Source organism: Triturus cristatus, chromosome 7, assembly GCF_964204655.1.
Source record: "Triturus cristatus chromosome 7, aTriCri1.1, whole genome shotgun sequence".
Lineage (NCBI taxonomy): Eukaryota > Metazoa > Chordata > Amphibia > Caudata > Salamandridae > Triturus > Triturus cristatus.
In genome coordinates this window covers 897,946,127-898,090,305 of record NC_140590.1, presented here as the reverse complement: position 1 = coordinate 898,090,305, position 144,179 = coordinate 897,946,127, and positions in this window count along the sequence as shown.

Sequence of the window (144,179 nt, the reverse complement as noted above, 5' to 3'; positions counted from 1 at the left end):
TGATTCCATTCCACATATGTGAAAAGGTTAGAACGGGCCTGCACCCGTATTTGTCAAAATTGCACCGCATTCAAGGCATGCAGGGAAAGCCTCGTGACGAGATGGCCAATTTACTGCAATGCAACTTCGCAATGGGGTATCACGCAAGAACCACACTCCACGCTGTTACTTGAAGCGTAAAAGGCCATTTTATTAGGACATCGTTGCAATCATTTAGACTTTATTCGACAGTACATAAATGCAATAAATATACTTTCCCCATCCCATACCGACTCATTCTCCTTTCATCCATTCTCAAAACCATCTCACCTGTTAGACTTTTCCCCCATTCACTCTGTGACCTCCTTCCTCTCCCCATTCTCACCTTCACTTGCCCTCCAAGTATCCTCTGTGTAATTTCCTTAATTGGCCATTGCTTCCCACGCCCGCTATCAGTCACCTGTGTACCGTTCTCCCCCCCGAGGGGTGGATCCGCCCATATGTGACTACCCACCCCTCCAAAGTACCGTGACGCCTCTACTCTGCAACCTGCCATAAACTGGCACGCTCAGCCCAAAATCTATCCCAACCCTTCGCTTAACGTCTGTAGGGTGGGTGGGCGGACAAACTTTTTCCTCCCTCCCGGTGGTGCTCAGGTGTCAGGAAGAGGCCGGATACTCCTCTCCTGACACCTATATACCCTCCCAACTCCCGGCCCCCCTCCTTCCTAGGATCCCACCCCCACCATGTCCTTCCGGTCGTTGCGCGAATACCCCGGGGGAAGACTGGTCTGCGACCTGTACTTCCCCCGGGGCCCGCAAATCCAATACTGCACCCCGAGACACTACTGCAGGTAAAAGTTACAGCCCATTTTGATGCCTAGAGATCGATTATGAGGGTGACCTGCGGTACTGGAGTTTGTGCACTCGATTACCAGACGGTTTCACTCTTTCCCAAAGTTTTTTCCTGTGCATGTTTTTCCAGATGTAATTTGGTGACATCTGCACGGAGAAAATCATTTTGAGCACAAAAATCTGAATACCAGGATCGGCCGCAAAAACTGCTTTCACACAATGGCAGGATTTGTTTTAGATTTCACGTAATACGTGACTATCTCGTTAATTCTGTGATGTAAAGCGTCAACTGAGGCTGAAAGAGTGCAGATTAGAACGGAGGTGTGTTGGCCACTGCCCCATTTTTGATCTTTCCATTTACAGTTCATACATTAGCTTGCCGATTTCCCGGTCGGCATAAGCTCTGTCCACAGCGTGAGTTCTACAGAAAACGAGGTATACCCTCTCTGCTCGTACATGCAAGCACAGAACATGCTCATGATATGTCCACAGGGCCATAAATACACAAACAATAGTATCTTAAAAAAAAAACCATGCAACATTGATTTTAAAAACACCATACACATGTTTTTCCTGAACCATGGATGTTGCACTTCTGCTGTATTTGAAACGGACCGAAGAACTTACTGAACCCAGGAACTTGCCATGGAAAACCACTGATTCCGAAGTTTTTTATTCTTTATAAGCTCTTAAAATGCAGGCATTTTGATTCACATTACTCCAATTATCGCCGAACATCAATTGTAATAAATGTAAGCCTGGGAAAATAATGAAGACATTTGGGAAAAAACACAAAGGGGCAGATTTACAAGCCCCATGCTCCAAATGTACGCTGCAGCTGCGTCACTTCTGTGATGCAGCGGCGTCGTAAACAATGCACCAGGATGCAACATTTTTACAACGTGACACATTTAGGGAGATGCGTCACGTTGTAAAGCCCTGTGCTACATTATACCTGCATCAGTTATATTGCAGGGTGGGCGTTCCGTTGCAAGGAAGCCTCGTAAAAGTGTCTCAGTGAAATCTACAAGATTTCATTGAGTGACTTTTATGACACCACTGCGTCAGAACCTTGCGCCTTCTTGAAGCAGGTGTAAGGAGTGACGCAGAATGGTCAGATTAGGCATTCCTGACCATTGCTGGAGTTGCGTCGTGCTTACGACACGACCCCAGCAATGCGTTGCCTTTCTGACAAAAGATGCATCACACATCTGTCTGTCCTTGCGCCGCAGTGCAGCCATGGTGACGCAAGGCTATTTTACGGTCACGCAAATGAACTGGCGTATCCCTGCACATATGCAGAGATGCGCCAGTGCTTGTAAATCTGGCCCATAGTGATTGCATATTTTCAATAAACTACCCATTACTACTGGAACTCTTCCTATGAAAATGCTCTTTAAAGGCCAGAGGTGGCGCAAGCATAAACCAGGACCCAGCAAATGGTGCTGGTTATTATGCTCATTTGCATGTTGAGTCGTCACTGACCTTTGTAATCAATAAATTCATGTGAATCATAAACTTTTTACATACCACAGCTTCAATTAGGCAGCACAAGCATTAGGGGGAATAAACTTAAAAATGATAACACCAAACTAACGTCGGATTATCAGTTGAACCCAAATGAGAGTGACATTTCAATGAGTATTAATAGAAATAAATACAAATGAGGAGAAAACTGAGATGTGCATGTATTTTTTCTTAATGTATGCTTTTCGATGTACGCTTTTATGATTTTAAATTTGAAAATCGAATAAAGCTTTCTTGATTGATTGATTGATTGAGATGTAAATGTCTGGGCCACCAGCCATGGTACTATAGCACGCAATGTTGTTGTTGGATATGCTCATGCGATGAGGCAAAATTCAATCACTCTCACTGCTATACAGCTAATGGATAAAGAGGGAAGAAACACTTGCACTGATAAATGCCACTATAGGCGGAAACAAATATGTGATTGAGAATTGACCAATGGATGAAAAGGTATGATTCAAACCATTTACTTATTTATTTATGATATATATATATATATATATATATATATATATATATATATATATATATATATATATATATATATATATATATATTTCATGAGGCCACGGAGTCAACTAAAGCTACTTCTAGGGCAGACTTAAAAATATGACTGGAGAACGTGTGTTAATTTTAACTGATTCTATTCTATCAAATCAGAAGAATCAAAGCATGCTCCAATAATATAAAATAACATGTGGCTCCGTGACCTGAAGTTATGATTATTCATTAAACTCGCAAATGTACATATATAGTGGAAGTAGGGGTACGGTGCACTCCAGCACCATCAAAATATCAGTGTTGGAGGTAAGAAGGTAAATGAGCAATAAATATGCCTTTGATTTTGGTTTGATCTTGTCACATTAGTTGTGTTAAAGGGCAGAGGTCAAATGTCAGGCAACCTTCTGACAAATTCATGCTCATTCATTTAACATGGAGATTGGTGTTTACTTGTCTTTGACTGCAAAGAGAGAGGATTTTGTTATGCCAACGGATACAGTCTTTCAGTGGAACAGGGAGTGTGAATGGAAAGGCTGTAGGATGTCCTTTTTTCTAACACACAAAATGTAAATATATGTACTATGTAAATATTTCAAAATACATCAGCAGTTAGGGCACAAACAAAGCATATTTAATTCTTTAATATGATGATGGAAACAATGTTTTTAATAGCATCAAAAGAAATCAAGACATTTTAGTTGGAGACGCTCAAACTATAACTTTTCACTGCCACCAGTTTTTTACACATCATTGTTTGTGCGCCATATAGTTGTACCTGTAAAACTGCATGTATGTGGACATTTTGGTGCCGATTCGGATCTTGGAGAAACCGGGTACGAACCGTCGGTCGGAGTGTTTTCTCCGTCCGACTCGTACCTGGGGAAATAACATTACAAACATGCAAGTACGATTCGCACGGAAACACCATTTCCGTACAAACCGTAAAAAATACCGACCGACGAAAATTTCCATACAAATGTGATCCGGGAAAGCGCCGACGTGACGTCGGGACGCATTCAGGCTGCGTTTCACGAACCAGGAAGTACGATTCGAACCGACAGCAGTCCGGACGGCAATATTTTTACGGCACCCAAAAAGTGCCGGAAAAGCTAAGTACGCCGCAATGCCAGCGGAATAGGGGGCCCGGTACATGCCGTGCCCCCCCAGCCCCCGCATGTACGCCCCGAACACCCCCCCAGCCCCCGCATGTACGCGCCGTACCCCCCCAGCCCCCGCATGTATGCCCCGAACACCCCCCCAGCCCCCGCATGTACGTGCCGTACCCCCCCAGCCCCCGCATGTACGTGCCATACCCCCCCCAGCCCCCGCATGTACGCGCCATACCCCCCCAGCCCCTGCATGTACGCCCCGAACACCCCCCCAGCCCCCGCATGTATACGCCGTACCCCCCCAGCCCCCCATGTACGCCCCGAACCCCCACCCGTGTACGTACGGACCATACCCCCACCCGTGTATGTACACCAGTGTACGTACAGACCGTACCCCCACCCATGTATGTACACCAGTGTAGGTACGAACCGTACCCCCACCCGTGTATGTACACCAGTGTACGTACGGACCGTACCCCCACCTGTGTATGTACACCAGTGTAGGTACGGACCGTACCCCCACCTGTGTATGTACAGCGCTGGGGGTTCGCGCTGTACATACACGGGTGGGGGTACGGTGCGTACGTACACGGGTGGGGGTACGGTCCGTACGTACACTGGTGTACATACACGGGTGGGGGTATGGTGCGTACGTACACGGGTGGGGGTATGGTCTGTACGTACACTGGTGTACATACACGGGTGGGGGTACGGTCCGTACGTACACGGGTGGGGGTACAGTCCGTACGTACACGGGTGGGGGTACGGTCCGTACGTACACGGGTGGGGGTTCGGGCAGTACGTACACGGGTGGGGGTATGGTCCGTATGTACACTGGTGTACATACACGGGTGGGGGTATGGTCTGTACGTACAGGGGTGGGGGTACGGTCCGTACGTACACGGGTGGGGGTACGGTCCGTACGTACACGGGTGGGGGTTCGGGGCATACATGCGGGGGCTGGGGGGGTACGGCGCGTACATGCGGGGCTGAAGGGGTGTTCGGGGCGTACATGCGGGGGCTGGGGGGGTGTTTGGGGCGTACATACGGGGGCTGGGGGGGTGTTCGGGGCGTACATGCGGGGGCTGGGGGGGTGTTCGGGGCGTACATACGGGGGCTGGGGGGGGTTCGGTGCTTATGCGGGCACATGTCTTCATGGTTGCTATGGGAGTTCGGTCCGGACGGTGTTTCTTCCATACGGTTGTAACATCGGACGCACGGGAGAGAACGTACTTGCGTGCTCGGACTTCACTTTTCACATTTGTACGTAAAATCGTCCGGGGATGTGTTGGACACTTTTTCCGACCCGAGGACGTGTGGGGGAATTTTCCCAATGCGATTCGTATGGACTTTTTCCCATACGAATCGTACTTGCCAGTTTGTACGGTACTTGTACGATCCGTACGGAAAAAAATCCGGATACGATTCGTACGGGGAACATTTTTCCAGGATCGGAATCGGCACCACAGTTGGGATTTCAATGGAAAATGGTCTTACTGTAATTAACAGTGCATATCCACACCATGCTTTAGTAGTAAATCTGCGACAGTGTGCCCTAAAATTTACCACCAGCTACATACTACACTCTTTTCACAGTCTTGCTGAATGGGTGTGGCTCAATTGCCACACTTGTTCTTTGTATAAGACTTGGATTTTCACAATCTCCTTGATTTCAGTGATGTAACATTAATGGAGGCACCAACACTCTGAAAATGGACTCAGCACCCCTGGGAATGCACCTAGTTATTGATGTTTACAATGTGTACTTGACAAGCAGCATGTTTTCAGAGCAACGAATCCACCTCACACAACTTGGATAAGCTTCCTGTCAATTGCATCTTAAATGGAGTGTAACATTCGGCTTCAAATAGTGAGTTGGTTTCAGAAACATTAAGAACACCATTTGCCTACCTGACATTACATTTAGTTGGGGAGTTTAAATATCTATATGTTACATTTACATTTATATTTTTTTATCCTAAAATACAATGCTTTTGCATCAAATATTAGGTAATTATAAGATATAAATCAATGTATACATTCCAGTAATCCATTTGACAAATACTGTATTTGTATAACATAAAGCTGGACTCAACCTGCCACATCCCCATCTCTCCAGATCTTCACCCTTCACTTAAAACATTTAGGGAAAAGTAACATAATAATATTGAGCTCCAGAAGTCTTCAATTAATAACTGCTGCAACACAACTGTTAGTAATTCAAGTCTTTAATAATCATTCACTAACGCCCTGTTGAATTTAGTCTATCATGTCATTCCATTGATTCACTGCCCAGATTCTGATGTCGGCAATTTTTTTTTTCACAGTTACTTGTGAATATTCTGACTCGGCACTTTAGTATAATTTATGGTCCCTGACCAGTTCTCCATTTTAGAATTTATAAACAGCAATGAAATGTCACTATGCTCTGCTCCAGAAGCTTTAAATTAATAACAGATGCACTACAATCACTGTTAGTAGACCAGTCTATCCTGAGATTTCTTATCCTTTTGCCACAGTTATTGGAATTTGCTATGTGTATATTTAGTAGGGCCTAGTTTGATTTTGGCATTTGATGTATATCAAAGATATTTTTATTGAATTTCCAGCAATTAATCTGAAACAATATCAACACAACTTCCCTCGCAGGGGAGCAGCATATTCCGGCAGAAAAACAAATGCTTTGACAAGATACGTTGCCCAGCCTAATTCTAACTCCTTTCTCAGAGAGTGGCTTAAGTGGTGGGTACAGCTTCTGATAATAACGGAGCACGAGGCTCAGTTTTCCAAGCATAAAGTCCGAACAACAATTCTGTACGTGTTTCATCTTCTTTCTGCCAGGTTAAATTTCCTAAGCCTTCCAAGTGGAAGGCGCCACATGTAGTGAACGTATAATCCTAGCCTAATATTCCCACCTCGAAAGTGAACATAATTAGAAACGAAAAAGTAAAAACCCTCCCCGGTTCCTACCCCCCTCCCCTGCTGTGGTGGCGGCAGCATTCATGCATTTGAATTAACCTACAATACTAGAGCTCTCCTCAAAATTGAAATAGATGAAGGGCCTAATGATGGAGGGGCATACAGCCGATGGTAGTCCTCGTGAAAGAAAGGTGACTAGGGGACCCCACTTGAACTCAAAATTCTTATAGTTATCTCTGAAAATGTCTGATTTGCGTTCCAGGCTAAGCGAGAATGCCAAAGAGATATAGCTGGCACTTCTTTCATTTTCCAGGCGGCTGCTAAGGTGATCTTAGCTGCTCCTATACAAAGCCACATTATCATTTTATCCGCTCTAGTCTGATGTTCTAGGGTGGAGTCACGAAGTCCCAAAAGGACACCTGCATAGTTGTGGGGATGGGGTATCCCAACATGTCCTTTATATATATGTGCCAAAATTTCTTCCCAGAAGGGGTGGATAGCTGGGCAGTCCCTCCATATATGCTGAAAAACCCAAGTAATCCGCACCCCCACCAGCATCTATCTGAGGTGTTGGGAAAGATTCGCCTAAGCTTGGACGGGTGCAAATACCAGTCCATCATGGTCTTCAAGTGAGCTTCACGGAGTTCTGTGGAGTGATTGAATCTTATGATGTCGGACCACAGATGAGTCCATTCTTCGTCAGTGATAGTTCGCTGAAGTACCTCTTCCCACATGTACATATACCATGGGCGTGGGGAGAGTGTGGTGGTGAGTAGGAAGTTGTATATGAACGAAATCACTCCATTCATAGAGGAAGTTGGTGAGAAAAGCCTTGAATTTTGTGAGGGGGCGAGTGGCTGCCTCGCGTACCTGAGGTGCAAGTGCCCAGTGTAGTAGTTAGGTATAATGGTACCTTTCTGTGTTCCCTAGTCCATAGTCACACTTGCAATTATCAGAATTATGGAATAGGTGTGTCAAGGCGAGGCATCCTCCCTCCCTCCAAGCGTCAAAGGTTCCCTCATGTAGGGCCGGCAGAAATGCTGGTTTGATATGGAGTGGTGTAAATGGAGAGGGGAACGTAGTCCACCTGTCGTCTCCTGAAACTGAGTCCCATACTTTTAAGGTGGTGCGCGTGGGAGTGCTTTTGTACGTGTTCCTAAGCCTATCACTTTTGAGTCGCCAAACTAGGTCCCATATGGTCCTTCCAGTCACACTGCGATCCACATGTAACCAGTGCTTTTCAGATTCCTGCTGTGACCATTCAACCAAGACTCTTAGCTGTGCAGCTTTATAATATAAGTGGATGTCTGGGAGACCTACTCCCCCTCCCTGCGTGAGCGGCGTAATAGGGAGAAGGAGAAGCAAGCGCGTCCCCCCTGCCAGACAAAACGTAGAATCATGGCATTCACTCGCTGAAAGAAATCCCCCTCCAATCTAATGGGTAGAGCCTGAAATAAATGTAAGAGCTTAGGAAGGAGAGTCATTTTCACAGCGTGTATCTGGCCTAGCCAGGATAGGAAACGAGGTTTCTATCTCATGAGATCTGAATGGATTCGGGTTAGGATGGGGGGGAAATTGACAGCATAAAGCTTCTCTACTGTTGGTGTCAGCTGGACTCATAAATATTGAAGTGAGGAAGCCGCCTACAGTAAAGGTGTAAGAGACTGGAGCCGGCGAACCTCCGTTTGCGGGAGGGTGAGGTTGAGAATATATGATTTGTCTAAATTTATTTTAAAGCCTCCTACAGCTTCAAAATGTTGAAGCTCCGACTGCAAGTGTGGGAGGGACGTGGCCGGGTCGGAGAGGGACAGAAGGACATTGTCCGCAAATAAGGAAATTTTGTGCGACTCCCCCGTAAATGGCAATCCCTGGATTCCAGGGTTAGCCCTCACCGCTAGTGCTAGTGGTTCAATACTAAGAGCGAAGAGCAAGGGTGATAGGGGACACCCCTGCCTAGTACCTCTAGAGTGAACAAAGGAGGAGGATTGTACCCTATTGACTGCTACCTTAGAGCATGGCTGGAGATAGTTAGCTCGGATCATATTTAGACATTTAGGCGTGAAGCCGAATGCTGTATGTTTGTGAAATAGAAATACCCAGTCAACCCTGTTGAACGCCTTCTCGGCATCCAACCCTACCAAAATCGCCAGGATCTTGCATCTGTTGGCCTTCTCTATCAAATGTATAATTCAACTGGTGTTATCGTGTGTTTGGCGACCCTTAATAAATCCAGACTGGTCAGGGTGTATGAGGGCAGGCATGAGGTCATTTAGTCGTTTGGCAATGATGGAGGAGTACAGTTTCGCATCAAGGTTTAGCAGGGCAATAGGCCTATAAGAGGTGCAGCGATGAGGGTCCTTTCCTGGTTTAGGTATTACTGAGATCATGGCCTCGGACATGGTGCTGGAAGAACTCGCCATCCTCAGGCATCCTGTTAAATAGCTGCACAAGGTGGGGGCCAATGTCAGGGGAGAATGTCTTATAAAAGATGGCGGTGTAATCGTCCGTTCTCGGAGCTTTGTGGGGCTTCAGGGCTTTAATAGCATTGGTAACCTCCTCTATGATAATAGGAGTGGTGAGTAATTCATTCCATTCAGTGGACACCTGGGGCAAGGGCAACGTCCGGAGGTACTCTCGCTGTTTGTCCGAATCTAGAGCTTCCCCAGATTAAAGATTTATGTAAAGGGAACCAAAGATCTTTGCCTTGTCCTCATCTTTGTGCGTGATATCCCCGGATGGTCCCCGAATGCCCCCTATGTACTCTCTCTCACGGTTATCCTTTAGTTGTCTGGCAAGATGTTTACCAATTTTGTTGCCCTGAGTAAATGAGAGCTGCCGCAATTTAAGAAGTGTAAACTCTGCCCTATTGTTGTAAATAGCCCAAGTTTACCTCGTGTCGCCATCAGGTTGCTCAAGGTTTGCCAAGTGGGATTTAGTTTATGAGCGTTTTCAAAAGAAGACAGCTCCAACTCTAGTTGCTCCCTCTCTCTAGTGCGCTGCACATTTAGTGCCACATTGAGAGCCATACACTTCCCTCTAAAGACAGCCTTAAATGTGTCCCAGTTGGTATACTCCGATGTGTCCTCCGGCTTATTGATAGTAAAAAATTCAGTAATGGTTTGTCTTAGTTTGGTACAAGATTCCTTGTCCCGAACCAGCGACGCAGGAAAGTACCATCTGGGAGCAGTCAGGGTGTTCCCAGACCAAGTGAGACAGATAGAGAATAAGCTATGGTCCGATACTGACAGGGGAAATATCTTGGCTTCCTGCAGGGCACCCTGTAAGGATTGGCTTAAAAAAAATGTAATCTAATTGGGAATATGTGCGATGAACGTGTGAGTAAAATGTGTAGTCTCGGGTCTGTGGGTAAAGAGTGCGCCAAGTATCCAGGAGGCCCAAATCCTGTATACGCTGTTGTGTGTCCAGAGTAAAGGAGCCCCTATCTGAGCGTTGCGAGTGTGTACTGTCCAACTCTTTCTGCCATATAAAGTTGAAGTCACCCATAAGAAACATTGGGCCTTCCGCAAAGTCCGTCAACTTCCCCAAGAGTGTTTGTATGAAAACTGTCTGACCGGTATTGGTGGCATATACCGCTACAAAGGTACACAATTTCCCTCTCAAGCGCCCCTTAACCATGACCCAGCAGCCCTCCTTATCACTTTGGACTCCCAATGGTTGGAATTGTATAGAAGAACGAAACATGAGCGCCACCCCCCTGTGTTTCGTGTGAGCCGAGGATTTGTAAATTAGCGAAAATTGTTTGTGTCTAAGGCGTGTGTCCTCAGCCCTCGTTAAGTGGGTCTCTTGCACGGCAACTATATCAAGGTAATGGTGGATTATGTATTTCCATATTTTTGGGTGCTTTTGGGGGGAATTAAGACCCTTAACGTTCCAGGTTCCAATAGTGATCGGCATTGTGCTATAGGAAGAAACTACCCCTCTCTAAGGGCTCCGGTAAACCCATCATGACCTTGATCTTTGCCTGTTCCCAAAGGGCCGTGCTGAGCCAGTGCGTGCTAGTTTGGCATAGACAAGCATCAAAGCACCCCTCGCATGTAGTTGTTAAAAAGCCGCCACCACGTCCCTCCCGCTCCCCCCCAAAACCCCCAAAAGGATAAAAACCGACAGGAACAAATAAACATTACTAGAACCATTGCTAGGTCATCTTGTGGGGCTAAAACGCCCCCACATGGTCCATGGCCATCCCGGCAAGTCTCTCAATTCTGAATCACCTTTGTACTACTGAACGTCGGGCCAACCTATAGGACCATATCTAGCGGAGCATATATAGCAAGTCCCTTGCATTAAAGAGTAAGACCATTAGCTGTGAATTGGATAACAGGACAGAACTAAAGGCAAACATAATATTGGCCATCCAACCTGCCATTTTAGAAAAAAGAAGACAGCATTGTTCTTACTTATGGAGCCCTCTTAGTCTATGACGAGGCCACATCTCCTGTAGAGGGCCAGGACCCCAAAAACAGGGGCAGAGGAAGAGTGCAAGGGTGGAGATTCGTGATCACGGGAAAGTTGTGGCTCTACTACTGTAGCCACTGGAGTTAACAACTCCATTGGCGAATGTTCGTAGGGCTGTGCAACACACTGCTGGTGTAGTCGAAAGGTCTCACATCTGCCGTGGTGTAGTCTGACATCTATCATCAACGTCCTTGATTTGTACTCGTCGCTCAGGGGGAGGTTCATTGTGAGCCCTGGGGGGGATCACCAGTTTTGCCTTGAACTAGGCCATCCTCCTCAGAGGGGAGGCCCAGGAGCTCTAACTCCTCCTTTAGCTCAGTAATGTGGCGTTGCTTGTTCTGGAAGTCAAAACTGAGCCCAAACGGTAGGTCCATCGATCTCTGATTTTGTCAGCTTGCAGTTTGGTGGTGACAGGCCTGAGCAATTGTCTTCGTGCTAATGTAGATGGTGCGACATCCTGATATATGGTACAGGAATGATCCTGAAAGGAGATGGAGTTTTTCGATCTGGCTGCCTGTAGAACCGCCTCCTTGACGTTATAGGAGTGGAACTACGCCAGAATGTCGCGGGGTCTCCTCTTGTCGCCATTCTGTGCTGGGCCCACCCGATGAACCCTGTCGAGCTTTATCTTGAGAGTCTGGGGGCTCAGAATCTCTGCGAAGAGTCCCTCTATAAAGGCCTCTAAGTCCGACCCTTCCGCACCCTCCTCCAGGTCCCTAACCCGTATGCTCTCCCTCCATGCTCTGTTCTCCAGATCTTCAGCTTTTACTTGTGTATGGTGTAACTGCTCCTTAAGAACACGGACATCCTCGCGTATCTCGGTAGTGTGCTGCTCTTGTTCCTGGTGTTGCGCCTCCAGGTCTAACACTCTAGTGCCCACAGAATCCACATCATGTTGGAGAGAGATGTCAGACGGTCCGTCAGGTCAGACCGCAATTGGTCTATGGAGGGCTTGATGTCCTGACAGAGTTCTGTAAGTAATTCAGATTTAAAGGCCTTAAACATGGTCAGTAGATCTGCCTTCGTGATAGCCATGGTTGCCCCTTCCGTGTCACCCCGCAGAGTTGGGCGCGTGTCGATAGTTGAAAAGAAGTCTGATAGTTTGCTGGGCATATTGCTTGTCCCCTTCTTTGGCGGCAAAAGGATGAGGCCTCACAAATCTTCGCAGCTCTGTCAGGTTATTATAGGGATTCCAGGTCTAGCCCCCACCGTGTCACAGAGGGAGGCATGCCATAAGTCCACACTGCTGCTAGGCCTCCACTCAGTACAGTGGCAATACTGCCCTGGGCCCACCGCAGGTACTGGTGGTCAGTGTCGAGGTGTCGCTAGGAACGCCCTGTCAAGAGGAAGGAGCCATGCTAGAGAGAGGTGCTTGAGGTATGGAGGAGGCCGTGTGAGGCGTCTAGTTCAGACCGGGGAAGCAAGGAAGGCGAGGCCTCCAGAAGCTGACAGTACACCCCATTACCGAGTGTGTAGCCGCTAATCAAGGAGGCAGCTGAAGGGGAGACTGTCGCACGAGAACATTGAATAGGTGGATCCCTGGTCGTGAAGACTGAGAGTTCACTCGGGGGGGAAGCGCACATGGGGGTGGGGTCCATCCACTCACCCCCAAGTATTGCCGCCAATAGGCTTGCGGCAATCAAAGAGGAGAAACCCCCACTCACCCCATCAGGCGCACCCCCGACGAATCAAGCACTCCTCCGCAGTGATAAAGAGTCATTTATCAGCGTTCGCTGCGATTTGGGGGCAATGCGGCCGCCATCTTAAAGTCAGGCATGCAAAGTAGGAAGCATAGCAGTCTCCGCTGCTGTCTTTCAGCCTCTGGTGCGTCTGCTTGGAGCCAGTTGCCGCAACGCTCCTCAGGTGAACCAGGCCGCACCCCGTTACAGCCAAGCTCCGGACACCATTTTAGCTCACTCAGAGTTTCCCTCCTGGAGAGATCGCAGCAGAAAGGAGCAGTTGCCGGCACTCTGGGGACAGTGGACCTCACTTCACCGGTGCCGCATATCTTCTACCGCAGATAGGCTCTGTTTCTGACGATTTAGCCTCGGGGAGCCGCCAGAACTTGCCCCGAGATGCCGCGTGGAATGGGAGCCGATACGGTCTATGTCTGATCGGCCATCTTGCCCGTCCGTGCCCCCGACCAATGTTTTTTAACAGCAGCACACTATATGGCACAGATGTCTTAGCCTTTCTTGAACTGATTGTGATGTATGTATTGGCTCTCTCATATTATCGTTTTATGCCGCTGCCACTTTAATTGACTTGGTTGTCTAAATAAAGTATTAAAAACTTGAAAGTTGAGCAGTTGCCTAGCAGACATGACAGAGCTACTGATAAACATTTTGTTGGGGAGTTTAAACATTTGTATATCACAGTTGCATTTATAGTTTGAATCCTTGCGCATCAACTATTAGGTATCCATGTGACAAATATTGTATTTGCATATGATGAAGCTGAAAGCAACCTAACACATAAACCTCTCTCTAGATCTTCAACCTTCACTTAAAACATTTAGAGAAAAAGCAACAGAAATCATAAATGGAAAGCAAAATGGAAGAACTTCTCAATGTATATGTAAACCACAGCAAGAAACTTCAGCTAAGATTTGCGTGGCATGCTTATTCAGTGAGCTAGAATGCGCAATCATAATAACAGCATATTTTGAGGTCAGTTGGTGAACAAGAAAATCAATTGTGGTTTACAAAAGCAGATATTACCAGCAGAAATGGACATCTAGGAGAAACAATTGTTTTGTAATATCTACATGACAGGGACCTCAGTGGAGCAGAAAAGAGGGTAAAGGCTGTCCTGCTCTCTCCCCTCTCTATGTATTGAATAAGCAAGATCATAATTTTAAGATTGAGATCAGTTTTCTAGATCCTGACAACTTTTGTCATCATCAACTAGTCAAAACAAGTCCAACAAAGGGTGAAGTAAGCATATGTTTGAAAAAATTAAACATAGGGATATAATAATGACAGGTGTCATACTATACTTTGAACCATCCTCTCCTTGTGGGGAAAGAGTATTTAGTTGCTTGCATTATTCCAAATAAACTCGGTCTTGGACTATTGTCTCATTTTATATGGCCTAATATTCATTAGCCTGCTCTTGCAGGGTTCCTACTTGGACTAACTCCAGCCTGAGCATTGTGTTGTTCCAAGGAAATTCCTAGTATTATTCTTTATGTCGTAGGTTTGTACCTGGAATTTAACACTCCTTTAGTAAAGTTTTTATCATGTGGTAAAATCATCTGTAGCTTGCTTCTCATTAGCCTGCAATAAGAAGATATAGGTTCTGCATTAACTCCTTTGCTGAAAAGTTAGAGTGGAAAGGTGAAAATTGTTAACTGATAACCTAAGTCAAAAAGCCTGAGACTCTAGGCATTTTGAGGTTATTTTGGCAGGTAGTGAATTATTTATTTTGGCAAGTGTTACATTTGGAAGCTCATTTAATATTGACACCTCTGTGCAGTCAACACTGAGGGGAGCACAAATTGTAGACTGCATGTACCATGATGCAAAGGAGCAAACTTTTCTGAGATTTGATGTAGTGTCTGGCCACATACTTTTCACTGCCCAAACTGATTTTCATGACATCCTCTACCATTTATCTCACGTTTCTGATGTTCCTTTATGTAAAAATTGCATTCTGGCCGATTGATTACACTTCATCCAGCCCGAGAGGGAGATTTCGACCCATGCCGAAGAGTATGGCTTGAGCCGGAGAGTACGGCCCGACTGGGGATGTAAAGATACGACTCTTAAATTACCTCTGTGAATACCAAAAGTCGTAAAGTTAGACTTTTGTCTCAGATTGCCTTTGTGAATCGGGGCTATGCGCCTTTCCTCAGACCTGGCAATGTCTACTTTAGGGGTGACTTACTATTATTTTAATAAATGTTGAGACATGTCAAAGGTGTGATTTTAGCACGTCAAATGGCAGTTTGAAAACTGCTCACTTATTATGCTGTGGCAGGACTAGAGTCATGCTTCATATGGTCACTTTAGTGGGGGCACAGTCAGTGCTTCAGGCCACTAGTGCCATTTAACTTACAGGCCCTGCGGAAACACAGTACCATATATGAGGAACTTCTAGGTAAGTTAAATAGGTCAATCAGGGATTTTGACCAATTCAACAAATGTTTAGTGATCAAGACACATGCATTAGTCCAAAACAAAATGAGACGATCATGCAAAACGAGACATTTTCTTACACTCCCGAACTGTCTTTTGCTCTAGGTCGAAGTCTGAAGTTGAAAAGTCTGCCACCACCAGCAGAAAGTAAGCAGTGATGGAAAACATAGGTAAACATAGAATTAAAATATTTGATAAAATAGTTTGCGCATTGGAGGCTCGATAATATATTGCTTCTGGTTTTGAGAATATATAACAAATGGGGATCAGTTTTAATGAAAACTTGGAATCCAACCATATTTCTAGAGGTCCTTTTGTATTCAATCAAGCTGTACATAAAAGATCTTGCTTGAGTTTATGGCGTCATAAAAAGTGATTTGAGATCAATGGTCATTGTAAAGAACGACTTTCAAGCTAGTTATACTAGGACACTCCCTGTTAGAATAAGCTTCTTTAAAACTCTGCTACACCCTCTTCTTTTCTCTTAGGGGTTGCAGGGCGAACGTTGTACTATATTGTGTTAATAAATTGTAGTACCGCAGGTAGCCTATTCGGATTATCAATTGCAGTGAGCGGCAAAAAAGATAATAAGAAATGTGTTTTAAAAATACAGGTATTCCTGTCATAACAGGCAAGACATAAAAAGCTTGCCACAAAAAACAGAAACATCAGCAATTCGCGAATAGGTGATAAATTCCCGAATGAAGCATTGGTACCTATTGTCTTGTTACTGTTGCGGTAGTTTAAAAGGAGGCTGGAGTGCTGTTAAAGCGAGAGCTTTAAAGATTTGTCCTGTTTTAAAATGGCAACCTGTCTTCATTCTATCTTAATTCACTGTAGAATTGAAAGGTTTCTTTAAGGTGCTAAGAGATGTTAACTCTTAAATTAATAACAACGTAGGTTGCACAAAAGTCCCCCTTTTTTAATGTTGCATACCTCTAAATATGCTTATGAAATCCAAGCTCTCGTGCACCCCGTTTAAATTCAAAACGTGGGATATTTTATCACACAGCCCCGAGGGTAAAGGAAGCCAATTAAAAATGCCAACTTCTAAATCACTCGCTCCTCGTGTGACCTTTGCACACGAAAAGACACAGCTACCTTCCTTTTGTCTAAAACCTAAAAGAACGCGCCTCCTTCTAAGTCCTACTATTGTCCAAGAATGGAATACAGGAACATCATTTTTGTCTACATTCTCAGAGGGATGCTCATTAGAACAACTTCTGTGGTAGTTAGCTCTCTTAGCATGCCCTCACAGAACAAAGATGATACATGCACAAAGAGCCATAGTCCTAAACCAGTAGGCCACAGTAGATACGTCAAGTGGTGAATTATGAATTAAATGCAATTCAACCAGCTTTGCCAAAAATTTAAATGTTAAGAACCATTGAATAAGTTCACATAAAAGCTGCCTGTAAAAGGCCAGGCATATTTCTATTTGCACAGGTTGACATAGTTAATTTCCTGTTCGTTTGCATTTCAGAGGACATATAAGAAAATGACTTTTACCTTTTTTCTGAAACATTATTATCGATTCCTGGTGCTCCATGTCCCACCACGCATGTTTTCACTACATGTTCGTGTTCCTTCACATATTTTGTGCCATTTGGTCAATTATGTGCATATGTAATAGTACATTCAAGGTCTGGTATCACAGAAGGACCTGCTGACATATACACTTGGGATTTACTACGAAGTAAAATTTGTAAGAAGAGTGTTCTGCTGCCTTACGTTTGGGGTTTAGGTGGGAAATGCGGGAAATCTTGTGAGTTGGTCACCTTGTGGGTATTCACGACAATTTGTCATGTTCATGCCTACCCTGAAATCAATGTGAAGTGAATAATGTGTGAGACTGGCAGTGCCCTCTGTGTGGCAGTACATGGAGAGCCAGATGCATAGAGGAGTCAGCAATGCCAATTATGTGGTGTTGCTTGCTCGGTAAATAGCATAACAGTTGTGATTGGTAACCTTTCCAGATGCACACTCAAATACACAGGGTACTCATGATGGCTTCTGTGGCATGGTGTCTTCTGCAGTGTAATGCAGGTAACATCAACAGTGGAGAAGTTGAAGACATCTAATGCTGCAATTAGTGTTGCTTTGTCAGTGCTTGAGAGAGAGGAGGCCACAGGAGGAGTAACATGGCTGTATTCAGGTCAAGCTGTCCAACATACTAGAAGCCAAGATGAAAGGAATACACAGCTTTGTTCCTGTTGTGACAATGTTATAGTTTTGTGTTTCAAGTGCCATAGTCATCTTGTTTTGTACTCTTAGCAATTAACACCAGTGAAGAATTGCCTGGAGAGGCCATCATAGAGAATTATTTATGGAAACCTGTGGATAAACAGCTAATAAGTTTACCACCATAAACTGGCCACATGTGCATTCATATTGTGTTATCAATAGTGCTTTCCATAGATGTAGTTATTTGTCACATTATTTATCTGTGCCCTAACTGCTATAGTTTTAATGTTTGGTGCCTTAGGGATGATTTAAAGGGGTCCTTACATTCAACATTACCATCTTGCTTTTCAATTCACAGACCCTTCGTAGTTACGGTGTTATGCAACCTACTTGAGAGGGCACAGGGCAGTTCTTACCATCACTCTCCGGTTGGGAGACCTTTGTAGTTGCCTGAGAGGTCTAACACAGTTAACATAAATTCAATTTTTTATTTCCAGTGTACTCTTTTCAACTACACAATGTGGGTCCAAACCGATGAGTAAGATTAAAGGTTTTATTACAAACTCAAAGCCAGGCTGATAAAAATAAGTCGCAGAAACATAATGCTGAAATACAGAATCACTAATGGATATCCAAATAACTGAATGAAGTTAAGCCTCAATAATAAGAAGTATACACGAGATTCAGTATCAGTATCAGTAACAAAAGGTTGAGGAAGAGAATCTGATGATTAAATTGCAGGTTTCAATTCTCCTGTCTATACATGAGGACATCTAACCTCATCTAATAAATCCTATCCTCAGCTGGGGAACGGGGAAACCATAATTAAATCAAGGAAGCAAGAATGGTATCAGCGTAGTGGAGACTTCAGTAAAATTTCTCCAAATCAAAGAAATGTGTAGCATAAAACATTAACAGCCATATGTAGGTAGCTAAATACCAGTCGGTAACGGACGAAATTCGGTAAATTTCCCGTTACCGACCGGTATTTAGGCAATTGAGATGTAGGAAGCCAAAAATAAGGATTCGGTAAACGGTAAAAACGAGAAAAGAGATGTAGGTAAATTCGGTAATACCGAATTTCATGAAATTCAGTATTTAAGATTCGGTAATTAACACTGACTGAAAGCAGGTGGTAATCAGCTACAGTGTATATAAGCAATACCAAAATACAACAGTGTTGTTACTATGGCGGCTTTCTATGTGATTGCAAGGCGGCTACTTCAAAGGCATCAGGAGTGAGGATCTGGAGACGGGAGGAGTGTATTTACAGACAGCGCATCACACTCTTACAATAGACTGAGGCTGAGATCCATGAAAGGTACAGGCTAAACCTCACACCATCCTGGACTTGATAAGGGACCTGCACCCACTCCTGGAGCAACTAACACCAAGGGCGCACGCCATACCTCCACATGTGCAGGTGCTCTTTAGCCTAAATCTACTCACATCTGGCAGTTACCAGGGGGCAATAGCTGCGGTAGGCGGGGTGTCTCAGAGTTGCCTGTCCCGTTTCTTCGGAAAGTTCCTGGATGCCATGATGCAGAGAATGCATAACCACATTAGCTTCCCAAACACACAGGTGGAACTGCTGAAAACCAAGACAGACTTTTACCAGATGGCAGAGTTCCCGCATGTCATAGGCTGTATTGATGGCACACTCATTCCAATCTGCCCACCAGCAGCCACTGAGTATATCTACAGGAACAGAAAGTCCACTCACTCCATAAATGTGCAGGTAATCTGCGATGCTGCCAACATAATCACTGACATCATGGCCAAATGTCCTGGGAGCACCCACGACTCATACATCTTCCAGAACAGTGGGATCTACACATGCCTGGCTGCGTGAGAATTTGGAGAAGGATACCTGCTGGGTAAATCACTGTGACACTCCCTTATACTTACTGCAGATGAATGTGTATTGGTGTAGGCGATAGTGCATATGCCGTGTGGTCATTTATCCTCACTCCCTACCTAAACCCATCAACCCTGAGTGAGAGATGATACAATGTGGCACACAAATCAACACGCAACGTTGTGGAGCGCACGTTTGGACTATTGAAAAGCAGGTTCCGCTGCCTTCACAAAAGCGGAGGTGCACGTCAGTACACATCCATCATCTGCTGCAAAATCATTGCAACTTGTGCAATGCTGCACAACCTTGCCACAAAGAAAGGTACAGAAGTGGAATTAACTGATTTTGAGGACAATGATGATGAATTTGCATCATTGTTCGCGTTTCCCCGAGATGCACTAACCGGCATTTGAGAATTCGGATGAGTAGAGCTATATAGCCTACCTGAATTTAAATTGAAAAAGTATAAAACTTTGGAGCACACCAATAATAAGAAGAAGATGACTACAGGTTGCCTCTTCTGGCCTTTATAATTTAGAGACAGGGCCTTTTAAATTATTGAGCGTGATCGAAAACAGATCTATTAAATCAAATTAAAATATGAATGCAAAATGAGCCTACCTTGAATTTATTAAGATATACATATTTTTTATAGTATCTCTTGCTGCTGGAAGCTCAGCAGTACATTGCCAGCTACTATTTAACGACTTGAGCTGAGGAATGCTCATTGACATATACTGAAGGAAGGATTATTATTACCAGTCCTGAAGAAGGTGGTCTTATCTTTTTTTCCACCGAAACGCGTCGACGCAAAGTGTTTGGTTGCATTTGTCTTGGGACTAGAATTACTAAAACCAGGGTGAATTGCTCCCGGCTCGTTCTGGTCCATAGGGATTACAAATCAACATTGTCAAGGCACAATCTTGGTGCACTTTTTTATATTTTCTCCTTCCATGTGATGTGTACTCACTGTTTTTTATGAAATTTTGAATCAAGTAAATTGTTTTAATTTTGTATTTTTCTGTATAAACATATACATGCTTTTTAATAAAGATATATACTTGGTCATTATATGTCCTTTTTTGATTACTTATTGCTGTGAATTGGATCATTAATGTGATATTATATATATTTTTATTTAATGTTAGGTTTCTCACATCTCATATTAAATTGTTCCCAGTATTTGATGTATTTGATTGATTGATATATCTGAGTGTATGGTGTCTAAGTAGCGATTTAAACAAAGTGTGTTTTCAGTACAAAGGGAATTTTTCTAACTATATAGATGAATTTGCACAGCCAAAGCCCAACGCAGCAGGAGTGCCACCAGCAACAGATGGGAGACAGAGACGGGCAGAGATCACATGCAAATATTTTTAAGTAAGTAAGGAGACACAGCCAGTTGTTGAATGTAATAACATAGTTTTAATTTCTGGGCACTACGCCACAACACAAATAGCCAAACTTGGCAGTCCAATTTGTGACATACATAGTAGGAAGTCATGGGTTACTTCACCCAATTCTGTCCTGAAAGTCTGAGCTGCATCAGCGTCTGCAGCCACGCACAACAGTGCTGGATGCCATTAACTGACTGTCCTCACTGGCTGTGGAACCAGTGGCAGCCCCATGCCGTCTGCTGCTCCCCTGGGTGTCTGTTACAGGGGGGGTAATGCTGCACCGACTGGTCGTGTCCTCGCTGTCCCCAACTTCCACAGCACCAGTAGTGGCAGACTGACTCGTAAGCAGCACTTCAAGAGCAGTGGTCACCTTTACCAGCCCCCTAGAGACATCAGTGCTGCAGTGCGCCAGCCCCTCCTGCATGGCCATGGAGCGCCTGCAGAGTAGAGAAGTGGCAGTTGCTAGGTGATTCACTGCCCTCGTATGGTGCTCCATTTTCTGCCTCTCCCTGCGCCGTGTTACTCTGTCCTCATCCATTTTGCTGCACAGCAGCATCACAGACTGGGACATGTCCCGCATGCCCGCAGCCATCTCCTTAATGCCCTCAGCCATTGAGCTAATGCCCTTGTCAATGTTGGTCATGTTGTCATTGAGGCGCCTCATTTGTCACTGGACTGACTGAATTTCCTTGCCTTGTAGGCGCTGCACATTCACCATGGTTGCCTCCAGCCCTCCGAAGACACCATGGCTCTCACCCTGTGGAGGTGGACTGCTCACACGAGCCCTGCGGCGGTGTCTGGCACCTGTGAGTGCTCCCTCAGAAGTGGACAGCAAACCAGCATTGCTGTCATCCAGTGGCACAGTAGATGTTTCCCTCCCCTCGAGTCTTCTGAGGAGGACTCAAACTCCTGCTTTCTGGCAACAGCACACCTCGTAGGTCTAACCACTGCAGGTGGTGTTGATGCTGATGAGGCTAGCAGTAGTGGCGAGGCTGGCTGTGGTGGTGAGGCTGGCTGTGGTGGTGAGGCTGGCTGTGGTGGTGAGGCTGGCTGTGGTGGTGAGGCTGGCTGTGGTGGTGTTGTGTGCCCTGCACTCGTACTGGCCTTCTCTGTGATGTCCTTCCGGGGTGCCCTCTCTCCCTTGTCCTGAGCAGTCCTGCGCGATGTCTCGCCTGTGGACAGAAATTGTACATTAGCTTAGTGTACCTGCAGCCCTGCATTGCAAAAATTAAAATACATTACATTTTCTGCCACGCTATCTCATTGTCCTCTGCCTGCTTATCGCTGATGTGTGTCACATGCCTTGTTGTTCAGTGCGATTCCTGTCATGATAGGGGTTTCACTGACTACATCTCCCATAATGCATTGCTGGTCTGAACATAAACCTGTACTGGAGTAGGATTCACATAGGCCAATTGGGGATTTGGGATAGGGGAAGGGGGGGCACAATGCTGTGCATGCTTCTTACCTTGTTTGGAAGCAGCTCTGGCAGAGCTGTCTGGATCCCCGATTCCACAGACACTTTCTGGCTTTATCGTGGACTCCACGACCCGCTCAAGTTCAGTCAGGGCAGGTGCCCTGTTCCTTCCTCCTCCTGTCTGGCTGGCTTGTTTTTTAAGATCAGCCATCTTCCTCTTGGTGATGATCCTGATATCATACCACCGCTTCTTGAGCACATCAATGTCCCGGGGGGTCACTCCAATGGTATTCACCTGAGACTGGATTCCAAGCCCGATTTTTCTTTTTTCTGAATCTGCAACTTGCAGGGACTGCTTTCCAAACAGCTTTGTGTGCTGCTTCACTACCTCCTCCACAAGGACCGGCAGTTCCTTCTGACTGAATTTCAGTTTCCTCTTCCTTTCCCTCCTTCTCTTTCTGTGTCCTGGCTGGCCATTGTGCAAGATTTGCAGAAAAAGTTCAGGCAGTGGCTCTGTTGCTCTCCTCTGCACTCCCAGCTTCTCCAGAAGGTTCTGATTGTGTGCACCTGCCTGGGTGTGGCCACTTCCTGGTTGGGAGGGTTGGTGGTTGAACAGCATTGGCTGATTCCTCAATTGCAGTTTTTTTGAATTTCCGATTCGGTATTTACGGATTCGGTATATTTACCGAATCGCAAAAACCGATCGGTATTGTGGATTCGGTAAATATTTACCGATTTGTACCGATTCGGTAATATTTACCGAATTATTACGTACATCGGAAATACCGATTTCTAAATACAGATTCGGTAAAATTCGGTAATTAGGAATCGGTATTTCCAAATTACCTACCTATGGCCCTTAGTGTCAAATATAGCAGGAGGTCTGTAGCTCACAGAGTTAGAGTTAAAGTCAGCTTGTAACCAGGACAGGGGAGGCAGGAAACTTCACGGACTTCAAAGGGAATTCTCTAGCGCCATCTCCTACTTCAAAGCTGGCACCAGGTATACATATTGGACCCTCAGACCCAGTTTGTCAGTACAGTCCTGGACCTGTGGGTATTATGGAAGACAGACTGCTGTGCTGCTGTGTTGCCAGAAGAACTGCCACTCTGCTGCCCTGCTTCTCTGCTGCTCTGCTGCCCTGCTTGCTGAGAAGGAAGACTAGACCTGCCCACTTCATCCCAGACCAAAGTTACTCCAAGGATAAGCTGACTGACCTCCTATTTAGAGCTACAGTAACATAAGAAACTCCAAGGGCTCCCTGCATGTGCCCATTGACCTGCTTCCTGGACTTGCAACTGGACCTGCCTGAGCCCTGCTGGCCTCTGCTGGAGTGAATTCCCGACCTTCAAACAGTGCCTCTCAGCTCCTAGACCCTGGTTTGGCATCGGTTGGGCTTTTCTCCAAAGAAAATGAGAAGTCCTGAAGATTTAGACTCCTCTTGAACGTGATGGGGCCCGTTTGCACCAAGATTTTTCTGCCAATGAAGCCTGGCAAAGTGAACTTCTGGCGAACCCAACCCTTGGCACCACAGTGAATACCAAAAAAGCCAGGTAGTGCGAGATCTGTTTTTCCCACTATAGCTTCGACAGCCCATGGTGACCACCAATGCAAAACTCCAGCAACAACCATCTGTGATGCTTGGCAGGATCTTCGCGCTGCACTGACAGCCATTCACGACAACGCTGCCTCCTCTTCATACAACAGTGATGACCATTTGTGATGCTCTCTCTGCTCTTACAGGACTCTTCCACCACAAATGGAACTCTTTGTGTTGGACTTTGAAGGTAACTCTTTCAGTGGCATTAAATGCGGCCCTGTACCCAGCCCATGCACCATTTTGGTCGATCTGAACTTGTAACTTTCACCCGGTCTTGCACGACCAGATAACTGCAACTGGCGCTTTGTGCTTTTAGGTGCTTTACCTACCTGAAATCTTTAGAAAGGCATATCTCTGGTTCTGCTGATTGTATTTTTGTTATTTCAGTGTCAAATATCATATTACATCTTTCCATATTTTTCTAATTTGGTGTGGAATTTTTTGTGTGTTTTTTAGTATTATCTGAAGTGCAGCATAAGTACTTTACACATTGGCTCTAAGTTAAGTCTGACTAATTTTGAGCTAAGATACCAGAAGGTGAAGCACAGGTCAATTTGGGGTATGCTTGCGTTTCACCCTGACAAAGATTGTGGTTTCTGCTTGAGTAAAGATTAAACCGCCCTCAACCAGTAAACAAATATCCTACATTGGTGATCATCAGTGAGGATGTGGACCTATGTTTAGGCATAGCCCCACAGTGATTTTGTGTTACACTAAACTCCGAGATAAATAATTTCAGACCATTTAGAGTTTATTTTAAATTCTCCTTGATTGGCTTTTTTGCTGTTTTCAAATCTACCCTCATTCTACCTGACTGTTTGTGGCCCTACCTGCATTGATGGAAATTGAGATGACCAACCTGCAAAGTTATATTGTGGTTGGGCTCAAACAGTTCTGTAAGGAAAGGGGACAGCAAATCAAGAAGTTGATGGGTGTAAGGGAAAAAGAACCTAGCGCTCCAACAGGAGTTCACAGTAATATTATCTGATTCAATTAAAGTACCCGCGGTGCTATCACACTAGGGAATACCACCCCATTCCCTAATAGACTCAATCAGAGATTGATTAAACTAACAAATGCTGTTGATGCACACGCAATATTTTAGACATGTATGTAAAAATTCAATAAACAACATTAGTTATTGAAACTTCTGTTCTTCTTTATTCTTGAATGGTTTCTTCCACTCCCAACGCGTTTCGTCGCAATAGGGTTTAACCCAAACGGCTTCCTCAGGGCTTCAATTTTCTTATTCCAATATATTCCTCCTTAATTCTCCACAATGAGTCAAAATAACACTCCAAATTGTTAGTATTTATATCCCGCTTCAGATGCTGCACCAAAAATCCCTCTAGCAAGAAACAATATTATCTGCTCCAATTCCTAATACGAGCACATCCGCTACGGTTAAGGATATATATCTGTGTAGATACCATAAGGTTCCGGGACCGGGCGTGGGAACGGGACCGAATAGGTGGACAGACGGGGCAGGACTCTTGACGAAGGTTTGACTATAGAGCTACCCCCATTAGCCCTACGATCCCCTGAGAAACGGAATTCATCCGAAGTTCGGATGGAATACCACGCATGACGGATTAATTAATCAGTCGCTCATACAAGGAGCAGCTACTCTGCCCTTGTTCTAAAAACAGAATAGGGAATTCCCTCTTCTGCTATCCAGGGTGGCCTCTTTTGCCCTGAAGAAAGTCCTGGACCTTTACGGCCGTACACGGACTGAAACATGTTGGCACTAGGGTCCTAGGACCATAATACTCCTATTAAGACCCCAATTTTAGTAATTTTATTAACCCAGACAGACTCAATAATAAAGGGAAACTGGGGATCTACCAGAGGTTTTTTATTATTTAGCCCCCCTGGTCTATAATATCTTCAAAGAGCTCCCAACATTGTGGTTGAGCCCACCCTGACTTTTAGGCATCGGGGTGACCCGATAATGAAGCATGACACCACTAGGGTGTGTGAGGGTACCTAAATCAAAAGGAAGTGCTTCCTTGCTCACCTGTTGGTGAAGTTAAAATTCTCCCTCACCAGACTCCTCACATCATTCCATCTACGTGCATTGATACCGACCATTGGATGGTCAGTTGGAGTAAAATTATTTGTGTAATTGATTATGTAGGGAGGTGTTACTCTGACCCAGAATCCTCTCCACCCTCTAGGCAATGAATTTTTTTTTCGATAGCCTATTGTATACATCTGGATGGAGATACACCAGTCACCAACAGCACCAGAGAATGAGAATGAGGAGGATTATGTGGATGAGCAGGAGCAGGGTCAGGAGACCAGCCCTGAGATGCAGCACTCAGTGGAGTGGCATGACTCATCTCCTGAGTTGGTACTCCCTGCCAGAGGAGAAAGCAGTGTATCCTCACATAGCCTGTCCCCAGAAGAACTGGTAGATAGGAAGCAGAGATAGACTTTCAGCTGTAAATGGCCAATCTCAAAATAGAGAAAGAACTAGCCCTGGAAGAAAAGTAACTGGCCATGGAGGAGAGGGGAATGGCCCATGAGCGTAGTCCCAGAGAATTGGAACTCAGAGCCAATTAGGCAGAATTATGCAGTAATGGTGGCATCAAACCAACAGTGTCTGAGGGGTACAAGAAAGTTCACATACCTAAAGATATAGTGTCCAGCTATGTGGTTGGGGATGACATACATAGGTGGTTTACTGCTAAGGTGCTGGCCCTGAAGATGCACTGGGTCCCATGAAGAGTTTTGGAGGGCATAACTCCGGAAACACACGCCTACAGTGGGGAGAGATACCTTCCTTACACTGGAGGTGGGGGACCGGATTGCATACACCCAATTTACACCATCTTTGTCATCAAATTTGGACTCACCCCAGAAAAGTACTGCATTAGGTTCAGGGACATCAAAAAATTGCAGGTCTTGGATGGATTTTGTTGATTATGTCTGTGAGGCACAGAATGGTTTGGTGTGCCGCATGACACTAAGAGAACACATGTTCAATATCTGTTTTACAGAGCTGCACAAGCACCTAGTTGATAGTAAGTTCACTGACCCTGTGAATCATGCTAACAAGGTTGACCTCTGGGTTAGCACCAAAGAGTCCAAAAAGGTATCTGGGGGAGATCACCAGAAGGGTAGTAAGGGGTCCCACCAGAACAAAGATGGGGAATAAAAACTGCAAAATAAGGAGTTCTCTAAAGGCCCCCAAAATATTCGAAGGGAACCTTAGTAACCAGTTCCAATCTGAATAAAAGAAGAAGGGGTTATTTGACCAGCAGTCAGGGAGGTTCATCACTGTAGGACTTGGCCTTTTTGGCTAAAGTTCTCTAAACTTTTTGCTTTCCCCCAGACCGTTTTCCTGACATAGAATAGCCAATTTAGAAGATTTGGGTACTTTGCCACTGCTGATCAGTGTCAAAGTACAATAGTTCCCTGTTTAAAATGTAATGGTGATTGGTTGGCCATGATTGGTATGTTTGCCTTACTAGTAAAAGTCCCTAGTGATGTGCACCATGTGTGCAAGGGCTAGTAATGCAAGGGCGCGCAGAGAAGGGAACTCAGGCCTTCAGTGTAGGGCCTGCGCTCAGAATGCTAAGTTAGCATGTTGTCCTGACAAGTGCAACCACTTGTCAGGACTGACTTTCCTTTTTACATACACATTGGGCACCCCTGTGGTAGATCCCAGGTAACCCCTGAGCAGGGTGCAGTGTAGGTTAAAGGCAGAACATGTACTGAGGTGTGTGCTATGTTCTGAAAGTTTAAAACTCTCCATTTCATTTTTCACTGCTGAAAGGCCATCCTGCCCATAGGACAGAATGGGGAGGCTGGGTGTTCTGTTTGTTAGCCTAGTTTCCTGTCAGTTTATAATGGAGAGGTGAAGTTTAGTATGTATGGACTCACAGTGTTATAACACATCTTTCTGTGAAGGTGGTTTTGTCACTGTGTTTTCATAAACCACTCTTTTAGAAAGTGGCTGAGTTTTGTGCTCTGAGCATTTCTGTGTGTCTCTGAAATGTGGATTGTCTGTCTGGAACTGAAAAGTGAGAGGAGCTGGGAGAGGTCTTGACCCAGGGAGGAGTTGAGATGGCACCAGGTTACCCTGCATCTGGAAAGTAGGGGGAGGAGAAGCCCGGGAGGTGAAAAGACCTGGGCTGGTGCTATAAACCAATTGACCCATCTCCTGCTGAGTGATTAAGAATCCAGACCCCCAGTATCAAAGGGAGAGAGGTGACACTGGGAGGGAGACACCCAGAACTGATTTAGGGAGGGGCAGGGACCCCTGAGCACATACGAACTTCAAAGACATTAAGGGGTATAACTAGGAGAGTTGAAACCCCTGAAAGGGGGAATGAAACAGATATGGGTTGAGACTGTAAAGGCTTGGACCCATTCTGTGGTCAAGAGGAACCTCTGCTAAAGAAGGAGCAACTGAAGAGACCTCGGTGGAAAGACCAATCCTTGCTTCGTGATCTGGGGCTGGTCTGCAGTTTGCTGTTCTAACTAAGGTAGAGGCTGTTGGTACTGTGTTTGGAGGCGCTGGGACCCCCTGCTTGAAGAAGAATGTGCTTTGTGCTGTGTCTTGTAACCCCTAAGGGCCCAAGGTGAGCTGGCTCCCTGTTTGGAAATCCAGGATCATAAAAGATTATGGAGAAGTCCCAAGCATCGAGGTGTGCACGTGCTTTTGCAGCTTGAGATCCTCAGAAGTTGTGCTGTGTGATTGTGAGCAAGCAGGAGTAAGCTAAATCTCGGATGCGCTGGGTGTGGGTCGAAGTGCAGGCCAAAGCATTTGTGAGGAGTGCCTGGTTGTGGTGTGCATGAGGAGACAAGGTAAGGCTCGTACGTGTAGTGTGCGTGTCGTGGTGCAGCCTGGGTGTTGGTGAAGAGCGCTTGGGCCTCGTGTGCACCAAAGGAAGAAGTGAGTCTCAGACGCACTGGGTGCGTGTCGTGGTGCAGCCCGGGTGTTGGTGAAGAGTGCCTGGGCCTCGTGGGCACCAAAAGAAGAAATGAGTCTCAGATGCGCTGGGTGCGTGTCGTGGTGCAGCTAAGGCATTGGTGAGGAGCGCCTGGACATCGTGTGCACCGGGAGAAGAGGTGAGACTCGGACGTGCAGAGTGCGTGTCGTGGTTCAGCCAGGGCGTTGGTGAAGAGTGCCTGAACATCGTGTGCACTGGGAGGAACGGAGAGACTCAAACACGCAGGGTGCATGTTGAAGTGCAAGCGGAGTGTTGGTGAAGTGCGCTGGATTGTCGTGAGCACCAGAGAAGAGGCGAGTCTCGGACGCGTGGTGTGTGTGTCGAAGTGCAACCTGAGGCGCTGGTGAGGAGTGACTGAGTAGGGGGTGCACCGAATTGGAATTAAAGTTTTCACAGTGTTGAGGGTGGATCTCAGTGTGGCCTGAGACCGCCGGAAAGAGGTCCAGTCATTGGGCCCCCGGAGTCACCCGCAGCAGCCCGTACCAGCAGCTACAGAAGAGCTGAGCCACCAGCCCAAGTCCGCCGCACCCCGTGATGGAGTTATGGATCAAGGCCCAAGTCGCTGACGTCAGGGAGGAGAGTGGGGCCGCGCCCCCCCAGGTAACATGGATCAACACCTGTGGTGGGGTGCGGGCCCGGAGGGACACTCTCTAGGCCTCCCGGTTCAGTCAGCTGCGTGAGCCGTTGCTTCGGCTCAGATCCCGGCCTGTGCTGACCCAAGGAGGGGCAGTGTTGGGGCCGTAGTGGGAATCAGTACTTTTGTGTCATCATTTGATCCATAATGGGGGCACTGTTAATGGAGCACTTAAAACTGTCGTATTACACTTTGCATTATTGCTGCTAACGAACTATCGAACTGTTGTATGACGCCTGACCTCATTTGCGCCTGACGAACTACATGCTTGGTGCACTACGCACTGCGTTATTTTTTCCTTGCATATTACCTGATTGTATTGTGGTGCATTGCATTATTTCTTCAGTGCACAGTATATGAGTATAACATGGCGCAGTGTATTATTTCTGCATTGTACCATACAGGATTGTAGCGTAGCGCATTGCTTTGTTTCTTCCTGGTACAGGACATGCTGGTGATGATATGCATTGCATTATACCTACAATTGCAAAGTACATGACTGTGGCGCTACGTATGGCATTGTTTCTCTGTTGCACAGTATAGGAGAATATTGTTACGCATTGCAGTATTTGTTTCCTTTTGCAACGGGTGTGATTCTAGCAATACGACTGGCCTAACCTTTTGGAAACGGTTAGAAGTGAGCTTAACTGTTGGTTAGAAGCGGTGGTTGGGATTAGAACCTACCAACCCACCGGAAAGAATACTACCCATTCTTTTATGTTGATTTTGTATCATGTGGTCATATCGTATAATTGCTCATATAAAGCTTATACTCATTTTATCAAAACTCGTGTGGAGTCTATTTGTGGTGACATCATGGGGTTACTGTGAGCGTGGTTGCACATATTGAACACTCGTGCCTTGGAGATAAGCCTGGCTGCCCGTGCCAAGCTACTAAGGGAGTGAGCAGGACTATCTCAGATGGTGTCCTTACTTATCCTAACGTTGAAGCGAGGGGTCAGGGACTCCCGCCTCCAGCATTTGATGGCGGGGGTAAGCGATAAGGACCCCCACTTCCAACAATCACCTATTGTACTGAGTGCTACAAGTATGGGCACCCTAAGGGAGATACCAAATGTCCCACTGGTGGGCAGACAACTGGTTTGGCAATTTTAGGGCTTGGGGAAAAGATGTTTCCAGTTAGCTTGTGGAGTAGGACAGCGGCTACTTTAGTGTCCCTAGGGGGTAGAGAGAAGGCAAAAAAAAACCATATGCCCTCCAACACCTCCAAGTATAGATAGGGGTTCTCTACCAAAGGGCACAGGGTGGAGGCTCTGAGAGACACAGGAGCTAGTATGACTACTCTGAGGTATCACCTGGTCCCTTCGGAGCAGGTCCTCCGTAACACATTCCACCAGGTCATAGTCACAGACAACCGTGAAAGTCACTAGCCAGTGGCTCTGGTTTCATTTGAACGGGGGGTTCTCAGGTTTACTGAAGGTAGCTGTGAGCCCTGCCTCGTTAGTCTGTTAGGCAGGGGTCTAGATCGCACTATCAGAAAGGAAGAAGAGCTCAGGTTCCACCTGGAGATGTTAGGCTTGCCTGATTGGCTTTATATGAACACAAGATTTATGTCTGCCCAAGAGGAGAATGAAGGAAGCCTGGAGTGTAAAAGAGTGACCTAGGCAGCTGACAAGAAGAAGATGGATGAGGAGCATAGAAAACCAGCCCCTGAAGGTCCCACAGAGCAGGTTGACAGGGCACTTACACATTGGTCTTCCTACACCAGAACCCAACCACCCAACTTAGTCTGGTTGCTAAAGCCTTGCATAATATTTTAGATTCATAGTTAATCTTAGTTAAGGGTCTGTAAAATAAGGGATTCATCTCATCTCCTCCAGGTTTTAGATTTATACATATAATACCTACTCTCATAGTGGGTTTAGTGCCACAACAGTGAGGGCCTCCAGTAGATTTTCCATAACTTGGGAGGAGACAGTTTAGTACAGTTCAAATGGGAAGAGATCACTTCCTGACATCTTGGATTTTGGCAACACTTGTAGTGCCTCGCACTGTTTTTTTAGTGTCGTAAAGGAGCGTGATCTGACAGGAATCTGCAGTGCGAGAGCTGTTCTGTTAGTAATCAGTTCTTGGTTCAATCTACTAAATGTTTGTGGGTCAATGAATGACGCGCGTATTCTTTAGCTACTGGGTGCTGTTCTGTCCATATGTCAACACACCCTAGATTGACCATTACCTCTTGTAGTGTATGTGTCATCCCTGGTTTAGTGAAGATACAAAAGGTATGCTGTTCCTAATATTGAGACAAGGGAAAACTGGTTTTATGTGGTCATGTAGTGTAGGAGGATGAGTATTCCTACTCTTGGAATATAGGGCCCTCACACACCCGGCAAGGTGTCATGCACTGTGTGCGGTGAGCTTGTCACACAGGGAACACAAGAGTTGTGTTTATACTGGTACATCTGATTCTAATAACTGTTTTTATTCCTTTACCAGGTTGGTCAAATGCTATCAGGTAATACACAAAGCATGTAGTAGGTTGGTTTAAAAGGGTAGACCACACAATAAAACCACCCACGTGCAGATAGATTTGATTTTATTAGGTCCCAACGAATTGGCACCAGATTGTTCAACTACTAGGCGAGAAACATGTTGACCGCACAATAGAGCGCCCTACATGAGACATAATCTCAGACATGCGCCTTTGTTTCTTTTAATCAGGGTGGGAGACCCATAGATTAAAATTGTCTTCACTGGTACTCCCTTTCCTGTTTTAAAATATCTTTCAGGTTATACACCCCCACACTTTCATCTACACTAATTAGGCCCCTCACCCCCATGGCACCAAATGGCATTTGCAATAAAAGATCTCCGCCAAAGAGCCCCTCATTGGGAGCCCGTCAGGTATTGCAGCGCCGACCTGACGAGGAGCAGCCCATATGATGAAGCATGACTCATTGCAGAGTGTGTGAGGGCCCTATATTCCAAGAGGAGGAATCCTCATCCTCCTACACTTTATGACCACATAAAACCAGTTTTGCCTTGTCTCGATATTAGGAGCAGCATACCTTTTGTATCTTCATTATTGTTAGGGAATCTATACTGCGCCTGTCTAAAAAGCCCTCAGTCTCTCCTTTGTGATTGATCCCTGGTTTAGTATCAGGCCTCAGATGGAACCTGTCCAATGTGTCATCCTAAACACAAATAAAGTCACCTGCCCACATGAGGGGAATATCCACATTGCCAGCGATGAGCCTCTGAACATTAGGAAAAAATAAGTAGTCATCAGTGTTGGGGACATAGATATTCAGGATGCTATCTTTCCTCCCGGCTAATGTGCCACATAGCAGCAGATATCCTCCCTATATATCTGCCTCCCAATACGTTAGTTTAAAGGGCTCTCCTGGTGCAATTCATATAGGGACCCCTCTAGCGTAGGTTGAGTAGGTTGAGAAGTAATTGTACCTGCCGTTTTTGAAACTTATTTTGGAGCCTCAGGGTCAGCGAGGTGATTATCTTGGAGGCAGGTAATTTTATGCCGTCGGAGGAAGAAGAGTACTCTATATCTTTGTGTGTAGGCACCAAAGACTTTCACATTCCAGATTATAATTTTGTCATTACTGACCAGGTGTGTAATGTGTTGTGCTAGTTCCCGGCTATTGGATAAGGCCCCCAGTCTCCCCAAGAAAACGACACAGAGTGCAGGGATATTTGACCCTTTCCCAGTGTCTGCTCTCCAATGTCATGCTTTGCAGTGGTAAGAGTGTCCTATAATAAGAACATTTTCCACAAAACACCGTACCCTACCCTAGGCAGACAACACAACTTCAAGTTCTGCTACCTCTGTTTTAATCTCTTGCATTGCCCCTTTGGTTTTGTTTGCTCGCTCACTGACTTTCGGCAGGTCAGTGCGAAGGAGATGTTCTTCCAGGTACATAAGACACATTTTGCCTCCCGTGTGTGGCTCAACTTTCCAATGGCAGCTAAGGTTTGGCTCCAATGGGGCACTGCAATATCGCCTGTGGCACAGTTTGTTCCAGAGTGGCAGCGAGTTTATCCATGTTGATCTTTTGCTCTGCCAGTGTTGCCTGATCTTTCACCATGACCCCTCACGATGCAGTCAGTTACTGAGGGTAGTGAGGAGCACTTATCTAGAAGCAACCAGAGGAGCTGTCTCCACTAACGAGTCGATATTCAGTGGGTTAGGCGGCACTCTCATTTTGGGAGTATGAATGAAGTCACAACCTGAATACTTTCAGTGTCAGGGTCTACCAGTCCTAGCCCTGGGGGCCGGCCGCAAATGCCAATCCTCTCCTCACCCTATTGCCACACTGTCTTCTACCCTTGCTGAGCTGTTCTCGGTCCTGCGCACTCAAGGCCCACCAGGAGAGCTCTCCTTTACCATAGTAAATGCTCTTAATTTAACTGAGTCTATTTTTATTTGTTATGTATGCCCTCTGGGAATGTTCATCTCTCTCATTCAGTTAGCATATCTCCTTTTTCTCTCCATTAATCGCTGTCATACGTTCCCTCTTTATACTTGTAGCTGTGTTTTTGCACCACTCCCTGGTTGTCTATCTCTCTACATTTTAATTATTTTTTGTCTGTCTTTGTATATATCTATCTCGACAACTGCGTGTGCAAGAGTTAGATAATTTGCCATCTCGCACACCCACAAGCTTTTAATAGGTAATATTGAACATGTTCTCAGCCGCGTGTAAAAGAGTGCCGCGAAACTCCATTACTGACACCTTGTGCTACCATTTTCTTTATTCATACTGCATGAATATATTCATAAGTGCAATTTAGAGACCATGTCCTTTATGAATACTATGTTTATGTAGTCATGGCAACCTTTTCCATTGAGAATCCCGGAATGAGAAATATCGTACTTTCTTGTGCTCATTTTTTTCCTGAAATTAACTCACACTTTTGTTTCCCAGGAGGATCAGTGTTTCACTTTCTCCTTGTTTGTTTTAAATTTTGCTCCGTAGACAATTCGCCTCGGGATCACTTCCAGGCATGCTTCACACCTCAGTCTCGGCGCATCAGCACATTCAGAATGCACGGCATTTACCGAAAGAGACCACCACGTGAAGCTGCACAATTTTCTTTCTTCCCAGGAAGTCCGAGTGGGAATTATATATGACAAACATAGTCTCATCTGCATTAGTCATATAAGGGCTACATGTATCTTTGAATATTATCGAAATATTGCACGAAGTAGTAAATGTAACCCACTAACATCTGGAGGAAATGCACTAAGGAATCAGCAGACATTGTAAACTAGAATTGTAGCACTTCGATTTCAAGCTGCGAGGGTGATATTTATGTAGAAACGTGTTAGTTGACTTTGGAGCAAAGTATGTGAATTTCTTAGAGTTGGAGAGAAAACTATCGTGACAGATAGAACTCACTTCAGCAATATTGCCACTTTTTATTTATTTGTTGCAATTTTATCTGTCATAGAATAGGTCCAGATGGGGTTCAGATCGCTTAACATAGGAACAATTATAAAACCTAAGCAGTTAAGATTTGTAACATTAAAATTGCTAAGTACAGGTGTCTTGGTAGCATGTTATAATCATTGCCGATAGACAGATACACTTCTCTAATTTCTCAGCCAAAATTTAGTGCCAAAAACTGTTGAATGCGCGCGTTCATATATAGTCTTCCAAGTCAGGAAACAAGGTGATCCAGGCCAGCCCAGTAGAGTTGCAACCTACATTGCTGAAGTTAGAGATCTAGCTTTAATACTGACAGAACATTCCAAAAATGGAAGAAGCAACATCATGCCCTCATAAAATCATTGCCACTATTGTTTTTTCAAAATACCCACTGAAAGCTAGAAGGTATCCTGGTCTCGGATCAGGTGAAAGTTGAATGCACCTAGGCGCATGTTATCAAAGAAGAGCGATAAACATCGCTAAGCGCACTTAGCGCGTTTCTGTTTATCGCCGTCTATCGCTGAATTACATCGCCGTGTTAGCGGCGTATTATCAACGCTTTGCGAACAGGTGATGTACTTCTAATGAACCAGCGCAAACAACAACTCGGGGAACAAGGTGAGAACACAACTGTCCTTTCCCGTGTCACAGACCCGCCGTCACACTAACTCATTCACACACGCATTCATTGGTTGGGCCCATAACACCAACACTCACTCGTTTCTCTCTTTCACAGGTCTGCACACAGGAGGGGGAATGATGCGCCGGACATGTGGGTGGGAGTACCTTATAACCTATAGGGAAAGAAAAGTTATCTTACATCCTATACATTAACCTTCACCACCTATAGATTCCTAATACAAACATCAAGGCACTCCGCCCACTTGGTCGATCGGATCAAATAGTTGGATTGGTTGATGGTGATTTTAGAACCAGCTAAAACACATTTAAGACTCAGAATCCTCTATTCTCTTTGCAAAGAACCACAAACTCATACTTTCTGTTAATCAATAACTGTTTATCTAAATTGCAATTATTAGCATTTGTCTCTTCAAAGTTTAGAATTTCTAGATCAATTTAATTAAATCACAGAACACCTTATTTACCTATTCTGGCTATCTGGGTTTTCTCTAATTCATTGGCTCAGCATAACCAAATTTTTGTCGTTAAATTGTCCAAGGATCAGACCAGATCTCAGAGTCCGAAAGTCCTTTGCTCAGCACGTTACAGTCCCAAAGATCATCAAAGGACCAGAAATCGTGCCAGCATCCGTCATCGAAAGGTCTCGATTAGCGTAGCGACCAACCCCTCCCTATTCTACTACTCTTTTATAATAAATTTCGGGATAACATGAAACATTTTTGGGCGGAGAAGAGAGATGATTGGCCAAGAGAAATCGTCCGATTTTGTATTGTCTGGTTTCACTAGGTTTTTGCTGATGAGTTCTCCGCCTATGAGTACATTTCCAAATGTTGCAATTTTTAAATTCATTCATTGTTCATTTATACCAGTTCTTGTCTTCCGGGGTCTTTGGCAGCGCCCCAGTAACCTATCCTTGACAGGAACGGCGTGTACAGAGGTCATTAGGGAATTCACGGTACCATCCAAGTCTGCGCACTAGGATCCGCGCATCACGATACGGTGGCCACTTCTGAATCTGTATTCTGCCGCCATCTTTTGTTAGGCCAAGATGTCAACTTAAGCGAAACAAACACAAAAGAGTAATTAATACAAAGAAATTATGCTTCTAATGTTATACCCTCACTAATCCCTTTTTGTATTAGTATTTTCCTAGCTAATAGCGACATTTAAAGCAGTATATTCACCTTTACGGTCCACCACGAAGATGCAAACGTCACAAAAGCAACATAAAGCATGTGATATCTAATTATCACATATACTACAGTTAATATGCGTACGTATTTTAGATATGAAAGTTATTTTGCCATGCAAATAGCAAGTTCCCACGTGTAATTCATGTATGCAGTTGGTTAATCTTAATATATCATCGTACACAATTAGTAAATTAAAATAAGTAGGTTATTCAGTTAATACTTTCATGCAAAATAGAGGAGGTATACAAAATTGTGCACTACCTGCTCCATCAAAAAGTAAAATAAATGAATTCAATACTCTTAATATTTTGTTAGATTACATTACTGCTTCCCCTGTCTCTTCTTCTCTTGTTTTTCTATACATATTGTCTTTCCACTCTTCTAATTCTACTTCTTCAAATTCTCTTTTTCTTTCTTTGTCTTTATTTCTTACAGTTTCTCTTTTTATGTGTTTTTGTAATTTCCTTTTCTTGCTACATAAACATCCTAGTCTTAGAATTAATGCTAAAATAGTCACACATGTTACTGGAATTAATATTTTACCAATAAAGGTACTACCTAACTTAAGTAAGAAGTTCTTAATAGTTGAAAACTTTTTCCCAATCTTTTCCCAAATACCTTCAACCTCCAGTGGAACAATGTCCTCATGCAAATCAGTTATATTTTTAATGTAAGTCTTTAAATCTTGACTTTCGTCAAGAATGTAAGTACAACAATGTTGAACTTTCAGCATTCCACAGACTCCACCCTCTTTTGCCAAAATTATATCAAGGGGAAGTCGATTTTGCATTACCATGGCACGCATGGCAACCATTTCAGCATTTACCAATAAAAATCCTCCAGCAGTGCTTGTTGACAAGCGATCCACTACTGTTTTCTAATTTTATGTGCATTCAGAGATATTCCCACTGCAGGTATCAACGCTCCGAAAATGTCTCCTACAATTTCTGACCAAGATTTTTTTTTCCTATGTGTTAGTTGACTACCTAACTCATGTGCACCATCTTTTCCTCTTCCCACATGGAATATCTTTGGGAAAACCAGGCCTAGATAACATGTGCCATACCAATGATCTGGTAATCGGTAATATGCTTTGTTCCCGCAGATAAAATATAATCCAGGAAAAACTGGATCATTTCCTCCTTTAAATCCCCATCCTCCCATGATTCTATAAGTGTCATGGCAATCGCTGGTACCTACAAAATAAATATCATATGCAGTTTGATTTCTTCAAATACACAACTTCCCTTTCTGAGGCCAATCTAAAGCCATTGTTGGACTAGCTTCTCCTTTCAAATGTTTTTCACTTTCAACATCCCAGACTGTCTTTTCTTCTTTTCCCTCAGGTATTTTCCCTTGCATTTTCAATCTCCTTTCTTCAACCATATCCAAGAAAACTTTCTCCTCCTTCTTTAAACTGCAAGTTAGATTATTTCCAAATATTGATTCTAATGTTAATTCTTTAGTTTCTAAGAAAAATTCCCCTAACACTTTTGCAGGTTTAACTTTATTCAACTTGTTAATTACAGGTACTTGTGAAATTACATTATCTACATCTGAAAAATAATATTCTAATTTCCCTATTTTGTAAAACAATCTTGCTATTACACTACATGTTATTCCATATGTTACTGGAAGGTGATGGTAAGTCACTCCCTCAGATACAGACGCTGGCAATTGCATACAGATGTAGCAATCCCTCACGTTCATCGTCTTCACATATTCGTATAGTAATTTTGAAAAGACATTGTAAGAAAAATCACTTATGGACCTATCTTTATGTAAATAATTTCTATCTATTTTAGTCGGATACACCTTCTGAGTCTTTTCTATATTAGTTTTATTCTCGTTATGTCCTTCTATTGTTTCTAGTGTAACCTTAAATGAAACCATTAGAGCTAACGCACTCCACAGAAGCATTAGTAATCCTGTACAACAACAACACATTTTTAACCATCTTCTAAGAAACACACATTTAGGTTTTTTATTTTCTGTGTTTGCCGTTTCGAAAAATGATCAGTGTCTTTTGACTTAGGTTCTTCTACTTCACAACTAGTTTTGTGTAACCCATGGCTATAAGGACCTACTTGGTTCTTTCAGTCTTATGTCTTTTCCGGTGATTTATTGTTCCTCCATTTTGAACACCTTTATCTTTTCAATTTGGCATTTGATCGTCTTTCACTTTCCTTTCGTAGTCTTGTTGTAGGACTTCCTGAACATCCGTCTCTTCTCTGATCTCGGACAAGATAACTCTCAGGATTTCCAATTCTTCGTCTTCTTTAACCACTCCTGGTATAGTCACCTCTGGATCCCCTTGGCTATCTGCCTCTTCTTTCATTTCAGGCAATGCCACATATGACCATTCCGGCGACTTATACTTCTGGTTAGGTTTTCTCGTTCTTTTGTTTACTTTTACCGTCATTTGTTTCTCTTCTTTCAATTTTTCTTGGCTTGACACTTCATTTACTTGTTCAGCTCTAGATGAATTCACTCGTGTCAATCGGTATCTTAATCTTTTTATCTTGTTAGGCTAAATTTCATCTCTGGCTGGCCTTTTCAACTTATTTCATTTCTCGTTTTTTTCAGTTCTCCATGCTCTCTTTCTCAGGACTCGACCTTCTGGTACTTCTTCATCACTGTCCTCTGATTCACTTCCAACTTGACTTTTTCCTTCAACTGTTCTCCTTTCCACCACTTCTGTTTTGTTCCCTACTTCTGTCCCTCCTCGTGGTTCTTCCACACAATCTTTCTGCTGACTAATTGTCCCTTCCTCTAACTGGATGTGTGAGTTCCCTCCAACTCCTCTGTGGTCTTCCACAAAAATCTTTCCCTCACTCTCTGTATCTGGTACCTTACCATCTAATTTTATTACTTCAGGTGGAATTTCTCTTGAACTTTCATTCGGGACTGTCTTATCAAGAATTTCCTTTACAGTTTCTTCACTGTTTTTACTCTCATTCTTATGTGCTTGAACATGTTCAGTCTCTGATTCTGAGCTGGTGTCAGAAATCTGTAACTTTCTTCTTAAAGGAAGGTTCTCTGGTGCAATAACTAGACTTTGTTCTGATTCCCCCCTTTCAGGAATTTGTCTTGTTCTTGTTTCTTCCGTATCTGATTCAGAGCTTGTATCTGATTCTTCAAAGTATTCTCCTTCCCTTGTTATCCACTGGGTTTGTAATTCGCAAGGTGTGACTAGCATGAATCCAGTTCTTCACTCCTGCACATTTTACCGTTGTTGTCGTAGTCAAGATCACCTGATGTGGTTTTCCCCAACGTTGGACCAAACAGTTTCGTCATCTGTGCACTTTTATTCTCACCCAGTCCCCTGGGCTCAAATCATGAGCTGGATTATTTTCAAGAGTGGTGGCATCCGATCCAACCTGATGGAACACAGAATGAATGGAATCAACCAACCCCTTGCAATAATCCAACACCAAGTCATCAGATATAGGCAAAAGTTTGTTGACTGGTACGAAAACATGTTGTATTGCTCTTACCATGACAATTTCATGGGGACTCAGACCTGTATTCATATCTGGAATTGATCTAATAGTCATGAGTACCAGAGGCAAGACATCAGGCCATTTCAAACCTGTGGCTAAACACATTTTTCCCAGCCTGTTTTTAATAGTGCCATTTACTTGTTCCACCACACCAGAAGCCTCTGGGCGATAGGCACAATGCAGTTGTTGTTGTACATTCAATGCTTCACAAATCAACTTCATGATTTCATTATGAAAATATTTTCCTCTATCTGACTAAATTGTGACTGGAAAACCGAATCTAGGAATGAACTTTCTTAGTAATAACTTGGCTACTGTAATTCCATCACTTCTTCTCATTGGGTATGCTTCCACCCACTGTGAAAATAGACAAACCATCACTAAAACATACCTCAACCTGTTACAAGGGGGCATTTCAATGAAGTCAATCTGCATTCTGGTGAAAGGCCCTCCTTCTTGACCTATTGTTCCCAGACTTACCACTGTTTTGCTTCCAGGATTGAATTGTTGACATATAAGACATCTTTGACAAAGACTTTCAGCTACAAGTCTAAATTTTGCGTTATACCATGTATGCCTAAAGAGTCTGATCATTGCGTCTCTTCCTACATGTGCTTGTCCATGATACATCCATGCCATGGCAGACACCATGCTATCAGGCATAACTGGTCTTCCATCCCGATAAACCCACACATGATCTGTTTCCCGTGGTGCACATCCTGCTTTTCCCCACTGTCTCATCTCATCTCCTGCTTCTTCTTGCAACTATCTCACTTCCTCCCATGTATTCACAGTGTTAGTAAACAACAAAGGGCATGAATTAATTTCCCTCTCTCTTCCCCTATTGATTGAATTATGATTTTGTGCGCAATATTGAGCAATATCGTTTGCGAATTGGTTACCAGCTGACACATAGTCATTAGACTTTGTGTGTGCTGCACACTTCACAACAGCCAATTGCCTAGGCAGCTGTATCACCTCAAGCAATTTTCCAACCCCTTCAGCATTCTTTATAGGAGTTCCACTTAATGTCAAAAATCCTCTTTGCGACCAAATCTGGCCAAAATCATGCACTACACCGAAGCCATATTGACTATCGGTTATCACAGTCCCTCTCACATTCTTTCCCAACTTACATGCTCTCGTTAAGGCAAATAGTTCAGCAACTTGGGCTGATTTTACTCTTTTAGACATGACGCTTCCAAAACCGCTGCTACTGTGCATAATGCATATGCTGCACTCAGAATTCCCTCATCTGTTCTCAAGCATGATCCGTCCACAAACATCAGATAATCATTTTCTGTCAAAGGTACATCTTTTATGTCAGGTTGGGGTTTGGTACAGAAATCAAGCCCTTCCAAATAGTCATGATCCACATCATCTCTGACTTCCACATTCTGAGAATCAGGCAGTAATGTTGAAGGATTCACATTCAGACATCTCACCAGGCTCACATTGGTCGCACCTAGGACAACTTTCTCATATTTAGTCAGACGACTGTGTGTCATGAACTGGGTGCGGCTCCTTGTTAAAAGGATTGCCACATCATGAGGTACAAACACTCTCACAGGATATCCCATCACAATTCCTTCACTTTTTTCCAAACACTTGCAAGTGGCTGCTACAGCTTTCAGACAACCTGGCAATGCTACAGCTACGGGATCTAATATAGCTGAGAAATATGCAATTGGGCTCTTTAGTTTTCCATGTTTCTGTATTAATACAGAAAGTTCACATCCATTTCTTTTGCTGCAATAGAGTTCAAATTATTTTTCATAATCAGGCATACCAAGTGCTGGTGCTTCACATAAACTGTCTCTCAATTGTTTAAAAGCTGTTAATTCCTCTTTGTTTAACTCAATGGGGTCTTTTACATCACTTCTTGTTAAGCGAACCAAAGGTTTTGCAATCAGGGAAAAGTTACGTATCCAACCATTCCCAGAAACATTCTTACTTCTCTTTGTGTCATTGGTGCTCTCATTCCTTTTATTATCTTGATTCTGTCTGTAGTTACTTTTCTCAGTCCTTTTTCGATTTTGTGGCCCAAATATTGTACTTCTTTCTGACAGAATTGCAATTTCGATGGGGATACTTTAAGTCCTCCATCAGCCAAATGATTCAACAGTGCAATGGTTACTACAACGCACGCTTCTCTAGTTCTTGAAGCCACAAGCAAATCATCTATATATTGTACCAGAACTGAACTCTCCGGCATTTTTAAATCTTCTAGAGACTTTTTCAATATCTGATTGAATATTGAGGGACTCTCCGTGCACCCCTGTGGAATTCGGCACCATGCCAAAATACGTTTGCCAAATCGGAACGCAAAAATTTGTTGGCTATCATGATGCAATGGGATAGAAAAGACAGCATGACACAAGTCAATCACTGTGTACCATTCTGCATGATGAGGAATCTGATATAAAATCACAGACGGATTTGGTACAATGGGACAACATGATACTACGATTTTGTTTATTTTCCTCAGATCTTGTACTATTCTAAATGTTCCATTTTTTTTTTTTAGGCCCATAATTGGTGAGTTACATGGACTGCTCATTATTTCTCTCAAAATACCTTGTTTGATCATTCTGTCTATTATAGGAGTAACTCCTTCAATTATCTCGGGTGTCAATTTGTACTGAGGAATATTTGGGTAACTTATTCCTTCTTTTATGGCAACTTTTACGGGTTCTACATTTTTCATTAATCCCACATCTTCTCCTGTGAAATCCCAGACTTCCGCTTTTACTATCTTTTTCAGCTCTTGGGGTAGTTCTTCAGGGTTAAATACAGCAAATGCCTCAGTAATCTCAGGTTCCATATTAGCCATAGTCATTTTATACAGTACAACCTCATCTGGAGTCTCGAATGCTATACCATCGGGAGTTCAATATATAGTGCAATTCATTTTGCACAATCTCTTCCTAACAAATTTACAGGGCTTGAGTCGCACACGACAAAGCGGTGCATTTCAGAAAATGTCCCTATGTTAACTTTTACTGGTTCAGTGAGATACGTTTTTATTTGTCTGTTGGATACTCCAACTACTTGGATTGTTTCGTCCGAGAGGGGAAGATTTTTAACATCAGATGATCTAACAGTTGAACGAGTGGCACCAGTATCTACTAGGAAAGTAATGTTTTCGTCATTTACCTTTCCATCCACAAATGGGCCTGTCTGGTCTACTTCTAGAGTTGCGCCAAGTACGCACTCCTCTTCCTCCCCTCAACATCGTCAATATCCTTCTTCTGACTCACTCTCTTCGCGTTGTAGCCAATACTGCACAACAGCACTAGCGCGCGGCAGCTTAGTTACCTGTTCTTCATTGTAGAATCCTGTCTCATTACTGTATTTCTGATGATTTACGCTCTGTGGAAAAGGCGGTTTGGGCACCTGATTCTGTTGGGGAACAACCTGCTGCTGTTGCTGCGGTTGACAACTCACCTCTTTCCACACCTGCGGATTCAATGATGCATTATCACCATTAGGATTCGGGGGAAATTTACACTCGGATTTCCAATGTCTCATTTGGCTTCGTCTATATTAAACTGTCCTTTCCCTTTTCCATTAATACATTTTGGTTTCATACCCGTACCAGTTGCTTGTTCAATCAATTGAGCTTCCTGTCTTTTTGCTACCTTTACCTGAGCCCACATGGCTTTCTCTTTTAATTTACGCTGCTTTGCTTCAATCTCATCACTAAAATATTTGGCATGTCTCGGTACTTCGTCTAACTTTTTGTTCTGCCAATCAACTGTATGCTGCTTAATCATTTTGCTTACTTCATGTCGCAATCCATACACAAATCTATATACAAAATTACTCAAATCCTTTTCACTTAAGTTTTCATCACCACTATACTGTTTAAAGGCAAGAATCAGCCTTTCATAGTAAGCATGCACCGATTCTTTCGCTTCTTGATGAGTTCTATCAATTTTTACACAATCGGTTTCTTTAGGAGGTACTTTATTTTTCAAAAATGTAATTACTTTTTCATATTTTCTCATTACTTCTGGATCTGGGGCACCTGTTTTTGGATCTCTAGGGTATTCTTCTGTAGGCCAGTTGATCATTACCTTGCACTCTGTCCATAAATCTGCAGGTACTATTATGTCGAAAAGACTATTCAAATCAATCCATAGGTCTTTTGATAATTTCACAAACCTGTCTACCTGCCTGTGTTTCACGTCTAGTCCAGGGGACATGCACATATCCTCCACCTGGAATCTCTCTCATAGGACATTAAGTTACTACCTTTTCTTTCTCTCTTACTGGGTGGGCTGCAAACGTTTTATCCGTTGCATCATCTCGTTTTCGAAACCATCTAGTCTTCCATTTGTCTACATCGCCCCATTTTCTCAATAATATGATAAAATCTTTAATCTGAATCATTTGTCCTGTTGTGTTTAAGTTTTCAATGTCTTTTTCAGAAAAATCTACTCTATATGGTTTTTGTAATGACTTCACCATTTCAAAATCAATACCCATTTCATTTGCCACTTCTTCTAATCTTTCATGTAAATTCTTAGCTCTCCATGTTATGCTTTTACACAGAAACATTAATTCTTCATCCTGATAACTTTTTAATTTTTCTGTAGGAATGGTCCCTACTATTAATTCCTCTAATACTATTTTTAATTTGGACACATCTAAAGGTTTAGGCTCAGCATCTCTTTGTTGTAAACTTCTTAGCCAACCACTTAATTCATCAGAAATAGGACCTACAGGAATCATTTCATTTCGTGTCTGTTCTAATCCTTTTGGTGATCCCGGTACTGACTCTGTCGTCATTATTACTCTATTTACTAAACTCTGATTTACTGTCAAATTTTTGGGAGTACTTTTTTCAGAAATTCCTACCGTTTGTCCCCACAAATTTTCTCTTGTATCTCGTCTCTGTATTTCATTTTCTCTGTTTCCATTATAAGGAATCGTCAGACAATGCTCACTATCCTTCTGTTTATCAAAAATCGGCATTACAGGACCTATTGTTACCGGGACAGTTACTAGCTTCCATATTTTTAGTTAATTCTCTAATCTTCTCAGTCAATTCTAAAGTAGTTCTAGCCAATTCAGCTGAATTTTCATTAGCCATTTCACTAACTTGGGTATTTTCTGTTTCTCTAAAAGGATTATTTCTTCCTGCCTCATGTGGTACTGTTTCAAATTTTATATTCTGTGGCGATTCTTTTACTGGAGCACTCGGTGTCAATGTGGAATTTGGTTAATATGGGGGTGAATTTTTATAAAACAAATAATACTCCGACTCATGCACACCATGCTTATAACCTTCGGATCCTGTATTGTTTCTCTTTTCCGTACATTTTCTGCTAGTGGTTTCCTCCACATTTCTCATAGGAAACAACCCATCAGTCATATTTGCACTTCGCCATCTCTTAATTCTATCATCATGATTTTCTTGTCCATATGATCTATCAAACATATATCTATACCTTCCGCCTCTCCGTTGTCGTTCTCTGTTATACATCTCATCTTCCCATTCTGTCAATGCTTCAAACTGTGTAGGTCTAGGTCTCGATTCCAATTTCATCATTCTTTCTCTCAGATTTCTCAAAACCATTAAATTAAATGAACCATGTTCCGGAAATGCCAAAAGTCCATAATCTTTTGTATATTTTGCCCAATTGTTTAACCAAATACATGTATGATAACCGTATTTCATAATCATAAAAGATGCAGGTGATTTTGCTGGAGGGATCAACTGTCCCTCTCTAGTCACAATCGGTTTGCCCTTTTTAAATAAGGTCTTGATTTTACCGAACCAGAACTTTTTCTCCTTCTCTGGTGGATTGTAATACATCATTTTCTCTTTTCTGTCTCGCTAGATTTCTCCTATGACTGTTTTGTTTGTTCTATCCAATCATAGTGCGACTCACACTAATGCACCAATCCTGAGCATCTATGTCACTTTTGCAATTCTCCAATTGCACCACGACTCACACTAACGCACCAATCCTGAGCGTCTATGTCACTTTTACAATTCTCCAATCACAGCGCGACTCACACTAACGCACCAATCCTGAGCATTTACGTCACCTTGTAATTCTCTACTCCTAGCGCGGCGCACACTAACGCATCAATCCTGGGCGTCTACGTCTCTTACTGACCGACCAATCTCAGCGCGGTCTTTCTGACGTCAGCTTTTCTCGCCGTCGCTGCTCCTGCTGACCCCTCCTTTACAAATTTATTGGCAAACTTTTTACATTCACTTTCTCACTAAATTCTGTTAGTAACGACATAAAAACGCCACCATTATCTGTTTCGCTACCAAAGGATAGTCCTGACCTTTCTCACAAGAATTCGGTCTTTCCCGAGAGCAGCGTTTACCTCTGCCCTACTATGGAATCGTTACTTCCGTTGATAAAGTAGCACTTCCCTCTACTTCACCCTTCTAGCAAGCATTAGCTAACCGTTTCTCTAGAAATAAAACACCTGTTGGAGACCCAATGCTCCTGAGAATTAAAACCAGAGTTTCACAATTAACCTGAATGCTATTTCATTTACACACATTCATACGGAAAATGTAGTTCATTCACACAGAATCTTTCCCGAGAGCAGCGCTTTCCTCTTCCCTACTACAGAATTATTTCATTTGTTAATAAAGTAGCACTTCCCTCTACTTTATCCTTCTAACAAGCTTAGGGAACACCCATTACCTTTCCAGTGATAAGCATAATCAGAGCTCCTTTTGGACTCCCGGTACTTAAGACCAAAATTTCACAGATGACCTACGCTACCATACATTTCTCTCAAACAGGAAATGTCCCTAGGGGCAACACACGACGATGTTACCAAATCGAACCCAGACAATGCGTCGTGCAACTTCAATCGTTACACGTTTTACCCGTGTACCTACAGGGCAACAAAAAGCGCTTACCTCTGCTCTACTAATGAATCGTTACAAATTTCCGACTTCCTACTCCCAGAAGTCGTCAAACAACATGGAACGCAACGCGACTCAACATAGAGTGTTAATACATAAACCTCTACTTATCCGTAGTCAATAATCAATAATCAATAAGCAATTTACAAGCAATAATCACCAAACCAATGCAATAAAACCATAACTCTGCTACCAGGAAAAACTGATCCAGTGCAAACAACAACTCGGGGAAAAAGATGAGAACACAACTGTCCTTCCTCGCGTCACAGACCCGCCATCACACTAACTCATTCACACACGCATTCATTGGTGGGGCCCATAACACTCATGCGTTTCTCTCTTTCACAGGTCTACACACAGGAGGGGGAAGGATGCATCGCACATGTGGGTGGGAGTACCTTATAACCTATGGGGAAAGAAAAGTTATCTTACATTATGTACATTAACCTTCACCACCTATAGATTCCTAATCCTAAACATCAAGGCACTCCGCCCACTTGGTCGATCGGATCATATAGTTGGATTGGTTGATGGTGATTTTAGAACCAGCTAAAACACATTTAAGACTCAGAATCCTCTATTCTCTTTGTAAAGAACCACAAACTCATACTTTCTGATAATCAATAATTGTTTATCTAAATTTTCATTATTAGCATTTGTCTCTTCAAAATTTAGAATTTCTAGATGAATTTAATTAAATCACAGAACATCATATTTACCTAATCTGGCTATCTCGGTTTTCTCTGTTCATTGGCTCAGCATAACCCAATTTTTTGTTGTTAAATTTTCCAAGGATCAGACCAGATCTCAGAGTCCGAAAGTCCTTTGCTCAGCACGTAACAGTCCCAAAGATCATCAAAGGACCAGAAATCGTGCCAGCATCCGTCATCGAAAGGTCTCGAATAGCGTAGCGACCAACTCCTCCCTACTCTACTACTCTTTTATAATAAATTTCGGGATAACATGAAACATTTTTGGGCAGAGAAGAGAGATGATTGGCCCAGAGAAATTGTCTGATTTTGTATTGTCTTGTTTCACAAGGTTTTTGCTGATGAGTTCTCCGGCTATAAGCAAATCTCTGAATGTTGCAATTTTTAAATTCATTCATTGTTCATTTATAACAGTTCTTGTCTTCTGGGGTCTCTGACAGCACCCCAGTAACCTATCCTTGACAGGAACGGCATGTACAGAGGTCGTTAGGGAATTCACGGTACCATCCGAGTCTGCGCACTAGGCTTCGCGTATCACGAGATGGTGGCCACTTCTGAATCTGTATTCTGCCGCCATCTTTTGTTAGGCCAAGATGTCAACTTAAGCGAAACAAACACAAAAGAGTAATTAATACAAATAAATGATGCTTCTAATGTTATACCCTCACTAATCCCTTTTTGTATTAGTATTTTCCTAGCTTATAGCGACATTTAAAGCACTATATTCACCTTTACGGTCCTCCACGAAGATGCAAACGTCACAAAAGCAACATAAAGCATGTGATATCTAATTATCACATATACTACAGTTAATATGCATATGTATTTTAGAAGTTAAAGTTATTTTGCCATGCAAATAGCAAGTTCCCACGTGTAATTCATGTATGCAGGTTGGTTAATCTTAATATATCATCGTACACAATTAGTAAATTAAAATAAGTAGGTTATTCAGTTAATACTTTCATGCAAAATAGAGGAGGTATACAAAATTTTGCACTACCTGCTCCATCACCAGCAATAGACGGCGAGAAACAGAAATATTGCCTGTAATCCAGCGATGATTATGGAGATGCTTGCTGATAGGGGAGTGTGGTCGTAACATGGCGAGCCACCTCCCATTATCAGCATAGCTAAGTAAAAGAAAAAGCAGATGTTAACTTCATGCGATAACCGTGGTTAGCGCAGTTTGTTTTATCGCTGGGGCCATATTGTTAATAGTGCAGAGTTGTGTTTGTCACGTTAATCATGCAGACATTGTGAGGAACGCCCACTCTGCATGTCATTAGCGATAATAATCGCTGACATGCAAAATGGAGAAAAAACGATGACTAAATCAAGGAAACACACATTAGCGTGTCCTTGATAATAGTGCAATATTTAAATCGCCGCTTTTTGGCTGAAATCGGCTGATAAAGCGGCGAAAATGGGCTTGATAATATGACCCCTAAGGAAGAATACAAGACTGGGACAACTGTTTCCATTTACCAACTCTGGGACTATTTGGGCTCTGACCAACAGTAAAAAGTGGAAAGCTGTGATGTCCTACTTGCCAAAATAAAAACTGCCCTGATGAATACCTTCACCTAAATTTAATCCCGGTCCCCTGTTGAAGGTTGAAAAACGTCGGCTATTGCGCTTCAGAGGCCAAGAGCACCCATACACTCGAATGATTGCACAGAACAGTGCAAAGTCTGGACTTGAGTAAACAAGCTTAGACCTTTAGGCTTGACTAGAACTCTGACTACTCTAGGACCTGGAAAGTCTCTTGAAATTAAGCACCAAGCCAGATCAGGTCCCTTTTGATGCATTAGTATCTTGTAGGACAAAGATTCTCTGTTCCTTAAATGTTTTTTGTCACTTATTGTACTTTGTCAATTGTGTATGTTGTGGAATGTCACATTTAATAGCTTGAGTTATACTATGCACTAAGTTGTTCGTAGCAAGAAGATTTGTTATGTCTGTATTCTATGAATAATGTTTTATGTGTCTACACATTTTGGTGGAAATGTCAATAAGGAGTATTTTGAAAACACTGATAAGGAGAAAAGCTGATGAACAGAAAAAATAGAAATACAAAAAAGAAATATAAGCCCAGAGTTAATAAATATGACTTCTGAAGGCATGAAAAAAAGTGATGTATTATTTATGGTGGGAGAGGCATTTTTCGTTTGACTAGGTTTGTATGTGATTCCAGCCTCTCGCCCCCTTATTTAGAATCACTCCCCTTTTTGCTCTCCCTAGTTTGCACAAGGCACCACTCCAGAGGTACAAGCATGTGGGTAAAGCTGGTATAACAGATACACTATAAAAACAGGAAGCCACCAACAAGGTGTCCCACATACACAACAGGAACCCAACACAGAGGTAAGGAAGATGTTTCCACATAAAAAAGAAATCCAAGAGCACAGTGGACTAATTTCTATGAGACATTGCCCCTTAGACACTCTGATAATGTTCATACAGACTTAACTCTTGTAGCAGTGGGCCATTTGCACATGCTTCTTTATAGATTTTCCTTATGAATTGCATATCCCCACCATAATCTCTAGAAAGGCAAAGGTTGAAAACCAATACCAAGCTTTGCAACCCTTATGTACAGGTATGCACCCTATAAAAATATATGCAATTCAAGCTAAAGTTAGATCTTACTCTTGCTAGGAAAAAACTCTGATTTTGACTAAGACACAAAGTCCTCACCACTGCTGATATATCACTTTTAATAATTTCCTTATATGGTTCGAAATCAGAGAACCAAGAACCGTATCAATGTATAATGACATGCAAGCAGAATTGTCACTATGACTATGAACTTAGCAACCAAAACATTATCCATTGATCTTCTGTAAATAATTTTCTCAAATTCGAATTTACTTTGTGTGCCCTCCATTTCATCATTTTCCCCATTGCGGGCAATAACCATGTGCAAATAAAACCCTAGCCTTGTGCAAAAATGCATCCCAGAACAAAATGTATGGTCAAATTTCATCTGGATAGCAGCACAAGTAACATTTACACACATGTCAGACTTGCTGGGCCTGAATAGAACCCCTTCTAGGGGAGAGGATGTGGCCTAACAAGTAGATCGGTCGACCTTGAAGTGGGCGAACCAGGTACTGGTCTCGGCAGGGAGGTTCAACATCCTGTGATTCTGGGAAAATCACTTAATCTCACTCTGTCTAACAAAATGAATGTGTCCATTTGTAACACAAATGGTGCTCGTGTAAATCTCTCTGATACCTTGGGGTCGAGTTCACGCTATATAAAACAAAAAAAATAAAACTATCTTGCCCCCTGATATTCTAAGCATGTAACATAATAAGAACTCAGATTTCAGAAAGTAAATAGCGACGTGGCGATTCTAAAAATGAAATGGACACACATACAGTTACACTGACAGAGAGATATACATTTACGCTAATGGCTCACTAAGGAAAGTCTAGAAAGGCATAAAGCCCCTATTTGTCCACTCAAATTCTGACAGTGACAAATATCCTACTAGAATTCATATTCTAGAAGAAATCTCCAAAAGACCTACACAAAGGACCAACATTATCTCCTTGGAGAGACATGATCATAATTTCGCAACTGTTTCATGCCTGAAGAAAATAAGACCAAAAAGCAAATTTCTAAACAAGGTTATGACCTAGCACTACCCACATAGAATTTAGAGCAATGCCATTTAATGACATAGACCAAATACCTAAATGTACATGTCAGCAAGCTGTTTACATTAATTAAAGGTTTTGCAAAAAGATGTAACATTTGGTCCAAATCTACGTACCCTACAATTATTGCAGGCTAGAAGATACTTTTTACAATGTTTGAATATATGTTGTTTATTAGAAAGTAATGCACTTCTTAATAAATTATCATGAAGGACTTAACTTTTCTAATGTTGATATGGGTCATCTTGGAAAAAATGTACCTAAAGATATGATCTGACTGGACAGTCTTCTGGTGTTTATTTAACATAGTCCGTACTTTCAAATATTCAGTACTGCATGTTGTTAAGAGCATCACTTCACTGATATCTATTTACATGTGTTGCATTCCTGTTACTCCTTTTAGCCAAATCAAAGAGATAATCCACTTATTTATGTCTACCCACTATTTTGATAGCTTTGTCCAAAACCAATTGAGAATAATCCCATCTCCTAAACCTGTTCATCATTATATGTGTTTCTGCATTACATTTATGTTTACTATACAGCATCACATTTCACTCTCAAGAGTTTGCTATATGAAATATACTCATTAATGGACCTGGGTAAAAACTCTGATGTGGCTTCTCATTGAGTTAAGGTTTTTATTTGATTGTCTTCTACTTCCTCACAGATTTCCAAAAAGAGTATTGCTGCTTGCTCATATAGTAAGAGAATTTCAAAATCAAGTTACTGTCATTATGCAAGCATACAAATGTTTGCACCTCATCCACCTTTTTTCCAGATAAAAAATAAATCTTCAATATATCTGCCACATAAATGTTTCCTTGTATGGTCCTCTAGGCCCACACTATGAGCACCCTTCTCCTCTCACCAGCCCATATGTAGATTTGCAAAGCGGGGGATGAAACAGGTACCCACAGCAGTCCCTCTCAGCTGTCTCTACAGTATGTCACTGAACACAAATATGTTCTCCTCCAGGCACCATTTTGAGTTGAATTATTGAATGATCAAAAAGACTGATCAGTCTGGATCTTAAGAAGCTTTGATGGGCCCTCAGGTCATCTTCATATTTAATACTGGTGTACAATGAAGAGACATCCATAGTTACCAAAATAAAGTCAGATTCCCATTTTATGTCGAAGATTCTACATATAAAATCAGTTGAATCCATAATATGAGGACAATGACTCCATGTGTGTGTGCTTAAAGTAGTCAATATGGTATAATTATGATGATAATACGATAAAGGCTCCCATTACCTGAAACTATGGGTTGACCAAGTGGTTTTAAGAATGTTATGTACCTTTGGTACAGGTAAATTGTGGGCAGCTGTTTGGAAAAAACCGTAATTGTCTCTTTCCAAAAGACGTCCTTCCCACTGATTGTGTAATTCATTATGGAATTTGTCTTTAACTTCCAAATAATATGTTTTAGGTATTACAGCATAACATTCCTTATCAGAAAGATGATACAGAGCTTGTTCCAAGTGTAATTCCCTATTTCACAAGACAATGTTTCTCCCATTGACAATTGCTATCAAAGATATAAAAGTAGAATGGACATTTTTACTGTCTGTTCTAATTGTTTCCCTTCCCCAACTGCTTTCCACAGAGAGATGTAACCTTTTTTTTATTTGACACTTTCTGGACAGACAACATCTGTTGAGCTTTGGATGATTATTCATCATCAATGTGTTTCTGGCACGAAGGTAGTCATCAAGTTTTAAATTGTAGAGGTCTTCAGGGCTAACCATTTTTGGTAGAATTGGGTGTTGTCTGTATATTTGTCACAGGTGAGGTTGTATGATTCAATCAGATTTAGTACGGAGGTTAGGCAAATGTTGATTAATAGCAGGGAAAGGATAGACCCCTAAGCAATGCCGCAGTATTGTTTGTGAAGAGGTTATATGAAAGGGGGTAGGTAGGCTACACTATGCCTATCTGTAAGATAAGAAAGATTTTCACATACTCGATACTGCAAAGTCTTTGCAGTAGTGTGTGGTGGTAGACAGTGCCAAATGCAGCTGATAAAAGCCGATGAAATAAGGCAGCTTCTCCATTTTTGTCCATTGTGAGTTTTAGATCATCTCAGATTGATATAATGGTTGATTTTGCCTCTGTCTAGCCGGAAACTGGACTTTTGGTCTGACAGTAAGCCATAACATTCGGTAACATTACTGAGTTGAGTAAACACTGCATTTTCAAAAATGTTTCATAAAAGTGGTCCATTTGATATGAGCCTGTAGGTTGCTCATTCAGATGAGTCCAGGCTTTTCTTTTTGAGCAGAGATCTGATGTAGGAGTTTTTAAGCTCAGGTAGTGTTACAATTGCCAGCCTTAGTGTGGTCTTCACCCAGACGTTTTGCATATTTACTTCACCTTTTTGCTAATTTCTTTGTGTTGACCTTAGGACTCTGAACCCATTACCTCTACCAACCAGTGCTAAAGTGCATGTGCTTCTCCACTACAATATGGTTTGATTGACTATCCACAACTGGCATATTTAATTTACCTATAAGGCCCTAGTAGAGAGCACTAAATGTCCCCAGGGCCTGTATGTTAAATGCTACTCGCAGGTCTGCAGAACTGATTGTGCCACCCACACAAGTAGCACTTTAAACATGTCTTGGGTCTGCCGAGCCTGTGTGTAACGTTTTACTGCGATGTGTACTTTGCATTTGAAAGCCTTTTACAAGTCTTAAACTCCCTTTTTATTACATATGTTACCTCTATGGTAGGCCCTAGGTACCCATAGGGGAGGGTGCTCTGCAGTTAAAAGGTTCCACATGTGCTTTTACATTTTGCATGTCCTGGTAGGAAAAAACACCAATATGTATTATTTACTACTGTGAGACCTACCCCTCTCATAGGTTAACATTGGTACATTATTACACTTGTGAGCTGTAATTCCTGTTTGGGGAGGAGTAGCTCTGCCATGTTTAATATCATTGGAAGGGTAATGATAAATCTTCTTTGCTGCCAAAGTTGTATATATCATCATTATTTTAGAAATTCCACTTTCTGAAATATGGCATTTCTCTGCTCTTTGCTCTGTGTGCCTCCAGCCTGCCTCCAATTCATGTCTGGGAGGGATGACGGCTGGACTTTGAACATTCCCTCTATACATCCACACACAAAGGAAAGATAGGTGTGACTGAGTGGCCAGCCATGTCCGGATGAGTCATTCTGGGCAGGATGAGAGAGAAGAGCTAACACTTACACTGGAATAGGCAGTGTACTATCCACACACAAAGGGCTGCATCCCCCTGTAGTAAGTCTAGAGGCAGAGCTGGGAGGAAGGACCTCTCTCCACTTTAAAGCCCCTCTTTAACGTCACCTCCACTTCAAAGACACAACTAGGTTTAAGTACTGGATCTCTGACCCCACCAAATCAGACACAACTGGACCTGTGAAGAACTCTGTGAGGAGGAAGGACTGCTGTGCGGCATCGAGGTCTGCCCCTCTTCTGGAACGCTGCTCTGGAAGAACTGCTTTTCCGCCGTGCTGCACTGCTGACTGCTACCCTCTGCCCTGTTGAGGAAGAACTGACTACCTTATTTGAACCCAGAGTGATCTCCAAGGGCATGCTGGCTTGTCTCATATGTTTTGACAGAGGGATATCAAAGTCTTACCTCCTGCTCCTGTGCCTGCTCCATTGGAAGTGGATTCAGGTGCTTGCTCCTGTAGAACTGACGCATCATCTGTTGCATAAAGCAGAATCAATGCATCGCTGCTGTTGCAGGGAAAAAAATGGCAAATCACACTTGGAACCAGTGCACTACCATTGATACCGTTGCATTGAAACCACTGCATCACCGCTGCTGCAAGAGAGATCATTGATGTATCCTCTTGACTGCATGGAAAAAACCCGGCACATCAGCTTCGGAACCACAGCATCTCAGTGACCGTGCTCCTTATTTGGTACCAGCGCATCGCCATCAATGCATGGAGAAAATCGAGGCATCACCTCGACTGCGGGATCGACAATAACACATCATTTGGCTGCACCCCACATCTCTCAGTTGCCACAATAATCAAGGTACTTTTGTTCAGCTGGCCTTGCATGGCTCCTGTATCTGGCTCACCCTCCATAGCGGTGGGCCTGAACTCTTGACTTTGCCCATGTCCAGTGCGACCAGATAACCCCATAGGCGCTTATTGCTTCTAAGTGCTAATTTTCACTTTTAAACTTTAAAAAATCTATCTCAACTTCTGCTTATTGGATTTTTGTCATTTTGGTCTTGTTTTCTTTATAAAATCATAATCTTTTTTTCTAAACTTGTGTGGAACCTTTTTGTGGTGTTCTCACTGGTTTACTTTTTGAAGTGTTGCAAAAACTCTTTCCAGATTGCATCTTAAGTTAAGCCTGACTGCTCTGTGTCAAGCTACCACAGGGTGAGAACAGGTTAATTTAGGGTGTGTATCTGACTTACCCTGATTAGGATTGTGGTTCCAGGTTGGAGAGGGTGCATACCTCTGCCAAGCAGAAACCAAGTTTCTAATATTGGTTATCAGCGGTGAGTTTAGGAATTGTGTTTGTGCAGTGCCATACTTGGTATACACTACTACTTCATACCTAGTCCTATTCAAGTCAGTTCTCCCTAAGTGACATTTTTGAATTTTCCAACATTTTTCCTATTCCCTTTTTTTCTGTTCTGTCTGTGATATCACCTGACGGGATGAAGTTTGAGCTGGCCAACCTAGAGAGCTACACTGTGGCCCAGCTTAAGGGATTCTGCCAAGAGAAGAGGTTTTTTCCAAAGTGGAGTGCTAAGAAATCAGCGCTCCAAGCAGTTTGAGACCATGGGCAAAAGCCCACCAGAATCACAGAGACAATGTGGAAGAAGGATCTGAGAAAGAGAAAGAACAAGACCAGGAAGGTCTTGACATCGGACATGTTGGGGAGGGAGGGAACATCCTCCTGGGACTGGAAGTCCATCCACATGCTGGGAGCAGCTTGGCATCCAGAAACTTGTCCCTAGAGGAGCGAGCTGGAGGACAGGAGGGAGGAGAAGAAACTAAAACTAGAGCTTGCAAAAATTGAGAAAGAGCAAAAGCATGATGAGTTTGAGAAAGAGTAGGCTCTAGAGGAGAAAAGGCTGGCCATAGAGGAGAGGAGGATGACCCATGAGCTAAGCCTTAGAGAGCTGGACATTAGAACCATGCAAGTGGAGTCCAGCAGTAGTGGTGGCAGCATACCTTCAGTGTCCACTCGAGAAGGGAAAGTTTGTATCCCAAAGGATTTGGTACCCAGTTTTGTTAACTCAGGAAAACCCATTATCCTGGTGATGGACCATCAGGATATGCAGGGCACACATCAGCACCCTTTGTGCGTTACGGTCTAGAGTGAATTCACAAAGCCCAACTGTCATTCAACCCAGATGTTTATTCTAGGGACAGACAGAGGAACAGAACGGCTAAAGTAAGAAAATGCAAACTGCAATATTTTGTTAGCTCCCAATTGGAAAATGCACTTGTAAAGTGTAACAAGGCAGCTCTAATGCTAACCTATGGGACGGATAGACCTTGCTTTAGTGAAAATCAAATGTAGCAGTTTTTCACTCCCAGGACTTGCAAAAAAACGTAAAAGCACCTGTCCTACCTTTTAGTGACACTGCACCCTGCCCATGGCCTACCTTAGGGTGCCTTAAAAGTAATAAAAGAGAAGTTGGTGAACTTGCCACGTCGACATGGCTGTTTCAAACTGCACACACAGGTTCTGCAGTGGCAGGCCTCAGACATGTTTGAAGGGTTACTCATGTGGGTGGCACAATCAGTGCAGCAGGCCCATTAGTTGCATTTCATTAACAGGCCCTGGGCACATGTAGTGCACTGTACTAGAGACTTATCAGTAAATCAAATATGCAAATAAAGAATAAACCAAATGCCGTTACATTTTAGGCACAGAGCACATGCTCTTTAGCACTGGTCAGCAGTGGTAAAATACCCAGAGTCCTAAAACCAGCAAAAACGAAGTTCAGCACACAGTCAAAAAAGGAGGTCAGAAACCATGCCAAAGGTTGCCAGGTCTAACACTGCTTATTGCTTCTAAGAACTATTTTCACTTTTATTTTTTTTTAAATTCATGTCTTAACTTCTACTCAGTGGATTTTTGTTGTTTTGATCTTGTTGCATTTAATAATTTAAGAGCTATTTTTCGTTGTTTGGCTTCTTTTTGTGTGGTGTTGATATTTTGCATAAATATTTTACCCATTACCCTTTAAGTTAAGCCTTACTGCTCAGTTCCAAGCTGCCAGAGGGTGAGCACAGGTTAATTTAACGTGCGTTTGTGACCTACCCTGACTAGGATTGTGGTTCCTGCTTGGACAGTGTGCATACCTCTGCCAACCAGAAACCCAATTTCTAACAAGTGAGTGTACAGCCACTATTTATGGCAGCGATAACGACCCTTGTCAGGGCCCAGGACAACTAGTTTGGGTCCATCTGGAATATATCTATTGGTCCAGCATCTGGACCAGTTGCCTTATTTTTTTCATAGACTGGAGTGCTCGCTCAACATCTCGTCTTAAGATTTGTAATTGAGCTACCTCGCTTTGACCGGGTTCCTGCACTCATAACCATGGTCTAATGGATGCCCAGTTCCCCCTCCTTTTTCTCCCTATAAAGGTTGCTATTTCCCCCCTATACAGGTTCCTACTCCCGCTGCAGGTGATTCATCCTATCCAGGTTGCTACTTTTTCTCCCTATACAGGTTGCTAAGTCCACATCTGCGGAGGAATTCTGGATATTTTTCAGATAATGAAGATTTGAGTTACTCCTCTAATAATCAAAGCTTTTAAGTCTGTTAAATATAAGAAATGCATATCTGGTTGCAGCTAGTTCAATTCCTCGCCTTTGGTCATTCTTATTTGACTCGGTATCTGGTTATTACGCAGCAGGAGTTTGTAGATGAGAGTATGTGAGTGTTGTTTTGCAAAGGGTGGTGAGTGAGACCTAAAGAGGATCGTTGCCTGTTTCCCATCCCACACAATGCCCTTTCAAACACATTCCTAGTCCTTGCGTTAAAATCACAGTGTGAGACCGGAGAATTTCCATGCAGGGTCCATTAAGCCATTTCATGCCGTGCTAAGAAAGCAAAACATTTGCATACAGACCAAGGAAACTATTAACAATGCATACCAATAATTCTGCACTTTTGTTGGGAATATTTGTTTCTCTTTTTGCAAGACTACTTATACAGAATTCAATATTTGCTCTTTGTCAGATCGAGTCTGGCTTTAGAAGGAGCGTTTTGAATTACAGACAGGCTTTGAGCTGCTTAGGGAGACCAGGCCTTGAAATCCCAACTCTGGCTCTCGTTCTCTTTGAAGCGTAAACATGGGCCTAATGTGATGCATGGTTAGTGGCTCTGTTCTTTGAATAAATTACAGTCTGGTTTGGTCTTCAGTGCATAGGAGCAATAAACAATAAAACAACTGCTGTTGGACATCACTTCACCCCCAGCGTAGCTCCTGATTGGCAGATCAGAGAAAATAAATACATCCCGCGAGCCCCAATGTGAGGCCTTTGCCAGCTGATTGAGTATTCACTTTCATGCTTTGAATCTCAGAAACCCAGGTGTGTTGTCGGCTGGAATGCTTTACAAGCTGAATGCGGAGATTTATTATGATAATTGGTGCTTTTATTTTTATATTTCCCTGAAATTAAAGATAATTAATGCCAGTATTTGTGTCCTGGTATGTGACTCCCTTAATTGGCCCTAAGACACCTTGGGTGCTTGAAAATCCAAAGCACTTAAACGTTTTTTTTCTTTCAACTTGTTTTCCTGTAGCCCTTCATTAGTGCCTAAAATATTTGATTACATTTAATTGTGATGCCTCTCGTTCTTGTGCACCTGCTGCAGTTTATAAGAGGGAAAAGAGAAAGGCTCACAGAAGCTTAAGAAATAAAAGAGTGAGAGGGGGAATTGGATATAGGAAGAATTCCCAAGTGCAGGGTAATTGAGGTTAAATGTGGAAACAAAATGAATTTAATGTGCAGCTTATATTGTTCTAACTACCAGTGCCGTACTGGAGGGATTTCAATCATAACTGATTCATCTTTCATTCTTTGTTAATCGTTTCTACATTATCCTCAAAGGTTTGAGGACGTCTGTAGCAAATTTAAACATGGTCTTGAGTGGTATAAAGTTCAAATATTGGCTTTCATGGCGTAAGCCTTTATTCCATCCTAGGGGTCTGCAGTGATGTAAACGTTTCTTAATTCCCTTCGGTTTTTTCTTTCTTTTAATACTGAGTCTTTATAACAATTGCAAACTTGTTCCAGATTTCACCTTGCATCATAATGCATTGTTACCTGAGGCCTTGTTACTTGGCCTTATTATCTTCAAAACAGCCTTGCTGACCTGCACTGACAGCACGAGAAAAGAATGAGCTGCGACAGCCCACCACGTCAATTTAGATTTAGGACATGAGACAAAATAGGATGTTCATGGCATTCTGAAGGGAGCCTTTATTCAGTGCTCCTGGCCCTATTGAGGAACAATTCTGGAGGCTGGCAGTAAATATTGCCGAAGGGGTAGAACCTGTTAAGTTGAAAAAATAGATAACAGCTCGTTCCCTCCCCATTTGGGTATGGAATAAAAGGTGCTGAAACCATCACTGCGCCACAAGACGAGCTTCTTCCCCACAGAATGTCACAGGACACTCGAGAGAAAATAACTCTTTGGAGCAGAGGGATCCGTGTGTTGGAACCGCTGCAACCCTAAATCCCATACCCCTCCCCCCCAAATGGCTAATACAAACTAAAGTGATGTGGGGGCATATTATCAACGGCCAGCGATAATTATCGCTGGCCGTTCTTAGCATGAGAATTGTTATCGCCGGCTATCGCTGATAATTATCGCCATGCTAGTGCTGTATTAACAACGCATAGCGCAATGGCGATAATTATACCAGCGATAGCGCTGTTTTCCATGGAACATCGCTGGTTTTCTGTAAAAACGATAGCTCCAAAAGTACTTTCTTGATTCCAATGATCTTGGTGTCTAAATTAATATAAAAATCGATATCATTTTTCAAAATTAGTGTAGAATTTCTGCGTGCTGTGTGTTTCAAGTATTGACTCTTTGTGTAAAACAAATGCACAACACTCCCCTCTGATAAGCCTAAAGCTGTTCGACCACACTACCACAAAATAGAGCATATTGGGATTGTTAAAGCAAGCTCCTGTAAACCAATAAGGGTTGCCTGGACTTTCTGCAGAGTACCTCATTTAGGTACACTATACATAGAAAAGCAGCTTCCTAAAGGACCTTATTAATTGTTCCCATTGTCCATTCTTTAAAATGCCTTTTGCTGTTCCCCTGCACTTGCAGGCTGCAGAGTGAGGAATATGTCTTAGCCTATGGAAGACGAGGCAGAAAGATCAAATGCCCCTTACTACTTGGAGTGGGATGAGAACCACAAATATCACTCAACATTAATAAGTCTTTACAATGTGTTTCGAAGTGCCATAGATGTCCTCTTATAAGCCCCTTTAAAGGGGCAGCTAGTGGCACCTGCTTAGAAGTGACAGAATTCATTGAGCATATGCAATGTACTATAAGTGCCCCAATGTGCTTCAAAGGCTAGGGAACGGGTAAGTCTAACTTGGTTCACTGCTGAGCCCGAGGACATCAGCAGCTGTGAGTGAAGAGGCTTTGTGAACAGCTCCACCGAGGCTCCAGGGTACGTTGGCCGTCTTAATAGAAATGGGCTTCAGCAAGACGGCTCAATGATTTCTGACTCCTGCTGATATCTCCTGAGACCTGTAAATCATGTGTCTTTATAAAGGCAAAACAAAATCATCCTTCTGAGGCAGTAATATTGAGAACTTTTAAATGGGGTAAAAGAGACATTTGGATGGACGCTGCTTAAAAGAATTAAAGTGAAGTATAATATGAAAGCGCCTGGCCAACTTCTATAAATACACACTACAGATAAACAGGTATGCATATCATGCCTAGACCCAGATGCAGTCCTTGATCACAGAAAGTTAATGCACACCACTTGCATACTCAGAGGAAGCCCAGCCAGTGAGGCACCTGGCTTCTCTTTTCTTTCTCTTATCTCTCATTCTCTCTCTTTCAAGCATTGCACTCACAGAATTCTGTACTTCTCACACACCCTTTAACTCTTTACTTCTTATCCTTTTTGTTTTCCTTTCCGAAGTCTCTAATCTCTCGAGTTCTTTTCCATTAACTTCTGTTTCACTCTCCTCTTCTCTGTAAATTTCTCACCCCCCCCCCCTTTTCACCCAGTGCTTTCAATTGAAATGTAGAGTTGGGACTTTCTAGAGTACCTGTTTGCTCCTAAAACGACATCTTGCATTAAATGCATTGCAGAAGGGCTGAGAATTGCAGGTAGTCTCCTTTTCAAATTGAAGATCTACAGATACTCAACTACCAGACAGTACCTGCACACTTAAAGAGCTGCCCTTCACTACAATTGTACACTATCACTCTCCATTCAGCACATTCTATTTCTAATCCTCACTCTCAGTGCTTCTCTGAGGCTTTCTTACTCTTTCCTTAGCCTTGTCACTGCCTTTACCCTTTTTTCTGTCCCCTACCGTGTTAACGTCTCTATCCTGATTCACCCTCAGTCTCTCCTCTGCAGGTAGTCCCACAATCCATGGGCTCACAGGGTCAGTTCTGCAGAGCCCCGTGCAAGTGCAAAAAACCCGGCAGGGCAAAGATCAAACTGGAACAAAGCCAGTCTACCGAGTGGAGACAAGGGTGTTAAATGGTCCATCTCAACTGGGCTCCAGTGAGACTGCTCAGAATAACCAGCCCCTCAATGCCCATCCTCTGCAGGCCGGGCGGGAGAGGTGACAGATGAAGGGCTCTGCTGGCCTCTTACAGGGAGATGAGAGGGTGAAAGTGGCTCTTCATACCAGCTTCTACCTCTACCCCCTTTTTCATCACCCATCCGGGTGAATCAGCAGTCATATTGTGTCCGTAGTTGGCCAGAAGCCAACCCCACACACTAATGGCAGGCCCTGCTTGGGATTGGTAAGAACACTGCCATGGCCCCACTGGGCATGGGGAAGATACAAGAGTCCATCTGTTTCAGCGGCAGCATTCAGAGAGGGCATTTAGGCCCTATAGAGTCACTGGCTATGCCATACAACACAGTTCAATCCGAAACTGTTCAAAATGTCCACCACTCAACCATAAATATCAGCCCACAGCTGGAACTCAGGCACCAGCTGATTGCCCGCTGCTTGAATGCCTGGTTTACCAATCCAACCCTGCTATTTAGACAGTTTCACTAATTCAGTAGCACAGATCCAACTATTGACAAAGTAGGAAAAACATGAGGATGTGCTTATCAGATTGCTAATAAAAGGCTGTCAGAAATCAATGTATACAAGTTGTTATACCGAACAGCACAATAAAGACAGTAAACAGTATTTCAATTCAGATGTGTTAACTTGTATGGTCAACTCACGTTTTGGTTACTAGAGAGCAGTTACTGCCCTTAATCAGAACAACAGCAAGCAGGCTATTACATTAGATACTTAGATTTAATTTGTTGTTTCAAATAACAGATAGCATTGATGGAACATTCACAAAATTACCAAGCAGGTGGAGAGCGCCTTGTTAATCTGTGTGGTGAATGCAAGCTGATTATCAAGAAAGATTCCCCTGGTTTCTGGCAGAGGCTACTGGAGATGGATATTCACCCAGTTGTTCATGCCACCTAGCTGAGAAATAAGCTGGAGCTTGCTTGCCAAACAGCAAAACATATTTTTCTCTGTTAAGTTTTAGACGGCTTTGTCGCATCCAATCGCCTAATTCAATTAAGGAGGCAGCGAACATTTTCCTGGAAGAACTCTGCATATTGATGCCACTATTTGGGGGTATCAACATAAGACATTAATCTCAGCCCTTGAGCTCCAACTATATTTGCTAGGAGAGTCATGAATATCTTAAAGAGGGTAGGGCTGAGTGATAAACCTTGTGGCGCTCCACAACTGCTGACAAAAGGGGGTGATTCAAAAGGAGGACTTTTGACCCATTGAATTCTATTTTCAAGGAAGAATTTAAAAACATTTCATGGTAGTCGCAGTCATGCCAAGGTCCTCTAGTCTATCCAGCAATATAGAATGAGATAGAGTATGAAACGAATTTAGAGATCCAACAACACCAGGGCGGCCAACCCTCCATGGAGTAGGATCTCTCTGAGGTCATATATTACTGCCAATAGCTCCACTTCAGTGCTAGGACACGTTCTGGCTCCTAAATGCGTGGAGTCAGGCAGATTGGATTATCTACAACGTATCAAATCTTTGGTAATTGGCCTGTTTTTCCAAGATCTGTGCTCGCAATGGAAGTAAAGAAATAGGACATAATTAGCTAACACGGAAGGATCATATATATATATATATTTATCTACTGGCGGTCGCCAGTAGATAGTTATAGTTAGGACCATGTTTCCATAGGAAATCTTAAAATTCTATTTTGAATAACTTTGGCGCCGGTTGACGAATCCTCGCGAAATTTTCAAAACTAATGGGGCGCTCCGCTCAGCTCCTACCCTGAAAGTCTCGGGGTGATTCGTCAAGCGGGGGCCGAGAAAAAAGGGGGGTCCCAAAACGCGTTTTCCCCATGCATTGTCCCATAGGACCTTTAGTCGAAGGTACAGCCCGAACGGCTGAACAGAATTACTTGAAATTTGGCAGAGAGGTAGTCCTCAGGTCAGGGAAGGGCCTTTTGCATATATGGAGTCAATCTGTTCAGTAGTTCCTGAGAAAATTGCATTTAAAAGCACATACATATCTATAGCCACGCACCGTGCGTGCACCCTAACGTGCGCGAGCGTAATTCTGATTGGTGGTTACATGTCAGTCAACGTTCGAATCGGTCGAAATTAGGACGTGTCGGCCGCCATTTTGTTTGTTGTGGGTGTGAGAGTAAAAAAGAGAGGTGGCGAACGTGAAAAGGGGGCAGGGTAGAGAGTTCCTGACCCACTAGCCTTTGTCAGGGGGTCCCTAAAGGACCCCGAAGTGTGAAAAAGCATTTTTTTTTTAAATAAATCGCGCGGTGCGCGCACGGTGAAAAACCATTTAAATTTTTTTTTTTTTAAAGTAGCATTTAAAGAACCGTACAAATTCACTTAAAAAACCATAGGTTTCAGGCACGTTATAGTTAGGAATTAGCATTTAAAAAACCTTGCAAATTCACTTAAAAAACCATAGGTTTCACACATGTTATAGTTAGGTGGATTTTTCACTCGTAAAAAACCAATGAAATTCCACCGTTATAGTTAGTTCAGATAACTATAACTCGCGCGACCGCCACTCTATCACAAGGATGATGTAATCAGTGCTGTCATGAATGATGCCACTGACCATGTCATGAGTGATGAAATTTGTGACGTCATGAGCACTGGATTGCGGGCGCGCGAGTTATAGTTATCTGAACTAACTATAACGGTGGAATTTCATTGTTTTTTTACGAGTGAAATATCCACCTAACTATAACATGTGTGAAACCTATGGTTTTTTAAGTGAATTTTCAAGGTTTTTTAAATGCTAATTCCTAACTATAACGTGCCTGAAACCTATGGTTTTTTAAGTAAATATATATATATATATATATACATATATATATATATATATATATATATATATATATATATATATATAAAATTCACTTTAAAAACCATAGGTTTCACACATGTTATAGTTAGTTGGACATTTCACTCGTAAAAAACCAATGAAATTCCCCCGTTATAGTTAGTTCAGATAACTATAACTCACGCGCCCGCAATCCACTGCTCATGACGTCACTGATTACATCACTCATGACATGGTCAGTGGCATCACTCATGACATCACTGATGACATCATCCTTGTGATAGAGTGGTGGTTGCGCGAGTTATAGTTATCTGAACTAACTATAACGGGGGAATTTCATTGGTTTTTTACGAGTGAAATGTCCACCTAACTATAACATGTGTGAAACCTATGGTTTTTTAAGTGAATTCGCAAGGTTTTTTAAATGCTAATTCCTAACTATAACATGTGTGAAACCTATGGTTTTTTAAGTGAATTTGTAAGGTTTTTTAAATGCTAAGTTATGTATGTTTTATTACATTTTTATATATTTATTTTACAATAAACTACGTATTACATTTTTTTTTTAATGTTTTTTCACCGTGCGCGCACCCCGCGATTTTTTTAAAAAAAATGTAAATGTTTTTTCTGCCTTCGGGGTCCTTCAGGGACCCCCTGACAAAGGCTAGGGGGTCAGGAACTCTCTACCCTGCCCCCTTTTCACGTTCGCCACCTTCCTTTTTCACTCTCGCACTCAAAACAAACAAAATGGCGGCAGACACTTCCTGATTTCGACCGATTCGAACGTTGACTGACATGTAACCACCAATCAGAATTACGCTCGCGCACGTTAGTAGATAATATATATATATATATATTTATATATATATATATATATATTCACTGAAAAAAAACATAGGTTTTACAGACATTATAGTTAGGAATTAGCATTTAAAAAAACTTTGAAATTCACTAAAAAAAACCATAGGTTTCAGGGACGTTATAGTTAGTTGGACATTTGACTCATATAAAACCAGAGAAATTTGTCTGTTATAGTTAGTTGAGAGCTAACTATAACTCGCGCACCCGCAATGCACTGCTGATGATGTCACATAATACATCACTCATGACATGGCCGTGACATCACTGATGACATCATCCACGTGATAATCTGATGCACATACTGATGCCCTAATATAAACTTTGATACATCCATTCTAAAATGCAGACTACAATTTTTGAAACTATATACACAACAATGCCATATACTACATACTCACTGTTTCCTAGGTCTACACACACATCCAGTCACTTATACATGTAGTTACTCATCAATACAGTAGTATAATATGCACTCATACATCTATACATGGAGTCACACTCCGCCGCTCATCCATAGAGTTACTCGCACACCTAGTCAGTGATGCAAAGAATCAATCACATAGCCATTTACTCATGTATACAGTTATACACACCAAGTCCTTTATTTATAAACACACCATATCACTTATTTATAGAGATACTAACACATATTTACTGTCTTATACAATTACTGATACAAGCAGAAACTCATTTATACACAAACTTTTGAAATAACTTACTCTCTTGTATAGTCATTTATATACTCCAACACTCACATATACAGCCACATGCATCATGCTAGGATATTGTGAGTCCTTAATTGCGAATATTAAGGATTCGCAATTAAGGACTTGCAAAATCCTATGCATGTAGGAATCTCTATAATAATAGCGATTCCTACATATTCCTTATTTGCAACTCGCATATAGCGAGTCGCAAATAAGGAATAGCTTCCTTGTCATTCCTATGGGCCTGTAGGCCCATAGAAATGAATGGGAAATGGCAAGCGCATAGATGTCTTAGTGGGTGATTCAGTGATTGTATGGATTAAAAAGTGCATCTGGAAAGCGTTGTATGGGTGAGTTAGTGTGTCTATGGGTGTGTTGGTGAGTGAATAAATGTCTCAGTGGTATATCTGTGACTAACTACATATGTTTTAAGCCGCTATATGTGAGTGCTGGAGTATATAAATGAGTATACGTGAGACTAAGTTATTTCAAGAGTGGGTGTATAAATTAGTGTCTGCTTCTATCAGTGATTGTATAAGACAGTAAATATGTGTTAGTATCTGTATAAATAAGTGATGTGGTATGTCTAAAAATAATGAAGTTGGTGTGTATAACTCTATACATGATTAAATGGGTATGTGATTCATTCTTTGCATTACTGACTAGGCCTGTCAGTAACTCTATGGATGAGTGGCAGGATGTGGCTGCATGTATAGATGTATGAGTGCATATTATAGTCCTTTATTGATGACTAACTAAATGTATAAGTGACTGGATGTGTGTGTAGACCTAGCAAATAGTGAGTGCTATGCTATAAAAATAGTAGTCAGCATTTTAGAATGGGTGTATCAAAGTTTATATTAGAGCATCAGTATGTGCATCAGATTGTCACGTGGATAATGTCATGAGTTATGTCATCAGTGATGTCATTTGAGATGCCATCAGTGATGTCATGAGTGATGTCACTGACCATGTCATGAGTGATGTAATATGTGACATCATCAGCAGTGCATTGCGGGCGCGTGAGTTATAGTTAGCGCAACTAACTATAACAGGTGAATTTCTCTGGTTTTATATGAGTCAAATGTTCAACTAACTATAACGTCCCTGAAACCTATGTTTTTTTTAGTGAATTTCTAAGGTTTGTTAAATGCTAATTCCTAACTATAACGTCTGTAAAACCTATGGTCTTTTCAGTGAATTTTGAAGGTTTTTTAAATGTTAGTTTCATATTTTAATGTTTATAAAACTTATATTTTTTCTAGTATATTTTTAAATATTATGGAACTCTATTATACTTCTTGTTTTTAACTTTAAAAATCATGTAATGTTTTATATCTTCCCCAAAAAATATGTATATATTTTTTGGGGGGGGAGAAAACTGCGCTCCCATACTGGTAGCGTACCAAGCTCCATCACCACATGAATCCTATCCGCCATATTGCTAAACTCGTAAAGGATGCACATTTCGTATCTGACGAGTTTGTGGCACCGTATCCCGCGTAACATCATATATGCATGAAGTCACCCCAGGTACTACTTTGGTATCCGATGGGTATGCAGTACCAAGCCACGCATTATGTCATGTACATATGGGGTCGCGCCTGCTGCACGTTGTGTATTCGACGAGTACACGCTGCCAGGCCCTGTGTTGCATCACAGACGTATAGTATCGCGCCGGGAACTCCATTCCCTTTTTTTATGTCTGAAAAGTATATCTAAATAACTTTAAACAGTATATGAGAGCACGTAAAGATCTAAATTACTTTAAACATTTATTTTTTTCTAACTGTAATAAACTTATATCATGATAAACATATTTTGTCAAACTCGCGTCGGGTGCGGCCTCCTTGTGCGCTCAGTGCTCGATTGCCATGTGACCTTAAAAAAAGGCAGTTGATTGGTTCATAACATTTCCCATTGTAACAGTTGTACGACCCCACCCATTTTACTCATTCTCTCTACAGCGTTTGATGAGAGACACCTCTTCTGCTTAGAATGCTTTTTTGAAAAATGTTTTCCTGTATACACATATCTTCTACTACACACAACATGCAACGGTCATCTTGATCAATATTCATGCTCTGTACATTAGCCTTCACGTGTGATTGCCATGCATCTCAACCGTTCCATCAAAAAACAAATATGTGTTACACGATGCCCCTGGTGTGTATGTCCGCACATTATTGTGCTGCCTTTCGGCCTGGGTATTGCAGGCTCTAAGGAGCATCATAAGCCACGGGCAGACTGCACATCCTAGATCACATGCCATCTCATTAACGATAGTTTACGCCCTGCCGACACATGCTACACTAATCTAAATTGCACACTCTGCGAGGTCAAAACTACAAAAGAAACACACATAAGTACACTTCCTGGCCAGGCAGGAACTGAACAATGCCCATGTCCCCGGAATAATTATTCACACCCCTACGCTGGCCTGGCTTACGCAAGCCCAGCCCACTTTGCATACGTATAAATAGGATAACCACGATGCCACACGTCCCTCTTCTTCCACACTACCTCAAATGATTTGCCTCATCCACCTCGCATATCACAATGCGCAATAGAAAAAAAGAAATGGATCCATGAGGTGTACTCCATCCTGCCAATCAACACAGGCTCGAAATTGTGAGCCCTACTGCCTGTCGTCTACGAAAGGGATCCATGAGGTGTACACTCTCCTGCAATCAACACTCCATCTGAATTGTGAGCACTGCTGTCTCATAGTGTTTGCTCACACAACAATGACAGCAGGTAAGCAGAGCGGCCTGGGTGCATAGGGCCTCCAATGGAGCGCGCTGCGGCGAGAGGGGTGGGGTGCTTCAGCCTAGCTACGCAGGTCCGAACAAACGATATTGCCATGTGTTATGATGTGACCTTTTGACCTCATTCTGTCACATCTCTGTCTCATTTTAAAGACCTGCTGGACTGTACTGTAGGCCTGAGCCAGCAGGCTGCGCTGCCCTACAGACACCTCTTCAGCGCAGTGCTGTGGGAGGGATGGGATGCATCAGCCAGACTGCGCACATGCGAATAAGCTATATTGCCATGTGTTATGATGTGATCTTTGACCTAATTCAGTCACATCTCTGTCTCATTTTAAAGATCTGCTATACCATAAGGTAGGCCTGATCCTACGGGCAGCGCTGCCCTATAGACATTTGTTGAGGGTGGTTCTGCGGGAGGGGTGGGGTGCATCACCCTGAGTGCGCACGTGCGAAAAAGTGATGTTGCCGTGTGTAATGATGTGCTCTCTGACCTCATTAAGTCACATCGATCTAATTTTAAGGACCTGCTGGACTGTACTGTACGCCTGAGCCAGCAGGCAGCGCTGCCCTACAGACACGTGGCATTGGCTTTTAGGACACTGTAGTGAGTTCCTTACTAAGTGTACATGCACACAGGCTCCCGCCACTGCATTACACACGCACATTATGCTTCTAGCATGCGCTCTGTTCCTTTGTATATGAACGTTGGCATAACATATTATTATTTAACCTTGTGTATTCTTGTGCACTCCAACTCCTCTTTGAACCACGATTACCACTAACAGTTGGTAGATCGTACTTCAAAAACGAAGGATGCAGTCAACTCCTATTTTCTATCAAGCTTGAAATAAACCTTCATTTGACCTACAGATGTTTCCACCATTAAATTATTTCTCCCTTTTCAGACATTCCATTGATTGCCACAAGAAGGGCGGAGCAGGAGCTGACCCCGCAATGATGCCCTGGCATTCTGACACCTTCCATCGTGTTATCAAGACACCGTCCCCGACCGGAGACTTGGTCTATCGTACAAATATACCCCGGACTAGGAGCTTGCACCAACACGTCGTGGGACACACCAGTGGTGGCAGGTGAGCATTGAAGCCTTGGTGTGCAAGACCTACCATTGAGCACAGTGCGGGGGAAGGGGTTGGGGTGCAGCACCCTGGGTGCACTGGTGCATGCAAGCGATTTTCCCGTAGCTAATAATGTGGGACTATATTATCAAACAACGGTGATAACATTATCACCACTTTAGCGACAGGAAACTGCAGCTAAAGCAACGATAAGGGGTTGATAATATACCCTAGTAAATTCCTATAGAAGCCCAGGTTCACACCAGAACCTGGGCTTCTAAGGGAATTCACAAGGGCATATTATCAACCCCTTATTGCCGCTTTAGTGGCAGTTTCCTGCCGCTAAAGCGGCGATAATGTTATTGCCCTTCCTTCCTAATATGGCCCATAATCTCTGGCCTCATGTATTTAATTTTAAGGACTTGCTGAACCACACTCTTTCTCGCAGACCCCAGCGTCCTAGACAAACGGGTGATGGAGGGTAAACACTAAGGGCTGGGTGCAATAGGCTGATGCTCTGTCTCCTCATCCCTGTCTTCTTTTGACTCTCCCTCCCCTTCTCCCTTCCACCCATTCCCCCTCCCTTCCATTCTCACTATGGTCCTTTCATTCGAACTACCTTTCTTTACCTCTTCCACATAGCACACATACTTATGTTTCATTTTTGTCTTGCAGGTTTCCTACGCTGCTTCCACTGGAGTCCAACCCACATTTTTTTTATTATACTGTTCTCTTAAAGTTACATTTCTATTTATTTCTGTTTTAATAGAGGTTACTTATTTTTTCAAATAAATAACTGAGTGTATAAGTCTTCTTTTTCTGACGACACTTGTCTATTGTTTATTGTGAAAATCATCTGTTTATAGGAGATTTTAAGGACAACATTATTTAATATTAGAGTGCACCTACCAAACATAATCTAACTGACTATTACACAAATGAAGCCTGGGTAATTGTACAACTTCAAGAGTTCTATGAGTGTATCACTTTATAACACCATAAGTACTGCCCGTGTGATTACAGAACAAATAAGGCACTGCCTAGGACCACCGAGGATTCAGGGACTGCCGAGGCCCACCCTGCATATTTAAATAAAGACCCGGAGTGTGGCGATCCCTGGACTTCAGTTGGCCTCGAACCCCCCGAACAATTAGTAAACAATACCCGGGAAGGTGGCACTCCCCTAGGCTGCAAAGCGTCTCTGTGCCCTTCTGCGCCTAATTTGCATGTGACATTAAGATCCCCAGTCCTACAGAGACCACACAATATAATAATTGGATTGGCCACGGAACATTACCCACCCACCAGGGCCCTCATTTAAAAGAATGGGTGAGACCTCGCTTTTTTATTTTTTATTCTTTTCTCTCTATTTTTACCATCCGCATCCCCTCTATTACAGCGATACGAGGTTTTCCTCCACTCGCTTCAAGTAGTCGAACAAGTATTTGCTATCACAGGGTGGAAGCCATGCACCACCCTCTAACGGCAAACACAAATGTCCAGCGAATGCACACCGAGGGACATTGTATGAGCTGAGAGGTCACCCTCCCTACTACCATGATGCATTTGTTAGTATAAACGCATACTAACACTACTTACACACGTGTAGTACAGCGACCAGAATGTAGTGAAGAAGCAGAGGAAGCGCAAAATATAAAAATATAAATCCTACCAGAAGTCGGATGACATAGTTCAATGAGCCAACGGCCCTGGCATGAGTAGAAACAGCTACACGAACAAAACGGGTCTTCAGCACAACGCAAGCAATTTTGAAATATTAGATTACTAATGGAACTAATAATGGGACCTTCTAATTAACAGCACCTGATTCTAATGTCACCCTTTAAAGTGTTTCCCTCAATGAAGTGTTATCACACATAGATTAAGGGGATGTGTGCATTCTGAATAGCACCCACTGTTACAATGCTAGTTCCCTGGGGAACTTAATCAAATGGATAAAACAAAAGCTAAGATGCACCACACATTTGTAAAACAATCCAATTGTAACAATGTATATAGGTCAAATTCAATTCAAGAAGACAGAGTATTCCTCGATTTTAGTCTCTTTATTCCAAGTTCAATGGACAATACAGTGCGATACAGCCGACGCGTTTCGTCCTGAGATAGGACTTCTTCAGAGCTGTTAAAAATACATAGACATGTAATTACAAATACAAAAATATATAACAATTAAAAATGTCATACAATAGATGACGATCTAACAAACAAAGCCTACACTATGACAAACATTTCTCATAAATCTCTCATTTCAGAAAAGTGAATTATAACCCAATACAAATATAATGAAGGTTATTACATCATTCCACATGTCCATAATATCTCAATGGACCCCACAATAAAAACAAAGCTATACAATATTACATTTTATATTTGGGATAATCTCCCGATAATCATCTTGCATGAGCATCAAGTAGTCAAAGAATCTAAAACGGAAGGAAGGAAGGAAATAAAGAAATAGGTCTACACTGTCATATGTTGTGTTTATTTGATCTACACTGATTATTTGGAGAGGGTAGTAAAGTAATTACAGATTTAGTGCATATTCCACCTAGAAATCCAAACGATACCATAAATATAGTGGGTGTGTGTTATACCTACCAAGTTGTGAAAAAAGATTAGATCGCTCCTATATGTAGTAATCATAATTCATACGGTGGGGACAGAAAATCTCCTATGTAGTTTCTTATCGTCCATGCAGAGTTATCTGTGATATGAAACAAAAGCTATCATTGAAAAATGGTATACGTATTATTTATGTTTATGTAGCATACGAGATGTTTTATAAGCAGGCATAGCTATATTCATATAACATAATGTCAACATAGAGACAAATTAATCTCTATGAAAAAGATTATTTAATTTGATTTAAAGTTTAGTACTAGAAGGACTTGGTTAGTCCATGTATAGCATACCTTTTCTATGTATGGGATATCCAGGACCTTGAATTTTTCAATCTTTCAATAATATTATTAACAGGATGTAATCCACTCAAATATTCGAGAAAAGAAATAATCAGATTTAGAATGAGAGAGCAGAACAATAAACGAGTCGTAATATATTATATCCAAACCCTCTCATACGCGCTACAATATACTGGACACAAAGTTATATAAATGTGTCCAGACCACAGCTACTTCACTATTGTAATACCTGATGATTGTATTATATCTAAGCTCTCTCATAAGGGCTACAGCGCGCTTGACATTTGATCATCCCAGTATCAACGGGCTATAACTACTCCTTTATTGTGAGTAACAATCAAAAATGGGGTACATATAATTCGCTATGCCCCAAAGATTTGAATATTCCGTAATAATAAGCCAGCCTGCATTTCTACTCTGTGGCATCCAAGGCGATCCAAAAAACGTCCAACCCCTTTGTAAATAACCACCATGTGCTAAAAAACAACCATTCATAACAGCTGTCATGATATAACAAGCCCATATCTGAGCAGCATCCCATCCCAGAGCTCCATGATGTTTTAAACGGAGCCCATCTGAAAAAGAGGGTAAGAAAATCCTCTCTCTTAATTACAAGTCCCAATAAAATTACACCAGAACCTACAGTGGAGATATGGAGCCTCCAGCCCCACTGATGCAAAAGTCCCAGCGTGTGCTTACCGCAATATGCTAGTCGCGACCAATAACAGCAAACAGTGCTCGCCAAAGAGATAGGTCCCTCGATCCGGCAACCTCCTAAACAGAAGACACTTTCATTATGTACTTTTCAAGTGACCCGGTAAATTTCGAGCACCTGTGTTAGATCACAAAGTAACGCCCCCTTGTAAGTCACATGACAATTAGCGCGAACGTCGTGGCCATCTTAAGCTGTATAAGGCACCCATGAAAGAGGTAGAGAGAAAACGGCAATGTGTATGAGAACGGCCTGCCAATCAGACATCTATATTTTAAGTCCGACATATTTCATTTAAATAAGAGAGTGCTAATATGCTTAGAATGAATTCACGGTATATCACTCTCCGATTGTGAGCACCTATGTCAAGTCACGAAGTAACGCACCCTTGTAAGTCACATGACCACCAGCGCGAACGTCGTGGCCATCTTAGATTGTATAAGACACCCATAAGGAGGTAGAAGACAACGGCAATGTATATCAGAATGGCCTGATTTTATGCTTAACATATAATAAACCTCAGAATAATTTGCTGATTGTGTATAAAAAGAAAAATACACGTAATTCAGATCCATTCATGATTCTCATTCTATACCAATGAATTCCAAATCATGCGAGAATTATAGCGATCCCAATAGTATACGTACAAAGTCTACCTATGGTGATATGTTATATCTGCATGTCGATTATTCCTGAATTGAAGGTCATTATATATTAAGATCTATTTCTTGTTCCCAATTATTACTAATGAAATATAAGTGAAGTGATCTAATAAGATCATACGAGAATTGCTCACTGTATGGCGGCCATCTTAGAATGTGTCAGTGTGGATAATCGTGCAGGCAACTCTAAGCATGCATATACTAAAGAGTCAACAGATAGGCCTATTTTGTATACATACATGTTTTAATTTATAACAATCTTCTATATCTACATCTTAGTTATTTTAGATTTTGAGATTATTGCAATCTGTGTGGTTGAATACCTATGCCAAGAATATAACATTTAATAAGGTAATAGTATCTAGACAGAATAGTTTATATGGATTTAATACTAGGTTCCATATGAATGGAAAAGAAGATGATCAAGAAAAGAAGGAGAAAGTAGACGATAGGAATGACAGTGTATGAAGACAAATTTACATAGTTTCAGTTCAATATGAATATAATTTTAACAGCGACTAATAGAGACAATGCCACAGTCAGAACCAGAAGATGTTACATTTAAATACCTTAAATCCTGAACTGTCACTGACGCTATCCAGGCTAAGCACCTACCGGAGAAGTAGAACGGCGGATCTTTGGCGGGGCACCCACGCTGTTTGTCTCCCCCGCTGCCCTGACGACATCGAGGGCCGCGGTGGGGGGAGACTACAGCTCCCGTGAGCCTTTACTGCCACGCCCCATCCCAGGTGATTGCGCGCCCGGAGGCGCTTTAAAATCAGCGGCTCCCTCGGTGGAGCGGGGGAATCCTGAACTGTCACTGACGCTATCCAGGCTAAGCACCTACCGGAGAAGTAGAACGGCGGATCTTTGGCGGCGCACCCACGCTGTTTGTCTCCCCCGCTGCCCTGACGACATCGAGGGCCGCGGTGGGGGGAGACTACAGCTCCCGTGAGCCTTTACTGCCACGCCCCATCCCAGGTGATTGCGCGCCCGGAGGCGCTTTAAAATCAGCGGCTCCCTCGGTGGAGCGGGGGAATCCTGAACTGTCACTGACGCTATCCAGGCTAAGCACCTACCGGAGAAGTAGAACGGCGGATCTTTGGCGGGGCACCCACGCTGTTTGTCTCCCCCGCTGCCCTGACGACATCGAGGGCCGCGGTGGGGGGAGACTACAGCTCCCGTGAGCCTTTACTGCCACGCCCCATCCCAGGTGATTGCGCGCCCGGAGGCGCTTCAAAATCAGCGGCTCCCTCGGTGGAGCGGGGGAATCCTGAACTGTCACTGACGCTATCCAGGCTAAGCACCTACCGGAGAAGTAGAACGGCGGATCTTTGGCGGGGCACCCACGCTGTTTGTCTCCCCCGCTGCCCTGACGACATCGAGGGCCGCGGTGGGGGGAGACTACAGCTCCCGTGAGCCTTTACTGCCACGCCCCATCCCAGGTGATTGCGCGCCCGGAGGCGCTTTAAAATCAACGGCTCCCTCCGCGACGCGGGACGCGCGCGGGCGTCGCCGGGCTGAGCCCGGGCAGAGGGCGGGCCGTCTGTGGCCGTCCGGGGTCGCCGGAGGTCGGGCCGGGCAACCCCTCTTGGCCTCTTTAAAGTTGGTGCCCAATCGGAAGTCATCGTTAAGTCTGTGAGTAAAGTATACGTTGTGACTAGGATTTAATTATTTATTGTTGCTCAGTATACTCAAAACACTTATTGGAAAATGGGGAAAAAAGCTCCACCTGTGCTTAAACCTAGTCGTAGGCAACTAACATCTCCCTCAACTGCTACTGTTCCCACCCCGTTGCCTAGTTTGACTGCAATCGATAAAATGCTGCAGAGGACGATCGGCGCTGTGGCTTCTGCCATCCAAAATACTGAAAGACGCCTCTCGCTCCCACCAAGCACGCAATTACCTTTGCTGCAGGACAATACATTGGATTCCCTGGTGGCCACATCGGACATAACATCCTACGCGGGGCTACCAGGCACTGACTCAAATGTGAATTGTACAGTGTATCCCCTAATCATCGTACAATGGAAAATAGACTATCACAAACACCGTCCATGTCACGATCAAGCGTTAATAAGATCACTGATACATCCCTAATTAATGAGCAGGAAGGGATAGAACTATGCCTAGACACGGACGTATCAACTACAGATAAGGAAAAAAGCGATAGTACACCAGCACGAACAAGGGGACAAAAAGCAAGAAAACAAAAAGCAAAGCGGAAACAGAAACACTTAGAGTCACTAGCAGATAAACGTAGAGAGAATGGTGGACGTCCTCAATTGAGTAGGCCTTTTTCTCCTGTAGTACAAAACCATACTCAAAGCGAGGTGCACTTTGGCAAAAATAATGAACAAAGTTCATTAACTAATGCAATGCCGGGTAATGAAGATTTTTGGGGGAGACTGGAGACCTTAATAACTACTCTTTTAGGACCTATTAGTCAACAAGTCCTTAATATTGACAAGAGGTTGAAGGCATTAGATGACCATGTGTTGAAATTAGGCACAGGGTGTAATTCTATAATTTCAACACACCATGTTGCATCCAACATTAATACACAAAAACTACAACACACTATGGCCAACAAGAAAAGTATAGTGGAGACTAATGCCTCTCCCTCCACATCCAAACTGAGTAGAAGTAAAGGTCAATCAAACACAGAACCCTTATCCAGACAGGCATTAGATACCAAAACCACCACAACAGTTAGTTTGGGAGGAAGGGAGAAATCCACTGACATAAACAACAGGCCAGTAACGAGACAAGTGCAGGATGCTAACCAAGACCACCCAACAGATAAGCCCGATATAATTGAAGTGACTAGCAAGAGACAGATTCCGGCCCGCATTAGTTTGCCCCCAGATTGCGGCCCATATGTTTTGATTTTAGCTAATGTCCCAAAATTGGAGGAAACCAAAGAGGAAAACTACACAAGCTTAAGAAATAGAACTCTCCACTGGCTTTCTGCAAATTGTAATTTCCCAATGGAAGGAGCAGGGGAAATTATTCATACACAGAGAGTAGGGTGGGTGGGTCCATTGAGGAAAAAGTTTGAAGGAGATTGCATCATTATAAATTTTAGATCTCCACAATGGGTGCAATCTACACTCTCAAAAGCCCCACTGCCCTCACCCTGGGAATTTAACACTACTCTGCTTCCTCTTGGGTATTTTTATAGACATTTAATTGACCTTCATTCTAATCCTGGGCTTAACTTTTTAACAGATCAACCGGGCATGAATCGTAACATTGCTAACGGCTATGAACATCCCTACCAAGAGTTTAATACTAATTTTAGGAACGGTTGTTCATTAGGCCAACGGATTATACCCCCACCATATCAATTGCCATATTTATCTTTCCCCACTCCCTCCTATCCCAATCCAAGGGAGAGACCTTACGTAAGGCCTAAACACAACTTTAACACCCCCCAGAACGAGCCAAGGTATATATACAATATACCAACGCACAATCGTTTTGAACACGCTCTCTCAAATTTGGAATGTCAAGATTGACTGGGGAAAGGAAATAGGGGGTGTGAGGATGTACTAATTAATGTTAAGGATAATCCCCCGGATGTACAATGTAATGAGATTGTGACAATGGCACCACGCATTGTTTTGACTATGTCCCCAGTCACACATGAGAACATAACTACTCCATCAATTCAACCTAAGCAGCCTAGTGGCTATAATGCCTCTTGTGCCCTAAAACGCCCTAAATTGTCCATCCTTAGTTGGAACGTTGCTGGGTTGGAACCAAGATTGCTTGACCCTCAATGGATCAAGCTATTGGATAACAAAGATATTGTTATGTTCCAGGAGACATGGGCTGTCAGCAATTTATTTATTGAGGGCTACCACTGTTTTAGTGTAACCTCAAAGAAGCCCATTTTTGGCCGTGCAGTGGGAGGATTATTTATAGGTGTTAGTACATTGGTGGGAGGTACCATCAAAGACCTATCAGAAGGAAATCCGAACATTCAGGTCCTCGAGTTGAAACTAAAATCCAGGATTTTTATAATTAATTTCTATAATAATGACTTTTATTCCACACCCAACACAAACTATATAGCCCTCTCTAAGACTCTAAGAAAATTGGAAACAAACTTGGAATCAGAGGGGGGGATAGGGATTCTAATCGGCGGAGATTTTAATGCTAAATTATCAAAGAAGTCTTGGACCGAGGACACAAACAATATCACGGACCAAGCTGAAAAAAGGGGGCTTGAAATAGCAAAATTATTGAGTGAACACACCCTTGGAAATGCCATGGAAGTATCTTTAACACCTGACATGGACTATGTCCCCACGTTTAGGGGGCGTGATTGTTGCTCAACTATTGACTTTATTTTTATGTCCCCCGATTTGCTGGACCGTGTATTGGAATCCAAGGTGATAAAAACATCTTTTGGTGATCATAACCCCCTCACAGTTACTTTGCACTTAGGCTCCCGCCCTGTATATGCGAAATCTATTGGTGCAAGAGACATTACACCATCAGGTGACGGTCTGCGGCTGAAATGGAGGGGGATTGATAGCGGAGCTATTTTAGAAAATGTGCAGAATGATCATTCCGATTTAATTAATTCTTGTCTATTTTTAAACGGGGATAATAATAGAATAATCTCTGACTTTGGCAAACTGTGTTTAGTGATTAAAAAATTGTTGTTAGTCCCACTGCCAAAAATAGCGAAAGAACCAAGATGGTTTGACTCGACTTGTTCTAAGGCAAATAGGGACCTACGTGAAGCATTGTCTTCTAACCCAAGGTGTATATTAGAGGTACAACTGGCCAGGAAAAACTACAAGCTAAAAACAACTGAAAGGAAGGCTGCCCTGCTGACAGAACAGTGGGAAACATTGGTTGCGAGTGCAAATTTGAAGAGTAGCGGCCCCTTCTGGTCAGCCGTTAGGAAGACGCGAGATATGGGGAAACAATTGTCCCCAATTAGCTGCAATATTACTAGTAGTAGTTGGGAGGCTCATTTTGCTAAAATATATGCTACCCCCTCTAAGGAAGTAACTATTCCTTCTTTGAAGGTGACATGCAATCTCAAGATTGACCTTCCTGAGATAGTCACAGCCATTAAAGAAAGCCTTGGTAACAAGGCCCCTGGTCCCGATGGGCTCCCTATAGACATTATTAAGTATAATACGGATTTATGGGCACCAATTCTTCTTAATGTTTTCAATAGTCTACCTATGGCGCCAATGCCTGACACTTGGGCGACCAGCACCATAGTTCCCATTTTTAAGAAGGGAGATAGGTCAGACCCAGCCAACTATCGTCCAATCTCGCTATTGGACAATACCTTAAAAATCCTTGGTCGAGTTATCTATAATAGGATGATAGAGTGGACTGAAGATACTGATCTACTGGACCCGTGCCAGTTGGGATTCAGGAGTGGTGTAGGCACGGTGGAGCAGTGCCTAAACCTGAAATTGATTATCGATAAATACAATGTTGCTCGCTCTAGTCCAATCTACCTCGCATTTATGGACCTTTCATCTGCATTCGACCTAGTTAATAGATCCAAATTATGGCTTATGCTTTCTAACTATGGTCTGGACGCAAGTCTTGTTAATTTTCTGGCCTATCTCCACACGGACCTTAAAGCACAAGTTAGGATCGGGTCTGGTGGCGATGTGTCCGGACCCATAAAAATAGGTAGGGGGGTGAGGCAGGGGTGCGTTCTGGCACCTCTGCTATTTATTATTTATATTAATGGTCTTGCCAAAGCCCTGAAACAAGTGACGAGAGATGTTCCAATTATCCAGGGGAATCCTCTACCAGTTTTATTATACGCAGATGATGCGGTCATTATGGGCCGCACCCCCAATGCTCTTCGTTTGCTTATTAGAGCATTCGTCCAGCATATGGAGGCACTTGATCTGCGTGTAAATTTTAAAAAATCTTTTATCATGTCTAGCGGACCCGGGAAAAGGAAGCTCAATACGATAAATGTAGGTTCGGATAAATTAGAATCCGTAACCTCCTTTCCATACCTAGGATTGGTTTTCGCTGCGAACGGCTCATGGAGTGGGCACTCTGCCCACGCCATGGGCAAGTTCTCGAAAGCCACTAATTGTATATTGAGCCTCCAACGCCCGAAGAAAATAGGTGCCACTAGGGCCATTTTAAAATTTTTTAAATTACAGTGCATTCCTGTGGCAACGTATGGGGCTGAGGTCTGGGGCTCAGGGAGAAACTCAGGGATTCAACGGGAGGAAAATCGTTTTTGTAGAAAAATATTGGGTGCTCCCTTTTCAGCCTCTGAATTCATCTGTCACAAAGAACTAAATCTCCCCTATGTATGTGATTTTATCAGAGCCAGACCAGCCCTATTTTGGATTAGGATTTGGACAAATAACTTTGCGACCCTAACCAAAAACATTATATTGGATTGCCTAAAGTGTGACCACCATATGTCAATACCCTGGTTAGCCGAGGTCTCCAAAACATTATGTGCAGGGGATAAAGGCAATCTTTTCTTAGAACCCACAGGAATTGAGAAGAATGATAAGGTTGTAGTCAAACAAGCACTTTATGCACTTTTTTAGCAAACAGAATGACATTCACTTCCTATTCTTCTGTAAATTTTATTTAAAATATATTAACTGGTTTTTAACTCCCTATTTTAGAAAATTAAGACCCCTTTCACTGGGGGAATCATGTTCATTATTATTTTCCCTGGATACAGATGAATTAATTTTTCGCACCAGCACTTTTCTGAGATTAATAGTACACGCACGCAAAACGATGGAAAATCCCTGAAGACTATTTATGCTAGTTGTATATTTGCAAATGAATTACTGTGATTGTGGTGTTTTTATGGACTGTATTATTGTATAAATGTGTTGTTTTTCTTTGTTGTACTTTTATGGATTTTATGAAATTCGAATAAAGGTCTTTTGAATTGAATTGAATTGAAATACCTTATAAAAAATAATGCATCTCATTATCGCTGTTATGTCCCAACTCTACACTCCGTAATCTGCATATCCAGCCTGCTTCCTTCTTTCTGAGTGCCAGCTCTCTGTTTCCACCCCTGGGATGGGCTGGAACATGGTCTATACCTATAAAACAAAAATTATCTTCACTGTATTGTTTTTCCTGCATGTGAAAAGTCAGGGGGTACCTCATATCCCCATTCCGAACAGCTCGGGCATGTTCTTGAATTCTAGCTTTTAGGGGTCTTTTTGTGCTGCCCACATAGATTTTATTACAGGGGCAGCCTATTATGTACACTATGTATTTCGAGTTACAATTAATGAGATGTTCTATTGTATATTTGCGTCTGGTATTGAAGCAGAAGTTCTTAGTCTTATTCATGCCTAAATTACAGACACTACATTTGTTACATGTATAGAACCCTAATGTTTTTGTGGTAAGCCAGGTTTGTTTATTAGGGGTTGTGACATAACTTGGACAAAGCATATCACGCAGATTTTGTCCTCTTCTGTATGTCACTTTAGGTCTTTTGTCCAATTGGTTATTGAAACCCGGTATATCTGTTAGTAAATGCCAATGCTTCCTAAGAGTATTGTACACCCTACTACTTTGTTCGTTAAATTGAGTATTGAACGAGATATGACCCTTGTTGGGTACCCTTTTTTGTTTGACAGCTAGTGTAGTAGTTCTAGAGATCTTTTTTGCTTTATTCTGTGCTTCGCTCAGAATATGTTTTGGGTATCCCCTCTCCAAAAACAGTCTTTTTGTTTCCCTTAGATTTAATGTAAAGTCCTCATCCATGCTGCAGTTCCGTCGCATGCGGATCATTTCCCCGTAGGGGATATTCTTGATCACATGTTGCGGATGTGAACTTCGAAAATGTAGAGTGCTATTACAGGCTGTGGTCTTCCTATGTGTTCGGCTATGGATGTGATTATCTTTGATAAAAAAGGTTATATCCAAAAAGTAGATTCTTTCAGAGCTGTGATTTATGGTAAATTTGACATTGAATGGATTGTCATTGAGGTAGTTATAATATGACATCAAATCCTCTACAAGTCCATCCCAGAGTATAATAACATCATCAATGTACCTGACCCAAAAAATTACATGTTCCATCCATGTCGTCGCATGTCTACCCCAGGCATGCCCCCGCTCAAACCAGCCCATAAAGAGCCCGGCGTAAGCGGGAGCAAACCTGGAGCCCATGGCAGGGCCCTGAATTTGATGATACCAGTTAGAATCATGGAGGAAATAGTTCTTAGATAGGATGATGTCTGTCATCTCCAATAGCATCTCATTATGATGAAAGTGATCGGCAGCTCTCTGTCCTAAGAAGGTTTATTTTCAAGCCCAATAGTGAAGAAGCTGTGGTCTGGACACATTTATATAACTGTGTGTCCAGTATATTGTAGCGCGTATGAGAGGGTTTGGATATAATATATTACGACTCGTTTATTGTTCTGCTCTCTCATTCTAGATCTGATTATTTCTTTTCTCGAATATTTGAGTGGATTACATCCTGTTATTAATATTATTGAAAAATTGAAAAATTCAAGGTCCTGGATATCCCATACATAGAAAAGGTATGCTATACATGGACTAACCACGTGCTTCTAGTACTAAACTTTAAATCAAATTAAATAATCTTTTTCATAGAGATTAATTTGTCTCTATGTTGACATTATGTTATATGAATATAGCTATGCCTGCTTATAAAACATCTCGGTCCCATCTATATGCTACATAAACATAAATAATACGTATACCATTTTTCAATGATAGCTTTTGTTTCATATCACAGATAACTCTGTATGGACGATAAGAAACTACATAGGATATTTTCTGTCCCCACCGTATGAATTATGATTACTACATATAGGAGCGATCTAATCTTTTTTCACAACTTGGTAGGTATAATACACACCCACTATATTTATGGTATCGTTTGGATTTCTAGGTGGAATATGCACTAAATCTGTAATTACTTTACTACCCTCTCCAAATAATCAGTGTAGATCGAATAAACACAACATATGACAGTGTAGACCTATTTCTTTATTTCCTTCCTTACTTGCGTTTTAGATTCTTTGACTACTTGATGCTCATGCAAGATGATTATTGGGAGATTATCCCAAATATAAATTGTAATATTGTATAGCTTTGTTTTTAGTGTGGGGTCCATTGAGATATTGTGGACATGTGGAATGATGTAATAACCTTCATTATATTTGTATTGGGTTATAATTCACTTTTCTGAAATTAGAGATTTATGAGAAATGCTTGTCATAGTGTAGGCTTTGTTTGTTAGATCGTCATCTATTGTATGACATTTTTAATGTTATATATTTTTGTATTTGTAATTACATGTCTATGTATTTTTAACAGCCCTGAAGAAGTCCTATCTCAGGACGAAACGCGTCTGCTGTATCGCACTGTATTGTCCATTGAACTTGGAATAAAGAGACTAAAATCGAGGAATACTCTGTCTTCTTGAATTGAATTTGACCTATATACATTGTTACTATTGGATTGTTTTACAAATGTGTGGTGCATCTTAGCTTTTGTTTTATCCATTTGATTAAGTTCCCCAGGGAACTAGCATTGTAACAGTTGGTGCTATTCAGAATGCACACGTCCCCTTAATCTACGTGTGATAACACTTCATTCAGGGAAACACTTTAAAGGGTGACATTAGAATCAGGTGCTGTTAATTAGAAGGTCCCATTGTTAGTTCCATTAGTATTCTGGTATTATTTCCCTTCTGTGGCACTGAATAAACCCTGGATGACTTTATATGAATAAACTTGAACTTTAATTATTTTTCTAAAGTTCAATCATGCCTACATTTAAAGACAGACGACAGGAGTTGGCCCAAGATTTATTTGCCACTGGACAAAAACAGAGTGGCTCCAATACAAATGCCCCAGTTATAGAGGGCTTGAAAATAAAATTTCAACGACTAGAAAAGCTAAAAAAACATGAGATGTCCAGGTGGTGGGACGGCACCACCCTGGAAAAATATAGAGAGAATGAAAAGATTCCACGAGGTCTTCGGATCTTAATCTTCCCCACATTTGAGGATTTAAGCAAAGAACAGCTGGAAGATTGGGAGGGTAACCTTCGCAATGCATCATTTATTATGATGAGAATTTTGATGAAGAATGCAGAGATCAAGGGAGCAAAATTACAACAGGAAATTGAAGAACTAGAAAAAGAAATTGAAACATCAGAACTTAAGGAAACCGTCAAAAAGAATTATGCAGTTTTGGATGGAATCCTTGAAGGATATCAAATATACCTAAGAGACAAAAAGGTAAAGAAGATAAACAGGGATGATAAGGATTACAAAGACGGTGGGGTCTATACATTCTCCCACAAATATGATAATATTAAGACACCAGGGGAGGGAAAAAGACAAAGGGAGGAGACGTGAGAACTGGCCTCTGCAAGTAGCATAACCTCTATTTCATCGGCAGTCAGCTCAGCAACCACAGAAGACTCGGTGGGGGCTGTAGAGGGTGAAACAAGGTCCAATACTTTTTTATTGGAAATGGAGAGGCTAAAATTAAGGGCAAAAAATATGCCAAGAGATCAAAGACAAGAATGGGAGGGAGGAAATGGCAGAAATCAAAACAAAGACAACGACAACAAGAAATCGAAACTAGAGCCGGGGGCCAGAGTCACGAGATCCAAGAGAACAGGAAAATAATGGGAGCCAATGAGGAAGGGACATTGAAAACCTTAATTGTAAACCTTTCCAATAGAGAATTGTCTAGAGATGAAATATCTATCTTGAATAAGGGACTGGGATTTTGTCCTAATCAACTTGGTGGTGATGTTGATATTTTTGTGGACTTATTCAAGTTTGTCAGATTGCTTAAACTCAAAGATCATTCCATACGTAACCCACCGATTTGTAACCAACCCTCTAATGAAATACCTTTGTCTTCGTATACTGTACAAGAAATAAAAACAATTCAAACAATGATGTCCATAGAGTTGGAAACTTCAATTGATATGAAATCTGTATGCGATGAACTCAATGTTGTTGAAAATACATGTATCGATAGTGGGTTGAAATCAAAATCTAAGTTTATACCCATTGGCACACATCCCAACATAGATATCTTTTTTGAAAGGGTCACACAAGGTTTTCATAGGCTCTTAGTGAATCCAATTCGTGCAAACAAACGTTCCCACAACTTGACATCTGGGGAAAAGGCAGCCCTGAAAGATCTGCGAACTGACCACACCATTGTCATCCGCGAGGCGGACAAGGGGGGAAATGTGGTTGTGATGGAAAAGGGTAGTTATATGAAAGAAATAGAACGGCAACTCAAGGACACCAATTGTTACAGGAAAATCGCAATAAACCCTATTAAAGCGCTGGGGGACCACATTAACATGAGACTAGTGGAGTGGCGGGAGGATGGTTTGATTAGTGATGACGAATGTAGATACCTTAAAGTGACAGAGCCATCTTTCCCCTGCATCTACATATTACCCAAAATACATAAGGGCGGCCCTTCTCCACCTGGCCGCCCTATCATTTCAGGGGTAAATTCACCGACAGAAAAACTATCTGAATATGTGGACCAATATATTCAACCCTTGGTACAGAATTTACCTGCGTATATAAAAGATACAAAGGACATCCTAGGTAAATTTGAGGGCTTTACATGGTCTGAAACCCTAATGTTTGTTACCTTAGATGTAACAAGCTTGTATACCTGTATTAAAAAAGAGTTTGGCATTATAGCCTTACAAACCTTCTTGGGACAGAGAGCTGCGGATCACTTTCATCATAATGAGATGCTATTGGAGATGACAGACATCATCCTATCTAAGAACTATTTCCTCCATGATTCTAACTGGTATCATCAAATTCAGGGCCCTGCCATGGGCTCCAGGTTGCTCCTGCTTACGCCGGGCTCTTTATGGGCTGGTTTGAGCGGGGGCATGCCTGGGGTAGACATGCGATGACATGGATGCAACATGTAATTTTTTGGGGCAGGTACATTGATGACGTTATTATACTCTGGGATGGACTTGTAGAGGATTTGATGTCATATTATAACTACCTCAATGACAATCCATTCAATGTCAAATTTACCATAAATCTCAGCTCTGAAAGAATCGACTTTTTGGATATAACCTTTTTTATCCAAGATAATCACATCCATAGCCGAACACATAGGAAGACCACAGCCTGTAATAGCACTCTACATTTTCGAAGCTCACATCCGCAACATGTGATCAAGAATATCCCCTACGGGGAAATTATCCGCATGTGACGGAACTGCAGCATGGATGAGGACTTTACATTAAATCTAAGGGAAACAGAAAGACTGTTTTTGGAGAGGGGATACCCAAAACATATTCTGAGCGAAGCACAGAATAAAGTAAAAATGATCTCTAGAACTACTACACTAGCTGTCAAACAAAAAAGGGTACCCAACAAGGGTCATATCTCGTTCAATACTCAATTTAACGAACAAAGTAGTAGGGTGTACAATACTCTTAGGAAGCATTGGCATTTACTAACAGATATACCGGGTTTAAATGACCAATTGGACAAAAGACCTAAAGTGACATACAGAAGAGGACAAAATCTGCGTGATATGCTTTGTCCAAGTTATGTCACAACCCCTAATAAACAAACCTGGCTTACCACAAAAACATTAGGGTTCTAAACATGTAACAAATGTAGTGTCTGTAATTTAGGCATGAATAAGACTAAGAACTTCTGCTTCAATACCAGACGCAAATATACAATAGAACATCTCATTAATTGTAACTCGAAATACATAGTGTACATAATAGGCTGCCCCTGTAATAAAATCTATGTGGGCAGCACAAAAAGACCCCTAAAAGCTAGAATTCAAGAACATGCCCGAGCTGTTCGGAATGGGGATATGAGGTAACCCCTGACTTTTCACATGCAGGAAAAACACTCCAGTGAAGATAATTTTTGGTTTATAGGTATAGACCATGTTCCAGCCCATCCCAGGGGTGGAAACAGAGAGCTGGCACTCAGAAAGAAGGAAGCAGGCTGGATATGCAGATTACGGAGTGTAGAGTTGGGACATAACAGCGATAATGAGATGCATTATTTTTTGTAAGGTATTTAAATGTAACATCTTCTGGTTCTGACTGTGGCATTGTCTCTATTAGTCGCTGTTAACATTATATTCATATTGAACTGAAACTATGTAAATTTGTCTTCATACACTGTCATTCCTATCGTCTACTTTCTCCTTCTTTTCTTGATCATCTTCTTTTCCATACATATGGAACCTAGTATTAAATCCATATAAACTATTCTGTCTAGATACTATTACCTTATTAAATGTTATATTCTTGGCATAGGTATTTAACCACACAGATTGCAATAATCTCAAAATCTAAAAATCTAAAATAACTAAGATGTAGATATAGAAGATTGTTATAAATTAAAACATGTATGTATACAAAATAGGCCTATCTGTTGACTCTTTAGTATATGCATGCTTAGAGTTGCCTGCACGATTATCCACACTGACACATTCTAAGATGGCCGCCATACAGTGAGCAATTCTCGTATGATCTTATTAGATCACTTCACTTATATTTCATTAGTAATAATTGGGAACAAGAAATAGATCTTAATATATAATGACCTTCAATTCAGGAATAATCGACATGCAGATATAACATATCACCATAGGTAGACTTTGTACGTATACTATTGGGATCGCTATAATTCTCGCATGATTTGGAATTCATTGGTATAGAATGAGAATCATGAATGGATCTGAATTACGTGTATTTTTCTTTTTATACACAATCAGCAAATTATTCTGAGGTTTATTATATGTTAAGCATAAAATCAGGCCATTCTGATATACATTGCCGTTGTCTTCTACCTCCTTATGGGTGTCTTATACAATCTAAGATGGCCACGACGTTCGCGCTGGTGGTCATGTGACTTACAAGGGTGCGTTACTTCGTGACTTGACATAGGTGCTCACAATAGGAGAATTCTATACCGTGAATTAATTCTAAGCATATTAGCACTCTCTTATTTAAATGAAATATGTCGGACTTAAAATATAGATGTCCGATTGGCAGGCCGTTCTCATACACATTGCCGTTTTCTCGCTACCTCTTTCATGGGTGCCTTATGCAGCTTAAGATGGCCACGACATTTGCGCTAATTGTCATGTGACTTACAAGGGGGCGTTACTTTGTGATCTAGCACAGGTGCTCGAAATTTACCGGGTCACTTGAAAAGTATATAATGAAAGTGTTTTCTGTTTAGGAGGTTGCCGGATCGAGGGACCTATCTCTTTGGTGCAGACTGTTTGCTGTTATTGGTCGCGACTAGCATATTGCGGTAAGCACACGCTGGGACTTTTGCATCAGTGGGGCTGGAGGCTCCATATCTCCACTGTAGGTTCTGGTGTAATTTTATTGGGACTTGTAATTAAGAGAGAGGATTTTCTTACTCTCTTTTTCAGATGGGCTCCGTTTAAAACATCATGGAGCTCTGGGATGGGATGCTGCTCAGATATGGGCTTGTTATATCATGACAGCTGTTATGAATGGTTGTTTTTTAGCACATGGTGGTTATTTACAAAGGGGTTGGACGTTTTTTGGATCGCCTTGGATGCCACAGACTAGAAATGCAGGCTGGCTTATTATTACAGAATATTCAAATCTTTGGGGCATAGCGAATTATATGTACCCCATCTTTGATTGTTACTCACAATAAAGGAGTAGTTATAGCCCGATGATACTGGGATGATCAAATGTCAAGCGCGCTGTAGCCCTTATGAGAGAGCTTAGATATAATACAATCATCAGTTATTACAATAGTGAAGTAGCTGTGGTCTGGACACATTTATATAACTCTGTGTCCAGTATATTGTAGCGCGTAGGAGAGGGTTTGGATATAATATATTACGACTCGTTTATTGTTCTGCTCTCTCATTCTAGATCTGATTATTTCTTTTCTCGAATATTTGAGTGGATTACATCCTGTTATTAATATTATTGAAAAATTGAAAAATTCAAGGTCCTGGATATCCCATACATAGAAAAGGTATGCTATACATGGACTAACCACGTGCTTCTAGTACTAAACTTTAAATCAAATTAAATAATCTTTTTCATAGAGATTAATTTGTCTCTATGTTGACATTATGTTATATGAATATAGCTATGCCTGCTTATAAAACATCTCGTGCCCATCTATATGCTACATAAACATAAATAATACGTATACCATTTTTCAAGGATAGTTTTTGTTTCATATCACAGATAACTCTGTATGGACGATAAGAAACTACATAGGAGATTTTCTGTCCCCACCGTATGAATTATGATTACTACATATAGGAGCGATCTAATCTTTTTTCACAACTTGGTAGGTATAATACACACCCACTATATTTATGGTATCGTTTGGATTCCTAGGTGGAATATGCACTAAATCTGTAATTACTTTACTACCCTCTCCAAATAATCAGTGTAGATCGAATAAACACAACATATGACAGTGTAGACCTATTTCTTTATTTCCTTCCTTCCTTCCGTTTTAGATTCTTTGACTACTTGATGCTCATGCAAGATGATTATCGGGAGATTATCCCAAATATAAAATGTAATATTGTATAGCTTTGTTTTTAGTGTGGGGTCCATTGAGATATTATGGACATGTGGAATGATGTAATAACCTTCATTATATTTGTATTGGGTTATAATTCACTTTTCTGAAATTAGAGATTTATGAGAAATGTTTGTCATAGTGTAGGCTTTGTTTGTTAGATCGTCATCTATTGTATGACATTTTTAATTGTTATATATTTTTGTATTTGTAATTACATGTCTATGTATTTTTAACAGCCCTGAAGAAGTCCTATCTCAGGACGAAACGCGTCGGCTGTATCGCACTGTATTGTCCATTGAACTTGGAATAAAGAGACTAAAATCGAGGAATACTCTGTCTTCTTGAATTGAATTTGACCTATATACATTGTTACTATTGGATTGTTTTACAAATGTGTGGTGCATCTTAGCTTTTGTTTTATCCAATTAATAATTTTGAAATATTGCTGAGTATTGCCTTCTTTTTGCCTTCTTCCACTCGTCGCCAAATGTATGTGCGCTCTATGTACAAATATTATTGACTGCGGACTAGTGCCAGCGAGGGTTCAAACTCATCAGTGCAGTGACAGTGCAATCGGACTAGTGCCGCAATACACACAACCAAACTGGTAAACATTGATCGCACCAGTTCTCTAACGCTCTACATTCTATGTGTACTTAGAAGGGATTCCGGACTAGTGCCTGCGATCTATGGATAGAGCGTTGGCTAAATACTTAGCAACTGCTATAGTTATGGGTCACATGGAACCACTCGAGTTTTATATTATATACAAATGCCAACATCATTTGAGAAATGTTCAGAGGCACAAGGCTATAAACGACTGAGTCCTTACTACTCCTATGTACTTTCTTAGACGAATTCCGGGTACTAAGAAAGGGCCGACAGAAGGGGAAAACAACCCCTACACCGACAACACCTCGCAGGGGACGAGGACAAGGTCTAGGATGAGGAAGAGGCAGGGGCGCTCATAACAAAAGTGACTCAACAAAAACAAAGGAGTAAAAAACACAGAGCCAATGGGAACCAGAAGAGGTGGCTTCAAGAAAACACAGGAACTATGGATAGTACAACGGTAAACAGAACCATTGTAAATCTTTCATCACGCGAAAAGGGGGCAGGGTAGAAACACCCTGACCCCCTAGGCCTGCTCAGGGGGTCCCACAAGGACCCCCAAGGCCCGCAATTTTTTTCCCCAAAAAATAAACAAAGCGCGGGCTTCCGCACTTCAATGCTAATTAGCCCCTGGGGGGCATGCTAAAAATAAAGTGTGTGGGGGGCCAATCTCCCTCACACTGCCCCAGGGACCGCCACCCCCGGGGCAAAGTATAAATAATTGCAGGGGGGACAAGGCCCCCCTGCTGCCCCGGGGTCCGCCACCCCGGGGAATAATAGTTTAATGTGGGGGGCCTCTAAGGCCCCCCGAGCCCCGGGGAGCACCACCCCCCCGGGTACTTTCTTAACATTGCGGGGGGCCACACAGCCCCCCCACAGCCCTGGGGACCGCCACCCCTGGGGCTTTTTAAAAATAAATAAATACCCTGTGTGGGGGGCTCAAGCCCCCCCACACGCCCCGGGGACCGCCACCTCGCCGGGGCACTAAAGATTCAAAATGGGGGGTCCATGATGGACCCACCAGCCCCGGGGACCACCACACCCGGGAGGGGGGCCATGCGGTCCCCCTCCTGGAGCCTTGTTGTGGCCCTGGGGACCGCCACCCCCTAGGGCCAGCTCCTGCAGTGTCCCGGGGAGCCCACCCCGTGATACTGTAGTTAGCTGTGACAGGGCGGGAGCCTCACGGCTCCTGCCCCGTCATAGCAAACTGCTTTGCTATTTGGAAGAGAGAGCAGGTTTGCTTTTCCACAGGGGGAGCTGCATCTTAGCAGCTTCCTGTGTAGAAAAGCAATGCTGGCTCCCGCAGGAGGTGGTAGACCTGCGGGACCGTGGGGGGATTGGGGACGCCCCCACGGTCCCCAACGGAGAGGGTCAACTCCGGGGGATGGGGTCCCCGGGGCTACAAGAGGCCTGGGAGGGGAGCCATGCGCCCGCCTCCCCAAAATGCAATTTTTTAAATAAAAATAAAAATAGGCCGGCCCCAGGGGATGGTGTCCCCGGGGCCATAAATCGCCTAAGGAGGGGGGCAAGGCAGCCTCCCTCCTATATGCAAACTAATTTTTAAAAAAGGGCCATGCCCCGGGGGATGGGGTCCCCGGGGCCGATTATGGCCTCGGGGGGGGGGGGCACGCGGCCCCCTTCCCGAATTAAAAAAATAAAATAAAATAGGGGGCAGGCCCTGGGGGATGGGCTCCCCAGCGCCAAAATATTAGGAAAAGAATGGGGGGCCACACAGCCAGCATCGCTTCGGAGGTCATGCCCCCTTTTTGTAGCACTCTGCAAACGCGCCCCTGGTGCGTTTGCAGAGGGGGAACAAATTCCCCTTCAATACTGGGGGTCCCTGGGGCCCAACTAGCCCACCAGAACCCTCCAGTATGCGCCAGGGGGCTGCGTTGCAGAGAGGTGGTCTGAGGCCACGCCCCTTTTTACACCTCTCTGCAATGCAGCTCTGTGGCGCTTACTGGAGGTAGCTGGTGGGCTAGTTGCACCCCAGGGACCCTCCCTATTCAAGGGGAGTTAATCTCCCAACTTAAAACGTGCCACAGGGCGCATTTGCACAGTGGTGAAGGGAGGGGGCGGGGCCTGAGTTCACATGTGTGCAAACACATCCTGTGGAGCAGTTTAAGTTGGGCAATTAATTCCTTGTCAATCCTGAGGGTCCTTGGGGGCCAACTAGCCCACCAGGTACCTCCAGTAAGTGCTACGGAGCTGCGTTGCAGAGTTTTGTAAAAAGGGGCGTGGCCTCTGAACACCTCTCTGTAACGCAGCCCCCTGCAGCAAATCCATCTCTGAGCAGCTGTAAATAAGGAGAGCACTCGCAGGAATTTGGTAAAGTTTTAATGTGCAGACCCTCCCCACACTGACAGACGCATTTCGGCACTCTGCCTTTTTCGATGTCAGAGTGTACAATTTCAGAACACCATTTTAAAGTGGGCAAGTGCATGACATGAAACAAATTCATTGACAAAAATGACAGCCTAATAGCAATGCTACACAGTGTATTATCTTTGTCGGCCATCTACAAACATGTTTCAGACAAACAAAAAATTCCCAAACGATGTTAGGTACTCTATTTAGAAAATCTAAAATGCAAAAATGATATGCTGTTGAATGATCATGAGATAGACACTGATAGTTCAGCAATTTCCGATTTGAATACACATTTATGAAATATACTTTCAAAAATAATTTTAAAAAACTGATGATCATTCAATGTGCAAAAATGAGCATCAATATATTAAATTTCATAGAGTACCAAAAGGTTCATAAAATCAAGCCCTGAATGTGCGAACCTTTAAAGCGGTAACAGGAAAATATGGGGAAAGGCAAAAAGGAAGCTCCATTCTTTTACTATAAACATATTTACAGATTCATGACATTTTCATACATTTAATAACCTTTGGAAGGTGACATGCAACTGATATAAAAGGGCTATCTATGATGTATTTAATCTAAGTTGGCCCATAACTCCTCGTCATTGTTTAAACCCAAAGGTGCCTTGGTCTGTAAATCAATAATGTATTTAGTCTCAAGTGCTCATAGTAGCCTCACTCTGTCTCCACCGCTTTCATTTTTGGGGAACTGGTCAAAATAACTTTAGAAGGTCTCGATTACTATTGTGCATGATTTCCCAGTGGTGAGCTACAGGATAGGTGGCATCTTTTTTAGAAATTGCACGTATGTGTTCTAGTATACATTTTTTGCTGAGTGGATCGTACTGCCCACATATCTTTTGGGGCATGGACATTCCAGACAGTATACAGTGAAGTCTGAGTTGCAGTTAAGAAGCCGATTGATACTTCTAACTTTGGTGGTTCCACTTTCGACGGTGCTATTGTTTATTACCTTATGGCTATATTTGCACGCTTTACATCTTAAGCATGGAAAAAAGCCAGTAACCTTCTCTTTTTTGTGGGGAGTGGAGCGATAATGGCTGCTTATTAGATGATCTCCAATGGATTTTCAGCATTTGTAGGTTATCAATGGCTGCTCCGGAATCACCTTTTTAAGGAAAAATGTCTGTCTGGAGAATGTGCCAATTTTTCTTGAAAACTTGAACTACCTCTGAGGACTTAGAATTGTAACGCGTAATCCTTCTAGTTGGTTCAGCAGTCGTCGTGTCAGTTGGGTCTTTACATTTTTTAGGTATCTAAAGTTCTAATCCCTCTATTTTTTCTGCTCTTTGTTCAGCTTCACGGAAGACATTGTGAGAGTACCCTCTTGCTCTAAATCTATGGAGGGCATCCTCCCTTGCTTTATAGTACAACACCTCTGTTGTGCAGTTCCATTTAATACCTAGGAGCTCTACATAAGAGTTATTACTAATCACGCTCCTCGGATGAAAACTTCTGGCATGCAGAACCACATTACCCGCTGTAGGTTTTCTATACAGACGGGTAAGGATTCTGGCATTTTCAATGTATACCTCTAAATCTACGTAAAAGACACTGTTGTTACTGATGTTACCATTAAATTTAAGATTGAGGTAATTGGAGTGCAGGAACGCTACAAACTCTTCAGCCGAAGAGCGACTGCCCTTTCACTCGATGAATAAGTCATCAATGTAGCAGGCCCATAACATGACATTATAAAACCTCTTTTCGGTACTTCTCTCCAGGCCACGTGCTTCTCCCACCTGCCTACGAAAAGATGCGCATAACTGGGGGCGAAGCACGTGCCCATCGTGGTCCGGCGTTATTGTTTGTACAGTTGGCCCGAAAAAAAAAAAATATTATTTTCCAAGCAGAATTTCACCATTGCTAATGGCATGTCATTGTGTTTATGGAATTTAAGAGATCATTTGTTTGAAAACCATTTCACAGCAGCTACGCCTTGGTTGATGCATTTATATAAACTAGTGATGTCTAATGTTATGAGTAGCATATCCTCCTCCCTGATGATCCCCTAAATATGTCTCAAGAAGTCACATATGTCTTTGATGTAAGAACTAAGATTTCCAACCCAAGGCGCCAGGAAAGAGTCTATATAGATGGAAAAATGTCCTTTCAGACTATTAATAGAGGCAACAATGGGTTTACCTGGTGGTTTGTTGGTGTTCTTGTGTATCTTTAGAAAGTGGTAAAAAGTAGAAATGGTAGGGTATTCACAGAGCAAGAAGTTATATTGATCTGTGTCTAACATTCTTTCTTCCCTCCAGCATACAAGATGTTGATGACAAGTTTGATGCAGTTGGCATAGTCCATGCTGTTTGTTGGCAGGTAACATTCCTTATCCTTCAATTGGCTCAAAGCTTCAGCATTGTATTATTCCCGCTAGAACAGCATGATGTTACCCCCTTTGTGAGATGGTTTGATTACTATTGAGTCATCATTTGTTTGTGATTTTATTGCTTGTCATTGTTTAAAAGGGATGTTAAAGTGTTTCTTCCTGTTGGCTTTTACCTTTCTTAAATCTTAAAGTCCATCATAACAGCATCATTAAAAACATCAATTGCCTCATAAGGTACTTGTTGCATTGTTCTAGATTTTCTTTGGAGTCCACTTTTGACAATCACTTGTGAGATTCCTGCTTGGATCAGAATGGTGTCGATATCCGGTGGATGGTCAGCATCTGTGCTATTTTCAGAAGAATCCAGGGTTTGTAGAGTCGATAGTGTGTCCAAATCATTACCCACAAGCAGATCCTTTGCCATGGGTATATCTCTATCATTATTGTGACCTGCTCTAGGGTGTAGCAGATGAATTTTCTTGTAGCTTTAATTTCCTGTTTTATTTGAACTGGTCAATTCTTGTTTCAACAAAATCAAAATCTGCAGTGTGGGAGAAAGTCCCAACTGTAATACTTGTATTTCATCTTCACTGAGCATTCTATCTGACAAGTTAATGATCGTTTTTTTGTGTTATCATCTGCCCCCTTTTCCCTTGCTACATGTGACTCTGGGTGATGGCATATCCCCTCCTTCCTTTCTTGCTCCTTCTTGTTTGTCGTTTCTTTTTTGTTGTTCAGGGGGATGTGTATGTAATGCCAGTCTCTGGTGATTTTCCCTGATCAGCCTGTATTCCCAAAAATATGTAGGTTCTGTACTCATTTCCTTATCGTCTATGGCTGCAGATTGTTCCCCCTTTGAGGTTTCTACCTCAGACTCTGAGGTTTCTCTATTGCTTGGTATCACACTTCTTTTCTGACTTAGTTTCTTCCTTGGAATATCGTATTGCGGGCGAAGGTAAGGATATGACCTGAAGCGTAATGTTGTTCATCCTGTTGAAATTTGGTGTGCTTTTGTTTTTGTATGCCACTCTCATAGTCTTTAAATCTCTTCATCATCACAGTTTTTAACTCCTCGCTTTGTTTGATATCCTTGTCTTTACTTATCATTTCTTCCAGACTTTTAATCTCTTTCAGGAGATTGGCGCGATCACTCCAAGCATATTTTATAAGGATTCTGACCATACCTTTAGCTGATTCAGTGGTATAGTCTGACCAGTGTTTAAGTAATTGAGGATTTGTATTTTCGTAGGAGGGGTCTATAAAGATATGTAGACCCCTTGGAATGGAGTCAACGTCAAGATATTTCTCAAGAGCTGTAGCTTCCCACCATTTGTGGATCTCTTTCTCATACGTCTTTTCTAAAGTCTGGTACAGGATTTTCAAATTGCTCAAGGGATTGGTGGAAGTAAGGGGTTCTCTTGGGCCACCTCTAGTGTATCATGTTCCCTACCTGAAAATGTCAATGCCTTCCTCCTCGCGTTCGTTTACAGAGGACATTATGTTTGTCAAGGAGATGCATAGGTGTAAACAAAAAGTCAGGGTGGTGCGTACATCCTTAATAAAACAAATCCCTCTGGGCTGATGCTGTATGTAGTTTTAAATTGGAGCAAAGGGGCAGAAAGCGCGTCACTCACCGGTGGACCGATACAATAATCGTGGGACCTCCAATCCGTAATCTCCCGATCCTTCCTTCTGGTGGCGAAGAGCTCTCTAAATGCAGGCTTCCAATATGGATGTACGGAGTCCGTAACGGCAATTCTGACCGATACAATCCCTTTAATGCGTCAGGGCTGGCAGCCGAAACAAGTTCAAGAACACAGAAAAGGTCACCGCTGCCGCACTTCATGCCCCGGTTGCAATCTTCTGCAGTTGTGAACTGCGATGTAGAGCTTCACTGCAGAAATCCCTCTCTGATCAGCTGTAAATAAGTAGAGCACTTGCGGGCATTTGATAAAGTCCTGTTTTAAAGTGCAGACCCTCCCCGCACTGACAGACGCGTTTCGGCACTCTGCCTTTTTAGATGTCAGTGTCACAATTTGAGAACACCATTTGAAAGTGGGTAAGTGCTTGACGTGAAACAAATTCATTGACAACAAAGATGGCCTAATAGCAATGCTACACAGTGTATTATCTTTGGCGGCCATCTTTAAACTTGTTCCTGACAAACAAATAATGCCCAAACAATGTTAGGTACTCCATTTAGAAAATCTAAAATGCAATAATGATATGCTATAGAATGATCATGACATAGAAAGGGATAGTTCAGAAATTTCCGATTTGAATACACATTTGTGAAATATACTTTCAATAATAATCAGAAAATACAGATGATCATCCATTGTGCAAAAATGAACATCAATCTATTAAATTTCATATAGTACCAAAAGGTTCATAATATATATTGGAAAACAATGTATTTATGTTTAATAACATGCTTTACAGACAGACAAGGGGCGTAGCGATGGGGGCCAGCTTCTCCCCCAGCTATGCATGCCTACACATGGGTTGGTGGGAGGAGCTGGTCCTCAGAACAGAGCACCTTGACAAAGTTAATTCTCATGTGAAGTTATGGCTGCGATTCATCGATGATTTGTTCGTAGTATGGGATGGCACTAAAGATGAAGCACAAGAGTTTTTACATGCCATCAATGTCAATGATCTAAATTTGAGTTTCACAGCTGATATTAGCAACTCTTCAGTAACCTTTTTAGATACACAAGTGTATGTAAAGGGAAACCAAATAGTTACCAAATTGACTTCAGAATCATATTACAACACAGCCAACAGCATGGCAATATTGAATCCATCATAAACCGCAATTGGTCCATGGTTCTCAGTGACCCAGTGATAGGATCTAAGCTCCCGAAAAGACCCCCAATAATCTACAGTAGAAGCCGCTCTATGAGAGATGACTTAGTCAAAACAAGTCCTGAAGTCATAGAATCCACGAGCTGGCTCCAAACTCATACTGGCTTCTTTAAATGCAAAACATGCAAAGCATGCTCACAGGGTGAAAACAAATTATGGTATATTAACCCCTTTAGTGAGAAAAAACACAAAATATCTAAGCTCCTAACATGCAAAAGAGAATTTGCAATATATGTACTCTCATGCCCATGTAACCTACATTATGTAGGAAGCACCAAACTCCAAGTGCATAAACGCATACCACAGCACTTAAGGGCAATATCTTATCATGATGAGACATATCCTGTAGCCCGGCACTTCAAATCCAAGTATGGATCTCGAAGCAGTGACTTAAGATATTTTGTTATAGACTCGATCCCAGCCAGTAGAAGAGGGGGAGACAGGGACCATAGATTGCGCCAGTTGGAAACAAGATATATCCTTGAACTAAATACTAAACATCCATCAGGCCTAAATACAACGGAGGATCTCTATACATGCCTGTAAGATATTTTTGAAAGGTGCAAACCCATTGATAATTGTTGTTACACATCAATTATCCATATACTATGTAAAATAGAGGGAAAATACACTTTGTTTAGGACCAAAAACTTTTGAAATGGGATTTTAGATGTATTTATTTTACTATTTATAGAAGTGTATATGGTCTTTTTATATGTATCTATTTATTTACCATACAATACAATATGAAAGCTTAATAATATCTATTTTAGATCATATTTAGTCATTTATAAAATGTTATATTTAACATGGTATTTATTTATTTATCTATTTATCTATTTATTTACTTAGATGAAGAAGGACCTAATTTAGAACCAAAAGAATTTTAACTAAATACTACTATCATTTTCTATACATATGGAATTTTCAAATACTTATTCTTATTTTTACCTGTACATAATCCCATCGGTAATTTGCAAACTCAAGTATCCATTTTACTGTATTCAATTAAAAAGTTTCTTTGTATCTTACATTAAGCCTAAACATCCATCCTCATAGGACGTGATATTGAGATCTCTAACAGTAATACTATCACTGGAAAACACCATTAGGCCGTCTCACAAATTGTCAACATAGATTAACATATTTGCATAAATGAGATTAGAGTGGACCACAATACCTTCTGTAGGCCATCAATGTTACCTAGTCTACTAATAGGAGCTGACCATACAAACTGAAAAAATACTTTACAAAAAAACGCAACAAAGTTTTGTTTATAGCAGACATGAGAATATGTCATGCATAAACGGTATCACTGGGGCTCCAGTGAGGGGTTTTTTGCACACACATATATATTTATACTCTTTTCTATGCTCCTTTTGATGTGCTATTTCTCATTACATTTTATACATAGGCATTCATGCGTTTTATCATAGTTACATACTATTTACTGAGAAACTATGCACCAATCAGGGGAATTGGGGAACGTCGGCAAGATTCTTATATACACAGAACAAGGGTCCCTTCAGCACTAACACTGTTTACAGTGTTAAAGGATTGTTAGATACTATTTAACTGTGTATTTCCCCAGGCACTTTGCACTTTAGCACTTCTACCTTAGGTTTACAGGTACAGTCAAGCGTAATGAGACAAATTCACAAGCATCAGTTCCACTCACATTAATAACTTGCTTTCAGAAACCTAAATTATGTTATTTAAACCAAATCTTTTTTATATACATTTTAAGTGGTTTTAAGGATTTGAATTTACTTGTATTTTACTCGTAATGTTAACCCGAAAAGATTAAGGAACTAGCTGTTTGTAGTCTGTTATCCATGTTACTTGTCTCAACACATGCCAATCAGCTTGCCTGTTACTTGTATTATATAAACCAATGATATGTCACATTACCGTGTCATGTGATCAAGGCCCATGGTCGGGCTGAAACGCGTCATGGCGGCAAGGTGATTTTGAAATAAATATATTTGCTGCACCAAACTGTGGTCCGTATCCGTTGTCAAGAAGAGACAGTAGCGGAGTTTCTTGAGATATATATATATATATTTGTTTTTTTAAACAGTGGTTTAACAATAGCCTTTATGTTATGAGAAAACACAATACCCTCAGAAAGAGAGTGTTGCAAATCTCAGTGAGAGCCGTTGTTATTCTGTCTGCCACTAATTTAAGATATGCTGTTGGGCAAGGATCTAAAGGAGAACCACATTGTATTTTCATAAGTCCCTTCTCAACTTGTGATCTGCTTAGAGGTGAAAATTCACTGAATATTTCCTTATTGTTCTCTGTCAGGGTATCCATGTTCTAATCATGTTGCTTATTCTTTTTATATTGGAGGAAAATTTGTATATTTATTTCAAATTCTTTTCCCTAAAAATATGAGTTTCAATGAGATTGTGAGATATAACCAGTGTTTATTTCAGCTTCAATGTTACTTTATTTGAAAAGTGGGTTTGCAGATGAACTCTGGAATCGTCAGCTAACAATGTAGAATTGGATTGCGGGTAGAAACTGAGTGCTTCAACAGGAATGAAGTACAAATGCCATTTAAAAAGTGGTGACAAAGGGCTGGAAAATATTTGATGTTTTATTGGCGGACTTCAATGGAATGTCACTTTAGGACGTGGAGAGAGGTTCCAGCAATGTGCTGAAACGTTATAGCGGTGCAGCAGACAGCACTGGATTTGGGGCTAGCATGGTCATGAAGTGGTGCTTGATCCAGTGGCTGTAGTCAGGGACCACTAAGGAAACATAAGCCAAGAAACAATACATTTTTTAAACTTTTTCACATTCTTGTGGCAGTGACAATAGGCCTGGGCGTAGTTTGCGGAGTTCTGCTACACGGAACTCCGCGAAGTTACAAAAAAAGTCAGCGAAGTTCCGCGAGTTGTGGCGTGCAGTGCGAACTGCAGTCTGTGCTGGTATTCCTGCTGGTCGGGTAGAAACTTACCGTTCACGATCGCGAACTAACTGTTCATGAAAGCGAGCAGGGTAAAAACTCCGCTGCACATCGCGAAGCAGAGCTTTCTGCACTCCGCGAGCTCCGCGGAGTGCAGAAAAATACGCAAACTCTGTAAACGGAGCGAAGTTGTTGCGCAGGCCTAGTGACAATTTGAGGAAAGCAACTGAAGAACAGGAGCGTGGTCCCTTAAACAGTTAGCTGCACTGTTGCATAGATCTTAGACATAAATTCAGTTAACTGCACACTCATCATGTCTTTGCTCAGGGTGCCAACACTGGAGAGTTTGAAGATGAGCACATTTTCTTTTATCTGTAGTGAAAGTTAGATACCAATGGTAGAAAAGTGTATGTAGATATTAGAGTCAGTGTACAAGTTTTTTTTCAAATGGTCAATTTTGGATGACAAAATATTGGTGCAAATTAGTAATTTTAATGATGCATATGGTCACAACTGATTAACTAATGATGCTGCACTTAAACCAATTTAATTAACACACTTAGAAGTGTTATTAATAATGAAGTATGCTATGCCACATTTTCATGCAAGACACCATTTTCTAAAAATAAATGGAGTTTCTGGTGCTCTGCTCATCTTGCTCCTGCTCATCCCTCCTTCCATTCAATGACTTACTTACGGGATCCCTCCCCTCAGCTTCCATCTAACACAGAGCACTATGGCGTAAAGGAGTTGTTGCATTCAAAAGCATGTACGGTGAATTAAACTATCCATCGTGTATCCAACATATCATTTTGAAGGAATTCCAGCAGAAGTTCTGATGCAAGTGTGCAAAAGAACATAATTCTATGAGCTATTGTTTGAGAAATGCTACATATTGTGTTGTACATCATCGAAGTACAATTGTTGAGAAAGCAAGCGGGTGATTTCTCTTATCTTAAGAGATGAGTTAGTGCTAAGAACATTTTAAACTAAAAAAATATTTTTGATTAGCCAAAGCTACCTAGCCATGATCATATCATGGTGAACTAGCTAGCAGGTTTATTAATTGATATTCATCAAAAGCACTAGTATTTAAAGATTGAGGGTGATTTTCTCATTTTCCTCCTGAGAGTCTGTATGATTATTTTGAGACTTTCATTTCCTCACTTGGGATGGTGTCAGTACCCTATATGAGTTTGACACTTAAAATCTAGAGAGATTTAATTGCCTAACTAGGGGGCATATTATCAAGCCAGGCGATAAAATTATCGCCGCTGTAGCGGCAGAAAACTACCGCCTACACGACGATAATGGGCTTGATAATATGCTCTATGGAATTCCAATTGAAGCCCATGTTAGATGTCCTCCACATCTAACATGGGCTTCAATTGGAATTCCATAGAGCATATTATCAAGCCCATTATCGTCGATTTAGCGGCAGTTTTCTGCCGCTAAAGCAGCGATAATTTTATCGCCTGGCTTGATATTATGCCCCTAGGGATTTTATTTTGATTCATTATTCTGTATTCTGTATTTGGGCCTTCATGACAAATTATGCATGTTATCTGTAATGTTTTATTAACAATTCTGAATTAAACCCTTTTAAACCTAATTTTGATCTCAATTTCTGAAAGGACACAGATTTTACTCTGCTAAACTTTTGTCATCAATGTGAAGATTTATGGAGCTTAACTGCCTAAGGAAAAATTTGGAGATCATACAATATTGAGGGTCAGGATATTATTGGGGTTCTGCTCAAGCACCCGGATGCATCTGAGGAAGCAGCTTTAGAAATAATGTTTCATTAATTTATTTTACTACATACTTTTTTTAAAAATGCACCTGGAGATTCTTTATCCCAATTAAAGTTTAAAGATTTCATAGAGATGATGCCAAATGTAGAAGAAATGCTTCCTTTCCAATCTTTGGAGTTGTGGGCGCCTCTAATACAAAGTCATCCATGGCTAATAATGAGGAAAGGTTGTTTCACAGACGTTGGCAGGGCAACACTGCTGTGACTGAAGAAGGATGTCATACTAGGATTCATTATGTGGATCTTTGGTAGGTCTTAAATTAATAACTCTAGGCTTCATGGCTGGGGCAAGAAATAGGAGCAAATTAGCCATAGTGTGCATAACCAGTAACTAGATTATAAATTGGGCATGTTAGATAGCTGGGCGGGGAAAGGCATGAGGAAAAATGAAAAAGGATTAGTTCCAGGTTGTTGGTCCAAGAAGGATCAGTCAGATAAGGGCACTTAGGTCAGCCTAGTTCAGCCAAGGTCAGTGGCATGCCCATTTATGCAGATAACAGATTAGATGGAAGTAGTGTCAGAGAGAGTGGAATCAGTGCAATTGCATGAGACTAGGGCCCCCTTCATCATTTACCAGATATGTAACATATTGAATGCAGCTTTAAAGCAGTGTGGGTTTTATCACAAATGCTTCCTTTTATTTATGTGCAACATCAGTGGCGGTGGTCACCACTGCAGACAGCAGAGGCATTAGGAAGATGGGTTATTGAACATCAAAATGCTTTGAGCTCTATGTACAGCCATTGAAAATGCTACCCAGGGTCATCATTTTAATTGTTGCCATCAGCTGATTGACAGTAAGGGGCATCAAGGGAATATCCATGGCTCCTCATTTTCAAGTATATTTTTTTAGAGTCTTTGCCTTGGCTGAATTTCATAGCCAATGGGCCAAGAGGCAAATGGTCAAATGTTGTCCTAATGGCGGTAACCAGTAGCATAAGAGTGGCTGTAGCCACTCTAGTTATAGTTAGGATTCCCAGAGATATGAAATCCTCAGATTTTTTACTTTTAATACATTTGTGCCTGTTTGATGAATCTCCAAAAAGCTTTGCAGACCTATAGCATCTTCTACATTGGCAGATGGTAACGTGTCATGCTGATTTATCAAGAAGGTGCAAAGAAAAAAGAGGGTACCAAAACGCAGTTTTACACCAATGCATTTTCCATAGACTTTGTACTCGCACTTAGGGCCTGTTTACGATGCAGTTAGCAATGGCTTCAACCCTCGGTCGGAGCCATCCTAACTGCATCATAATCACCATTTTGGATTTCCTTCCAACCGACCCACTTCAATTGGGTCGGTAGAAAGGGAAACCAAATTGGTTTTCCGGATGGCTTCTGATGGGCTCAGAGAGCCCGTCTGCCATTCGAAAACCCTGCAGTAATCTCCCGGCCGGCTGTTTCCGGCCGAGGGATTACAATGGCAGTTTCCTACTGCCTTTTTGTGCCGGCCTTTGCCTTTAAGGCACAGAAAGGCATTGGGAAACAGCTTTAGGGGCCCCAGCAGGGCCCGCATGGGTGCAGGGCTGCCAAATGGCAGCCTAGGTTGCACTGATGGTGCCCCCCTGTTGATCCCTGCACCCAGTGGCAGGCACTTTGGGATGCCTTCCACGGATATAGGGATACACTGCACCTCTGCTCTTTCAATGAGAGCATGCACTCCATTTTAAATGCATGCTCCCATTGAATGGAATAGGCATGCGATCGGAAGGGGTTCGGTCGCATCCTAATTCGAGGGTTGGAACCGATGAGAGGAGGTCGTTCGTTCCAGTTTCTATGCAATCACAATCGGCCCCTTAGGGGCCAAACTGCCAGTCTAAAATCCACGAGATTTGGCAGAATTATAGACTATGATGTGCAAATGACCTATTGTGGTGGTACAGGTAAATAAGGCATTCATTTTTTAAGTTATAAGGCATTTAAACGTAGTGATATCTCAGACTGCTGGCATTTCAAGAAACTACCGGTACATAGCGAGGACAAGGCATTATGTGATTGGCTAATGACTGCCTTTACAAAAGTTGAAGGCAGCCATGTTGTTTGAAGTACACTTTGGCTTTTTTCTGGGTTAAAGCCTTAGATATAGGTAAGTATTAGGTCTGATATTTTTTCCTATCTAGTACCACTTTATTAAAGGTAGGGGAAATGATTTAAACTTTTCTTCATTTAAAAAAAAAATCTACGGAGTACCACACTAAATCCTAGGAAATATGTTGAAACATTAAAAAATACACTATACTACACCATACTTCACAGATATGGTCTATTTTCAATTCAATATTCCATGTTGATTTTTAATGCAGTTACGCTTTTTTTCTAACTGATAAATGTATGTGCGAGATTTTAAATGAAGTTTGATAGGAGACGACTGAATCTCAGAGTTAGCGTTCTAGCGTGAGTCCCGAGACGGGCAGGACAGTCCCTTCTTGATTTTTGATGTTTGGTATGACCGCCTGGTCACGTGATGCTGGTAGCTGCTTACCGGGATTGGTTGATATTCCCAATCAGTTGACCCTCTCTTTATTTAAACACGGACGTGTCGGTCCGTCAACGACTCCAGGCACGGTGGGACGATATAGGTGGATCTACTTGGCAGGGGACTTGGACGAAGTGAGTACTGCTTGCAAAGCTGCTGTGTCTTCAGCGGTTTGGTGTTTCTTTCAATATAGCGGGTGGACGAACTTTGACTAATCCTCCTGTATTTCTTCTATTGCAGTTGTTCTGTAGTCCCCCCACCCACTCGCTTGCCTAAGGAGCATATACTTTCGTAAATACTCGTAAGCCCTGTTTGTTCTTCTAATTTTGTTGCTTGCACTGTGTGTAAGCTTGCACAATTATGTTTGTGGCGCTTTCTCAACACAATCTATTGACTAGCCTTTGATCTTGAAATAGACACGCTGTATCACCCGATATTTTATTAATGATAGAAATGACTGACGCATTCGTTTCTACTCATGGATTCATTAAGGAGAACACGCAATGTTTGCTCTCCGAGTAGTGATTTCATCTAAAGTCAGTGAGACATGTATTTATGTCACTGTTGATTTATTCTTGACGATCTTGCAAGAATTTGTATTTGTGCCCTCTTTACGCCTCTTGGATGACTTGAGATGAACTGATATGTATAATACATACATGTACTACATATTAATGTTGTTCTTTTACAGACACTTCAAGGCTTTTTGGGAAATTCTCGAAGGTCACTACAAAACCGTGAGTTAATTCGGTCTTGTTTCTTCACCTGAGGTTAGGGTAAGCCTTAGCGAGCTTATACCGCCAAGGTGACGTGTACGTTTGATAGGTCCTGAAGAAAGCTTCGTGCAGTGACATACAGAAGCTGAAACATGTCGACCAAACTAACACACAAATAGGATATATCTGACTAATTGTTATCAGTTGAAATTGTCCTTTTATACACTTGCTTTTAACTAGTACCAGGTTCGTCGTCATTAAAATTACTTTTGGACGAACCCTGTGTACTTTTTAATTCACACCTTTTTTGCACACTCACCACATTTAAATTGTCTTCATTGGTCTGATATCTGCGCCCCGTTGTAAATCAAAACGTTGAAGCACACCAGAGGTGCATTAGGCACCTCTGGTGGAACCCTATGATGAAGCATGTCAGCAACCAGGTTGGTGAGTGAGGGTTCTTTATACATATCAGATTGATTTGTTTAGGGCACATTATCACACTAAAGGTCTCCCTAGCCCCGCTTGGGATTCTTACTTCTCTTTTCTCTTTGTATACACTCTTTTGTTGTTTGATTTATTTTCAATTTTCAACATATATATTTTTTTAAACAATGTGTAGAGTAAAGCAATACTACCTACAAAGTACCCCTCTACTTACATAAAATTAAATAAATTGTAAATACATTAGAAATACTCTGTATTACAGTAGGTTGAACACATATAGTCAACTACAGTGTCTTTTTAATTTTTTACAGATGTAATTTTTCCAAATAAATGTTATGGAGTACTGTGGTAATACCTAGAAATGACTGCCCTACTTTCAAACATTTTGAAAGAGTTAAATGTGAATATGTTAAAAAAAATCGGACTTTAGATTTAAGAGAAATATTTTGTTGTATAGTGTACTTAAACTTTATACAAGTAGGGGAAATGGTTCTGGTGCTGAAATCTGGCTGACACTCTCAGTGAAAGGGACATATTAGAGTGTCATTGTCATCTTTTGTTTGTTTAAAATGATAGAGAAGCATTTTTTCTGCAGTGGAAAATTGGGAGATCTGCTGTCACCGTGGAGCCGAGTGAGGCCCCTATGTTGTTCCATGAGGGATCCACGGAAGTGGCGTGATTTAACAATACATGTATATAACTACTTTATCGGAGACCATAACCATTCTTGACAAGCTCCTTGACCATCTGTCTAAAGACACCCAGGTGATAGCGGCGGGAGACCTTAATTCAACTTTTGAACCACTTGGGCATGATTATCATGAGCTGACAATGGAGAAGGACGCACAATGGGGAATTCCCAAACTTGCGCTGACACCGACTAAAACGTGGACTGACGTGGCGATCCAAATTAAATCTATCTGCTTATGAAGAGGTCTAAGGGCGGCAAATGGAAGAACCCCCTCCGATAGGCATGGGGCTATCACCTTGTCAGGAAAATCCTAGCTGTAGTCTCCCTCCCTAGGCCTAGGATAAGTGTTTGGCATAAGGTTCGGAGTTACCCACGCTGGAGACGACAGTTGCCCTACCTTCGATCCCTCCTGGCGCTCCTCTTGAAGACTTTCTCTGTTAAGAAGAAGTAGTGAATTCCAAGATGGCGGCTACGTCAGCGAGAGAGGTCAGCGGTCTATGCTTCCTCTCTCCCTGACGTTTGTTGATTGCTTCACCGGCGCTCCAGCGCTGCTTTGCGCACTTCAACTGAATTCTCTCAGCGTTTAGCAGCCTTCCTTAGTGCAGGATTATTTTTGGTTACAGGAATTCAATAACACCTTGACGGCCCTCAGTTTCTGTCCCGCCTACTTGTGGGCGTTTTTGGTGTGCACACCGAGGGGTTTTCTCCTCTTGCCATAATTATTCTTGATATTTTTGGGGCAAGAATTAGACCTTCAGCAGTTTCTTCTGTAACCCGACTTTCTGCATTGCGTTTCCTGAATATTGACTCCAGTTGACATTTGTCTTCCCGTGAGACTAACTCTCCAGAGCTATCATCCGAACCTTGAAGTAAGGGCTTGTTATTATCTCCTCATGAACTTTCTCAGCATTTAGCACTCAGAGACTGGCTTTAATTCTACAATTCATTTTACGAGAGAGAATAATTATTCCTACATTGTTTAAACATTTAACCAAGAGAGGAGCAATTGTCTCAGTATTAAAAGGTATCCAAGAACTAGACATTATATACATATATATATAGCATTTTCAATAGGAGAATTTGCATATGTTGAGTTTGCTTGTGTCGCCCTATACAGGTACTAACCAAACTCCATCACCCCAAGATAGGAAGACCCTAAAAGGCTCCTGCGAGGGGTAGGAAGAAGAGACCAGAATCGAGGCAGCCTCTCTCTGCTCTCTCTTCCCATATTCCCCTTCCCCCTGTCGTCTGCAGGCAGGCGTAACTTCCTGGTCGGCAGATTGCAGGGGGATTAGGAAAATACTCTTCTGCTTCTGTGGAATCAACTGGTACAAGGTTAGTCTGACACACCTTTAATTATGGGCGACATATGAGTCGCACTGTTTACATGCTGATCAGTTTAAAAATCTGGCACAGACTCACAGATATGGATGTGTGATCGCCTAGAGAGTGACCATAACCCATTGTGCTAAATTTTCAAATTACTGACTCCACAGGCAGATAGCTCCCAAGATATTCAGCTTATCACCTGTGACTTGGTGCCTACCAATGACAAGAGGCGACTTAAGTGGTAAGTTATTTTGGAGAAACCACATATTTTGGACGCTATTGAAACTGAAATTAAGGATGCAATTTCTGATTTGCTACTGCAATCTTGCCATGCTCCTCTTGTGGAAGTAAATGCATTCCATAATACATTTTTCTCTAAATTACTACCCCTCTTCATTAAAACAGTAGGGCTAAAAATACACCTAGGTCAAATTTATGTCACTGGTATAACAACGAGTGTAAACAAGCCAGGAGTAATCTCGGGGATGCAATTGCATCTAGGGAGCCTTGTAGTGTCCGGATAGCTAGGGCAAAGTATAGGAAGGTCCAAGTGAAAGCAAAAAAGGAATGGGATGAGAAAAGGTGGCAGGATCTAAGAATGGCAAGTGCTAACAACAACACCCGTAGGTTTGCAGAAAGCATTAAATCTTTTTGAAAACTTCTGCACCACTCGAAGTTTGGAAATAAAAGTATCTAAATCCAAGTTCATGGCCTTCCACCCACATAGCACCTTTAAAGGAGGAATAACTTTGGAAAATCGTATATTGGAGCAAGTAAATGCCTTTACTTATTTGGGTGTGCTGTTGCAGAAAGAAATGCGATGGGACTGCCAAATTGATGCCGCTACACTAAAGCTCCGACAGCTGTCAGGTATTCTACAAAAAGAGTTCAATGCTTCTCTGACCAAGCCCATTACCCCAGTTTTACAAATATATGAAATGAAGGTTGTGATTTCGGTATTATACGGGGCAGAACTCTGGGGTCTAGAGAACATGCCACACCTCACCGTAGCTGAAAATCGTTTTCTACCGAATATTACTGCTCTTCCACAAAGCACTCTGACACTGCCTTTGTTGTTTGACCTAGGCTGTAAAGCGTTGGTTGATCTTGCCAGGCTTCACGCTATTTTGTATTGGCACAGAATCTGGAGCACACCCAAACTGCTCCCATATGCTGAAGGCCTTAGGGATATAATTGGCTCTGTGAAATTAAAACACTATTGATAAACATGGACATGCAAGATTTATTGAAAAACCCCATGAACAATCCAATTCCATATAAAGAAATTGTAAAAGAAAGATACTGGAATATGCCCCATTATAAAACCTATAATAAATGTGACAGGGCAACGAAATCAGGGCTTTTCTTAACAGTGAAACCCCAACCTAAATTGGAGATGTACTGGGATATTATATCCAAACCTTATTATCGGAAGTTGTACTTACAGTTTAGAGTGGGGACCTCACCTTTACGAACCTTCATGGCTAAATGGTAAGTGAGGGTAACAGTAAATGCCCCTCTTGCGAGAAGTGTGAAGAGTCTTATGCTCATGTTCTTTTTGTCTGCCCAGCATATACAGCTCTGCACAAAGCGTGGCTGGTTCCTTTATGCAGATTTCTGTCTACTAGAACATGTAGCACTGCAATGAGGATATTACGAAATGATACTCTCCCTTGCATTGCAATAGCTGTAGCAAAGTATGTGGGCTATTAGATCAAAATCTCTCTCAACCAATTGATCAACTGATGTCTGGCATCTATGTTTGTAGCCTATTCTTTTTAATCATTGTGTATGTTTAATTACCTATTTATTCTCAATCAAGACAATCCAATGTTTTTTTATCTAATGCATTATTCTAGGTGTTTAATATGATTTGTAACTAAGTGTAAGATTGATGTGTATTTATTAATCTTCTTATTGTATTTTTTAAAATATTTACACTGAATTTTTTTGTAACAAAAATGAGTTTTATTAGATGTACTTTGCTTCTGTGATATTTATTTGTCGATTAAAGTTTTCTCGATTGGATTGGATGACTACTTTTACTCGAGGCGCTGGGGAGGGTGCAGCTCTGTTGGGGTCATTTGAAAAACCAGGTCTTGAGGTCCTTCTTGAACTGCTCCTGTGTCAGACTTTGCTGGAGGTGGAGGAGGCGCTTGTTCCATGTCTTGGCTGCAAGGTAGGAAAAGGACCTTCCATCAGCTCTGGTCCTGTAGAAACCTGGGACTGTGGCTAGGGAGAGGTCAGCTGATCATAGGTTTCTTTTGGGTGCATGGAAGGAGAGGGGGTTGGTGAGGTATTGAGGCCCAATGTTGTGGAGGGCTTTGTATGCGCTGATGAGCAGTTTGAAAGTTATCCTTCTTTCAACAGGGAGCCAGTGGAGGTCGCTGAGGTGGTGGGTGATTTGGGTGTGCCTTGGGATGTTGAAGATTAGTCTAGCAGCAGCGTTTTAGATGGTCTGGAGTTTGTGGAGGAGTTTCTTGTTGATTCTGGCATAGAGGGTATTGCCATAGTCCAATCTGCTGGTGATGAGGGCGTGAGTGACCATTTTCCTGGAGTCGACAGGTATTCATTTGAAATGTTTTACATAGTATATGGAGGGTGATGAAGCACGTGGAGTAGACAGCATTGATCTGTGGATTCATTATGAGCAATGCATCTAGTATGCCACTGAGGTTGCGTGCATGGTCTGTCAGGGTGGGTGGGTTTTCGAGGGCGGACAGCAACCAGGAGTTGTCCCATGCTGAGGGGGTAGTGCCGTGGATGAGGACTTCTGTTTTCTCTGAATTGAGTTTCAGGCAGCTGTTTTTCATCCAGGTTGCAACGGCTTTCATCCCTTCTTGGAAGTTGTGCCTGGTGATGTTGTGTTCCTTGGTGAGGGAGAGGATGAGTTTGGTATCATCGGTGTAGGAGACAATGTTGAGCCCATGGTTTCAGACTGTTAGACATTGAAGAGTGTGGGGCTGAGGGAGGCTCCATGGGGTACTCCACATATGGTCTCTGTTGGTTCCGAGAGGAAGGGCAGGAGTCTTATTCTCTGTGTTCCGCCTGTGAGAAATTAATGTATCCAGTCTAGAGTCTTTCCTTGGATGCTAGAGTCGTGGACTGCTGAAAGTTCCAGGAGGATGAGGGCTGCTGTTTGGCCTTGCTTGAGGAGAGCACCGATGTCGCCTGTGGTGGAGAGGATGGCAGTCTCGGTGCTGTGTTTGTTCCGAAATCTGGATTGGGAGGTGTCTAGGATGTTGTTGGCTTTGATGAAGTGTGCTAGCTGGGAGTTGACGGTCTTCTCAATGACCTTGGCTGTAAAAGGAAGCAGCTAGATGGCCTGAAAATGTTTAGGTCCGTTGGGTCTGCTGAGGGTTTTTTCATGAAGGTGTTGATTTTTGCATGCTTCCAGTCATTGGGGAGCAGTTGATTGTCTGACGGTGCTCGGGTGCTATGGCTGTGGCAGTCCTGTGGAAGATGTGAGGTGGGCAGGGGTCTGAAGGTGCTCCAGAGTAGATGCTCCTTATGGTCTTTACGGTGTCTTCTATCTTGGGTGTAGTCCACGTGAGTAGGGTCTGTTGTGTGGCATCGCTGGACTGGAGGTGGGGGTTGAGGTGGTGCAGAGGTCTTGGTCATCAAAGTTATCATAGAGCGTCTTGATCTTGAGGTGAAGGAAGGAGCTGAGTCTTGGGAGGGAGGGACATCTGTTTTTTTGCTGTTGGATTTGGCAAATTCCCATATGTTGGAGAAGAGTTCCTTGGTGTTGTGGGTGTTGGAGAGGATTCTTTCTTGAAGGAAATTATTTTTGGTGGTTTTGAAGAGTTGGTGGTGTGCCAAGGTGGTGGTTTTGTAGGCAGTGCGTGTTTCTAAACTTTTGCTGTTTCTCCATGTCTTTTCCAGCCACTGGCAGGAGCGCTCACATTCTTGGAGAGCTGTGGTGAACCAGTTTGCTTTCTTGTTGTGTCGTCTTGTGGTGTTCTGGAGGGGGGCATGTGTGGTGGTACAGTTGGCGATCCATTGGTGGAGGTTGATTGCCGAGGTGTTGGCGTCTGTCGTAGTGGGGGGGTGCAGGTGAGGGCAGAGGTGAAGTCTTTCTCAGTGACTTTGTTCGAGAGTTTGCATCATGAGGGCTGCACGTGCTTGTGAGCGGTGGGTTGTCTGAAAGAGAAATGGGTGCAATGGTGGTCCTTCCAGAGCTGATCTGTGGTGTGGCTGAAAAAGATGCTTTTTGCTCCTGGGAAGACGAGGTTGAGGGTGTGTCCAGCTGTGTGGGTGGGGGAGGAGACAGGGTCCTACTGTCCTATTTTGGTGAGGTTCTCTAGGAGGGCAGGGATGTTAGTGTCATTGTGGTTGTCCAGGTAGAAGTTGAGGTCTTCAAGTAGTATGTAGTCTGTGGAGGCAAGGGCATGGGGAGCGATGAGGTTGACGATGGTATTGGTGAATGGGGCGTGGGGCCGTGCGGTCTGTAGACAAGGGTTCTGATGAGCATCGTGCTGGGGGTTGGTGTGGGTCTTTAAGTGGATGTGCTCTATGGAGGGCAAGACGTCATCTGAGTGGGTGGGTGTCATGCGGCAGTAGCTTGTGTGGATGATTGTGAGGCCTCCACCTAGGTGGATGGGGCAGTCTTTTCTTAAGATCGTGTATCTGCCAGGAATGGCGGTTGCAATGTTGGGTCCGTAGTGGGCTTTGGTCCAGCACTCTGTGGGGAAGGTGACATTGGGCGTGTGTGTGTTGAAGAGGTCCCAGATATCTGTGCCATGTTAGTGTAGGGAGCATATGTTGAGGAGAACACATTTCAGTGATTTGTGTGCGCTGGCATCTGGAGGGCAGGGGTCTGGAGGTGGGTCAATGTGCTGCGCCCGTGTCAGCAGGATATCGAGCATTGAGTGTTGTTCGGAGTCGAGAGCTGGCAGTTGTTGTTGTGTCTTGGGTTGAGAGCATGGAGAGTGATGGGGTGGCAGCGGCGGGGGGTCCAAGGACCAAGGTCCCAGGCGCTGGTCGCAGATGGGTCACGCAGACGTGCTTGCCTTTGGCACTCCTTTGGCACACCCATTGCATGCTTCTATTGCGCAGCTGCACAGCCTATGTGGATATGTTATTGAATATGTAAGTAGACATATTGGTACATGGCTGCCTTTCTTAGATACTCTCTAGATTTGTAAATCTGGATGTAACCAGTTGTATAGATCACTGCCTGGCTGTGTCAGTCAGTCCTGGGGTATTTAACTATGAGTGCAACACCTTTCCATACTACTGGATACATAACAGCTATATGTGTGTGACAGTGCATGTTTAAGTGTCTCTGCCAGAGTCAGTGGGTGTTTTAGTGACTCTTCCCTTTTATATGCAGCTATGTCAATAACAGTATAGATCTGCTTGTTTGTGGAAACATAAACTGTGAGTGAGGTGGCTAGACTGATTCCATGTGCCCCATAGTATATGTTGGCCTAGAGACCAATGTTATTAATTGTGTTTATTTATTTATTTATAGACTTAACTCCGTTCGTCCATATGCTGGAATTTAGTCTAGCCCCCACCCTACCCCCCCCACCACCCTGCAGCCCTCCCTCGAGGAGCCGCCACTGCTATTCTGAGCACCTTGTACTTTGTACTACTAAATGTGTACGTTTTCATATTTCTGTAGAAGGGAAACTATCCAAGACTTTCACAATGATCTGTTTGTATTATGGTTCAGGGTAGCTCATCAGGTTTAGGCCCTGCTTACTGAGTGCGAGGGAAGAAGGCCAGTTGTTTTCCAGTCATAATGGTGTCTCTCAAAGTGCCTCCTTATGAACCCACATTGGTACTAAATGGACTTCAATTTTCTGGGCCATCTTTCTCCACCAAGTTGGCGCATGGTCTCACAGGCCTGTATCTTGAAATAAGCCTCTTCTGGTTGAAAATATCTTGGTTCTGCAGTGGTCATGATAGGCCAGTTCATGGCTGGTAAGGTATACCAGGAAATGTCTTGGCCTGGGCGGTAAATTCCGTTCTGCTCGCGGATGAGGTTTCCTATCCGTTCGTGTGCGCCATGAGATTTTAGTAGCCAGCCGCGCGATCCCTCGAGAGTGTGCGATCACAAACACGCATCGCGAGCGGGCGGGACAAGTTAAACAAGATGGCTGAGTCAATTGGCAACCGCATGGGCAAGTTCATGAGATATTTCCCCCCGAGCAAGCAAACAGCGCCCCCGAACAGAAAAAACACATCGCGAACGGGGGGAACAAGCAAACAATTCTGCGTAGCTTGTGGAGATTTTTTACCGGTTTGCGGAACTTTGCATAATGCGACTACGCAAATTCCACCCACCCCTTGAAATTTCCAAGCTCATTATTTTTGCGGCCCACCAAGGGCAGAGTATGATATCAATGCTTGACACGGGTAAAAACTGGAATGAAGGCTGTGACACAGCCAATGTGGAACATTTTCACAAATTTACAAATGTGGGTGCAGGGACGAGCAAGTCTATTTGGCAAGTGCAGTACACTTCTGTCGTCTTTGTAGCGGAAGCTCTCTTCTGGACCACCGCATCAGTTCCTCCACTGTTACTTTCTCCACTACTTCGGCAGTGACCATGGTGTTAAGGGCAGGCAGACGTCTTTAGAGTCTTGGGGGTTTATGATGCTAAGGGCGTTCTAATAAGTGATACTCACACACTACTAAATAGCTTTGCCACAGCTGAAAGGAAGGTTGCCTCAGGTTTGTTCATGAGAAACACCTAAATGGCAAGCAGAGGTCATGAGTCAAGGAGCCCAGTAGATTTTTTATTTTATTGACAGGGATCCAACTCCAACTGGGAACTATGCTGTATTAGAACATTTTATTGGCACCCACTTATGGCTAAAATGGATTTCCAAGGCTTTTTCCTAAGCTTTATTACAAGAACTAGTTTCAGTCACACCTGGAGGTGTATTCCACACCTGAGCCAGACACAGCTGTCACTTCCTTAGGTAGGATGCGAGGAAAAGTGCTAAGAATAGGGAACCCTACTGCAATGTGGGCTGTAGTGAGGGGATGTCTATATCTGTAACTTAACCTCCAGGAACAACCTTGCCAGAAAGAGAACAGGGAAGGGCAAAGGAAGATGGCGGATTGAGTCCGCTACTGGTGGACGCCCACCACTACCTCTCTCTGGGGATCGGCTGAGCTGCCACTACGTGCCCGCGCAGTGATTATCGACTGCCGATGGTGCTACGGGAAGAGACAAGAATGGAGTCAGAAGATAGTTGTTAAACAAATTTTAAAACTTGAAAAAACTCAAAAGAAAAAATCAGCGTCTGTACTTGGCCGCCGCCTTGCTGCTGGATGTGTTGGATTTTTCAGCTGAGCAGCGCGGTGTTTGACGGCCATGCAGCGAGGTGGTTTACAGATAGATCGCTTCCGCTGCCGCTGCCGCTACCAGCGATAGTGCTATATTCACAACTGCGGAGCATCGAGGGCATCAGAAGTGAAGGGTGTATGAAATACAATTCCAGTGGAGTACCTACATGGCTCGGCCTCCATCCGGTGAAGCGGATGGCCCTGTCGCGCGCTACATGCCGTGAACGTGCGGAGGTACCGGGGAAGCCGGGGTTACAGAAGAAGCCGTGGGCTCCTCAGAGGTTCTGGATAGTAGCAGAGACACCTGCGGTGGCGTTCAGAGCGAGGGGGCTCCGGTAAGCAATACCACGCTGCTGGCCGTAAGCAATGTTGGGAATCTAAGCTCTGGTACTTTAACTGCCCCCCAAGTGGGGAAACCAATGTCGAAACTCTTGCACTCTCGGAGGGAAATGGCTCTTCTTCAATCTTGTGGCTCTGAGACAATCTTCAAATGGCTGAAGTTTTCAACGCCGCTATACACGGGCGATGTAGGCATGCTGAGGATTCTGTAATATCAACGGCGCCTACTGTCTTTCATGACTCAAACTCTGGCTGTGACAATTTGTCTACTGTAACTACTCTAGATGTGTCCGCCAGCGAGACAGTGTTTGAACCAGCCCCCCCCCCCCAGTTGGTACTGTTGGTAGTGCTTCAGCTAATGTAGATCAGACTTCACAGCCCGAGAGGACTCCTTGGTGAATGGGAGACAGCAAAATTGCAATCTAGCAGTCAGGTGTGATGAAACCTTTATAAATGGCGAAAAAGGCATATGTAAGGCACCCAATGGCAAAGGGAGCAATGTTGCTTCAACCCCCGGTTCGCAGGACTCTCAGTACAGCCCTAATTGTGCTACAGGGGCCTTCGCCAGCCCCAAATCTAAAACTTCGGAGGGGGAAAGAGTAGCTAAAGGGAAAGGCCCTAAATGAATCCCGGCTGACAAAGGTGGTAGATGTCAGGGGTTTGGAGATGGAGCCAAGGTACAGGTCACAGATGTGTTGGGAAGACTCAAGTGATCCGCAAATGCTGTAAAGACTGGTGCAGGTGTAGGTGTGAGCCCACTGCGGAAGTGGGTTGCAACAAAATGCGAGGTTAAATCTATTGTTTCAAGACTATCTAACCCAGGAGATCCCGGCAATATTATAGTGTCATTACACAGTCTGGTCACCTAGAGTCAGCGACAAATAACTCCGCTAACGTCACCAAGGCCCCTTTTTTAGCTACTATGGGTGCTGAAGCCCCTGTCATTCAGAGCAGCTTGCAGATCGAGCCTGATGTTGGGGGTCAAGGCTACTACTCACTTGGCCCCTCCTGTCATGCCCCCTGTCACTACCCCGGTTACTTCTCCATCAGTATCTTCTTTAATATCGCCTTTCAAAGAGACAGGAATCGAGAGCGGTGTAAGTCATATCCAGTACGAGGATGAAGAACCCTCACTTTCCAGGATCATGCAGGCACTCGCTATTCAGAGAGCGGAAGCACAAAGTTATTAACAGCAGGCTAAGGTCGACAGAATTGAGATTAAGCAGGCTCTGTCAGAAGTGACTGTTAAGGTCTCACATTTAACGACAGAGGTCTCTGACCTCCAACTACGGGAGGCAGCCCTAGAGGAGGTCAATACTCATACAGTCAATTTAGTCAAATCTCAAGATTCTCAAATGACATCTATGCAACTTAAAATTGAAGACCTGAAATATCGACAGTGGGTTCAGAGTTGAAGGATTTTTGAAATCCCAGAAAGCAGGGAAGGATCTGACCCACGTACATTCATCGTTAACTTGTTACAGAATGCTTTCCCTGATCTAGCAGATTGGGACATGGGTACACTGGTCCAGCGTGTGCATAGACTGCCTCTATTTCTCGCACAAAGTAGTCAAGCTAAACCTAATTTTGCTAGACCTATTCTTGTGTTTTTGGGCAACTTCCAGCTGCTTTTTTAAGGCACGGCCTACAGCTCCTGTTAAAGGTGATTCTATGTCCATCTTTGTGCGTTCAGATCTGTGCAACTCAACCACGGACAAGCGATGGCAGCTTAGACAACTCATGGACCCTTTTAAAGCTGTGTGTACGCAGGTCTTTCTTCAGGAGCCAGCCCGTTTAAAAATTATAAAGGATGGTCGTACTCATTTTTTTTTTAATGAGCAGGAAGCAAAAAAGGCACTTTTCAGGTGGCAGCCTACTCATAAAGATTGACTCAATGTTTAATGTTGGTCTGTAACTCAAAAATAAAGTGATCAGTGATGTCACTGACCATGTAATGAGTGATGTAATATGTGACCTCATCAGCAGTGCATTGCAGGGGTGCGAGTTATAGTTAGCTGAACTAACTATAACAGGGGAATTTCTAGGGTTATGTACAAGGGAAATGTCCAGCTAACTATAACACCCCTGAAACCTATGGTTTTTTCAGTGAATTTCTAAGGTTTTTTAAATGCCAATTCCTAACTATAACGCCCCTGAAACCTTTGGGTTTTTCAGTGAATTTCAAAGGCTTTTTAAATGCCAATTCCTAACTATAACGTGCATGAAACCTATGTTTTTTTCAGTGAATTTCAAAGGTTTTTTAAATGCTAATTCCTATCTATAACTTATCTCTGAAGATATCATGTTTAATGATTTTGATTGGATTTGTATATTTTTCAAATTCGTGTGTCAATTTCATTAATTACGTTTTTTTTAAATACTTTTTTATCACCATTTTTTAAACTTATTTTTTCAATTAATTCTTTTAAATATTAAAAAATATTATTTGAAGTTAATGGGTTTTTCCAAACATATTTCTTTAGCTATACGTTCAAAACTTTTTTTTATATATATTTTTTCAATGTTTTTGGATCCGCGCACCCTAAACGCACCGTTCTCGATCCCTATGCGATAGCATCCGTGCATGGTAAGTGTTGGGTACGTGTTTAGTGCGCGATTGCAATGCGACCGGTACACGACTCCCAGCCTATACGCGACACGTTCGATGTACGTAACGCGACGTTTACGCGCTTCCGCAATGCGTCATCTGCGTCTATGACGCGGTAGGTGCGCGGATCCCGCAAAATATTTAACATTTAAAAAAACATATATATATGTATTTCATGTGAATATTAATTGAAGACAAACTCTAAACTAGTCTTAAAACCAATATATTTTCACATCTAATCCTATAATTTTTTTTAATTCAATTTCGCGGATGCGTGCTGCGTGCGTGCTGCGTAAGCGCAGGGTGCGCGGATCCTATGTGACCTGCAAAAAAAGAGATTTGATTGGTTCATTACACTTCCTCTTCTAACTATTGAAAGACCCCACCTATTTCAATCATTCTTCTTTGACCTTCTTTAGAGCACCATCTCTTTGGAGAGAAGAAGATTTTTTAGACTAAGTTTACACTTAGCTCTAACTTTTTTCAACCAAAAATGGCTTCAGGGCAGCAGGCATCACCTGCATCACCTCATACTTCTGAGGATGAATTTTTGGACGAGGCACCACCCAAAGAACGTTTTTCTTCAGTGGTGTGGACATTTTTTACTTTTCCCGAGGGGCAGAATAAGACCAATGCCACCTTGGTCACGTGCAAGATTTGAAAAAGAGTTCTGTCGCGAGGGGATCCTAACAAGAAATACTCGTGCGGCACGGCAAGTATGATGAACCACATGAGGACCCTTCATCCAAACAATCTTGCACGAGAAGAGTGCCGATGGATGAGAAACACTCCTGCTCCTGCGCCATCCACCTCATCGCAGCCGAGCACATCAAGAGTGCATCCATCAGCCCAAACCTTGGACATCCGTCCCCAATTTCAATTTTTAAAAGTGCTCTGCACTAAGTGCAATGCGACTTTGTGCTATGGTGAGCAGTCGATCGATCTGATCTGGCGCCGGAAAGAAAGTCACATTTAGTAGGTTTTTTTGGGTTTTTTTTTTTATTGTTCCCTGAAGTTCATTGTTTGGTTACTCTTGTTTTGTTATTTGTGTTTTTTTGCAGAAAAAACCCAAAAAAATAAAAAATTGTTCAGAAAACTCCCCAAAAAATTATAAAAGAAGAAAGAAGAAAAAAAAGTTCCTGTAGGAACTAACTTTCCTGGTTTAAGCTAAATTTCTTTGTTAGTGTTAGTTTAGATGAATGTATGTGTAGTACGTAATTGACTGAATGAATGCATTAGTAGCGTATAAGTGCAGAACTATGAGGAACTGCTGCAGCATTACACAGTAACTGCAGTGTGCTGTAGTACTTCCGAAGCACAGGGATGCAACATATGTACATAAATATGTTGCAAATCTATGCTTCTGTCTGCACGGCTGCTTAAACTGCAGCCATGTGGTGACAAAGGCACCCTTGCACCATAGTGCAAGGATTTCTGTGTCATGTGCTGTTTGTTTTTCTACAGGAAGACACACCTTCCTGCACAAAAACAATGAGAAAATGTATTTTTCTCCTTCAATGTATTCTGAACATTTCAGCATGCATTGAAGATATAAAAATGTGGAGAAATTAAAACAATTCTCCTTGTTGTGCTTTCCTACACCAATTTTAGAATGGTGCACCATTCACACACATATCGAGATTTATGATTTCTGATAAATCTAGACAAGATTTGCAAAAGAGTTCTGTTACGAGGGGATCCTAACAAAAAATACTTGTGCGTATGATGAAACACCTAAGGACCCTTCATCCAAACAATCTTGCACGAGAAGAGTGCAAACAGATGAGAAACACTCCTGTTCTGTATCTGTAAAAAAGAATCACAAATAAATGTATATTAATAACTTTAAAATTTATACTATTCCATTACGGTACAAACACATTTTATATAAAAACTGACTAAGAAACTATAGCCCTGAACCACAAGTGTGACGATGGTTAAAACACTACATGCATAGTGCATACTACTTTGAAGCAGTTCATGCCCTAAAGCCTACCTCACTAAAAGACTACATACTACCTGACTAAATGATTACAGTACTATAAGGAGACACACTGGGTGAGTGACAGGGTGTTTGCTAGAAGTGTATGAATACTAACTAGGGAATTGAAGGTGTGAAAGACAACTGTGTAGGTGATCAGAGGACTGCATCCATACTGCATAGGCATTTAAAGCAGTCCATGTGCTAAGGCCTGGCTCACTGCATGACTACTTGGGTACTGACTGAATGATTAGAGTACAGCAAGGAGAGTGCCTAGGTGAATTTATTAGTGGTAGGCTTTTCGCACAGGGAATGGATTAGTACTTGGTACTGAATGGGTCACTAGAGGAGTGCAAAGGGAGTGACAGGATGTTTGCTGGACTGTATGGATACTGACTAGGGAATTGAAAGTGTGAAAGACAAGTGTCTAGGTGGTTAGAAGACGGCATACATAGTGGATAGGGGTTTGAAGCAGTCCATGTGCTAAGGCCTGGCTCAGTGCATGAATACTTAGGCACTGTCTGAATGATTAGAGTACTCCAAAGATAGTATCTTGGTGAATTTATAAGTGTTTGGGTTTTGGCACAGTGAATGGATTAGTACATGATGCTGAATGGGTCACTAGAGGACTGCAAAGGGAGTTACAGGGTGTTTCCTGGAAGTGTATGGATACTGACTAGCGAATTGACAATGTGAAAGACAAGTGTATAGTATGTTAGAAGACTGCATGCATACTACATAGACATTTGAAACAATCTATGTGGTAATGTATGGTTCACAACATGAGTACTTGGAAACTGACTAAATCATCAGACTACTGCTGGCTTAGTGCCTGGGTAAAACTTTTACATTTTCAGTTCTGGCACAGTGAAGAGAATAGTACATGGTACTGCACTTTAGTGTCAAACCCTGACTCATTGTATCAATGAATAAGCAAAGAATAGCTTCTAAAGCTACTAAAACTTGACAACATGACCGATTTTAAAACAGTTATCTGTCATCAAATACACTATGTTACCAAATGCTTCTCTCACAATCCTTACCCAAATGTACACAGACTCACAGTGTGATTTTAGACAAGCAACACTATCCCTAGCAGTTTACCAAAACTCATTCACTAGTCTAGAAGAGGTAATGGTACTGCACACAATCTACATATTTAAGTACAGCACATTAGTGTCAAAGCATGACTCATTTAATCAACGCATAAGCAAAGACTCGCTTCTAATGCTACTAAAACTTGACAACATGACAGGTTTTAAAAGAGTTATCTGCTAAAAAATACACGATGTTACCAAATGCTTCTCTCACAGTGGTTCCCAAATGCACACAGACTCAGTGTGATTCTAGACAACAACCACTATACCTAGGACTTTACCAAAAATCATTCACTACAGTGGAACTGATAAGGGAACTGCACACAATCTACATATTTCAGAACTGCACTTTTCTGTCAAAGCCTGACTCCTTTAATAAAAGCATAATCAAAAACTGGCTTCTAATTCTAATACTACATTTTAGTATAGAAACATAACATAACTCATTTCACAAATTCATAAACAATGACTGGTTTCTAATTCTACCAAAATATAAAAACAGCACAGTTATCTGTCTGCAAACACATGAAAAACACAAATGATTATCACAGAATGGTTTCTACATGCACACACACTATCAATAAGATTGTAGAGAAAAAAAGTACTCCCTACACTTTAGCAGGAGAAATACATTAGTCTGATTACAATCAAAATAGTCTACATACATACCCTCACAATTAAATAACTCACCTTTCAAGTTGTTTTGTAGATTAAGAAGTATATCAGTCACTCACCATATTTTCTTTTACAGAATCTCTGCACTGTGCACCTCTCAGCAAAAACAAAGAATGGACAAGTTTCCCTTTCATTTTCCACACATATACATGTAAACATCAAATCACAATCCTTCCCACATAAACTCAAAAGCAAACACACATTTCTATTGGTTAAACATTTCAAACCTTTCCATCTGAAATACATTTCAACCCTTCCCCCAATCTGCCTTCTACCTGTTACCATAGAAACAGCTCATGGAACACTGCACTGAGCACACAGGTCACAAGATTAGCACACAATGTTGCCAAACAAGACAGGAAGTGTGCTTGACTTTTCAACATATCAGCTTATCATATATAATGTTCCTTACAATCTGTTTTTGTCAACCAATAAGAATCATACCTTTAAAAAACAGAAATATACACCCTACCTTTCAGTGTAGAAAGGAGTCATACAACCAATGATTTTTTGTCTTTTTTAAAAAAAAATTCTGTGGATCTGCGCACCCAACGTGAGAGAATCCGTGCACCCAACGCGATAGGATGGGTGCACCATGCACGCATTCCGCCGTTTAAAAAAAAAAAAGGGGACCCCAAGGGGTCCTTCTAGGACCCCCTAAGCACCTCTAGAGGGTCAGAGTATTTCCACTCTGCCCCTTTTATATGTTTTACACACTTGTTCCCCTTGCTTCTTCAGCCTCGCTTCTACCGAGGCAGAAAATGGCTGCCAACAGTTCCTGGTTTCGAATGTAGACAGACACTCGACAGCCAATTAGCATTCAGTACGTGATCAGGAGGGTGCGCGCTTGGTTCGGGGAGGGTGCGCTTACGGTGCGGGTAGGGTCCGCCGATCCTCCCTGGCCATAGATATTTATGTACTTTTAACTCTAATTTTCTCAGGAACTACTAAACGGATTCACACCATTTATGCAAAAGGCACGAGTCTGAACTGAGGACTACCTCTTTGCCAAATTTGGCATCATTCCGTTCAGCGGTTCGGGCTGTAGCTGCGACAACAGATCCTATGGGAAATTGCATGGGGAAAATGCGCTTTGGGACCCCCCTTTTTTCTCGGCTCCCGCTTGAGGAATCACCACGAAACTTTCAGGGTAGGAGCGGAGCGGAGCTGGCCAAAAGTTTGGAAAATTTCGTGAGGATTCGTAAACCGGCGCCAGACTTATTGGGAATAGAATGTTGCGGATTTCCTATGGAAAATAGGTCCTAACTATAACTACCTACTGGCGACCGCCAGTAAGGAATATATATATATATATATATATACATATATATATATGTATATATATATATATATATGTATATATATATATAGATGTCAAAAAAGAGGCTCCATTTTGCCGGGGGCCCCCAATCCTGCAGGGCGGGCTCTGGGACCAGGAATGGAGATCCTGGAAACTGCGGGTTTGCCACCAAAGATAAAGAGCCCAACACCGACTTGCTGAAAGCTGACTTTATTCGTCTTGCAATGCGGAAAAGAAATACACTCATGAATCCTTACGTGTTTCAGCCTTAAGCCTTGCTCACAGGTGAGTGCAATTTTATATATATGTAGTCCAAGTGGTCATGTGGTTTGCTGTTATGACCACAATCCCCAGAATGCATCAATTTTATGTTTATGCAGCAAGACATGGCACATATTCTAATTCTGCCTTAATAGCGTTTTTTTGCAGCCAAAGTCCAGAAATATCACTTACATATCTGTAGATGCACACTGGTAAAGTTCTATTCTGCACAGTGCGTGTTCCTCCGCATCGTTATATTACTGCTTGTCATGCGGTGCCACCGGAGAAAGAAACATCCCTCTCTTCTCCCTTTCTCAATCAAAATGCTGCCACATTGCTACGGAAATCCTTCGTGCTGGCGCTTTTGAGAGCGGATCATGCCCCCTCCATCAAATGTCAAAAAAGAGGCTCCATTTTGCCGGGGGCCCCCAATCCTGCAGGGCCGGCTCTGGGACCAGGAATGGAGATCCTGGAAACTGCGGGTTTGCCACCAAAGATAAAGAGCCCAACACCGACTTGCTGAAAGCTGACTTTATTCGTCTTGCAATGCGGAAAAGAAATACACTCATGAATCCTTATGCGTTTCAGCCTTAAGCCTTGCTCACAGGTGAGTGCAATTTTATATATATGTAGTCCAAGTGGTCATGTGGTTTGCTGTTATGACCACAATCCCCAGAATGCATCAATTTTACGTTTATGCAGCAAGACATGGCACATTAAGGCAGAATTGGAATAAGGCTGAAACGCGTAAGGATATATATATAGATATTTATATATATTATCTACTGGCGGTCACCAGTAGATAGTTATAGTTAGGACCGTGTTTCCATAGGAAATCTGAAAATTCTATTTTGAATAACTTTGGCGTCGGTTGACAAATCCTCGCCAATTATCCAAAATAGGTGGGGCGTTCCACTCCGCTCCTACCCTGAAAGTCTCGGGGTGATTAGTCAAGCGGGGGCCGAGAAAAAAGGGGGGTCCCAAAACACGTTTTCCCCATGCATTTTTCCATAGGGACCTTTAGTCCAAGCTACAGCCCGAACGGCTGAACAGAATTACTTGAAATTTGGCAGAGAGGTAGTCCTCAGGTCAGGGATGTGACTTTTGAATATCTGGAGTCAATCTGTTCAGTAGTTCCTGAGAAAATGTCAGTTAAAAGTACATATATATCTATAAGCGCGCACCGTGCGCGCACTGTGCGCGCACGGTGACGTGCGCGAGCGCAATTCTGATTGGTTGTTAAATGTCAGTAAACATTCGAATCGGTCGAAATCAGGAAGTTTCGGCCGCCATTTTGTCTCTCGCAGTCTGAGGCAGTGAAAAACAAAGGTGGAGAACGTGAAAAGGGGGCAGGGTGGACAGTTCCTGACCCCCTAGCCTTTATCAGGGGGTCACTGAAGGACCCCCAAGGGTGAGAAAAACATTTATTTTTTTGACGAAAAAGCGCGGGGTGCGCGCATGGTGCGCGCACGGCATGCGCAACGCATCGTGGGTGCTCGGTAAATATACAAATTCATTTAAAAAACCATAGGTTTCACACACGTTATAGATAGGAATTAGCATTTAAAAAACCTTGCAAATTCACTTAAAAAACCATAGGTTTCACACATGTTATAGTTAGCTGGACATTTCCCTCGTAAAAAACCAATGAAATTCCCCCGTTATAGTTAGTGCAGGCAACTATAACTCACGCGACCGCAATCCTCTGCTGATGACGTCAGATATTACATCACTGATTACATATGTGTCTTTCTGAAAAATAAATATTTGTAATATATGTATAGCTAAAGATTAATGGAAGAAGACATGGGTAAATAGGTGTCTAAATACAGTGATGTAATATCTGACGTCATCAGCAGAGGATTGCGGTCGCGTGAGTTATAGTTTCATTGGTTTTTTACGAGGGAAATGTCCAGCTAACTATAACATGTGTGAAACCTATGGTTTTTTAAGTGAATATATATATATATATGTATATATATATATATATATAGGGAAGTGTAGATTAACTGTTCCTACCTCCACATCTATGTGCCATAACAAGGTTTGAAAGTGTGCGTGTGTGTGTGTATATTCACAAAAAAAGCAAACGTTACAGGGACATTATAGATATGAAATAGAATAAAACAAAAACCTTAGAAATTCACTGAAAAAACAAAGGTTACCGAGATGCTATATTTAGGCTCAGATTTTACTCATACCAAACCATTGAAATTCAGTAGCTACAGTTACCTATAACATACACCCCCACAATACACTTCTTATGACCTCCCATATTTCATCACTCATGAAATGGTCAGTGGCATCACAGATACGCCACTGAGTGTGAGTGTTTTCTAAAAGATTATGAGTTTTAAAAATATATACCAAGCTACTACAAAAGTTAAAATAGTATACTTTCTGTACTACTAATGAGTGATACTATATCTGTCATATATCATGTGAGAGTCTGTGTTACTATGTATATTTGTGTATTGACTGGGTGCCGAAGTGCCTGTATAGGAGTGTGAATGTGTGTGTGAGTGTCTATATGGCTGTGTAAGTGGATGTGTGAGTATATGTATGTGTGAGTGTCTGGTTGTATGGGTGGATGAGTGAGTATGTGAATGAATATATGGCTAAGGGAGAGCCTTTGTCAATGACTGCTTGTAAGGGTGGGTAAGTGTGTGTGGGTGGCTGTATGTGTGAATAAGTGGCTGTGTGAGCGCCTTTATGATTGAGAAACTGAGCGTTTAAATAGGTGTATGGGTGAGTGAATGGTTTTTTGACTGGTTGTATAGGTTAGTGTGTGGGTGTGTCAGTGAATGTGTGTGAGTGGCTGAATGGATGGATGTTTGGATGTGAGTGGGTGTGTTAGTAGTTGTATGGATGAGTAAATGGCAATGTTGAGAGGCTTGATCGCTGAATAACTGGCTGTGTGAGTGACTATGGTTGAATATTTTTGTCTGTGTGTAGATGTAAAATTCTATGTGTGACTGTGTGTCTTCTGTTATTGGTGAGTAAGTAGTTGTGTGAGTAAAGTTATGTGTGTCAGGGGTTGTGTGAGTGGCTGCATGGGTGAGTAAGTGAGTGTGGGTGGTTGTATGGGTATGTGAATGAGTGTGTGGGTGGTTGTATGAGCATGTAAGTGGGTGTATTAGAGGTTTTAGGGGTGTGTGAATGGATGTGTGAGTGGTGCTGTGAATGATGTCATCAGTGATGTCATTTATGATGTCATCAGTGATGTTATCAGTAATGTCACAGAATATGTCATGAATGATGTAATATGTGAGGTCATCAGTAAGTCTAGGCGGGGAACTCTGCTCCGCTTGCAGAGTTTGCTGAGTTTTCCACACTCCATGATTCGCGGAGCTCGGAGAATTCCAAAAAAGTCTGCTTTGCATAGCAGAGTTTTTTTCATCCATAGCATTTGTCAACGTCAAGTTGGTGAGCGTGAGCGAGGAAAAATCCGCCTACCGGTGAGATTTTTCCTCGGTCGAAATCGTCAATGTCAAATTGGCGAGAGCGAGGGTGGAAAATCAACCTCCCAGCGAGATTTATCAAAGCAGGCCATCAGATTTCTCTTTGCGAGTGGTCAAGTATGCTTGCGACCGCTGGAATTGAGAAACCATCCGTCCTGGTTGAGAAAGCTTCTGCTTGAGTAAAAATCTACTTGAGCAGCAGAAAGGAAGCAGCACCCACATGTGCTGTGCATGGTGCCATTTGCGATGATTTCACAGTGCGGACTAGCACCTGGCACTGAAAATCAACGTGATTAGTATTTATCTAATGCACTCCACTGCTCATGGAGCTCTGCATAACGCGGTGGAGTTTTTTTTGTACTTCGCAGCTCTGTGAACTCTGCCCAGGCTTAGTCATAGGCAGTGCATTGTGGGGCGTACGTTATAGTTGGCTCATGTAAGTATAACTGTTGAATTAATATGGTTTTGTATGCATAAAATGTGAACCTATCTATCATGTCCCTTAACCTTTGTTTTTTTCAGTTAATTTCTACATTTTTTAAAATCATATTTCCTAACTATAACATCAACGTAACCTTTGTTTTTTCAGTGAATTTCTAACGTTTTTTTTTTTTTTTTCGTAACAGATACCTGCAACCTTTGGGAAGGAGTCTGTGAGTGGCTGTATTAGTAGGTAATTGGGTGTGTGGGTGGCTATATGGGTCTCTGAATGGGTGTGTGTGTGGGTTTGTGGATGTGTGTCTGGCTGAATGGCTCTCTGATTGGGTATGTGAGTGACTGTATCTGTGTGTACATGGGTATGTACGTAGGTGTAGGAGTGCCTGTGTGGCTCTGTGAGTGGGTGTGTGAGTGTCTGAGTGGTAAGGTAACTGCGGTTATACTATGTCTCTAAAATATAAGGCAGTATTAAAAGTAAGTTACTTCTCTATCTGATAGAGACATCTAGCTGTAGATTTCTTATCTTGGAATTTTCCCCATGTGTCAGACTATTTAAAGAAAGAAATGTAGTCCATTAAATAGATAAATAAGAGAAAGTAAATCGAGCAATGAGAAGATGTTGTATCTGATGGAAAACACCTGATCTTTGCTGTAGGCACGTTAACCATTTTTGCTAATTTATTGGCAGTAAAAAGTACAATCCCTCTGCAGGAGCAAAATGAACCATCAGTTAACTTTGAGTTTTTTGTATTCTTTATTGCTTTAACACTATTAGACAAATAAGTTACTGTACAACAAGTCCTTTAAAACCCAAAAGTTGTTAATAAGCGCAACCTGCACCTCAGGGGCAGCTGAAGTGGAACCAGAAGTAAGAAACAAATGTATATAAAAAAATCAGTAGCACAATAAGCTATCTATATAAAATATAACTTTGAGATATGCTGGTACATAATGCTGCAGGAGGAATATTTCTGAAACAGTTGTTTGCAGCTGGCACATTTTGTAATACAGTCCTGCTGTGACCTGGGGACCATATCATGTATTTAAATCCAGAAATCTGGGCTCCTCCAGGGCTGCTGTAGCAATTCCTGTGGGCTCGCTTGTTAATTTATGCGGCCATTTTTGTACATGATGTAATATGCACCATCTTGCAGTTTTCCTGTATCTGTGCCATATGCTTCAATTAGACAACTGCTTGCAGAATCGGAGTATATAATTTGAATATGTACCATTAATAAATGTACTTCCTAGGAGTCCACCGGCGGTGTCACCTTCACTGTCTTGGAGTTTGACTTAGCTGGTGTTACCCAGAAACCGGTCCCGGTCCCAGTTTGGGCTGGACTGTTCCCATGGGGAACAGGGGCTAGACTGATTTGGATATGGCTGGTTCTGAACTGGGGTGGCGAATTGAGCTAAAGAATGATGATTAATTCAACCCAGATCTAGTAGTGACTGGGGTGAGGTCTGAAAAGTTTCAGCTCTCCGTCCATCATCTCCTTATGTTTGTTTTACATATATAGTGCCTCAATTGTACATAGGTTTTAACAACATTTTATGTATTGAGGTCTATGTTTATGAAAATCAGAAACTCTATGATTTTTGTTTTCCAACCTCATGATCGGAGTTGACCCACGGGTCCACTGAGCAGTTTTGTGGTATAAAAAAAACCCTTTACTGTAAAGTAGTGATGGCTTTGGTAAATAGGTTAAGACTGCATCTATCAACAACCAGAGAATTCATCTTATTTATTTAATAATTGCATTTGTAAGTGTTTGTACGAAATGCATACACTTATGAATCTGTGGTTCCTGAACGGCGGTGCCTCTCAAAGTGCGGAAAAAGAAATAGGCCATTTTATTGGTTAACATTGAAGTACATATTTTTGGAGGAGGGCTGTAGGAAGTTGGCTCTCTTTATAGTGTACTAAAAGGGAGTGCACTGTGCAGAGTGTGCAAAGAATCCCCAAATGGTACACCAAGGTAAAAGCAGATAATTCTAATGATGTTTTTGCAGTAGTGCTGGTGATCAGATATGCTTATTAGAGGGTAGTGCTAAGCATTTCTAGAACTTACAAGAGCCAATAAATGAAACACACACTCAAGAATAAACCAGAGACCAATTTGTAAAAATAAAGTTGATTTTTATGAACCTTTTTAAGACCAAGAACATCATTCTCAAGAAACCAGAGACCAATTTGTAAAAATAAAGTTGATTTTTATGAACCTTTTTAAGACCAAGAACATCATTCTAAGGGCTCTACTTTCGGTGACATGATTTTTCAAAGATAACGAAATATAGCACTTTTGTGCGCAATTAAGCACCATAGGAATCAATAGTGAAAAATATGAAAAATGCATATAAAATCCGGCAATGCTTTTATGAAGTTCACCTTCTTGTTTTAGGTGGAAGTTGGGACCAGTTCCAAAGGTCCAGCAGGAAACATTTGGGACCATCCCGGTTCGGGCAGGAGAAGAGTGCTGAGGGTCTTGGAAACTGGTGCACAAAGACAAAGGGAGCCACTTGAAAATGCACCGCACAGGAAGACTTACACATAAGTCCGATGGGTCTCCTTGGAGGGAGGATGTCACAAGAACGTTAGGACCATGGGAACATAGCTGGTTAGTCACTGCTGTGGTCAGTGGGGCTGGGTGCAGAGCAAACATTTCAGCCAGGCATCGTGCTTCTTTAGGTCCTCTCTTTGAGGAGAAAGCAACTTGGAGAGGTGATCTCTGGACAGCTAGGCCCCTCAGGAAGGTGGTCTCGGTTGTCTCAACATCCCTGAATGCTTGCTTCATTCTGGTTCTTTGGGAGTCCAGAGTGAACTCTTCTTCTTGGTTTTTGCTATTGAGGTTCTGGTACCCTCACTGCTGCAACTCTGGTAGGTCTTGGTGCTTCCACATTTGGTGGAGAGGCAGATCTGACTCTCCGGAGCTGTTGTACTTCTTCTTGCAATGGTGCTGCCTTGAGGTCATTTGATAGCAGCAAGTAGACAAAACATACTTCACAGGTTTGGTTTCTGCGAGGTACAGGGGAGTGATACCTTCACTTCAAGGGAGCTTCTCAGTCATCTTTTTAAGGCTAGAGGTGCATGGGGGTCCTTGGAGTCCTTGCAGGTTTGGCTCAACACAGCAGGCAGTGATTGTCAAGTCCTTGGAGCAGCTGGCAGGGTTTGGCGCCTTTTTCTTCTGCAGCAGGCCTTCAGTTCTCATGCAGCGGGTCTTCTTTGTCCTTGTCTTCTATGGTCCGATAAATCTGAGGTTCAGGTCTTGGGGAGCCACCTAAAATACAGAATTTAGGGTTTTTACAAGGGGAGACAGGTAGTAGCCAAAGGGCTACTTACCTTTAGGGTATCTAGATCAACTAGTGACCACTTCCTGTGGGAAGAGGCAAGTACTCTAGCCCTGATTGGGGGTGTTAGCACCATCTCAAGATGGTGAAACTCCAGGAGAGGGGTTCACGTAACCTGCCCAGCCCTAGGAGTAGAAAAGGCGGACTAATTTCCCAACTTTCTTCCTCTCAAAAGTGGAGCTGGAAAGAGGGCTTGGCCACCCTCACTATTTGGAGGTTCCTGGGTTGGATTTCAAAAGCAGCATTGCCTTTGACGCTTCACGCCCAAGAAGGCCATCCTGTCCTGGAGGAGGTATGAAACACCCCCGCCCAGAGGCAGTTAATATTTTTGTCCCCTAAGAGCGTTGGCTCTCACCCCATGAGTTCAGAAACATGTCTAGTGGTGGCAGGTTTTTGAAAATTGTCCAGAGACGCTAATAGTACTTGGTTAGGTTTCAGGGGATCCTCCAAAAGGGTCTCCCGTGTGACAATAATAATAAATACAACACTGGCAGCAGCAAGGATGGTAGCAAACATCTTAGAAATTAGTGAAGCCATCATGCAAGTTCCTGTTGACAAGTATCCAACCCATGCCCTCCTTATGGTTTCCCTGTTCACTTCCAACATCACAGAATTACTGCTCATTGGAAGGGCATATCTGATCATGATGATATGCCCACACATAGAATATAGTGCACCGAGCCTTTGGGCTGAAGGCGTGTGGTAGGGGTGACTTGCCTATATCTGATGCAGTGTATTGGTGGCATTGCACATAAGGCTGTGTACTATGTTGACTCTTCGGATTTTCCAGTTCCAAGACATGCAGCTTGCAATGTCAGAGTGCATTGCCTTGGTGAGGGGGGCCTCCGGTGGCACAACCAGTGCTACAGTCCCAGAGGACCCACTTCGGTACCCATACCTTAAATACCATGGGTACCATTTACTAGGGTCTTAAAGGGTAGCTGAACCAGTGTCAATCATCGTGTAGTGTTTTGGGAAAGATATCTGGTACTGGAGACCTGGTTAGCAAGGACTCAGTGCACTTACAATTCAAAATCAAATCAGGCTAAAAAAATGAGGGCTAACCAAAAACAAGAGACACTTTCCCACAGGCACCATACCCATAAACTGTTATTACTGCTCCGCCTGTACTAGAAGAAGAATCTTTGTGGTAATATTGTACAATTCTACCTCTATTTACAATGGCTGAGGGAAGTGCTGTAGCATCATCAGCAGAGACGGGGGTCATTTCCCATGAAAAAGAAGACGATATACAGATACAATCATCATCACGTAAAGAGAGTGTAGTATAGCAATTTTTCTCATACCTAATGGGTAAAAAAGTGACTACCAAATTTGTCAAGTTCAACCTCTGTGGTAAAGAGTTATCAAGTGGTACTACCTAAAAGTACAGGTATGGCACATCAGGTATGTGGAAGCAAATCTGCACCATCTATGAGCATCCATATGTATGCATGCTTAGAGAGAAGCAAGAAACACCTTTGAATGTTGAAGTGGGCCATCATCATCTGACGATGCAGCTGCTGCAGACATTAGAATGCCACGCACCTTTACTGAATTGGGAGGCATGGTCACTTACTGTGCCATGTGCCACAAACCTGTGGCTGCAATGGTGAAGGATATGACGATTTTATTTTTTACAGAGGTGTAGAAGCAACAGTGTTAGTTTTTTTTATGTATTGTTAATTTTGAAACAAGTTACTGCATTTCATTTTTTATGAAAGTTGATTTCACAGTTTTTGAAGCAAATAAAAAGCAAACTAAAAAACTTTTCACAAAAAGATACAAAAATAGTTCTTAATAAAACCAACATGAAATAGAAGAAAGAGCTGTGCCTGAGTCTTTATTATTCTGTATATTTGTTTTTATGGTGATTGGTGTATGAATAAGTTAGACTGAGGCTGTGTTTGAGTATGTACTGGTCACTCCTATAGTATTTGAGTGTATTTATGGGGGAGATTTTGACTGTGTCAGCTAATGCATCAGTCCCCTCACAATTAAATAACTCACCTTTCAAGTTGTTTTGTAGATTAAGAAGTATATCAGTCACTCACCATATTTTCTTTTACAGAATCTCTGCACTGTGCACCTCTCAGCAAAAACAAAGAATGGACAAGTTTCCCTTTCATTTTCCACACATATACATGTAAACATCAAATCACAATCCTTACCACATAAACTCAAAAGCAAACACACATTTCTATTGGTTAAACATTTCAACCCTTTCCATCTGAAATACATTTCAACCCTTCCCCCAATCTGCCTTCTACCTGTTACCATAGAAACAGCTCATGGAACACTGCACTGAGCACACAGGTCACAAGATTAGCACACAATGTTGCCAAACAAGACAGGAAGTGTGCTTGACTTTTCAACATATCAGCTTATCATATATAATGTTCCTTACAATCTGTTTTTGTCAACCAATAAGAATCATACCTTTAAAAAACAGAAATATACACCCTACCTTTCAGTGTAGAAAGGAGTCATACAACCAATGATTTTTTGTCTTTTTTAAAAAAAAATTCTGTGGATCTGCGCACCCAACGTGAGAGAATCCGTGCACCCAACGCGATAGGATGGGTGCACCATGCACGCATTCCGCCGTTTAAAAAAAAAAAAGGGGACCCCAAGGGGTCCTTCTAGGACCCCCTAAGCACCTCTAGAGGGTCAGAGTATTTCCACTCTGCCCCTTTTATATGTTTTACACACTTATTCCCCTTGCTTCTTCAGCCTCGCTTCTACCGAGGCAGAAAATGGCTGCCAACAGTTCCTGGTTTCGAATGTAGACAGACACTCGACAGCCAATTAGCATTCAGCGCGTGATCAGGAGGGTGCGCGCTTGGTTCGGGGAGGGTGCGCTTACGGTGCGGGTACGGTCCGCCGATCCTCCCTGGCCATAGATATTTATGTACTTTTAACTCTAATTTTCTCAGGAACTACTAAACGGATTCACACCATTTATGCAAAAGGCACGAGTCTGAACTGAGGAGTACCTCTTTGCCAAATTTGGCATCATTCCGTTCAGCGGTTCGGGCTGTAGCTGCGACAACAGATCCTATGGGAAATTGCATGGGGAAAATGCGCTTTGGGACCCCCCTTTTTTCTCGGCTCCCGCTTGAGGAATCACCACGAAACTTTCAGGGTAGGAGCGGAGCGGAGCTGGCCAAAAGTTTGGAAAAGTTTGTGAGGATTCGTCAACCGGCGCCAGACTTATTGGGAATAGAATGTTGCGGATTTCCTATGGAAAATAGGTCCTAACTATAACTACCTACTGGCGACCGCCAGTAAGGAATATATATATATATATATATATATACATATATATATATGTATATATATATATATATGTATATATATATATAGATATTTATATATATTATCTACTGGCGGTCGCCAGTAGATAGTTATAGTTGGGACCGTGTTTCCATAGGAAATCTGAAAATTCTATTTTGAATAACTTTGGCGCCGGTTGACAAATCCTCGCCAATTATTCAAAATAGGTGGGGCGTTCCGCTCTGCTCCTACCCAGAAAGTCTCGGGGTGATTAGTCAAGCGGGGGCCGAGAAAAAAGGGGGGTCCCAAAACACGTTTTCCCCATGCATTTTTCCATAGGGACCTTTAGTCCAAGCTACAGCCCGAACGGCTGAACAGAATTACTTGAAATTTGGCAGAGAGGTAGTCCTCAGGTCAGGGATGTGCCTTTTGAATATCTGGAGTCAATCTGTTCAGTAGTTCCTGAGAAAATTTCAGTTAAAAGTACATATATATCTATAAGCGCGCACCGTGTGCGCACTGTGCGCGCACGGTGACGTGCGCAAGCGCAATTCTGATTGGTTGTTAAATGTCAGTAAACATTCGAATCGGTCGAAATCAGGAAGTTTCGGCCGCCATTTTGTCTCTCGCAGTCTGAGGCAGTGAAAAACAAAGGTGGAGAACGTGAAAAGGGGGCAGGGTGGACAGTTCCTGACCCCCTAGCCTTTATCAGGGGGTCACTGAAGGACCCCCAAGGGTGAGAAAAACATTTATTTTTTTGACGAAAAAGCGCTGGGTGCGCGCACGGTGCGCGCACGGCACGCGCAACGCATCGTGGGTGCTCGGTAAATATACAAATTCATTTAAAAAACCATAGGTTTCACACACGTTATAGATAGGAATTAGCATTTAAAAAACCTTGCAAATTCACTTAAAAAACCATAGGTTTCACACATGTTATAGTTAGCTGGACATTTCCCTCGTAAAAAACCAATGAAATTCCCCCGTTATAGTTAGTGCAGGCAACTATAACTCACGCGACCGCAATCCTCTGCTGATGACGTCAGATATTACATCACTGATTACATATGTGTCTTTCTGAAAAATAAATATTTGTAATATATGTATAGCTAAAGATTAATGGAAGAAGACATGGGTAAATAGGTGTCTAAATACAGTGATGTAATATCTGACGTCATCAGCAGAGGATTGCGGTCGCGTGAGTTATAGTTACATTGGTTTTTTACGAGGGAAATGTCCAGCTAACTATAACATGTGTGAAACCTATGGTTTTTTAAGTGAATATATATATATATATGTATATATATATATATATATAGGGAAGTGTAGATTAACTGTTCCTACCTCCACATCTATGTGCCATAACAAGGTTTGAAAGTGTGCGTGTGTGTGTATATTCACAAAAAAAGCAAACGTTACAGGGACATTATAGATATGAAATAGAATAAAACAAAAACCTTAGAAATTCACTGAAAAAACAAAGGTTACCGAGATGCTATATTTAGGCTCAGATTTTACTCATACCAAACCATTGAAATTCAGTAGCTACAGTTACCTATAACATACACCCCCACAATACACTTCTTATGACCTCCCATATTTCATCACTCATGAAATGGTCAGTGGCATCACAGATACACCACTGAGTGTGAGTGTTTTCTAAAAGATTATGAGTTTTAAAAATATATACCAAGCTACTACAAAAGTTAAAATAGTATACTTTCTGTACTACTAATGAGTGATACTATATCTGTCATATATCATGTGAGAGTCTGTGTTACTATGTATATTTGTGTATTGACTGGGTGCCGAAGTGCCTGTATAGGAGTGTGAATGTGTGTGTGAGTGTCTATATGGCTGTGTAAGTGGATGTGTGAGTATATGTATGTGTGAGTGTCTGGTTGTATGGGTGGATGAGTGAGTATGTGAATGAATATATGGCTAAGGGAGAGCCTTTGTCAGTGACTGCTTGTATGGGTGGGTAAGTGTGTGTGGGTGGCTGTATGTGTGAATAAGTGGCTGTGTGAGCGCCTTTATGATTGAGAAACTGAGCGTTTAAATAGGTGTATGGGTGAGTGAATGGTTTTTTGACTGGTTGTATAGGTTAGTGTGTGGGTGTGTCAGTGAATGTGTGTGAGTGGCTGAATGGATGAATGTTTGGATGTGAGTGGGTGTGTTAGAAGTTGTATGGATGAGTAAATGGCAATGTTGAGAGGCTTGATCGCTGAATAACTGGCTGTGTGAGTGACTATGGTTGAATATTTTTGTCTGTGTGTAGATGTAAAATTCTGTGTGTGACTGTGTGTCTTCTGTTATTGGTGAGTAAGTAGTTGTGTGAGTAAAGTTATGTGTGTCAGGGGTTGTGTGAGTGGCTGCATGGGTGAGTAAGTGAGTGTGGGTGGTTGTATGGGTATGTGAATGAGTGTGTGGGTGGTTGTATGAGCATGTAAGTGGGTGTATTAGAGGTTTTAGGGGTGTGTGAATGGATGTGTGAGTGGTGCTGTGAATGATGTCATCAGTGATGTCATTTATGATGTCATCAGTGATGTTATCAGTAATGTCACAGAATATGTCATGAATGATGTAATATGTGAGGTCATCAGTAAGTCTAGGCGGGGAACTCTGCTCCGCTTGCAGAGTTTGCTGAGTTTTCCACACTCCGTGATTCGCGGAGCTCGGAGAATTCCAAAAAAGTCTGCTTTGCATAGCAGAGTTTTTTTCATCCCTAGCATTTGTCAACGTCAAGTTGGTGAGCGTGAGCGAGGAAAAATCCGCCTACCGGTGAGATTTTTCCTCGGTCGAAATCGTCAATGTCAAATTGGCGAGAGCTAGGGTGGAAAATCAACCTCCCAGCGAGATTTATCAAAGCAGGCCATCAGATTTCTCTTTGCGAGTGGTCAAGTATGCTTGCGACCGCTGGAATTGAGAAACCATCCGTCCTGGTTGAGAAAGCTTCTGCTTGAGTAAAAATCTACTTGAGCAGCAGAAAGGAAGCAGCACCCACATGTGCTGTGCATGGTGCCATTCGCGATGATTTCACAGTGCGGACTAGCACCTGGCACTGAAAATCAACGTGATTAGTATTTATCTAATGCACTCCACTGCTCATGGAGCTCTGCATAACGCGGTGGAGTTTTTTTTGTACTTCGCAGCTCTGTGAACTCTGCCCAGGCTTAGTCATAGGCAGTGCATTGTGGGGCGTACGTTATAGTTGGCTCATGTAAGTATAACTGTTGAATTAATATGGTTTTGTATGCATAAAATGTGAACCTATCTATCATGTCCCTTAACCTTTGTTTTTTTCAGTGAATTTCTACATTTTTTAAAATCATATTTCCTAACTATAACATCAACGTAACCTTTGTTTTTTCAGTGAATTTCTAACGTTTTTTTTTTTTTTCGTAACAGATACCTGTAACCTTTGGGAAGGAGTCTGTGAGTGGCTGTATTAGTAGGTAATTGGGTGTGTGGGTGGCTATATGGGTCTCTGAATGGGTGTGTGTGTGGGTTTGTGGATGTGTGTCTGGCTGAATGGCTCTCTGATTGGGTATGTGAGTGACTGTATCTGTGTGTACATGGGTATGTAAGTAGGTGTAGGAGTGCCTGTGTGGCTCTGTGAGTGGGTGTGTGAGTGTCTGAGTGGTAAGGTAACTGCGGTTATACTATGTCTCTAAAATATAAGGCAGTATTAAAAGTAAGTTACTTCTCTATCTGATAGAGACATCTAGCTGTAGATTTCTTATCTTGGAATTTTCCCCATGTGTCAGACTATTTAAAGAAAGAAATGTAGTCCATTAAATAGATAAATAAGAGAAAGTAAATCGAGCAATGAGAAACTCTAAGAAGATTTTGTATCTGATGGAAAACACCTGATCTTTGCTGTAGGCACGTTAACCATTTTTGCTAATTTATTGGCAGTAAAAAGTACAATCCCTCTGCAGGAGCAAAATGAACCATCAGTTAACTTTGAGTTTTTTGTATTCTTTATTGCTTTAACACTATTAGACAAATAAGTTACTGTACAACAAGTCCTTTAAAACCCAAAAGTTGTTAATAAGCGCAACCTGCACCTCAGGGGCAGCTGAAGGGGATCCAGAAGTAAGAAACAAATGTATATAAAAAAATCAGTAGCACAATAAGCTATCTATATAAAATATAACTTTGAGATATGCTGGTACATAATGCTGCAGGAGGAATATTTCTGAAACAGTTGTTTGCAGCTGGCACATTTTGTAATACAGTCCTGCTGTGACCTGGGGACCATATCATGTATTTAAATCCAGAAATCTGGGCTCCTCCAGGGCTGCTGTAGCAATTCCTGTGGGCTCGCTTGTTAATTTATGTGGCCATTTTTGTACATGATGTAATATGCACCATCTTGCAGTTTTCCTGTATCTGTGCCATATGCTTCAATTAGACAACTGCTTGCAGAATCGGAGTAAATAATTTGAATATGTACCATTAATAAATGTACTTCCTAGGAGTCCACCGGCGGTGTCACCTTCACTGTCTTGGAGTTTGACTTGGCTGGTGTTACCCAGATACCGGTCCCGGTCCCAGTTTGGGCTGGACTGTTCCCATGGGGAACAGGGGCTAGACTGATTTGGATATGGCTGGTTCTGAACTGGGGTGGCGAATTGAGCTAAAGAATGATGATAAATTCAACCCAGATCTAGTAGTGACTGGGGGTGAGGTCTGAAAAGTTTCAGCTCTCCGTCCATCATCTCCTTATGTTTGTTTTACATATATAGTGCCTCAATTGTACATAGGTTTTAACAACATTTTATGTATTGAGGTCTATGTTTATGAAAATCAGAAACTCTATGATTTTTGTTTTCCAACCTCATGATCGGAGTTGACCCGCGGGTCCACTGAGCAGTTTTGTGGTATAAAAAAAACCCTTTACTGTAAAGTAGTGATAGCTTTGGTAAATAGGTTAAGACTGCATCTATCAACAACCAGAGAATTCATCTTATTTATTTAATAATTGCATTTGTAAGTGTTTGTACGAAATGCATACACTTATGAATCTGTGGTTCCTGAACGGCGGTGCCTCTCAAAGTGCGGAAAAAGAAATAGGCCATTTTATTGGTTAACATTGAAGTACATATTTTTGGAGGAGGGCTGTAGGAAGTTGGCTCTCTTTATAGTGTAGTAAAAGGGAGTGCACTGTGCAGAGTGTGCAAAGAATCCCCAAATGGTACACCAAGGTAAAAGCAGATAATTCTAATGATGTTTTTGCAGTAGTGCTGGTGATCAGATATGCTTATTAGAGGGTAGTGCTAAGCATTTCTAGAACTTACAAGAGCCAATAAATGAAACACACACTCAAGAATAAACCAGAGACCAATTTGTAAAAATAAAGTTGATTTTTATGAACCTTTTTAAGACCAAGAACATCATTCTAAGGGCTCTACTTTCGGTGACATGATTTTTCAAAGATAACGAAATATAGCACTTTTTTGCGCAATTAAGCACCATAGGAATCAATAGTGAAAAATATGAAAAATGCATATAAAATCCGGCAATGCTTTTATGAAGTTCACCTTCTTGTTTTAGGTGGAAGTTGGGACCAGTTCCAAAGGTCCAGCAGGAAACATTTGGGACCATCCCGGTTCGGGCAGGAGAAGAGTGCTGAGGGTCTTGGAAACTGGTGCACAAAGACAAAGGGAGCCACTTGAAAATGCACCGCACAGGAAGACTTACACATAAGTCCGATGGGTCTCCTTGGAGGGAGGATGTCACAAGAACGTTGGGACCATGGGAACATAGCTGGTTAGTCCCTGCTGTGGTCAGTGGGGCTGGGTGCAGAGCAAACATTTCAGCCAGGCATCGTGCTTCTTTAGGTCCTCTCTTTGAGGAGAAAGCAACTTGGAGAGGTGATCTGTGGACAGCTAGGCCCCTCAGGAAGTTGGTCTCGGTTGTCTCAACATCCCTGAATGCTTGCTTCATTCTGGTTCTTTGGGAGTCCAGAGTGAACTCTTCTTGGTTTTTGCTATTGAGGTTCTGGTACCCTCACTGCTGCAACTCTGGTAGGTCTTGGTGCTTCCCCATTTGGTGGAGAGGCAGATCTGACTCTCCGGAGCTGTTGTACTTCTTCTTGCAATGGTGCTGCCTTGAGGTCATTTGATAGCAGCAAGTAGACAAAACAGACTTCACAGGTTTGGTTTCTGCGAGGTACAGGGGAGTGATACCTTCACTTCAAGGGAGCTTCTCAGTCATCTTTTTAAGGCTAGAGGTGCATGGGGGTCCTTGGAGTCCTTGCAGGTTTGGCTCAACACAGCAGGCAGTGATTGTCAAGTCCTTGGAGCAGCTGGCAGGGTTTGGCGCCTTTTTCTTCTGCAGCAGGGCTTCAGTTCTCATGCAGCGGGTCTTCTTTGTCCTTGTCTTCTATGGTCCGATAAATCTGAGGTTCAGGTCTTGGGGAGCCACCTAAAATACAGAATTTAGGGTTTTTAAAAGGGGAGACAGGTAGTAGCCAAAGGGCTACTTACCTTTAGGGTATCTAGATCAACTAGTGACCACTTCCTGGGAAGTAGCCCTGATTGGGGGTGTTAGCACCATCTCAAGATGGTGAAACTCCAGGAGAGGGGTTCACGTAACCTGCCCAGCCCTAGGAGTAGAAAAGGCGGACTAATTTCCCAACTTTCTTCCTCTCAAAAGTGGAGCTGGAAAGAGGGCTTGGCCACCCTCACTATTTGGAGGTTCCTGGGTTGGATTTCAAAAGCAGCATTGCCTTTGACGCTTTACGCCCAAGAAGGCCATCCTGTCCTGGAGGAGGTATGAAACACCCCCGCCCAGAGGCAGTTAATATTTTTGTCCCCTAAGAGCGTTGGCTCTCACCCCATGAGTTCAGAAACATGTCTAGTGGTGGCAGGCTTTTGAAAATTGTCCAGAGACGCTAATAGACCTTGGTTAGGTTTCAGGGGATCCTCCAAAAGGGTCTCCCGTGTGACAATAATAATAAATACAACACTGGCAGCAGCAAGGATGGTAGCAAACATCTTAGAAATTAGTGAAGCCATCATGCAAGTTCCTGTTGACAAGTATCCAACCCATGCCCTCCTTATGGTTTCCCTGTTCACTTCCAACATCACAGAATTACTGCTCATTGGAAGGGCATATCTGATCATGATTATATGCCCACACATAGAATATAGTGCACCAAGCCTTTGGGCTGATGGCGTGTGGTAGGGGTGACTTGCCTATATCTGATGCAGTGTATTGGTGGCATTGCACATAAGGCTGTGTACTATGTTGACTCTTCGGATTTTCCAGTTCCAAGACATGCAGCTTGCAATGTCAGAGTGCATTGCCTTGGTGAGGGGGGCCTCCGGTGGCACAACCAGTGCTACAGTCCCAGAGGACCCACTTCGGTACCCATACCTTAAATACCATGGGTACCATTTACTAGGGTCTTAAAGGGTAGCTGAACCAGTGTCAATCGTGGTGTAGTGTTTTGGGAAAGATATCTGGTACTGGAGACCTGGTTAGCAAGGACTCAGTGCACTTACAATTCAAAATCAAATCAGGCTAAAAAAATGAGGGCTAACCAAAAACAAGAGACACTTTCCCACAGGCACCATACCCATAAACTGTTATTACTGCTCCGCCTGTACTAGAAGAAGAATCTTTGTGGTAATATTGTACAATTCTACCTCTATTTACAATGGCTGAGGGAAGTGCTGTAGCATCATCAGCAGAGACGGGGGTCATTTCCCATGAAAAAGAAGACGATATACAGATACAATCATCATCACGTAAAGAGAGTGTAGTATAGCAATTTTTCTCATACCTAATGGGTAAAAAAGTGACTACCAAATTTGTCAAGTTCAACCTCTGTGGTAAAGAGTTATCAAGTGGTACTACCTAAAAGTACAGGTATGGCACATCAGGTATGTGGAAGCAAATCTGCACCATCTATGAGCATCCATATGTATGCATGCTTAGAGAGTAGCAAGAAACACCTTTGAATGTTGAAGTGGGCCATCATCATCTGGCGATGCAGCTTCTGCAGACATTAGAATGCCACGCACCTTTATTGAATTGGGAGGCATGGTCACTTACTGTGCCATGTGCCACAAACCTGTGGCTGCAATGGTGAAGGATATGACGATTTTATTTTTTACAGAGGTGTAGAAGCAACAGTGTTAGTTTTTTTTATGTATTGTTAATTTTGAAACAAGTTACTGCATTTCGTTTTTTATGAAAGTTGATTTCACAGTTTTTGAAGCAAATAAAAAGCAAACTAAAAAACTTTTCACAAAAAGATACAAAAATAGTTCTTAATAAAACCAACATGAAATAGAAGAAAGAGCTGTGCCTGAGTCTTTATTATTCTGTATATTTGTTTTTATGGTGATTGGTGTATGAATAAGTTAGACTGAGGCTGTGTTTGAGTATGTACTGGTCACTCCAATAGTATTTGAGTGTATTTATGGGGGAGATTTTGACTGTGTCAGCTAATGCATCAGTGTGTCAGTTTATGTGTCACTATGTTACTGGATGTGTGAGTCTATGAATGAATTAGTGCATGAAAGTGTGAAGGAATGGATTAGTGCATTTGGGTGTGTCAGTGTCTGTATTAGTATATCATGGGGTGTTTGAATCTATGTATGACTGCATATGTAACTTTCATAGATATGGCATCAGTGTGTGCTTGGGTGTGTCAGTGGTCGTATCAGTATGACATGGGGTGTCAGTGTTTATGTATGACTCAGTGAGTTAGTGAATGTTTGAGTGTGTGCCTAGGTGTGTCAGTGTATGTGTCAATGTGTGCCTGGGTGTGCCTGAGAATGAAATTGTTTGTGCAGGAGTGTCTCAGTGTATGCAACAGTGTATTTTGGGTGCATCAGTGTATCCATCAGTGTGTGCCTAGGTGTGTAAGTGTATGTGTCAGTGTATCCATGGTTATGTGAGAGTATGCGTCAGTGTGTGCCTTGGTGTGTTAGTGAATGAATAAATGTGTTTCTTGGTGTGTAGG